The 141,817-nt window shown below is 50.0% G+C and overlaps 4 protein-coding genes across 7 annotated transcripts; 2 read left to right on the top strand and 2 right to left on the bottom strand.

Moving 5' to 3' along the window:
• The first annotated feature begins 523 nt into the window (after positions 1-523).
• Positions 524-12,925, top strand: LZTFL1 (leucine zipper transcription factor like 1). Its single transcript, XM_081159567.1, has 10 exons — positions 524-677; positions 1,907-2,031; positions 3,962-4,156; positions 5,387-5,447; positions 6,471-6,542; positions 7,926-7,991; positions 8,368-8,445; positions 10,532-10,708; positions 11,387-11,490; positions 12,502-12,925. Exons 1-10 carry the CDS (start codon positions 675-677, stop codon positions 12,518-12,520), a joined length of 900 nt encoding a protein of 299 aa, XP_081015693.1. The 5' UTR covers positions 524-674; the 3' UTR covers positions 12,521-12,925.
• A 15,453-nt stretch (positions 12,926-28,378) lies between these two features.
• SLC6A20 (solute carrier family 6 member 20) lies at positions 28,379-57,771 on the top strand. Of its 3 annotated transcripts, none has more exons than XM_081159562.1 (11): positions 28,379-28,581; positions 42,099-42,239; positions 43,918-44,009; positions 44,400-44,627; positions 45,269-45,379; positions 46,282-46,523; positions 47,310-47,472; positions 50,998-51,202; positions 53,035-53,194; positions 55,770-55,935; positions 56,657-57,771. In XM_081159562.1, the coding sequence occupies exons 1-11, from the start codon at positions 28,461-28,463 to the stop codon at positions 56,804-56,806; spliced, it is 1,779 nt and encodes a 592-aa protein (XP_081015688.1). In that variant the 5' UTR covers positions 28,379-28,460; the 3' UTR covers positions 56,807-57,771. The 3 variants fall into 3 exon arrangements, with proteins under 3 accessions (XP_081015688.1, XP_081015689.1, XP_081015690.1); XM_081159563.1 differs by lacking the exon at positions 28,379-28,581 and adding an exon at positions 30,888-31,036; XM_081159564.1 differs by lacking the exon at positions 28,379-28,581 and adding an exon at positions 32,086-32,223.
• A 2,677-nt stretch (positions 57,772-60,448) lies between these two features.
• Positions 60,449-96,638, bottom strand: SACM1L (SAC1 like phosphatidylinositide phosphatase). The gene is made up of 20 exons (XM_081159566.1): positions 96,495-96,638; positions 84,695-84,792; positions 82,207-82,281; positions 81,050-81,177; positions 79,298-79,447; positions 78,620-78,679; positions 77,734-77,767; positions 75,921-76,022; positions 73,791-73,876; positions 72,925-73,011; positions 72,387-72,455; positions 71,384-71,463; positions 69,398-69,496; positions 67,637-67,775; positions 65,695-65,764; positions 65,504-65,576; positions 64,807-64,900; positions 64,601-64,693; positions 63,541-63,598; positions 60,449-62,108 (listed from the first exon to the last, which is right to left on the bottom strand). Exons 1-20 carry the CDS (start codon positions 96,524-96,526, stop codon positions 61,972-61,974), a joined length of 1,764 nt encoding a protein of 587 aa, XP_081015692.1. The 5' UTR covers positions 96,527-96,638; the 3' UTR covers positions 60,449-61,971.
• A 2,789-nt stretch (positions 96,639-99,427) lies between these two features.
• Positions 99,428-141,217, bottom strand: LIMD1 (LIM domain containing 1). Of its 2 annotated transcripts, XM_081160240.1 has the most exons (8): positions 139,363-141,216; positions 120,148-120,249; positions 109,198-109,265; positions 108,229-108,291; positions 106,085-106,215; positions 105,495-105,546; positions 104,984-105,052; positions 99,428-103,670 (listed from the first exon to the last, which is right to left on the bottom strand). In XM_081160240.1, the coding sequence occupies exons 1-8, from the start codon at positions 140,756-140,758 to the stop codon at positions 103,533-103,535; spliced, it is 2,019 nt and encodes a 672-aa protein (XP_081016366.1). In that variant the 5' UTR covers positions 140,759-141,216; the 3' UTR covers positions 99,428-103,532. The 2 variants fall into 2 exon arrangements, with proteins under 2 accessions (XP_081016366.1, XP_081016367.1); XM_081160241.1 differs by lacking the exon at positions 120,148-120,249 and having other exon boundaries at positions 139,363-141,217.
• Between the last annotated feature and the right edge of the window lie 600 nt (positions 141,218-141,817).

The raw sequence follows: 141,817 nt of genomic DNA, 5'->3' as shown, positions 1-141,817 counted from the left end.
ATTTTTTTTTAAGGGGAAAAACCCTTAAAAAAACCCTTTTGTTACAGATTAAAAGAACAAACAAGAATATAAAAGAAAAAAATGGGCGCGGGCGGCGAGAGGGTCGTTCAAAGCTCGAGGCGGGCACTTGGCACCGCCGGTGCGCCGGCCAAGCGGGAACTGCTGGTGGGAAGAGAAAGTCTGGGGGGTGCGCCCGACGCCCCAGGAGACCGTCGAGGGGCCGGGAGTCAGCCGTCGAGGACGAGCCCCTCGGGGCGGCCGGGCTGCGAGGCGGGAGGGCCGAGCCCCGCGCCGCAGTCCGACCCCAGGCTCCGAGGCGCCATAGAGCCTGGAGTCCCCCCGGCAGCCGCTCCCCTCCTGTTACCATCGGCAACGGCGGCCGGCGGCCGGGACAGCGTGGCGCGAAGAGGCGGGACTTCCTGGTTCTGAAAGCCAATGCGCATGCGGAGGCCAGCCGGTCGCAGGGCACTTCCTGTCGCGTGATCTTAAGGACCAATAAACGTGCATAACTCCAGGGTCACGTGCCTCCGTTTCCATTAGCAACCGGAGGCTTCTAAACAACCCGCCCGCCCTCCACATCCGCTGCGGCCCAACCACCCTCGGTGGTCCCGGGCGTGGCGAGGCTGCGCCCGACCTCTCCCGGCGCTCGAGGCCGCTGACTCCCGCCCGCCGCCATGGTGAGTATCCGGCCCGCTGGCGCCGCTCCGCGCCGGGGCGTGAGCAGTGGCCGGGGCTGCAGACGCGGAGCGGGGCCCCGCGGTGATGGCGTGGCCTGCCCCGGTCTGAGCCCGCTCCCGGGCCTCCTTGAGGAGGGGAGGCCGCGCCGGGTGCGGGGGCCTCGGCCGAATCCCCTCCGGGATAGGCCTGGGCGAAGCCCTCCCCTAGCAGCCTCGCTCCGCCGCGTCCGTTAGTCCTGCCCCTGGCTGGGGTGCCCGGGCCAGGTCGCACCTCGCAGGCGGGGAATGGAAAGAGCTGGCGGGACCGGCGAAGGGCGGGAATCTCATTCGTTTCCAAAAACTCCAAGTTTTTACACACACACACACACACACCACACACACCCCCTTTGGCAGCATAAACAATTATGTTAAGGAGCCGAGGAGGGAGAACGTGGTTGGATCCAGCTCTCTGATGTGAAAATGACCTTAAGAGTCCAAGACCCCCATTTTACAGCTGAGGGAACTTGGGTGACATTTGTTTTGTTTTGACCTGTTGAAGAGAGGCCCCGTTTTCCTGTGTGCTAAAACAGCGTCGCTATAAAATGAAAAAGAATTTCATGCATCTTTAGCTCATAGTTGTCAAGCTGTCATCTGGTTTAAAATCAAGACCAATTAATGTCTATGTCAAAACCAAATCTATTTTTTGAAGCTTCATTAGGGGGTGAAATTGAATTGGTGTAGGAGAAATTCAAAAAACAATGGCTTAAAGAATACGGAGGTTTAAACTAGTCTCTTGCTTAACTGCAGTCTCTCTGCTCATCTCAGGTGAGTGGGTCAATGCTGTTCCATGACGTCATTTAGGGATACAGATCCCTTTCATCTTGCTGCTCCCCCAACCCCTAGGGCATGGTTGCTGTCTTCATGGTTCAGCCTGGTCACCACCTCCTCCAAGCCTCAGAGAAATGGGGTGTGGCAAAGCCCACCCCCGTGTCTTAAGGCCCAGGCTTTGGAAGTAGCCCTCATCTCTTCTGCTGACACCCATTGCTGAGTAGTAGTCATGTAGCCACAGCTGACTGCGGGGAGGGCTGGGAAGTGTCCCCTGGTTGGGCAGCCATGTACCTGGGAGGAAGGGAAGAGCAGAATTTAGTGGCCATCTGTCAGTCTCAACCACAGGATATCCTGCGCCCTCATTATTGGTTCTTTTATTGCAGTTTCAAGACTAATGATTAAATTACTTCTCTCTCTTTCAGGCAGAGTTGGGCCTAAATGAGCACCATCAAAATGAAGTTATTAATTATATGCGTTTTGCTCGTTCAAAAAGAGGCTTGAGACTCAAAACTGTAGACTCCTGCTTCCAAGACCTTAAGGAGAGCAGGTATCAGAGGATTCTAAGGAAAGTCAGTGGGAACATGGATCCTTCTGGTAGCCAGTGTGAGGAGGCTGTAAAGGAGGCCATACAAACCATTGCCAGGGTTATCATGATCAGTTATTCACTGAGAGCGGCTACATAGCCTTGTGGATACGTGAAACTCAAACTGTGGTGGGGGCAGTCTGTTCTCAAACATGCACATATGATAAGGGGTTGCCGCGTTTCAGAAGGGCCATCAGGAAATTGTGGAGGGCTTATGGGTCGGTGATTGGCTTATATTAAAGATTCCAGAATTTTAATTACTTGAGTTATTAATTAAGAGATTAGAGTCATAAAATATAACAGCAAGAAAACATCTATGCAGTTCATATTGAAGAGTTAGGGAAAACAGCAGGAAATCTTGAAAAGCTTGCTGACTGGTACCAAATTGTTAGTTGACTTTGTAGCAAGAGAGGATAATTAGTTTGGCTGGGCCAATAATGGAAGATAATTAAAGATCATAGAAAATGTGTGTTTGATCCAGAGAATAATAGGGAGACCAAAGAAAAAGGCTGAATAATAAAAGAGACATCAGATTACTTTGGGACGAGACTGTGGCACACCTCAGTGTCAGGTGAGACGTGAATGAAAAAGGCCTCTGAGTGAGCTGCAGCTGTCATAAGCCATGAATTTCACTGGGTAGCAGAGGCCTTCCACTGTATACCGTTATCTGTTCCCTTCATTAATCTAACCTGGAAATCTGGTTTCCTAGCCCCCAGCAAAAATAAGCAGCAATTTAATTGGAGAGGCTGTGGGACAGCCAGTGGAGGGAGGCACTTTACTACCCACTTCGTGCACCTCAACTGCTGTTCTTGATAATAACTCGGGTTGCCAAAAAAGAGCAGATTTGTGAAAGCAGATTTGCTATGTCCTATTAAAGAACATAGAAAGATTGTTAATATATTTAGTAAGGACTTCCATCAAAAGTAGTCCAAGTTTTGTTTTTTTCTAGCATGTCTAAATTCTGCTGGCTAGATGAAACATTAAAGAATGCTAAGTCCAATAATATTGACTTGAGTATAACTGTGATAAGACTTCCATGCCACTCCCTTCTTTAGGTCCTTTTGGAAGTGAGGAGGATAGCCCTGGGGGGGGGGGGTGCTCTTCATCTTTGAGCATCTGAGGGATGGGGACTTTGAAGGTGGAGGCAGGGAGAGCAGAGGACTGTGTTACTGTGAAACTCGTTGGAAGCTTTCTCCAGGATTCAGCTGTTGGGCATGTTCTTGAGTGAGCAGATATGATTGTGGGGTTGTCAACCTCAGTGGGACCGTGAGCCTGTCACCTCCACCTCCTGAGCCCATGTTCCTGCCTGCAAAGTGAGGGATTGAAGAAGGCAGACCCGAAGTTTCCCCAGCCCAAGCACTCTGTGAGAGATGGATTTTTAATGCTCTTGCTGATGATGATGTTCACTTTTATGGGGTGGCCAGTGGTCCATGGAGCTTTAAGAGAAGTCAGGTTTGTTTGTTAGTTTGTTTTTCTTCAAGTCCCAAGAATGCTAGGAGAAGGGATGTACAGTTACCACCAATTTTCTCGTGGGCATTTACTGCTGTGTGAATAGTTCATACAAGCATTGAAATGCTACACAAATGCTAGAAAGAAAAAAATTACATCTTCCAGGTGACTTTTGAAATTACTAACTGTGCTAAGACTGATTTCAGTAGAGAATAACAAGGCTTTAAACTGAAAAATTAAAGAAGGATGAACCACGGTTTACTCGTTTAAATCGCCACCGAAATGTGTGCAGCTTCGTGGTTTTCACTCTGCTTGATTCACAAGGGAGCTGGCTCCCAGAGAGAGTGTCACAGTAACCCGTCCCCCTCGATGTCGGCGTGGGTTTCTTAGTTTTACTTGGTAAATTGTTCTTGTTCACGTGGAAGTTTGGGTGGTCGCTTTTCAGGCTGGTGGATGAGACGTTCACCATAGACGAGGTGTCCGAGGTTCTGAGCGGGCTGCAGGCCGTGGTGCACAGCGAGGTGGAGTCGGAGCTCATCAACACGGCCTACACCAACGTGCTGCTTCTGCGGCAGCTCTTCTCGCAGGCGGAGAAGTGGTACCTCAAGCTGCAGACAGATATCTCTGAGCTAGAAAACAGGTAATAACATTTGTACCTACAATTAGGACAACAGCAGCCTCAGCACGTTAGCGCGTGTCTCTGCTGCTGCTGTTCTTGGGGCCGGTGTGTGAGAAAGCTTGGGCTGGGCAGCAGCAAAGCGTTGGGTCCTGAGTGACCTCTTAGGTGCCACTCGAGGTTCTCTGCTCCTCCTGTTTCTGGATGTGATGGGACATTTGAGATGTATGAATTGCCTTTCAGACTGTTACTAATCGTCCCCTACAGTATCTTTGTTAGCCTGAGTGATGTAACAATAACTCTTTAGAGATAGGCCGACTAGGAAATAAAGATTATGAAACATTTGAGGAATTAATTCAAATACCATCACTTCAGACTAGTAATATTGGAAGTTTACTTCTAAATAATTACATTTTAAATTATACACTTACTTTCAAAATGGCAAATGTAAAAAAAAATTTATAATCCAAACAATATAAAAAAGCTCATTAATTTAAACAAATATGCTAAAATCGGCAAAATTGAGACATTCTAAGGAAAGTCATGCCATCAATCAGGAGAGCCTGACCTCTAACCCTGGGAGCTGGTATCTAAGCACAGTGGCAGCATGTGGGCCCACATGGAGAGTGTTGGCCAGCATGGGGTAGGGCCCCCCGTAGGGAAGAAAACCATTTCGCTTCACCACTGTCAGGGTACTGGGGAGGCAGTGAGAGACTGGCCTGTGAAGGAGCTGGAAGCGCAGTGGCTGCCGGCCCCACTGTAGCCTCTTGCACAGCCGGCTCTCACTCTCCTTTACAAATACGGGGAGCTAACCAGGCGGCTCCCCAACCTGCCGTCTTTCTGGAGATTGTATGACTTTGTCTGTAAGTGCCATGCACTACTGCAGTTCCACTTTTGCGAGGCTGCTCTATTAAAATCAGTTTGTCTTGAACATCTACTAGCTATCGAGATACGTTATATGACAGAGCAGTCCCCCATGGCACCTCAGAAATACAGTTAAGACAAATTTCATACGTATTTGTTTTAACATTGTAGTTCCAGCGGTCATACTGTCCACTCTGGGGGGAAAATGCTCGGTGTCGGGAAACTCGGAGCTGAGGCCACGGGTTGGGATTCTTGAGCATTAGTGACTCAGTACCACCTTTGACACGGTGTAGTGCTCACCTGCTCTGTTCTCTGGCAGGTAATGGATTGGTACTAGTGATTGTATTTAAAATGTATTTAAATGTTTTTATGTTTGCTTTTGTCTTCAAGAGAATTATTAGAACAAGTTGCAGAATTTGAAAAAGCAGAATTTACATCTTCCACTAAGAAGGTAATTTTTAGTCATTTTAAGTTCGTTGTCTTAATAGCCAGTGTTTAAAATCCCCAAGTTACTCAGAGCGTCCAGAGGTTAAAGTGAGAAGCATTTGATTTAAGAGCAGAATTGAAAAACTGCCTCTCAGATTTTCAGGCAAAAGAAGAAAAGCTTTGTAATTAACTATGAAAAACTTGTTTTTGTCCACTATTGCACACGCACGCACGCACCCCCTGCCGTCACCTGACTCCAACCATATAAACGCTCCGCTCCAATGCAGAGCACAGGCGTTGGGGTCCGCCACACCTGGGTGTGCGTCCTGGCTCTGTCACTCCCGAGCGGCGTGACCTTGAGCAGCTTACCTGAGGCTGCTGAGCCAGCCTCCTTTCCCTCACGTGTCCTGTGGAGACCATACTAACAGTAGCTACTTCTCTTTTTAATCCTCTCGTCATTTGCAGTGACTACTTAGCATTACCCCATAAAACCCCCCAAATGCTGCCGAGAGGAACCCATGAGCATACAAAACAGTTTTCAGTTATTTCTTTGGAACTATTTCTGGCTAAGACATTTCTGGGTCAGAGGGAATGGGTTCTTTTGTTGTTTGCACACATTACTAAACTGCCAGAATATTTGTGCCAAGTTAGTCTTCACCTGCAGCGTAGTTGCCTAAAGGTCATCAATATTTCAGTTTTCCCAGAGTCACATTTCATGCAGGAAATGTTTCCACTCCCACAGGTTAAATGAAAAGATAATTTTTGCTCATCTTAAATCTCAGTCCTGAGATGCTAAGATTTATACCTGCTCTGGCTTGGAGCACCTTCCCTCCTTCCTCTCTTCCCTTCTTTCCTTCCAAAGATATGGGGATGCTGGGTTTCATTTTTGTCTCATTTGTATTGGGCGCTGGGACATAGCAGGGAACCAAACCAATGAGAATCCATCCCCCGGGGATCTGACTTCCCAGTGGACATGTTTACACAGTGCTCTACTTGTACGTGATTTATTCTGTGCTGGTTTTAGTTTGTTTTCTGCACTTCCTTTCAGCCCATCATAGACATCATAAAGCCAAAACTTACTCCCCTTAACGAAGGTGGGACAGCAGAGCTCCTGAACAAGGTAATGTCACCATCATTCTGGGAAACGCAGACCCTCTGTTCTGTCCCCCCGTTGCCTGCACAATTCTATAGAGTGGAGACCCTGAGGGGGAGGAGGTTGGCTCAGGCTTTGGTCCTCGGAGGGTGATTAGTTCCTTGTTTTTTACTTTACGGTACCGGCGGCCCAGAAGAGGGCATATCTACCTCCCAGAAAGTCTGAAACAGCGTTTTTTTCTAAAACAACGTGTTTCAATGGCAGTTGACGTTAAGTATTATTTTATATTAGTTTCCGGTGTACAGCGTAGGGGTTAGACATTTATATAGTTTACAGAGCAATCCCCCGATAATTCCGGCACCCAGCGGCGCCAGGCGTAGTTATTGCAGCATTACTGACTGCACTCCCTGTGCTGTCCTTTACATCCCATTGAGCAGCTCCTGATGCATCTTTTTGCAGTGAAGGGCGTGGAGTTTTGGGCATCATTTATTCATGGGCATTTGGAGTTTATAATCTGTGATAATAGTAAAGGGAATTTTATTAAGAGGTTTTACAAATTAATTACCAATATACAAATAAAGATCTTTCATGACTCCTATACTGTCAACATTATGCTAGATCTTGTTAGATAAAAGCCAGTATAACACCTGGCCTTTTGCCCTCAAAAACTTCAGTCTCCTTGGGAAGGGAGACCTGATGTTCTGGACACAGAGATAGGGAAGCACTCGTGTGTGGCCGCAGGTGCCACAGTTCTGTGTGTGACAGCAGTTGAGGACAGTCTTTTGGGTAAGGCGGTGCCCAAGCTGGGCGGAGGAGTCAAGACAGGTTAAGTTGTCAGAGGGAAGGGAAGGGGCGTGACGGGCGGGGGGAATGGGCGGCAGGCGGAGGCGGGGAGAAGGCGGCCTGAGGGGACAGCGCAGCGCTCCGGCTGGGCCATGCGTGTGCTGAAGCGTAGCAAGAAGTGAGACCGGACTCCAGTGACAGCCGCTTGTGAGCCGGTGTTTGGCTTCAGCTCAGTCAGAACCACTTAGGGGCTCGGGCACAGGGCGCCGGGATGAGCCCGCTTTCGGATCATGGCCGTGGAGCCCAGTGTAGGCCGAGAAGAGACCCAAGAGCTGCAGGGTCAGCGGGGTGAGACCGCAGGGGAGGCGCCGGGAAGGAGGCCAAGAGCAGCGGCTGAAGAGGGTCCGAGGCTGCGTGAGGAGCTGGGCATATGGAGCCGCGGGGACGCCGGTGCCAAGGCTGGTGGCTGGGTAAACGGGGGTGTGACCAGAAACCAGGGCATGTAGGGTTCTGGTCTGTTAGGTCATTTAAATTTAACTTAAAAATGACGTTTTTAAATGAAACAAATAATGTCAAGTATTAAAAATACTTTGGCTAAAATAATAAAATTTGAATTTACTCACAAAGGAGATTTTCAGACTTCAAGAGGAGAATGAGAGATTGAAGTCAAGGCTGAAGACCACTGAGACGCAGGTAACTGAGAAACACTAACAGACTCACGGGAAGAGTAACTTCCAGACCAGCCCTGAGCCCTAAACCTGAATCCTGAGCCCTGAGCCCTAACCCTGAGCCCTGAGCCCTAATCCTGAGCCCTGAGCCCTAACCCTGAGCCCTGAGCCCTAACCTTGAGCCCTGAGCCCTAACCCCTAACCCTGAGCCCTAACCCCTAACCCTGAGCCCTGAGCCCTAACCCTGAGCCCTGAGCCCTAATCCTGAGCCCTGAGCCCTAACCCTGAGCCCTGAGCCCTAACCTTGAGCCCTGAGCCCTAACCCCTAACCCTGAGCCCTGAGCCCTAACCCCGAGCCCCGAGCCCTAACCCTGAGCCCGTCTCTCTCTTCTTGCTTACAGGCCACGCACGCGCTGGACGAGAAGTCCAAGCTGGAAAGGGCGCTGCGCGATTTGCAGCTGGAGCAAGGAAACCAGAAGGTGAAACCGGGGCAGCGCGCTCGCTATTGCGGAACAGTCGTAAACTCAGTACTAAGTCCCAGTTACTGTTCCTTACGCCGGCCCCTCTGCATTGCCACCCTCCGCTCCTGGCGCTGTTGCGCTGGCAGGGACATCTTGTCCGGGAAAGGCCGGTGGGAACCAGCGCCCATCCCTCTGTCTGTCCTCCAGGGCTGGGAACAGATACACAGCTCCCAAGTCCGGAGGACTCATTGGCATATAAGAGATTCTTAAATATATTTTTTAAAAGTTTTCCGCCTTTCACTTTGACATTCCAGTTGCAGAGAGAAAAAAGAAAATGAAGAGTTTTTAGTTAATTGTGTTTGTATGGGGTTTTATTATATAAAGCCTATTACCTAGTTTGCTTCAGTGGGTGTGGTAATATAGGACAAATGTACCTGTTAGGAACCTGCAAGTCCGTCTGTGTGTAGCAGTGCCTGTGTGGTACCGTGAACCAGGCCTGTCTGGGGGTGATGCCCGCGGTGCTCTGCCCGCTGGGAGTCGGCGTGTACGCAGCTCTGCTCCTGGCCTTCCCCTGGAGGCTGATGCACAGGGTCTCGTGTCATGGGACCATCTGAGTGACTTTTCAGCGCAGCACTGGCTTTTCCATTGGTGGTACTGTCGTGAATGTTCGCTTCACTGGGCTCCTGCTACACGTTTCCTATGGAGAATTTCTAATATGTAGAGAAGCATATAAGGCCCCCAGGTACGCCTCACTCACTACCAGTCATCGGGCCGGCCGGGCTGCTTTCACATTTACCTCCACTTTCTTCCCCCACTCCTGCTTTTTTGAAGCGAATCTCAGACTTGCATCATTTTGTTTGTAAATATCTTTAAATAGGAGGCTACTTCTTGTATGGCTAAAAAAACACAAAGGAAAACACATATGATTTTCAGTCATTATATACCAAGGACCACAGATTTATGAAACAGAGCTAAATACTCTAGAACAGCTTGATAATTTCCCAAAAGAAAAACAGTTGCACACAATTTTAGATGATGAATTTGTTTTAAAAGCCATTTTACACTTTGCTCCCATTTTACTTTTAAGATTTTGGCAAAAGCAAAATGCATATATGTCTTCACTAGTTGGAACGAAATAAAATCTTTTTAAGGACTGGATTTCAAAAACAAGTGAGGACTTTTTCTTTTGTTGACAGTGCTGCTTCATCTTCATACTTAGCAGCTACAGACCGTTTTCCTGTCCTATTAATGCAACTTTTCTTTCTATTATACTTTTCATCCAGTCAAAAGCAAGATCCAGGTAGAGGGTCCAGCTGCTTGTATTATGCTGACAAAGTGTGCAAACATGTGCATATGCATTAATATAAAAACTTAAATCCGGTACATTTAGCAGACGATAAAATCAGTAAGTGTTAATTATGCTCTCATTATATTTTATTGTAAATAATGACTAAAACATGTCTGTTACTTTTTTTAAAATATGTTTTTATTGATATCAGAAAGAGAAAGGAAGAGGGAGTGAGAGAAACTTCGGTCAGCTGCCTCCTGCACGCCCCCTACTGGGGATTGAGCCCGAAACCCGGGCATGTGCCCTGACCAGGAATCGAACCTCGATCTCCTGTACATGGGACTATGCTCAACCATGAACCACACCGGCCAGGCTGCCTGTTAAATTTTTGATATAAATGTATTAATTTTATTATTCTTCCATGTGTATCATGTAAACTACTTCACCAGGACTTTTTTAAACTGGACTTAAAACCTATTTGCCATCCCAGCACTGAGATGTATAATCTTGTCAAATTTAGGATCTCACCTCTGTCCTGGTTCCCTTGGGAATCCCAGCAGTTCATAATCATATTTTGCGTGTTGGAAAGTCAGTGAGCCTACGCTCTGCCGTGTGCAGGACACTGCGCACTGAGGGCTGAGGGTGAGCAGGGGAGCTGGCAGCGCCAGGAGCCAGAGCGCAGGCTGGGGAGGGAGGCTGGTGTGCACCTGAACACAGCATCATGTGCCTTCGTCTCCTGTGATGGTGAATCACCGTCTAGCAGTGACCATTTAGGATGTCAACGTGAACTTATGGTCATGCATATATTTTTCATAGGATTGTATAAAGGCCCAAGACTTGAGCGACTTGGAAAACACAGTTGCCGCTTTAAAGAGTGAGTTTCAGAAGACACTTAATGACAAGACAGAAAACCAGAAGTCCCTGGAGGAGAGTCTAGCAACAGCCAAGCACGACCTACTCAGGGTTCAGGAGCAGCTGAGCATGGCTGAGAAGGTCAGATTTGTCTGCAGATGTCCAGTTAAGTGGGGAGCGCAGTGTAGAGGAAAAGTGTACTGGGGGAGCACTGACAGCTGCAGATTCACGTTTTTCTCAAGGTGTTAACCAGTATGTGTTCTGACAGTTTATCCCTTCTGGGCTCTGAGATTCTTCCATCTTTAGCCCTAAACTATGTGCAGTAATAAAGATCTCCACTCCTGTCGTGTGGTGGAATATTCTCACATGGTGGCTTGCCCTTCCTGCCCATCCCTCCCAGCCTGGCAGAGGGATGGGCAACCTTTTTTAAAAAGATTCTATACCTTTTTCTTAATGTATATGAAATATGTAGTGGACTGAGTGCTTCACTTTAGGGATTAGAACACTTAAGAATTTCAGAGCAAAAACTTAAGAGATGGTGTTTATTTTACCTGAAATTCATTTACTGTTTCAAATAGAGTCCCATGTCCAGGGCACAGTATGTTTGAGCTATTTGCTAACATATATTTGGAGAAACTTCACTATTTTATTGGCTTCTCTTTAGAAAGAATGTATTTTTAAAGTTTTGATACTCTTAATTTTATGTATGTTTTTTTAAAGAAATTAGAGAATCCTGTAAGCAGAATATTGGTGATTTTCATCAGCTCTGTCCCTCCTGTAACTTTCTCAGTAGTGAGCTCGCATTTTTTCACTGCACAGGAATTAGAGAAGAAATTCCAACAAACAGCAGCCTATCGCAACATGAAAGAGATTCTAACCAAGAAGAATGACCAGATCAAAGACCTGAGGAAAAGGCTGGCAAAGTATGTCGTGCCTGCGTGGCCCTGGGCTCTCCCACTGGTTGAGGTCTGCTCTTCATTAAACCCGAGCTGTGTCCAGAGAGGTCCAGCTGTGGGTAGTTGCTGCATTTGAGGACAGTGGAGGAGCTTTGGCCTCGCCTCGTCTGTGATGCCCACCCGGGCTTTTAGGTTCAGTGAGACCCGTGGACTCACTTGCGACTGCTATAGGCTCCTCTTGGCAGCGGGTTCAGGTAGCAGGATATCGGGCGGGAAACACCGCCAGCTTGCAGGGCAGCATGGGGCATTTCTCCTCCACAGTGTCCTTGTAGCATCCAAGACCTGGTCGTACTGTGCCCTCAGGTGACAGTTTAGGTGCAAGGAGTGAGATCCGTGCAGATGGATGCCAGAGCTAGTGTGGCTGAGAGGTCTGTGCTCACATGGAACCGCGTGGTAGGGACCCAGGCAGGGACAAGTGCAGGTACAGGAGGTCCCCGCACAGAGGGAAGTCTCAGGTCGTGGCCCCCACCACGTACTTAGAGTCTGCTCACTGTCCTCCTGGTCCAGGTGGAGTCTACTCATCAGGGCCACTTTCGTCATCAGCGGTTTCGTCTGGAAACTCAGCTGACATTTTATCTTGATCAGGGTCCCAGGGGAACAGAGCTAGGAAGTGAATCCCAGATCAGATCTGTCCTTTGAGAAGGGGCTTGTTAACCCTTTACTCACATAGCCGTACTAGCTAGCGGTGCTGACCTGACCATTTAGACTCTCCTATCGTGGGCTGAATGCTGCACATAGAGACTCGAGTCCGAAGGGACCTTAGCAGTTAAGCGGTCCGTTCTCCCTGCTTCGGGAAGCCCCTCGAGGTCACCGTCAGTCTGCGTGTATCCAGCTCCCACCGCAGCCGTGATGTAGCGTGAGAGAGGCAATATTACTGGGTTAGTCCCTAGAGATGTTTCAGGTCAGCTCACTTAACACTGACAGCAACAAAAGGTGTCCTGAGATTATGCCCTTAATTTCATTTATATCTCTTTCCAGATATGAACCCGAAGATTAAACACTGAAGAAAATTTCATCTGAAGCTGCCAAATAGACATCAAGCGGTCTCGCCTCAGGCATGTATTCTGAAGACATTTGTTGTACTCTCTCTGTTTATTTTTCTAATATTTAGACTTTGCTTCTACTATTTAAAACTAGAGTTCATGTTGTCAGTTGCCTAACTGAAAAAAGAGAAAACAAAAAACTGGGACTTCCTTGCAGTAGAGGAGAGAGTTTAGTGCGGGAGCAGAGGCTCATCCTCTGTGCTGGTCTGAAGAGCGCACCTTTTTAATGAATGTTACACTAGCAGTGTCTGTACTGGTGCATTCCCAGGGTGCATGCAACTAGAGTTCCTGAAGGTAGTCTTTACAAATAAACCTTATTTTTAAAATGAAACCCAATTCATTTTCTCTATTTGACCATCAAAAAAATGCATGAATTCACTGGAAATGCAAATGCCATCCATTATAGGCAACATTTTCACCAGTTCTAAGGAAAATTAACAGTGAACGTGAGAATTTAACTTCTTTGGTCCATCTAAATGCTTTGTCAATGGAGCTTCAGATGTTTTTTGCAGCACAACTTACCATGAGGAAACCAATGGAGGGCCATCCTGTACTCCACAGCTGAGAAGTCTCGGCTCAGAATGAATGTGCCACAGGTTGTCCATTCAGCTCATCTCTAGGAACACCATGATCTGTTAGCCAGACCTGTGTCCCCAAGTTGCTAGTCTGACCTCGTATCCCATTGGGTTATTGTTTTCATGTTTCTCTCTAATGGCTAAGTGCTGCCATTAGACTCTTGCTCTGGAATCCTGTCACTGACCCTAGGGAACACAGTTATGTGCAGGCATCTCCTATTGTCAGCTCTGGACAGTGGGACAGCCACCACTGAGCTCATAGTGCTGATGTTGCATCCCTACTGCTTCAGTGAAGGAGTACCCGCTGCCCATGGGTGGGCTCTCCTGTCTTCTGACCGTTCTAGCGTGCCATCCCTCTGAGCCTCTGACCCCTCCTCAGTACTCTGCAAGGCAGTCATCGGATCTCCACCGCATTTGTGGTATGCCATCATCTTTGAGCTCCAAGGAGCCGCTGCAGTTGGGACTGGCTTCATGTGTCCTTGCCACAGTGCCAAATCCTAATGCAGAAGAGAACCCCCACATCAGTAGACTCTGTCAGCTTCTGTTGTAGCTCCCACTGGGCCACCATCCTCAATACCCATATCCACACCTCCTCTTCCAATTCCTGCCTGTCCATATTCGCCAGTTCCTTCAGCTCTTCAGGGGGCTAACTCCTTTCCTCTCCAAGCAGGGCACTGTTTCCCAACATGGGCCACGCTGATGTGCTCCCTGTGAATTGGTTTAGGAGTAATGAATGGAAGTGGGGGCAGATCTTGGGGAGAACAGAGGTTATCTTTCCAGTCTTTTCTCAAGAGAGGCCTTTGAATGATTGCCAGGTTTCGGAAGCTGTCCTTCTCTAGCACGGGGGCATGAGCCACTTGCTAGACCCAAGGGTTCAGGGGAATTGGGGGTGTCAAGGTTCTTGAGGGCATCTGCCCAGATGGGCTCACTCATGTCTCAGAGTCCTATTCCTTCCTAATCAGAGCCCTCACGTAAGCAGAGGAGACTATCTACAGGTGTGAAGGTTGTCCCCTTTGTAACTGCACCACCCTGATCTGATCTGGGCCTGATTCTCAGCATCTTCCATCCTCTACATAGAAGTGGTATGGGTCTCTTTAAATGCTGCCATGTGGCATTCTAGTTGTCACAGCATCTCCTGGGGTGACAGTTGGCTAATCAGAACCTGTCACTCTTCCTTAATCCCAATCCATCCCAGGTGCGTTATCACTGTCATGCTTACCATCAGCAGTGAGGTCCTGCTGTCGTCTGGCTGCACCCATGTCTCGTCCCGAGGAACTGCTTTCTTAGGCCCTTCTGGCATCATCTTTTTTAGCTGGGCTCCCCTAAAACCAGGCCCTGAGACAGGAATTTTGGTTCAAGTAGTTTATTGTTTGGGAGGTGATTTCAGGAAGCACTATGAGGGCATGGGGGCATGAGGCAGAAAGGGAAGGAAGCCAGTACAGCAGGTGACCACTGGACTGCCACCCTCAGTCCCACTCAGGAGTGAGGAGGCTAGGGTGAGATCCAGCTCCTCATTTATCAGGTGGAGCATTGCTCCTGGGATGTTAACTCCCGGCACTCGTTGTGCCTGGGCTGAGCATGCTCCGATGGCCAAGAGAGGCCCCCAGGTGCAGAGACACAAAGAACCTTCTGGCCACCTCCAGGCCAGGATAAGCATGTGGTACCACGATGAACTGAGTAGACGGAAGAGTAAATGCAATAGACATTCTGCACATGCTGGCCATACTTACTAATCAAAGGATGAGCTCAAGAAATCACAAATCCTGTTCAGCCTTTTCAGCCCCGTGTACTCATATGGCCAGGCCACAGCTGCCTTTACGTAGTTATAGCTCTGAAAACGAATATCCCTGGACTGAGAACCCAGACAAGACCTCCTCTTAGTGACTCAGGCCTGTCATAGGTGCTCAATCCAAATGTTTGTGACACTGAACTTATGCTCCCTACACAAGCACTGCTTAAGCCATAAAAAACTTTGGGTAGGTTGATCAAAATTAGGTATTACCTAAAAATAAACTTTCTGATACTAAGGTTTCTCCATGTAAATGACCAAAACTTTAAAATCAGCCATTAGAAAAATCCTTAATAGTGGGCATAATTTCCTGTCATCTTAAGTGGTGAGTTATAAGCATGATTTTATCTTTTCCTGAGGACTCCAAGTCACTACTACACTATTACCCTATAATGACCTATACTGCAGTGGCCTTATGAGCTACTGAGGTGTGGAGAGCCTTTGGCCCTATAATAAGTGGTTTGAAGCACTGTTTTTTGAGCTATTTTTATCCACCCATGTCCTTTCCTATCAGACTGATAGAAAACACTCTGGTTTCGATCATTGTGCCAATCTCTGTTGTCATTTCTAATGTGGTTTGGACTTGGAAAAGAGTAGCTTATTGGAATTCTGTGCCTCCTTGGAGTGAGGGCTTAGGGACTCCTCCTCCGTAAGTGAAGTGCATAGACTTTGTGGCATCCTGGCAGCTCTATTTTAGGTTGATTTGTAAGAGAACGTTAGGTTAATAGCTTTGTTTCAGATAGTTGCAGTTTCCAGGTAAGTAATTTTGGATAAGTAAGATATTATGCCTTTTTATTTATTTCTCTTGCCTTATTGCACTGGCTATGATCTCTAGTCCAGTGTTGAATAGAAATGGTAATAAAAGGCATCCTTGCCTCACTCTCAATCTCTGGGGGGAACACTTTAAATATTTTACCAGTAAAGGATAATGTTTGCAATATTCTCTATTAGATTAAGGAAGTTCTTTCTTATCCCAGTTTGCTGAGAGCATTTATAAAAATTATGAATGGGTGTTGAATTGTGCTACATGCCTTTTCTGCATCTATTGAGATGATGACATAATTTTTTTCTTTTTCTTTTTTCTTGTTAATGTTGTGAATTACACTTAATTTTCTAATGTTAAACTGTCGTTAGAGTCCTGAAACATACTGCACTTGGTCATTGTGATGGGTGCTGTAGTCACCGTGGCACATGCAGGCAGGAGTGGAACCACCGCTCTTCTGTCTTGGCAGAATGCCTTATGATTTTCCCAGAAGGCGAGGCGGGAGGCCTGTACAGCACTTCTCCAAGGCCGTCTCCCACCCGCATGCTTCTCTTCCCCTGAGGGTTCTGATGACATTCTGATGAGCTCAGGTCGACCTGCAGGGCATAAAACTGCTCTGTGCAGTCTGCATGAAGTTCTGGTGATAAGACTTGCTCCTCGGTGATGTGGCTTCCACAGCTCATGCTGCGGCCGTCCTGTCCCTTTTGGTACATGAGAGAAGGAAGGACCCAAGGAGCTGCCACCTTTGGCTCACTCTCTTCCTTTCTTGTATAAGTAATAAACTGCCTGAATTTAGAAGTGGCTCATTATAGAGTTACCATCTGACCCAGCAGCCTTGGCCTTGCATGGCTGCTGCCCTGTGCCTGGTAATCCCCTTCCAGAATAAAGGACTGTGGCCCCGGCTACTGAAGTGTCCCTGGCCATAGGCCCTCTGCTGTTCCTTTGCAACTGCCCAGCTAAAGAGAACCACCTCCCCCAGTGTACACTCCCCTTCAGGGTGTCCATATCCAACAACATAGTCCGTAGGGAAGTATAAAGTCCGGGCCCTCGCCCCGCAGCGTGGGGCTGTGCTGAGGGTGTCTTGTCTTCAGAACTGCCCATGGGTCGAGAGCCATTCATTGGACCTTCCCTGTCCTGCCTCCTTCCCTCCCCATGACATACTGTCCTTTTATATCCTGCTAGTTCCTAGGAGCCGATACATTACTTAGGATTTTTGCATCAATATGCATATGGGAGATTGGTCTGGGATGTTCCTTCCTTGTAAAGCAGCTGAAAGCCACCCACAGTGTTTCTGAATCGATAACTGATTAACATTCAACACAACCTCCACATACTTTAACCAGTGTAGACTCCACTTCAAGAGTGGCTTCATGATTGAAAACAATGCTCTGTTACCAGAATCAAGCCCGCCTCCAAGGAAAGGACGGCTCGCGAGTGAGAAGCGTGGGTGACGTGGGTGGAGGTAATGAACAACTACCCGTATCCCCAGCACGGCTGCCCAGGTAACCCAGCGGAGGTTTTCTTGCGTGACCGAGGCTGCTGATCTGTGCTTGGGGACCAGCTGTGGCAGGGGAGTCGTAGCTGCTGCCTGGTCCACAGTGTGGGCTCTGCTACCAGTGCCATGTGGTGTGTGTGTCCCTGATCAGGCTCCCAGGACCCAGAACTACCTACTTTCTGTCCCTTTGGTTTTATATTGTTTGCTTCCTTAGACTGTACAATTATTGCCACATATTTCTGGACTCGAAAATAACGTGTCTAGACCTGCTCTAAGGTCCACAGTGGGTATTAGCCTTAGCTAGTGGCGACGTTATTCTAAACAAGTAAATCACCTTATCTTACCACCTTTTTGAGATATAATTTCCACACAATAACATGCACCCATTTTAAGGGTAGTTTGGTGAGTTTGGGCAAATGGAGATATCCAGGTAACCACCACCACAACCCAGATATAGGACGTGTCATCACCCCACAAAGTCCCCCCCTTCGCCGTCAGTCTCCACGCAGCGCCCCGGGCAGCCACTGATCGGCCTTCTCTCTCGATAGTCAGAATTTCATGTGGTGCGCTCATACAGTACATTCCCTTTTGTGTCTGGCTTCTTTCACGCAGCAAAGTGTAGCTCAGATTCATCCAGACGGGTGTGTATCGGTGTGCTGTTCGTTCTCGCTCTTGTCGGGTGGTACTCCAGGTACTCTGTGGCACAGTCTGTTCATTCAGCCACATCCTGGACTACTTTAACCAGTATTTACCATACTTCATAAATAAAATCAGTTCTTTTTCAGGCTTGAGTGCCTGCTGTGTGCCAGGCACTGGTATTTGAAATGCAATGTGAACAAGTGATAAGGTGTGTCCTCATGGAGCTAACAGTGATAGAATATAGAAAATTATAAATAGTAATGAGTTATTTAGTGGGTGTATTTGTTTCCTAGGGCTGTAGTAAATTCCCACAAACTTGCTGGCTCAAAACAACAGAAATGTATTTTTGCACAGTTTTGGAGGCCAGAAGTGCAAACTGAAGGTGGCCCAGGGTAGAGTCGGTTGCTTCTGGAGGCCGCCAGCATTCCTTGGCTCGTAGACGCATCATTTCAATCTATGCCTGTCTCCACATCACCTTCTTTGTGCATCTTCCCCGTCTCGTCTCTTCTGAGGACAATTTAAAGTTTGGTTGCCCAAACAGCTTCAACTTCTATAAAGTAAAAATCAACACAATTCAAAGTGGAAGATGTTAACACCCTTCTCTCAGTGACTGACAACAAACAAACAGAAAAACCAGCGAGGACACAGAGCTAGAACCTGGACGCCAGCGCACTTGGCTTGCGGGACAGACAAAGAGCTGCTCTCAAATCGCGGTGTCCGCTTCCTTTGTAAGCACATACGGAATATTTCTGAAAACTGGCCACACACTGTACCATGAGGCAGGTCGCAACAAAGTTCTATATACCAAGTCACACAGAGTACGTCCCACTGACAGTTCCCAAATCTATGTTCATCCAATTGACTGTCCGCAGCAGCAAAAATGCAAGCGTTACAGCCACACATAGCATGGGTGTGTCCTGCAAGTCAGGTGTTAAAAATAAAACAAGGAGACAGACATGATTCCACCTGTATAAAGTGCAAAACCAAGCTGCACTTTTCAGGGTGTGTGGATAGATAGTAAAACCATAAAGAAACAGGTGGCCTTGAGGTCAGGAAGGGTGCTGGCTGGGACTGGGACAGCCAGCAGGGACCCTGGGTGGCCACAGAGGTTTGAAAACACTGAGACGTCCCTTTACCAGGGGGAGCACAACTCTGAAACCTGAGAGAAATGGGGCTTGGAGGGAAAAGTGAGGGGCTAGGAAGAGGGATCTGGAAGCTAAAATGGAACACAGAAGGGGGAAAACTGTGCAGCCACAATAAAAAGACAACCTTTGAGCTTAAAAAAAAAAATCGTAAAGAAAGGCTAAGAAATAGCCATCATAAAAGTTGCGGTAGCCCAGCTGGCGTAACTCAGCAGTTGAGCATTGACCTAGGATCCAGAAGATCACAGTTCGATTCCCGTGTCTTCATTGATTTCAGAGAGAGGAAGGGAGAGGGAGAGAGAAACATCAGTGATGAGAGTCATTGATCAGCTGCCTCCTGCATGCCCCCCACTGGGGATCGAGCCCGCAGCCCGGGCATGTGCCCTGACCGGGAATCGCACCCCGATCACCTGGATCCTAGGTTGATGCTCAACTGCTGAGCCGCGCCTGGCCGGGCTCCGTGTTTTTTAGAGAAGCTTAAAAGGTGGAAAAGCAGGCGGAGGTGGCCCATTCACAGGGGCTTTGGGGACAACAGGACACGGGGATTCTATGGACGTTAATAAAACAAAGGCAGAGGGCCGGTGGTAGGGTTCTTCCTCTCCTGGGGAAAGGTGGCCTCGCCAGCTGCCCTGTGACATTTCAAACAGGCAGTCAAGAGACTCCAGCAAGTACTTGGTGCACCAGGCCCCGCATCTGTATTTTAACAGCTCAACAGGTGATTCTGATGTGCAGCCAGGATGGAGGACCCAGGGTGCCCCTGGGACTTCAACGTGCCCACAGACCCCCCCAGGGTCCTGTTAAATCTGACTCAGGAGGCCTGGGAGGGCCTGAGCATCTGCATTCTCACCAGCTCCCTGGCGGGCATGCCCGTCCACAGACCCCGTGTTCCGCACGGAGAGATGGAAGAAATCCAATATAATCTCAACTGTGGAGCTTGTGACATGCAGCCTGTGTGTTTCCTGGCAGAGTGGGGGTTCCTAGCACTTCTCCCGGTGCGAAAGGACAGAACAGCACAGCCGGACCCAGGACAGCCCTCGGGGGGTTGCTGATTGAGACAGCGTGGCCCCAGGGACACTCTGGCCTGGAAAATATTTTCCCAGCGCTGCGTCTGTTCTTTTCCAGCATGTCCCGCCTTCTAGTTGATCTCGAGTGTTTGTTCCCAGCAGAAACAGTTGAGGGGAAGGGACGGCCTCAGCCAACACCAACAAGAAGGACGGCGGGCTCATCGCTGCTCTCGGCCCGGCTTTTCACAGCACGTGGCTGCGTCTTCCTGACTCGGGTCATCAGCTGAGTGGTCGTGGGGAGAGGCCACAGTGTTTTCCAAATCAGCTCATTTCTGCATCTGTTCTCTGACCTGAAAAAAAATGCCTGTTTGTTCCATTCGGGCCTTTCTGAACAAAGCCCTCCCGGTGGTGTTTACCCAAATGAGTTACTTTGGACAACATGAGTCAATTTACAGAAAATCCTTTCCAGTTGCTCTGCTGAAACAGTTGTCCGTTGGAAGCGGGCATGGACCAAAGAACACAGGATATCTATTTTATTGTCTTTACTCTTACTCCAGTCATATCGATGCAAACGTATTTTAGCATTTGCATACGTTACTGTAGGTTAAGCCTTCTTGGCTTTCAAGCCTTAGACTTCTTCTCATTTTCTTTTCTCATTTTCAAGGCTTCCATTAAAGTCATCTGTGTTCCCGTCTGTTTTGTCATATCTCACAGCTGAAGCAGAGCCAGAAACAGAGCCAGAGCTGCCCCAGTCCCAGTTCAGACCCGCCTTCAGGTCTGGGGCCTCTCTGCCTCGTTAGATTTGCCAGATAGTCTAAATGGCTTGGAATACTGTCTCCCACTTTTGCAAATGTAAGACGGAAACTCAGAAAAGTTATACATTCATTTTCCCCCAAGTCCATCAACAACAAACACTGTTAACTGCCTAAGTGAATGTGCCCTGCTATAAAATGTCCTATATATACCATATGAAGCCTGCATTGAGCACATTGTCTGCAAGTTACCGAGGGAAAGGTGGTGTTAAATGACCTGCTATGAAACATTCAGACAAATCCTGAATGTAGGGCAATTTTAACAATTAGCCTGATCTCTTCAGACGGTTAGTAAGGGGGAGAAATGAATATAAAAAGGTGAGAAAACTGTCCTGAAAACACCTCTAGTCATAACAACCAAATGCAGTGTAGAAACCCTGATTAGACCCTGCAAAGCTGAAAGGTTAGCGGTTGGTGGTGGTTTGCGGGCAGGCTAAATAGCATCTCAGACGAGTGAATGAAGAAAAGTTAAATTTATTAAAAGGGGGTAGGGCTATCCGAAGGGAAGGGCTACACAGCGTTGAGCCAAGTGGTACTGGGTCCATGATGGCAGCAAAAATACCCTTGGGGTGGTGAAACAACAAAGAGCAGGGAAGAGGCAACAGGAGAGCCCGGGCTGGGCCGCTGTGGCTCACGGAGGAGTCAGAGAGAGCAGGGGCCTTGGAGACAGGCTCAGGGCTGAGCCCAGGATGAGCCACTGCTGCCCATTGCTCCCCTGGTTGCAAGTCTCGTGGGGTCCCCTCAGAGGGATGGAGATGGCGTTGGCCTGCTCCCCTACTGGGGAGCGCACACAAACCGGTCCTTTGTCCCGAGCGTATTTATCTCTTTCTTGCAGGCGGGAATCTGAGGGGAGGTCTCAGGGGAGTGTGTCAATAGAATATTCACCAGCTCTCCAGGTGGGCCCTTTCAGGGTCCCGGTCTCCACTGATTGGTCGGTGCCAGGGCAGGGGGTCATTAATCTATGTATCGAATTGAGGCAGCCATGGTGCCACTTGTCTCGTTTCTATGCTTATCTGGGCCTGGAGCTGAATACAACTGATGGTATCTTTAGGGAGGAAAGCTCAGGGGGTCTAAACCCTGTGACCAGCAATATGCTGGGGGAGGACAGGTTATGCTGGGGACAAGGTTCTTGTTTTCTCAGTTGCCCCTTGCTAGGCATCTGGGGCTTCCTGCCCTGACCCATCTAACAGTAGCTATAAAAGGCATTTGGGGACAACTCCTTGAAATTTTTACTTGGCATACTTTCACAAAGTCTAAAGTTATTCACCAACTTAGAACATTTTAACTCTTAATAGCTCTTGTAAGTCACCTGCTGTTCTACCTGTCCAAGATTTAAGTCCACCTTATTTTCTCAAAATCTCAAAAATTAAACTCTCCTCTGCAGGGAGATTGAGGGCTCACCTGAATGTTCTGGAGCATCATGATTATGACATATCTTGATGTATATGTCCTTCCTTCCTTTTCAAATCCTACTTGGGATTCCTTGGGCTGCATGAATCTGTGGTGGGAAATGCTGAGCTCTTAGTACTTTAAATATTGCTGTGTCCCAGTTTCTCTCTCTCTTTTCCTTCTAGAATTCTAGGTAAGCATATGTGAGACTTTATTACGCTGTGTATCTTATTTATATATCTTTGCTTTCTCATATTTTTGTCTCTTTATCTCCCTGTGCGATGTTCCAGAAATATTTCTTCTGACATATCTTTGAGTTCATTGAATCTCTCCTCAGTTGTGTTTAATCCAGTTTTAAACCCATCCACTGAGCTTCTAATTTCAATTATTGAATTTTTCATTTCTAGAAGTTCCATTTGGTAGATATTGTAATAATCTATATTATTTTTATTTCCTGTTCTTTTATTTTCTGCTTTTATCTATCAGTAATGGATAGAGGAGGGCAGAGGTCATCATGATGGCAAATATGTCAGTTTCTTCGTGTAGTCCTATCAATACTTGCTTCATGCCTTTGAAGCTATTTTATGAGTTGTATTCAACTTTGAGAATATTCTTTCTAGTGATTGATGTCCCTTTTATTATTAATAACACTTTTGATTTAAAGTCTATTTTGTCAGGTATAAAACAGCTCTTTTTGGCTTTCTTTTGGATATCACTTTCCTGGCATATCCTTTTCATCATTTTACTGTAAATTTTTCCTGTGATCTTATGTTTGGTATGTCTCCTGTAAATGGCATGTAACTGTGAATTTTTTTATTCCAGTCTTATAATCTCTGCCTTTCACCTGGTCCATTTAATCCATTATATTTACTGTAATTGCTGATATATTGGGCTTATTTTCCCTTTCTTTCTTCAGCTTTTTATTCTGAATTTCTAATAACTCCTTTTTTGCTTCCATCAGACTGTGCAATATTAAGCAACTAGAACCATCAGGCTGCTGTGGGAATATTGATACATATATATAAATTTGTACAATCACTTTAGGGATCACCTAGAGAAGTTGGAAATACACACACACTATGTTTCAGCATTTTCAACCATAGATATGCTTGCACATGGGCACCAGGGCACATGTATCAGAAGTAATTTCAATGTCCATCATTAGCAAAATGGATAAATGATCTGTGGTTTCAACCATATAGGGGATACAGGGGAGTGGCAAAAAAAAATAAAAAAAAAATCTGCGTGGGCTTCCACACTTCTCCAAGCCCTGGCACATCCTTGGAATTCAGGGCTCTGTGAGCAGTTTGGAGCAAGGGGGATTTGCCCAGTATGGCATACACATCACTGGGAGCCCATGAGGTGGTTCAAGGTCGCACCATAGATAGATATTTTAAAACTTTGATATTTGTCCATTTAGAAAAACACTCACTTTACATGTGTGGTAGTGACATAAAGTTTCACTTTTAAATGTATTTAAGTGAAAAAAGGAATTCATTTAAAGAAAAATAATAGTCCACATGGTTCACAAATTTGGCAAAAATGGTGGTTTAAAAAAATGGCAGATATGGCTGCCATATAGGGGGTATCAGAGGGTCAGGTCTGGGGGTGCAGGGCCTTGGACTAGGAGCAAGAGCATCCCCTCGCAGCTTGTGGGAAGTGCGGAATCACAGGCCCCATCCTGGGCCCACTGAAGCAGGATCTGTTTTAACCAGCCCCCGGGGCTCTGTGGACACACAGATGCCTGAGGAGCAGGGCTCCCAGGGGCCCCGTAGCGCCACTTGCAAGAAGAGAGTCGCAGGTCTCAGGGAAAAGTGATGGGATGCTCCTGCACACATGTACGCACACATCACATGTACATATGCATGCACACACACATACTTGCACGTACATATACACATACACATACGCACACACCCCTGAGGCAGGGCTCCCCCAGGTTGTTGGGAGGACCCTCCCGTCACCGCCTGGGCTGGCCAGTGCCCCCAGCAGCCCCAGCGTTTCCTCCGCACAATCTCCCGGAGGTTGGCACACTGCTCTGTGCGCCCAGAAGGCGAGCAAGCAGGTCCCTTGGCCAGCAGGGAGGGAGGACAGTCTTGTCCAGAGGTTTTGCCTGGAGTCCCAGCCTAGCAGGCTCCCGGCACAGAGTAGGTGGGCAGTAAACAACTTGAATGTCTGAAGAAACATTCTGAAATGTGACATCTCAGGGCTGTCGATGCTGTGGGATGGTCGGATGAATTTATACCTACTGCTCAGATCCCGCAGCAGGCTTTTCATCCACCGGCTGAGGCTCGACCACAAGCCCCGCACTAGGGGGAAAGGTGAACAAGACACACTGCCAGCCACAGACCAGAGGGGACACATACCTTGCACAGTGGATGACGGGAGCACCGAAAACCTTAGAAACCACACGTGCACCCGGGCTGGGGGACATCTGGCTATCGACAAGGGGGTGGGCTTCTTAAAAAGGGTGCTAGTTCTTCTGGGTCAGGAACAGACACCCATTTCCTGGGTGGAGAAGGAGAGGGTGTTCCTGGCAGGGGGAACTGCCCGAGGTATAAAAATGCCCATTTTCCAGAAAATGGACAGTCTGGCTCCTCCTGCAACCTAGGTGAGCAAGGGTCAAATTCCTTGGGGCTCATTAAAAACAATTCCTCAGGGCTTTATGGACCAGGCTGGGGACTTTGGACTTTACCTTGTGGGGAACTGGGAGCCACTGGGGGGTGGCGGGGGGCAGAGTCACAGGGTGATTATTGAAAGCTGTGTGGCCGTGATCGGTGGGGTAAGAACCTGGCATCCTGGCTCCAGGCCACAACCACACCTGTGCAGCTGAGTGGGGTGCACTGAGTCACGATCATCCCGTCTCTCTCCACCCTTGTTCGGAAATCAGATAACTGCTGCCATCCTTCCGGGGGCTGTGCCTGACGGATGGCTCTGCCACAGAACCGGCTTCCCAGCCCCGACAGGTACATTTTCAGGAATCTGTGAGCTGATTGTTAAACACGCCATTATTAAAAATTAAGTTACAGAAACTAACAAATAAGTTATTTAAAACAGAGGTAACAGATACCCCACACCCACCACTTCCCAATTATTTACAACACTGTCAGGTATGCTCTTGAGGCTATCGATGTCCACTGCATATGCACGGGGGAAATTCAATACAGTGGTTTGCCACTGCCCACTTTCAGGGAGCCTGGCGCTGCCCATCGGAGGAATATTTACAGCACAGAAATTGGCAAACGCTACATATTAGAGCTGTGGCTGCAGAGAGCTGGTCGTTAAACACTTGCCAGTCACCACCACTAATCTCCACGCCCTGCTTTGCCAGCTCCTGGTGGAAGGACACGCACCCTTCCCAGGCCTGTCCTTCCCACTGCTAGCAGCCACAACAGCACAACTGGCCCGGTCAGATTAGAGCTATTAGATGGGTTTCAGGAAGGTGGGGAGCCCTGAGCACCTGCTCCTGAGAACTTAATCCTGTTCTGGGCTACCTGGGGACGTCTCTCCCTGCTGCCACAGACGTCTCTCCCTGCTGCCACAGAGAGACATCCCCATACCCCGGGCAGGCTCCCCCTGGAGCCTGAGTGGGAGGAAGGGCTAGACTGATCCCGACTCGGGCAGGGAGCTGAAGAAGGGCCTTGCCTATGTCAAACCAACGAAGTCCAAGCAGCCTCCCATTCCGGGTGACAAACAGCTCTCCGAGGGGCCCAGTTCCTTGAGGCCGCCTCGTAGCCAGGTACCCTCTGGGGAAAACTCCTTTGTGAGAATGAGTGCACCGAGCAGATAGCTGGAGGCAGCGACACGCCTCCTCTGCGTGCCTCACGGAGGCAGCCCTATCTCCAGATCGCTGAGACTGGCTCTGCCACAAATTCAAATTCTCAGGAATATCTTCGTGATCTTAGAGTTGATAAAGGAGAAATTTCTTCAACAGGACATTTTTTTTAAAGGAGAACCCTGGAGGAAAGGACTGGTAAGTTGTACTTTGTTAAAATTAAGAACATCTGTTCATCAGAAGACACCACTGACAATAAAGAGGCAACGCACAGCCTGAGTGTGTGATTCACGAAAGTGAGAACGGGTTCATGTCCGGGGTACAGAAAGAACCGTCAGTGGAAAAAGACAGACAAGCCCATCAAAAACCAGCAAGAGGCTTGAACAGACACTTCCTCAGAGACGACACCCAGATGCCCCAGTTAGCCTGTGGAAAGGTGCATGGCCTGGTTAGCATCAGGGAAGTTCAAATTCAACGCCACAGCGAACAATGGAGACACACCCATAAGCCTGGGTAGAGCCTTAAAAACAGGCCGGCGAGAGTCAGTGGGGATGCAAAGCGACCGAAACTCGTGGGACGGTGAACTGGTAGAACCTCTCCAAAAACAGTTGGGCGACATCCACCCCAGCTGACAGCCACGCACCCTGGGGCCCAGAAGTGACCAGCCACAAGTGTCTGCACGGACCCGACAACACGTATTAGAAGGTCATTACCGCTTCATTCATAAGGGCCCCAAACTGGAGACAACAGAAACGTCCGGGAGCCGTAGACCAGAGCGCACGCACACCGTGTGACACTACGCAGCGTGAAAAGGGACAACCTACAACTGCACAGCAGGGCTGACTAAGCCCCACAAGCGAGGCCAGGCGCCCAGGGCAGGGACCGCAGGAGCCCGCTGACGGCAGCTCCAAGCAGCAGAAAGGAACCCAGGGCAGCACAGCCCGGGGCGGTGGGCTCCTTCGGGCAGGAGACACGGGGTGGGAAAAACACTGTCTAGGTTCCAAAGTTTCAAAATAGGAATAGTTTCTCCTGCTGGACTGCTGTATTTTCCTGCCGTGCTGGATTTTTCTGCTTTGCTTTTTGGAGGTAGAAAATTCGAGAACAGGTGTGCCTGAGGAGCCTGTACCTTCCTCGCCACACCCTCCTTTCTCCTCCGCCACCAGCCAAGCAGGAACTCCAGGGAAAGTCCAGCTGGGGACTGTCCCAAAGTGGTGATATCTTTTTGGCTTCAAGTAAAAGTTCCACTGGCAACTTGGCTTTTCGTTTATTTTTCATTGTACGTATTTATGTATTAACTTATCCAGCATATTCTCAGCTCTTACTGTATACCAGGCACTGTTCGAAGTGTGTCATCAATATTAACTTACTTAGTGAGTTAGTAATGCACTCCTTCAGCCTTTGGGGACTTATAACAATGGCCTCTTTATTGAGCACTTACTATGTGCCAGGTAGTAAGCTGTCAATTCTCACATGAGCCCTTGGGAGTTGGGGGAAATGTTTGTTTCCATTTCAGATGAGGAAACAGGCTCAGTGAAGTCAGTGGCACAGCTGAGGTCAAAGCCAGACGGATCCTGCATGACTATAAACCACCAGGCTGAGCCTGTCTAGGGACAACCTTGCCCCGAGTCACCTTGCAAGACGGGCAGAAATACGAGGTTTCTTAGGCCTCAGTGGGAGCCTAATGAATCAGAACCTCTGGCCCTTAGGCCTGAGAGAGTCCCCCACAGCGGTTGTTCAAAACCGGACTTCTGGCTGCACCGGGCACTAGAGCCACACCCCGGGCCCTGCACACACTAGACACGCAGGGCCGGTCTGTTGAGTGGACGGAGGGAAATGGGGCCGCTTGAACGGCTCTTCCTCTGGAAGGGGGGAGGTGTCCCTCCCTTCCTTTGTGTCTCTGAGCAAATGTCATGTCTCCTCCTCTGGGAAGCCCTCCGGAAGCATCCCAGCCCAACCCTGGTAACTGCTAACCCCTTTGCTTTGCCTCAGTTGCCTTACTTGGGTATTATGTGCTGACTGCGATGAACTCTATGAAATTTCCATTCCATGGGCCAAAAATAGTTGAAAATGGGACATTTCATCCCGTCCCATTCTTAAACGTGCCCCTCTACCAGAATGTCAGCTGCAGGAAGGCTCACAGCCCCGTCTTCAAAGCACACAGTAGGCACTCCAGTGATGGGGAGGTGGCTGAGGGAGCCCGAGAACTCTAAGGAGCTCTGCAGCTCACCCACCACAGGCCCCGGCGCCGAGCCCCAGGGAACGGGGCGGCGCAATCTCGGGCGCCTTCCCGGCCGCGGCAGCCAGGCGGGGTGGGGCCCGCCGTCATCCATTTACCAGCCTCGCCCCTCCGACGGGCGCGCCGTTAATGAGATTAGCAATTAAAAAGCGGGCGTGCGGCGGAGGCGCGGGGCCACCCCCAGGCCGAGCCGGGGCGGGACGCGCGCCTGGCGGCCGGACACCGAGGGAGCCGAGCGGGCGCCGGAGCGGGAGGCGAGCGCGGGCGCCGGGACCATGGAGAAGGCGCGGCCGCTGTGGGGCAACCCGCTGCAGTTCGTGTTCGCCTGCATCTCCTACGCCGTGGGCCTGGGCAACGTGTGGCGCTTCCCCTACCTGTGCCAGATGTACGGCGGCGGTGAGTGCGGCCCGGCGGCGCCCGTCCCCGCGCGCCCGCCCCGGGTCTGCGCCCGTCCCCGCGCGCCCGTCCCCCGCGCGCCCGTCCCCGCGCGCCCGTCCCCGCGCGCCCGTCCCCGCGCGCCCGTCCCCCGCGCGACCGTCCCGGGTCTGCGCCGGTCCCCGCGCGCCCATCCCGGGTCTGCGCCCGTCCCCGCGCGCCCGTCCCCCGCGCGCCCGTCCCGGGTCTGCGCCGGTCCCCGCGCGCCCGCCCCGGGTCTGCGCCCGTCCCCGCGCGCCCGTCCCCCGCGCGCCCGTCCCGGGTCTGCGCCCGTCCCCGCGCGCCCATCCCGGGTCTGCGCCCGTCCCCGCGCGCCCGTCCCCGCGCGCCCGCCCCGGGTCTGCGCCCGTCCCCGCGCGCCCGTCCCCCGCGCGCCCATCCCGGGTCTGCGCCCGTCCCCGCGCGCCCGTCCCCCGCGCGCCCGTCCCGGGTCTGCGCCCGTCCCCGCGCGCCCGTCCCCGCGCGCCCGCCCCGGGTCTGCGCCCTCGCCGGCGCTCGCCCTGCAGAGTGACACTCAGCCCCGACGCCTGGGGGTGCGCGCTGCGTTGGTCCCATATCCCAGACCAGTAAACTGAGGCTGGGGAGGGTTCCTGTGCTTCCCAGATTCACAGAGCTGGGACTCGGACCCAGGGCGTCCCAGGCCGCCGCCGGAGCTCTCATCCACCCCCCCCCCCCCAGGCTCTCTGTAGCCCCAGCCCCGTCCCTGGGGCCACCACACCCTTGGCGTCCAGGCTGTGGCGCTCAGAGGTTCTGGGACACTATTCTGAGGAGAGGCGGCAACGGCCTGAAATTCTAACGCGTGTCCGAGTGAGCAGGAGACTGACTTGTGCAGCAGAAACTCCTGAGGCTGCCTGAGACCCGAAACTTATTCCCGGCCGCGTGGTCGGAAACTCGGGATGGAGGGATCTTGAGCTGGTTCTTGAGGTTTCTTATGAAACCATAGGTTTGGGTTTGGAGCCTCAGAGGGCAGGAAGTCAAATCATTGTTTCTGTCTTTTTCTTTCTTTCTTTTACTTTTTCTCTGACGCATCACACAGCATGCTCACCAGACACACAGCAACACACTCCACCATTCTCAGAGCTGGGGACACCTGTGACATGCCCAAGAACCGCCACGAAGGCCAAGTGCCTTTTTGGGAAGGCAGCATGGCCATAGAGATTGAAGTCTCAGCATTAAAAAAAATAATGCTTTTCTTAGTTGTTCCATTTCTAAAATTCTACGTAAAGAAAATTATGAGACAGAAGGTAGACGATAGGATTGTCTCCATCTTTTAATAAAAGCAAAACTCTGGAAACTTCCTAAGCCCTCCGCCGAAAGCGGCTCTGGTTGGGTGAATGTGGACCATCCACGCAGGGGGCTCTTCGCAGCCGTGAAGGCGGCGTTTCAAAAAACGCTATGGATTTTCTCATTTCATGTTAAACGGAGGGAGGGGAAGTCACAGCCAACGCTGCATGAAATTAACGATCTCATTCAAAATATGCAGAGAAAGAGTGAAAAAATATACCAAAGTGTTCGCAAGAGTTGCCTGTGCGTGGTTTTTGTTTACCTTGCCATGCGCTAGTGTGTGTGTGTGTGTGTGTGTGTGTGTGTGTGTGTGTGTGTGTGATCTGCATGAATGTGTTTTTCACCATAAAGGGTGATGGAAGATGTTAGACCAAACAAAGTGTTAACAAAATTTAACGCATTTAAGAAGACTAAGACCTAAAACACTGCTTCCCCCTCCTTTGCCCCCCCAGCTCAAAAAACACACAAACTGGTTAATCCTCAGAGTTTTTTTTTTTTAAATAGTACATTCTTAATTCTGACTCTTTTTCACTTTAAGGGCTTAAATAATCATAGTTCTGTGAAGGGCATGTGTTGCCCTGTTTCACAACTGCCTTTTGAAATGGTTATTGGTCAGGATGAGATTTCCTTGTCATTCTGGGTCATCACACCTACCCCTGCCCTGTCCTTTCCCAGACCGCGGCCAGGTAAGCCTTGCTGTCACGTGACTGTTTCAGTCCTTGTTTCTAAGGACGCTATCGCCGAATGGGCTGCAGGTGGACCCAATAGCTCTGCAGCAGACTAGATAAAAGGAGTTGCTGGGGAAGCCACCAGGCCCTGAGGACTTAGGGAAAGGGAAGGAAACACGCGTGCCCGGTACAGAGTATATGGAGCTGGTAGGTGGCTAGGAAGATGGATGGGGGGGCGGGGGGCTGGGGGGGATGGGCATTGGTTGTGTGAATGGCACCGCTCAGGTTTAAGTGTCTACAGAATCATGACTAAGTAGTTTATCCTGGTACAGTGAGGACTTGACCATCTGACACCTGCCCCGATTTCCACCTGATTTCCTGCCACTCATCGCCCAGCCCCTCCCCCAGCTTTTCTGAACGACTCGCCCCTGGAAACACCTCTTCTGCCTCCACTCTCTGCACAGGTATTTCCTCCCCTGGAGCTGCAGTTAGCCTGGGGCGCTCCCAGTCCTCGCTCAAGGCCAGGCCTCTCCCTGACTGTCCCCACTGCCCAGTAGGCCAAGGACTGCATGTTGTTCTAGAGTTTCTCGGTCCCCCACTCGCCCCGTCTCTGTGAAGTGGCCGGGTCAGAGGAGGCGCCAATAAATATTTGTTGGATGAACGAGCCAGGCCCTTTAGGAAAAGCCGCAGGGTCCATGAGGTGGGGAGGTGGGTGGTTTTTCTGAGCCTTTTGCTGCCAATAGTGTCGCCTATTAATAAGTGATTTACAGGCCCATTCTTTACCTAAAGCTAAAGGGTAAACTAACCACACTATAAAAGGCTCCGGAGAGGGCGGTGTGTAACTTCCTTCCAAACAGAGCTGTGACCCTCCCACCCCCGTGAACAAAGAGCTTGTTGATCACCCGCAGAGCCAAGCTGTGCCAAAATACTTCCCAGAATAAAACGGATTAGGGGTTTGTGCCCCTTTCCATGGGGCTCTGTCCCTGACCGGGGAGGCCCAGTGCAAGGAATGTTAATTCTGCAGATTACATGCCAGGCACCAACCACCTCTGCACCGCAAGCTGGCCGGGGGCGGGTGGGGGAAGGGCAGCTGAAGGAACCACACAAAATCTCTTCTTGAAAAAGCCATCAGGTCCTGGCGATCCTGTCAAAGTCTGAGTTGTTCAGAAAGAAATAGAGATGCCAATGTGCTGTAGAGGGATGTGTAGGAAAAGTTGTGCCAGCGGCTGGTTTTTATATTAGCACGTGCTCTTCATGCGAGAAACGTGGAGAAATGAGAATGGCTGTGTGGCTGGTGGAAAGACGTGGGGGTTTTTCTCCTAAATTTTCTCTGTGTGATATTTGAACCATAAAGAGAGGGAATCAAAGGCTACCTGGCGGTGCAGTAGGACAATGACACTCTAAGCCTGGATGTCCCCTTCCCTTCAAAGCCCCTGCTGCTCCTCCCTAGTGCTTAGGATCTTGGTAAACTGCTGGGCCCCACCCCCAGAGATTCTGACTCAGGTATCCGCAGGAGGGCAGGATTCTGCATCTGTGACAAGCTCCTAAGTGGTGCCCATCAAAGCTGCCGGTCCATGGACCACACTTTAGAGGAAGCCCCCCCTCCCAAGTGCCAGCTGCTGGAAACCAGGCACCACTGGCTGGGGTGCTGGTAAGTGTTGAAAGACTGGCTTTTGGTGGAGGCGCAGGACCTAATTTGTAGTGTTTGCTGATTACCATGGTGTAAATGCTCCCACCATGGCCGATTGCTAGCCAGGTCATGTCCCAGGATGTAGGGTTGAGAAGAGATGGGCACAGCCAGCTCTTGTGGGCTAGTGTGAGCCAGCCCTGGTGCACCCCTGGAGAGCCAGCCCTTCAGGCCGGCATCCAGCCTGGATCTGAGCCACACCAGGTGTGGAAGTGGAGGGAGAAGAGGAGTTTGGAAGCCTGAGTAAACTTTCCCCTGAAAGTGGTAGACTCCGATTTTTCTCTTCACGAGTCTCCAAGAGATAGAGCAGGATACAAGGGCTTGCAGAGATCAATTTCCTGCAGAAGGAATTTCTCTTCCACTGAGATTCTTGGATTTTAGCAAACAGATACGGTACGGTCTATGACAATTAAGAAAAAGTAGCAACATGCTTTAGAATGGCAAGTTTATGTGTGTTTTGGCGTTATAAATGTAATATATCGTCATGGTATAAAATTTAGAAAATAGAGAAATACAAATAAAATACCACAAAGGAATAAAATACAAAATCACCCCAAATTTCAGCACCCCGTGGTCATGATTGTTAACACATTTTTTGGCTTTAAAAAACTAGAACCAGCCCTGGCTGGTGTGGCTCTGTGGTTGGAGCGTCATCCCTTACACCAAAAGGTTGTGGGTTCGATTCCTGGTCAGAGCGCATACCCAGGTTTCAGGTTGGATCCCGGGTCAGGGCACGTACGGAGGCAGCTAACCGATGTTTCTCTCATTGATGTTTCTCTCTCTCCCTCTCTCTGAAGAAAAAAAAAAATAAAGAAAATAGAACCATCTTTTATATGTAATTTAGTGTCTTGCTTCTTTTTTTGCTTAACCTATTATCATATCCAACATCATTTAATATTATTTGAAAATATGAACTTAGCTCCATAATATTCCCTTTACAGATGTAACATAGCTTCTTTACCCATTCTTTAATGTGGAACTTGAAGTCATTTACAGTTTTACACTATTATACCCCGAATGATTATTATCTTTTAGTGGAAGAATTTGCTCCATTTATATTTATTATCATGTTATGTTTGCTGTTATTTTTTCACCATGTCTGAACTGCCTTGCTGTTTCCTTGGTGTTGTTGGGTTTTATTTTGATCTTTTACAAAATGAAATGTGTCTCCTTTGTTGTTTTTTCCTCCAGCGACTTTGAAGGCATAAATCCCATTTTCAGCCTATTAGTAGTTAATTTAATTTTTTAAAGGAAAAGTGTACTTATTTGCTCTCATTATCAGTATCAAGAATGAAAGTTGAAAACTGCAGCACGTTTATGTCTTGTTCCTGTGATCATCCCCATTTCAGACGCACGAGGATGACTATTGCGCTTCTAATAGTACGTGTTTTCTCATTCGAAGATTACACATTTCATTGGGGTTACTTCATAGTGATATTGGCCGTGCTATTTTTAGAATTAATCCTGTTTGGTGTGTTTGCCACTAGTTAGTTCTTTTGTAACATAACTCCATGTTTAAGTTCTTTATTGTGATTCAACACTGATTGACCACAGTTAACCTGCAAGTAATTTTTTCAGGAATACTAAGTAGATGGTTTTCCCTTTCTGAGCATGTCTGAGGATATCCTACTTTTTTCATGTCCCACGTGAATGAGCCAAAATAGTTTTTACCCCAAATTCTATAGATGCTACTCTGTTCTGTGAAGATATTTCAGATTTTTAGTTCTGCAAAGGAGAGCTCTGCAGCCAGATTTGTTTTTTATCGGCTCTTAGGTATCCTATATAACTAAGATATCATATACGTTTATATGACATGCAGTTTTCACCTAAAAAATCTGGGAGCTCTGTGCCTAGGTATAAATACGTTTTCATCACTTTACCTGGGACTAATGAGCCCGTCCGGTGACACAGGCAGGGAAATGTCCCGTAGGACTTGCCTGTGTCCCAGCCGCTGTGCAGGCGGTGTTCTCGCCTCGGTCGTCACTCAGGGTAGAAAACCCGCAGGCTCGCTGTCGGGGCCGCATCTCTTCTCTTCTCACTTCCACTCTCTACGCTTTTCCTCTGGGCTGCAGGGTAATCTCTCAAGGTTGTATTTTTTATTTCCCTTACCGCCTTCACTGGCTTCAAATTAACCATAATCTTTTTCATCTTCATTTCATCTTTTTTCTTCGTGAATTTTCTTCGTTGCCTGATCCTGCTCTATAAACAGCGTCCCCTTGACGTTTAGAGATCAAGGTCTAGACCTTTGCTACACGCTTCTTCCATTTCCCCGATTCTAAGGGAGGCGACACAAACTAAAATCAAAGTTCAAAAGTTTATAGATAAAAATAGTCCTGTATCAGTGTTAATTTTTTTTTATTGCTTTTAGAGACAGAGAGACAGAGACATGGGTCTGTTGTTCCACTTTTCTGTGCACTCCTTGGTTGCTTCCTGTATGTGCCCTGACCCGCGAGCATACCCGAAACCTGGACGTATCAGGACAACGCTCTAACCAACCGAGCTACCCCACCAGGGCTCATTGTTAATATTTTTATTTTGCTGATTGCCCTGGCATTGTGCAAGAGAATGTCCTTGTTTCTAGGAAATACATAATGAAGTATTAAGAAGAATAAAAAATAGTGACTAAAACAGCAATTAGTTGTTTCTCACAGCCCTCGGGCGGGCTGCACGTTTCTCTGCTGGTTTGGTCGTTCCCCCCGCACGCTGGCGGTTGGTGCCGAGTTGGTGGCTTTCCTCCACGTGGCCTCTGTCCTCCGGTTGCCTGGACGGGCTTCTGTGCAGGGCGGTCTCCGGGACACGTTCGAAGGGAATGAAGGCACAGCTGCAAGGCGGCCTGGGGCCTGGGCTCTGGAACCACCCTGACATCCTTTCCCCACATCCTATTAGACAGAGCAAGCCCAAGGCCAGCCCCAGTTGACAGGTGGTGACGTGGACTCCGCCTCTTCACGGGAGCAGCTTCTCAGAGTGTGGCCATATTTGATCTCCCACAATATGCCCCATCGGGACACGTGGGAGCAAACACACCCTTCTCAGGCCCCTGTCCACCTCTCCCTGATGCCAGGGTCTCCTCGAGCAGAGCCACTGTCAGGATTTTTACATGAAAGGAGCCTGGAGAACAGTCCCATGAGTAGAGGGTTGGTTAGTGGACTTGTTTTCAAACCGATCACAAAGCAACTTTTTCTTTTATTGACATATATTTACATGCAGAAAAATGCACTTTTTTTTGGTGTCCAGTTCTGTGAGTGTCGACGAATGCAAACAGTTGTGTTACCATCGCCACAATCATGCCCTTTACAGTCAATCCCATCCCACTCTCGGCCCCCCACAACTTCCGATCTGTTTTCTGTCCCTGTGGGGTTGCCTTCTGCAGAATGTCATACACGTGGAATCCCATAGTGTGTGCCCTCGATTCTAGTGGCTTTCACTTAGCGCAGTACTATCGAGATGCTCCCATGTGGTTGGGAGCAGCAGTAGTTTCTTCCTTTTTATTGCTGATAGTCTTCCACCTGTGGATGTACCAGCGTTTATTACCCAGTCACCCACTGAAGGATAATTAGGTGGTTCCCAGTTTTGGACAACTGAGAATAGAGCTGCTGTCAACTCCGTGTGCAGGTGTTTGTGTGAACATAAGTGTTCATTTCTCTAGACTGCATACTTAGGACTATAATTGCTGGGTCATATGCTGAGTGTATGCTTAAGTTCCCAAGAAACTGCCAAACTGCTTTCCCGAGAGGCTGCAGCATTTTCTGTTTCCACCAGCAACTATGGGTCTCCAAGTCTTCGCTAGCACTGGGTGTGGTCAGCACTTCTTTTATTTCCTTTCCCTTTCTTCTCTCTCTTTCTCTCTCGCTCTCTCAGGATCTAATTGGCTTTACTAAGTGATTCATGAATCAGACAGCATCCCATCCAGCACTGGAAGGGTGCTCCCGGCATCTCCGAGTGTAGCCATTCTAACAGGTGTGCAGTGGCATCTCCCTGGAGTTTGAATTTGCGTTGTCTTAATGAATGCTGATGGTCAGCATCTTTTCACGTGCTAATTTGCCGTTTATGTACTTTCTTTGGTGAAATGTCCGCTCGAATTTTTTGTACAAGGTTCTTTCATTCCTCGTTGAGTTTCGAGAGTCCTTTATATGTTCTAGATACAAAGTCTTTATCAGATACGTGTTTTGCAAATATTGGCTCCCAGTCGGGAGTTTGTCTTTTTACTCTCCTAACACTGTCTTTCACGGGGCAGAATTAAAAGGAAATACAATTTATCAATACTTTCTTTCTCAAGTAATGCTTTTGATGTTGTCTCTGAGACACATTTTGATGTTGACTAACCAAAGGTCAGAAAGACTTTCTCCCGTGTTTTCTTCTAGAAGTTTTATAGTTTTGAGTTGCACATATAGGCCTATGATCCATTTTGAGGGGTGGTTATTTTGGGTATACACTGTGAGATATTGGTTGAAGTTTGTTTTTTCTGCATATGGATGTTCGATTGTTGTAGCTGTTGGAAAAAAAAAAAAATGCAGAGCAAATTCACCTGAATCGTGTGTGTGTTTGGATGGTTGGGGGCAGTGGTTTCAGGGACCGGAAGTGAGAGGGCAGGACTTGTTCTAGGCGCCCAGATGAGCAGGTGAGGCCTCCGGTGCAGGCCCTGCGCTCTCCTTTCTCTCTGCAGTCAGAGAGCCCATGTGCCTGGTTGTGTTCCCACTATTCTACTTCTGGGATTTCTGTTCCAAGGAAATAACCACACCTGTGGACCAGGTTCTGTGCCACAGCTTGGTTTGAGGTGATAGAAAACTGGCAACAGCCTAAGTGTCGAAGGACCAAGGAAATGAATTCTGGACCCATTTTCCCAGTGGGATGTTATGCATCTACTTAAGAGGTGATGCAGAGGGACGTAGCATGTCGGGAGAGGGCCTGGGAGATCCCATGGTTAGAGGACAGCATGCACGCACAGTGGAGGCATTTTTAGAAATGCCAGATGTTTATGTAAGCATATATGAATTTCATTGTTTATCTTAAACTTTCAGAGCCAGTTCCTTCTGTAACCAGACCTTAATCCCTGCAGCTGTAGCACTGGGGTTTTTATCTTATACAGAAGTCCTGCCCTATCTCCCACTGGACCTTTTTTCAGGTTCACAGCCAAGGACCCAGAAGCCTGGGGAGAAACGGTTGAAGGGCTGCAGAGGAAGAGGGGGTGGGACCAACAGAAGGAGCAGTGGTCAGGTGTCTGCCAGGAAGAGAGGTGGTGTCAGATGTGGTGACCCCCTCCCCCCAGCAGGCTGCCTGGGGCTATCCATGTGTCTGGCAGTGGGGAGGGCATCTGTAGCTCTGTCCACACTCACTGGCTCCCCACTATCACCAAGGGCCCTTGTCTGCAGGTGGCTCCTTAGGAACCAGTGGGTTTAAAATTTTGTATTAGTCAATTTCATTAAGATGAAATTTTAGACTGAAGGCCACTGTATAAAACAGATATACATAGAGGTGCTTCATAAAAGGAGGTGGTAGCCTAGGCTCTGTCTGTTGGGGACCCCTTATCTCCCCACACAGACACAGCAGGCCCCTACCTTATCTCTGAAAATAAGAGGACTGGAGGAATATCCTGTGACCCTGGACCATGAGGAGGCAGCTGAAATTCCCCTGCCCAGGTGATCGCTCAGGGCCAGGGAGCAGGGCTGCTAATCTCCCATCCACCCCACACCCAGTGCAAAGTCTGGCCTGGAGAAACTGCTTAGTGAAACAACTGTTTAGTGCACCACTTCCTGGTGAGGCACCATCAGGGCTGCAAAAGGCCTAAGCAAGTATGTGGAGGTCGACGGATGGATGGATTCAGGGGTGCTGTGCAAAATATTTAACAGCTCTGTGGTCTGGCTCTGATTAACCATTAGTTGCTACAATAGAAGATAGAATAGGGATTTCTTTTTTTCTTTTTTTTCCTTGTAAGCAACTGTATTTATAGCCATGATACCATCATGCATAGTTTACAGGCCCCTTAAGAGGGGGTCTCTTTAAGAAGCTGGATATTCAAGAAAGATTCAACAGTCAAATAAATCTTGGGAAGTCTCTTTTTACATAAACACTAGGTGTGGTTAATTAGGCACCTTGGTAATACAGCATATTTGTCGTCTAACAAAGTGGAATAAACGCTACGTGAAAAATGCAAGCCTATCAAATTCGTTAGCAATTACTGTTACACCTCTGAGCTGTAAAAGTATTATCCTTGTGTTGGCGGAGGCATCTCCAGGTGTGGGACCCATGGGGTCCCACGAGACCTGGGTGGAGCAACCTTGGTACTTGAGTTCCGGCTAAGAAAGAATTCAGAGCCAAGACTCAAACTGTAAGAGAAAGTTCATTTAGAAAGTCACAGAGGTGGAAGAAGTGAGTAGTAGACAAAATGGGCTCAGGAAACAATTTGTTACAGAGGCAAAGAAAGGGCCGTTGGAGCTTAGGAGAGAGGAAGGCAAAGGTAAGGGCCTGGGGGGAAAGAGGGGGGTGTGGGGGGGAGGCACTGGTGTGCTCTTGGGAGGGAGAGCCCTCTGGGTCCTCCATCCAAGGGGTGGAGATTTTAGGGGAGGTCCTAGGGGAAGATTCATCAGCTTTCCTGGTGTCCTTTCAGGGTGGTGGTCTCCGCTGATTGGTCGGCACCAGGCCGGGAACGGAGGCGGGGAGTCTTTAGTCTAAGCAGCTGTCCTGGCTTCACCTACTTGGTTTGGCTGCTTTTCTGGGCCTGGAGCTGAAATACAACTGAGGCCTAGATGTTATCTCTGGGGAGGAAAGATCAGGGGATCCAAACTTTGTGACCACTGATCTGCCCGGGGAGGGAAGTTTCCCCTGGGGGTGAGATTCTTGTCTTCCCAGTTTCTCCGTTGCTAGGCACCTGGAGCTTTCCGCCCTGGTGACCTTCTGCACCTGGCCCCTTGTCCTTGCTCTGCTCATGAAGAGAAAAGAAACATTTTCTCTTCTTTTAGAGCACACTTTATATATTGTATTTTAAACTATACAGTTTAAACAAAAACAAACAAAAAAACCCAAGCCCCCCAAAACACGTCCCTTAAGGACCACTTCCACTCCTCAACTGAAATATAATCAAACCGATGAAACTATACATTTTCACATCAAAGACAAGCTAGTCAAATAATTCCAACTAGTGTTGATCTGAGCTACAACTTTAGCTCAACTATTGTCATTATCGTGATTTCGGATTTCCCAGGGTGCAACAGCACTGCCCTGAGTTGTCACTACCAAGGCAAGAAAAAAAAATCACTAGCAAACTCATGAATTGGGGCCATTGTTGTAATTTGTAAAGGATCTTTAGATAAATGGTGCTTGTTAGAGGAGGTAAGCAGAAAAACTATTGTTTGAGTTGTACCCTCCCTCCCATGAACTGTCCCGCAGACACAGAGGTCAAACATCCTCCGTAAAACAACGTGGAAGGGTCTATATATGCCGCAAATTTAGCAAAACACCTTTATGTACAAAAGCCTAAATATCGTAGAAGGTTTAGATTCCCGAGGAAGACAATCACTACCAACAATTCTTAGAGGTTGGTTTCTTTTAAGGATTAAAATCTAGCCCATGGAAGATTGGACAGGTACAAGCCAAAACCTGAAACTAGACCACCAACTTACACCATGCACAAGAATGGCCTCAAAATGGATAAAAGACTTAAATGCAAGTCACAAAACCATAAAAATCCTAGAAGAAAACAGGCAGTAAAATCTCAGACATCTCTCATAGCAGTATTTTCACAGAGACATCACCTAGGGCAAGGGAAATATAGGAAAAAAAATAAACAAATGGGACTACATCAAGTTAAAAAGCTTCTGCACAGCAAGATAAACCGTCAACAAAATTTAAAGGGAACCTACTGTGTGGGAGAATAGATTTGCCAATGATACACCTGATAAGGGGCTAATTTCCAAAATATACAAAGAACTTATACAACCCAACACCAGGAAGACAAACAATCCTGTTTTTAAAAATGGGCAAAGGACCTGAATGGACACTTCTCCAAAGAGGATACACAGACGGCCAACAGACATCTGAAAAAATGCTCAGTGTCACTGGTCGTCAGAGATGCAAATTAAAACCACAATGAGGTAGCACCTCACACCTGCCAGAAAGGCTGCCATCAGTAAATCAACAAAAAAGTGCTGGCGAAGGTGTGGAGAAAGGGGACCCTCGTGCACTGCTGGTGGGAATGCGGATGGGGGCGGCCACTATGGAAAACAGTGTGGTGGTTCCTCAAAAAATTAAAAATGGAGCTGCCTTTTGACCCAGTGATCCCACTTCTGGGAACATATCCTAAGAATCCTGGAACAATCATCAGAAAGGATCTATGCAGCCCTGTGTTCATAGCAGCCCAACTTACACTAGCTAAGATCTGGAAACAGCCCAGGCGCCCATCGGTAGATGAGTGGATGCAAAAGCTGCGGGACATTCGCCCCATGGAGTACTCTTCATCAGGGCAGAGTTCCCTGGAGGCCAGCGGAAGGGGAGCTTCGCAGGCCACATGGTGGGTGGAGCTCTTCCTGCCATGTTGCACGCGGTTTCAGGATGGCCAGTGAGTGTACCTAGTCCAGCCCCGAACTTCACTTCACTAGAGTTGATACCGAAAAACAGAATAAGGAAGGGTGACTCTAAACTCCCAATAACAGACAAGCAAACAGACCTGTACGCACGATAAAATACACCCTGACCACAGTGAGGGTGCAGTGTGCTCTGCAGTGTGACCGTGGCTTTGATATATTTCTCCACTGGAAATGGGAGTTTCTGACAGGGGCTGGGACAGCTGAGGCCTTGAGGAGGGCATTCAGGGAGCTTGGGGCCGGGGTGATTGATCACCCAGAATGAAGTATTTCAAGATTTTCACTGGCGTAGCTGCATGTCATTCATGGATGGTTGGCTGAAGAGATGGGTGGATGGATGGGGTGGATGGATGGATGGGTGGATGGGTGGGTGGATGGATGATGGATGGATGGATGATGGATGGATGGATGGATGGATGGATGGATGGATGGATGGATGGATGATGGATGGGTGGGTGGATGGGTGGATGATGGATGGATGGATGGATGGATGGATGATGGATGATGGATGGATGGGTGGATGGATGATGGATGGGTGGATGGATGATGGATGGGTGGATGGATGATGGATGGGTGGATGGATGATGGATGGGTGGGTGGATGGGTGGGTGGGTGGATGGATGATGGATGGGTGGGTGGATGGGTGGATGGGTGGATGGATGATGGATGGGTGGATGGATGATGGATGGATGGGTGGATGGATGATGGATGGGTGGGTGGATGGGTGGATGGATGATGGATGGGTGGATGGATGATGGATGGGTGGGTGGATGGATGATGGATGGGTGGGTGGATGGGTGGATGGATGATGGATGGGTGGATGGATGATGGATGGGTGGATGGATGGGTGAGAGGAATGACAGAAAGGTGGATGCGTGGGCCTTGGCCGGTGTGGTTCAGTGGTTAGAGCATCAGCCTGTGCATCAAAGTGTCACAGGTTCAATTCCCAGTCAAGGGCAAGTACCTGGGTTGCAGGTTCCATCCCGGGCCCTGGTCGGACCACATGCAGGAGACAACCAATTGATGTGTCTCTTTCACATCGATGTTTCTCTCTCTCCCTTTCTCTCCCCCTCCCTCCCTCCCTCTCTCTCTAACAAACAGCGCAGGTGGGTGTGTGGGAAAGTGGAGTGTGGAGGCAGAAGGGTGGGGGCCGGGTGAAAAGACAGAAGGGTGAACGCACAGGAAGAAGGGGGCCGTGGGCGGAGAGGCTGGGGGGCTGCGGAGCACGGCCCCGGTGCCCTGACCGCCGCCCGCCGCCCGCAGGGAGCTTCCTGGTGCCCTATGTCATCATGCTGGTCGTGGAGGGGATGCCGCTGCTGTACCTGGAGCTGGCCGTGGGACAGCGCATGCGCCAGGGCAGCATTGGCGCCTGGAGGACCATCAGCCCCTACCTGAGCGGCGTCGGTAGGTGGCCGCTCGCCAGTCCCCCGGCGGGAGCCCCTGCCCTGTATCCCCCCGTCCGGGGGGTGGGAGCAAGGGGCAAGCACAGGGCCCGAGAGAGCCCCTGAGTGGGGTGGACAGAGGCCCAGGAGGGGCTGGCTCCCCCCGGGACAGGGAGGGAGGGAGGGGCACGCGTGGGGACCTGAGGCCACGTTACTTCCCTGGACCGCAGTTGCTGGTCTGTAAGGAGGAAACAGCTGCCCACGATAGAGCTGTGCCTCAGTGTCCTAGCTAACAACCATTCTGGGCACTGTCCCCTGCACTCTACAGGCCAGCTCCCGGCACATAGTAGGCATCTCCTTTCAGTGAACACCTACTGTGTGCCGGGAGCTGGCCTGTAGAGTTTGTGTACAGAAGCTCATTTGGTCTTTTCACCACGGAGAGGTGGTAGGGGTGTCCCCAGCATCTCCAGCGTATGGAAGCTGGGCACACAGGGATAGCAAGAGGGGCACTGCCTGCCAGCCCGCCTGCCTGAGCCACCTGAGCCGGTGTCCTGGGCACCGTGGGGAGATGGTTAACCTGCCTGCACACCCGCACGCTCCCGGGCTGCCCCTGCCAGCAGGAGGAACTTTGACCAGCGATGGCCTTCCTCTGTTCTGCCCACTGATCCCGCCCCAGACAGGAAGGCGGAGTGACACTTCAGGGGCAAGGAGGGTGTAAACTTGTATGTGACTTGTCTCAGGGGCAGGAGAAATGCTTCCGTGCCCTCACAAATCATCTTCAAACCCCACCTGCCTCCTCACCGTGAACGGCTGTTAATGTTTAACACGGAGGTGTGTGGTTTGACGCTCGGCCCGAGCAAGCAATCCCGGAGGGCTTCTCCGAGGCATCATCTGCTGTGTAATAGAAAAGATGCCAGATGTTTGTGCCAACCGAGGGTGCTAGTGAATGTTTAACATGGCTCCCGCAGTGGGGTGGGGAAAGGCCTGGTTGTGGCATTTGCTGACACCGTGGTGTAAATATAACACCCTGGCCAGTTTCAAACTGCTAATGAGATATCCCGGAGGGAGCATGGGGTTGGGCAGACGCACACAGTGGCTCGGGGCCCGGTGGGCAGCTCCAGACACCGCTGGGGTTCAGACGTCCCTCTGCTCTGCTCTCCTCTCCCCACTCCCCTACTCCGGGTGCCCTGCAGACCTGACCAGGTGCAGGACAGCCCCCTCCCGTCCCCTGCACTCCTGACACACCTCCCCACACCCCTGCTCCCTGCCACCCCCAAGCAGGGGTTGGCCCAGGCGACCTATCTCAGGTCAGCCAGGAGGCAGCAGCCAGTGCCTGCCCTTCCCAGGGGCCTCAGGCAAGCTCCGTGCCCAGGTTCTCTCCTCTGTGCCAGGGGCGGGGTGGGGGGATAGCGATGCCCCCTTCACAGCACCGTTGTGAGTGCCTGCGGCACATACGGTCCTTGGCCCAGCTGCTGGCACTTAATCTCCAAAAAATGTCACCAGCCTCCAGTCCCAGGAGCCGGGGAGAGAAGACAGGGAAGAGACCAACCCTTCACAGTGTCCACAGGGCCCCGGTCGTGGCGAACCCCACAAACCCGCTGCAGAGGTCCTACCCCCCGGCGGCCACGGCCGGGTGCCCTGGGCGCACGGGGTCCTGCCTGGCGGGATAGAGCACCCTCAGCGCCCTCTGCTTCCGACAGGTGTCGCCAGCGTGGTGGTGTCCTTCTTCCTGTCCATGTACTACAACGTCATCAACGCCTGGGCCTTCTGGTACCTCTTCCACTCCTTCCAGGTGAGCGGGGGCCGGGGGAGAGCGGGGCGGGAGGAGTGCAGGCCGCCCCGGGACGGGCGGGAGGTCGGGGGTCCGAGCTCTGTTGTCGGAGGGGGTCTGGCCCTCGTCCGTCTGTATGTTCAGCCTCTCGGGCCCACAGTAGTTAGGTCCTCAGCAAGCAGGGGCGAGACTGTCGGGCGTGTGGCCCCCTCCCACCCCTCCCTGCCGCCCCCTGTTCCCAAGCCCGTCTGTGCCCCCGGCAGGCCCTCCGGCTCCCCGTCTGCCTTCAGTGCTCCCGCGGCCTGCCCTTCTGGTCCAAGAGGCCCGAATCCGGCCACCTCCCGTCCTCCCCACCCCGACCTTTGCCCTTGGCCCTCACCCCTCTGTATAATGCTTGTGTTGACCCCCAAGGACCCCCTGCCCTGGTCCGTCTGCCCGCTGAATGCCAACCGCACCGGCTACGACGAGGAGTGCGAGCAGGCCTCCTCGACCAAGTACTTCTGGTACCGGAAGACCCTCAACATCTCGCCGTCCATCCAGGAGAGCGGCGGCCTGCAGTGGGAGCCGGCGCTGTGCCTCCTGCTGGCCTGGCTGGTGGTGTACCTGTGCATCCTGCGGGGCACCGAGTCCACCGGCAAGGTGCGGGCGCGGCGGGAGGGCAGGCAGGGCCGTCGCGGGCAGGGCTGTGCCGGCGGAGGCAGGGGCGGCTCGCTGGCACAGACCACCCGCTGGGCAGCTATAAAGCCGGCAGGGGCACGTGAAGCCCTGGTCCTCAATCTCAAAACAAGGCCTTTCCCGCCACCTGAAAAAACGAGCAGGTGTGGGCCGGCCAGCCTCAGATCCTCGCTGCCGAGCAGCACCAGGCAACCAGGCAGTGAGTGTTCCCTCCTTGAAAAACCTTAAGTGACTGAAGATTCCCCAGAGACCCACCTGGCCCCGGCTCTCAAGCTTAGCTGCCCATCGGCACCACCCGGGGAGCTTCTGCACCTCCCCGGCCTCAGCCCAGCCCCCGAAGGCTCCAGGGTCATGAGCACAGGGGCAGCCTGAGCTCCCCAGGGCCCTGGAGTGATCAGTGTGGGTGCGGCCTGAGCGCTGGGGTCTGAAAGCTCTCGGGTGCGTCTGACCTGCAGCGGGTTTGAGAGCCTTTGCGCTAAGCCGTTTTCCACGACCCTACAGAGCTGTCAGGTCTGATTTGCAAACCTTCTCTCCGGGTGCACCCTCCTTGGCCTATACTCCTGGTCACATCTCCCGGCGCTGACTCTGCCCTCTGGCGCCCACAGGTGGTGTATTTCACCGCGTCGATGCCCTACTGTGTGCTCATCATCTACCTGATCAGGGGCCTCACGCTCCACGGAGCCACCAATGGCCTGGTGTACATGTTCACTCCCAAGGTGAGCTGGGGGGCGGGCCCGAGGGCGCCCCCCTCACCCTGCACCCTCCAGAGTGGCCGAGGGGGGCGCTGGCGGAGGGCGGGTGAAAGCTGCCCTGGAGCCTGGAGGCCAGGGTGAGCCCTCCAGGCTGTGGGTTACCTGCAGGTGCTGAGTCACCCTCAGCAGGCCGTCCCCAAGCCCTGTGAACTCTGGGGCATCGAGCCTTTTGTCCACTCTTCCTCCCGGTCCTCGCTGCCCTCACCAACCGCTGCACAGCCCGCAGCTGGTCTCCGGGCCTGTCTCACCCCAACCCCTCCTTCCAGCCTGTGGACTAAGTTTTCTGCCACGAGCATCACTCCCACCATCTCAATTTCCCTGAGGGCGAATCCACGCTCTACAGGGGTTTCGGGGTCCCTCCCAGGTTCCCCACGGCCAGTCTTCATCACTATTGCTTTTGGGGCTGAATAGATCTTCATTTAGCAAATCTGGCCCCTGGAAACAAAATGACCATGGGAGCAGCATCCCCTAAGGCCCCACCACCACACTGCTGGGTTCAACGCAGACCTCGGCCTCCACCAGCCGCACCACCTCCACCTCTGGTGGCCCGGCCCCGGGCAGTGCCCGGCTCATGGACCAGGGGCTCGGTCCCTATGAAATGATTTTACCCTGCCCTTCTCCATTGCTCTCCTATGGGGAAGGTGCTGTGGAGGACATGGCAGGAGGGACGTATTTCCCTGCTAAGGAGTGGTTGGGGCACCGGCCAGAAGCCAGGAAAGCTGGCTTCCCACCCCGGGCCTACCCCTGCCTGGCTGCATGCCACAGGCAAGGTCCTCCACCCCTCGGGGCCTCCCTCCCTCCCCTGGTCCAAAAGGTTGGGACCCCCCTCCCCCAGTTCATCAGCCCTGTCCCTGCTGGCCTTCCAGTTGGAGCAGCTGGCCAACCCCAAGGCCTGGATCAATGCAGCCACCCAGATCTTCTTCTCGCTCGGCCTGGGCTTCGGCAGCCTGATCGCCTTCGCCAGCTACAATGAGCCCTCCAACAACTGCCAGAAGCATGCCATCATCGTGTCCCTCATCAACAGCTCCACCTCCATATTTGCCAGCATCGTCACCTTCTCCATCTACGGCTTCAAGGCCACCTTCAACTACGAGAGCTGCTTGAACAAGTAAGCCCGGGGCGCCCCAGGCCTCAAGGGGGCGACGCGTCCCCAAAGCTCCGAGCTAAAGGGGCACCTGGGAAAAGGCAGATGCCAAGAAGTCAAGGGGTGTAGGGCAAAGGGCACCAGCCTTGCAATCCTCAGTCCAGGGGTCCAATTCCAGCTCAGCGTGTGCCTGAGGGATGGGGGTGGTCCCTGTATTCAGAGCACTCAGTAGGACAGGGCATTCGACAAACCAGCCTTAATTTCTTCTGCCCCATCTTCCCCACCTCAGAAGCAGCCAAGAGCTATCTAGCTAAGCCATGGGGATTCCAGAATCTACTTTCTGTATCTTACCGAAATACAGAAACATCCAGAAGGCACACTAAAAGTGTGTCACTAGCCACGGGGGCTGTTCACAAATTAAAATGTAAATTTAAATTTTACTTAAACTAACTTAGATTTAGACTAGTTCCTCGGTGCCACACGTGGTTCATGGGTACCACACTGGATGGCACAGATGTGGAACATTTCCCTCATCTCAGTCCTGTGGACTGTGCTGGTCCAGAGGCTGAAGTAGCCGGCCGTGCTGGTTGGTTCCTGCTGTCATCACTGTCCCTATTTGAGGCTTCTTCAAAGCCATTTGAAATACTTTGCCGTTTAAAAGGTCACCAATCAATAGATTCCTCTGGTTGAGGGCCTCACATAATCAGAAAGGAAGAGGCGAGGGGACAGTGTGGGGCCCACGGCCCTGGGAGGTTTGGCAACGGCGGCCTTGCTCATCAGCGGAGGTCAATGTGACACTGTGCTCTGCAGGGTGATTCTGCTGCTGACCAACTCCTTCGACCTGGAAGATGGCTTTTTGACAGCCAGCAACCTGGAGCAGGTGAAGGGCTACCTGGCATCCACCTACCCCAGCGAGTACAGCAAGGTGTTCCCACTGATTAAAAACTGCAGCTTGGAATCGGAGCTGGACACGGTAAGGCGCGGGCAAGGTCTTGGGAGACAGAATTCTCTTCCCTACACCTCTCCTGGGACGGAGACTCAGTCACGGTTCTCCCAGCTGCCCCACGGGAACACCAGGTTCCTTTGGGTTCTCCGGGCCCTTTCTCCTTTTAAATTTTAAAAAGACAGAAAAGTACAAAAAATAATATAACAAGTGCCCATATATCTACCACCCTGAATGAAGAATTGTAAACATTTGTCATTTGGGGCTCAGATTTTTTTTTTTTTAATAAAAAAGAAAAGAGCCCGGCCAGTGTGGCTCAACAGTTGGACATTGACCTAGAATCCAGGAGATCTTGGTTTGATTCCTGATCAGGGCACAGGACGGGGTTGTGGGCTCGATCCCCAGTCGGGGGCGTGCAGGAGGCAGCCGATCAATGACCCTCTCACCATTGGTGTTTCTCTCTCTCTCTCCCTCTCCCTTCCTCTCTCTGAAATCAATAAAGATATATTTTAAAAAAGAAAAGGAAAGACTGTTTTGGAGACAAAGTTAAAGTCCCCTGAACAAAAATAAACAGCGACAGAGGAACTAAAGATACCTTTCACAACAGCAGACAGCTAAAGGTCTTCATATGTTCCTCCTGTACCTAGCAACCTCGATGAATTCTCTTACTGATTCTCGTATTTGTCTATAGGGTCACCTTAGCGTTCCGCGTAAACTCTTATATCACCTGCTTGCATTTTTCTTTTCAATCCTTATATTGCCTTTTTTTTTTTTCTATCGTATTTGCTAGGACTTCCAGACGGTGGAGGCAGAAATGAGAGTGGGCATATTTGTCTAATTGTTATATTTAATACTTCTAGAGGGTGTCTCTAGAGGATGCCTTATAAGAATAGAGACTGGTGAAGGCCCAAAGCTCTGGCTGCCAGCAAGCTACCTTGAAGTTTTTTTGGCATTTTGTTTTGTGGGTGGAGCCATTCTGGGTCATGTCCTGGATGAAACCACGCTTTGTTCCTCTGGCTGGCTGGTGACTCGGGCCGGTGGCATGGCCCTCTGTCCCCAGACAGGGACCATATCCCCAGGTCCAGCCCCAGCCTTTAGGGCCTAGATCCCATTCCGAGGACCCGTGAGGTCTTTCGGGTTTAGTTCCTGTTCAGGTTCAAATTTTTTCTTTGTTCTTGGCACCCAGGAGTCTTACTCACTTTTGAGCTTGGCTCAATGTCCAAGAATTATGTGGTTATTGATTTATTTAGACTGCTTTGCCCCTATTGTGTTTTTTCCCTCCTTAGTCACTAACCGTTTGGAATGTGTATACTCCATTTCTCTTCTTGAAAGTTTTCCATGTATATTTAACTTAATAAAGCCTAAAGTTAAATACTGCCCTTGACTTCGGAGCACTTTCAACTCATCCCCCCTGTTTAAATGGCATTTTTGTCCGGTCCGGTCCTGTCTTCGTTAAACCCGTAACTGGATGCCGCTGTAGCTCTCTTCATGTTAGCCGTTTCACCTATTCACCGGTTTTTCTTGCCTCCCAGCCGTCTTCTGGGTGTTTTTCCCTCCTGCCTTGCAATGCGTTCCTTTACAGCAGGTTTTTTATGATAATGCCGCCGAGTTTTATTTGTATGTAAATGTCTACATTTGGCTCCCATTTTAAAAATTAATTTATTTTCCAAGGACAGTGGGCACTAATTATTATTACAGCTAATAATATATTAGCTTCAGGCGTAGGGCACGGCGACCGGACGTTATTATCACGTACAGGGCGCTCACCCCACAGGCCGGCACCCCCCCCACGCCACGCGGGTATTACAGGGTTACTGCTATACCCCCTGTGCTGTGCTGCGCACCCCTGACTGCTTTTATAACTGGCCGTTTGTCCTTTATCTCTTCCCCTGTGCGCCCATCTGCCCGACCTGCCTCCCACCCAGTCGCCCCGGGTTCGACCCCCATTTCGTAGCCGGTTTCCCGCTGAGTAGATGGCCTCGGGCTGGCAGCTGCTTCTCCCAACACTGAAGCTATTCACCAGCCACTCAGCTCCCACCCTAGCCCCTGAAAGGCCCTCTCCTCTGCGGGCGCCGCCCCCCAGCCCTTTCGGTCCTGTTTCTGTCCCGCCTCCCTCCCCTGGGCCCTGCCGCCTGAGCTCCGGGTGTCTTCAGCTGTTTACCCCCCAGGCCCGGGTGAGGGGGGCTTCCTGGACCTGTGGGGCCAGCTGTCTTACCAGTTTTGGAAGATTCCTACCTGTTATCTGGTCAGCATTGCCTCTTCTGGAATTTTATGTAGGCCTATGCTAGACCCTCTCATCAACCCTACTTGACTATTAATTTCTCTTTTATCTGCTTCATTATGGATTCATTCCCGGGGCATACACAACCCCCCAGTTCACTAACTCTCTCTGTAGCTACACGTAGTATTTAACGGTCAATTGAGCCTTTTAACTCAATAATTTTTTAGACACTATTGTTTTCAAATTTGCTTTTCATTCTAATAGTTCCTAGTTACATGTTTATCTCTATCGTTTTAGCTCTTTAAATACGTCCCACCTAGCTGTTTGGGAGGTGGCCGTGGGCAGGGGAGAGAGCAGTCGGCCCTGGAGGGGAGAAGTGTGTTATCACTGACACTGTTGAAAATTGTCAGCTCCTAATAATAATAAAAAGCAGGTCAACTTCAGTAGGTTTTGTTACCTGCAGATTCTCTGCAAACGGGACCCCCTAGTGTCTGCACCCAGGGCTGACCGTCCCCCTGTCCCCACTGGAATGCCATTGCGCCCGCTCATATTCCGAATCCGACGTCCCAGCACCGGCCGCTTGTGGGGAGCGGTGCTCTGAATCCGTTTCTTACTCCTGCTGACTCCCCAGCCACACTGGCGCATCTCCTCGTGGGTTTGCGCATCTCTGCAGGCTCAGTGCTTGTCATCGCTGGTGGTCCTGTGGGTCCCAGTCGGGGACCTTTCCCCCAGAGAGGGGTTGCTTCTGTTCTTGTGATGCTGGTAGCCAGGGGCCACCCCAACCCTGGCCCGTTTCAACCTGCCTCCTCCCCCCAGGGTTGTCTTTAAGCAGGAGTTCCAGGCTCATATCCACACTTTAGTGTCCCCACAGTGGTGTTACTGCCGCAGGGATCGGGCCACTGAGCCACCCTGCCTGTCCTGGCTCCCAGCTGGCCAGGCCAGCTCCCCGGCATCCTGCTCCTGCTTCTCTGGCCCCACCGTCCGGCCTCGGCTCCCAGCCACCAAGGCCTCAGACACCCAGACAGTCATCATACTAGAAGCAGGAGTTATCCCAACATTATTTTATTGTGTTTTATCCAGAATTTACATGAGTTGGGGGCAGAAAGGGACTCAGTGTTCCAAGTTCACTGAAATGTCCCCTCACACATGGGCTCCCGACAACTCACATCTCTATCCCAGGGGAGCCTGGGGTCCGGTCTGACGCTGGGAGAGCCAACTCCAGGATGTGGCTTCTCGTGGCCAGCGCTGAGGTCCCCCGTGCTGCTTGGCATCGGGTGTGTCCAAGGTCCTGTGGGTCCCTTGGGTGTGTAACTGGGGTCTTGTCACTGGGGCAGGCCGTCCAGGGCACCGGCCTGGCTTTCATCGTCTACACCGAGGCCATAAAGAACATGGAAGTGTCCCAGCTGTGGTCCGTGTTATACTTCTTCATGCTGCTGATGCTGGGCATCGGGAGCATGCTGGGCAACACGGCCGCCATCCTCACGCCTCTCACCGACAGCAAAGTCATTACCCGCCGCCTGCCCAAGGAGGCCATCTCAGGTGAGCGGGCGGGGGAGAGGAGGCGGGACGCGGGCGGGCACCGAGCTGGGGACAAGCAGCCGGACGGCTGCCTCGGAGGCTACGTGCCTGTTGCGGTGGCCACGGAGCTGCGGCAACCTCCCGGCGGTCCTGCCCTCACCCTTTCCTCACCTCGGGCAGTCAGGACCTGGGTGTCACTCACCCCGTGCCTCTGCGGGGACAGGCGGTGGCCACCCCGGCCTAGGAACAGGCCAGACTCCCCAGCCTGGCACCAGAGCTCCCCGGGCGAGGAGAGGAGCAGCTTTGGTCTTTGTTTAATTGAGGTATAACAGTTACAGCGTGTACATTCCCTTCGCACAGACTCAGTGAACCTGACACATTGCCCACCAAGTACCCCCCACCCAGGTCATAGCACTTCCCCCACCAGAGAGCCCCCCGCCCCCGAAGCCACCCTGTTCTCACTGCTCCGTTTATGTGCGTTTCCCGCGTTCTCGGGCTCCGTGATCACAGTGTGTGTGCGGCCTTCGCTCCCCCCTCGGAGCCCCACCCGCACGCGGTGACTAGCAGCCCTCTGTCCCTCCCCTGCCCCTGCGACAGCCCATCATAGGAGCCACTTACCTGCCGTTCTGCCTGCGGGCAGGGCAGCAGGCCTGTTAGGAAAGAACCTGCTCTTCCCAGCACTCCACCTCCCGCCCCGTGGGCCCGGACCCTGCCGTTGATGATGCCCCTGTCCCCCCACATCCACGACCTCCCTCCTCCTAGCCGGCATCAGGCCCAGTTCCCATCCCATGCCCTGAAGTCCTGCTCACCCCGCGGGAGCCGCCCCCCCCCCCATCAGCGCCTCCAGCACTTAGCAGCCACCTCACCCTGCAGCCGCATTTGCGTGCCCTTAGCTGCTGGCCACACTGTCCCGTTCCCCTGGGTGGCCCCCTCAGGCTGGGCCCGGTGGCTGGTGGTGTAGGGCGTAGCAGTGGAAAGGGCAGGAGGGAGCTTTAGAGTCAAGTACTTAGAGGGGTGCCCAAGAGAGGCAGCCAGAGGAGACCGGACAAGAACCCAGGTTCTGGAGGCAGAGGGGCCTGAACCCTGACTCCACCGTGTACGTGCTGTGAGACACTGGGAAAGTCTCTCGACATCTCTGAGCCGTGGCTTTCCCATCTGTACGAGGGGGCTCCTGATCCCTGCCTCAGGGGAGGGGTGGGAGCTGCACAAACACTTGGTACCTTCTCTTCCCACCGCCCCCCACTCCTCTGTTCAGGATGAGTCCTCTCTAGGAAGTCCTGAGAGTGTCACCCCCAGGTCACATCTCCTGCCCCAATTCGCCTCCCACGAGCTCAGGGACTGAGCTGTTGGGATAAACAGCTAGACTCACAGCCTGGCGAGATCCCCTAGTCAGGGGGTGCCCACAGCGCCCTCTTTTCCATTGAGCTGGTGCCCCCTGCAGGGCAGCTCTGTGAGCTGTCAGTGACGCCTGCTGACACTCCTTGGGCCACCATCCCCTTGTGCCCCAGCCCTCAAGCACACCCACGTGCACACACACGCACAGCACACACGCACACGCACACACGCACGGCACACACATTCAGAGAGGCCAAACCGCGGCAGCTCTTCCAACCCCCGCGGACCAGCCGGTCAGCCAGAGTCCCCCCGGCGCCCGCAGCCCTGCTGCCCGTGGGAGGCGGGTGCCAGGCAGGCGAGCAGGCGGGTGCCAGGCGGGTGCCAGGCAGGCGAGCAGGCGGGTGCCAGGCAGGCGAGCAGGCGGGTGCCAGGCGGGCGAGCAGGCGGGTGCCAGGCGGGCGAGCAGGCGGGTGCCCGGCGGGTGCCAGGCGGGCGAGCATGTGGTCCTGTGGCCCTAGGTCTGGTGTGTCTCATCAACTGCGCCGTCGGCATGGTGTTCACCTTGGAGGCCGGCAACTACTGGTTCGACATCTTTAACGACTACGCGGCCACGCTGTCCCTGCTGCTTATTGTCTTGGTGGAGACGGTGGCCGTGTGCTACGTGTTCGGGCTGAAGAGGTGAGGAGGCCTCGCCCCACGGGAAGCGACCCTTTCCCGTGGGCACCGCGCCCTTTGAGCTCGGCATCTTCCAGGCCTTGCAGCTGCCCCCGCTCACAGCCGGTTTCTGCCTCACTGTCCCCCCAGCTCGCCTGCAGCCTCCGTCTCCCCTATTTCCTGCGCTCTTGCTTTTCACTGAAGGGCAGTGGCCCACGGGCCCTGCTGAACCCCCGCGGCCCCAGGGGCAGGGAATCCTGCCTCCAGGCGCTGGCTGCTCTGACCCCCGGCCAACGCCAGCGTTTTTCAAGCTCGCTGACCAAAGTCCAGTTGATAACTCAGACCTTGGAAGTTTGGCAGATTCAGGATGAAGGCTCTAAGCCCTGGGGCACGCACAGCCCTGGAGTTTTAAATCTCCCAGCTGCGGGAATGTGTCGCCGGGCTGAGAACCACGGGTGGGGAGCAGCTTTCAGACCTGGCCGTGCACAGGCCCCCGCTGGTTGGGTAGGTGCAGGGGGGGCTCAAGCTCCAGGTGAGTCTGGGGCCGACACTCCGAGAACCACTCCGAGTGTGGCCCCAGAGCAGCAGCAGCAGGGAGCTTGTTGGAATGCAGGGTCTCAGGCCCCCGAGCCCCTGAATCACACTCACTTATTAACACGTCCGAGGCCCATTACGTTTTGGGAACAGCTACTTGAACATGAGCCTGCTAGGAAGGGCTGTGCCAAGCTGTTCCCACCCCAATCTTTTATAATCTCCTAAACCGATGCAGAGGCGGGTCGGGGGACCAGCTGGGACATTCTGGGAACCACTATGTCCTTGGAAGTCATTCTGAGGGATTTCCATGATCACATAATTTCAAGACACAAGTTAAAGCCAAATTCATTTGCCATAGGGCTTCTCAAACCCTTGAAGACAGTTGTGAATCTCAAAGAGGAGTTGTGATTTGCAGTATTGCCGAACGTTTGTGGTCAAGGAATGCCTTCTAACCCACCCGCACTCCTCCCCGCAGCTAGTAACAGTGTGAGGACTTCAGTGTCAGAGTGACCGGCTCGCCCCATTTTCCCAGGAAAGAAGGGTCCCCTGAGACGCTGGGGCTTTCGGTGCTAAACCCAGGGAAGTCCCTGGTAACCTGGGACAAATTGGTCACCTTGGAAATGCCTTTCTAGAGGGAGAAAAAGATTGGTCACCTGAGAGGGTGGGTGTTTCAGGATCAAGAGAGAAGGCTGGGGACAGAGGGACAGAACCTAGGGCCCACTGGAGGCGCTGGAGAGGCCACAGGTCCATCCAAAGCCGGTGTTGGTAAGTTGTGGGGGTGGAGAGAGAAACCGAAGGCGCCCTGGGGATTCCGTCAGCAGTCAGAGCTGGGAACGACCAGCAGAGGGCAGGCTTTCTGCCCTCGCAAGGGACAGCGCAGTCTGGCGGCCACTTTGCAACAGTGCTGTGCAGCTTTTTTCCCTGCAGCCAGCTCTTCCCACCTTTCTCTGTCCAGGAAAGTGGGGAGCAGGGGAGGTAAAGGGACAAGGGGACCCGACACTTTCTGCCATGTGTGGTCTTGAGAGTCACAGGTGTTCCCGTTGTGCACGTGAGTGTTCGTGGCCTGGAGCCTAAGGTCCTGCTAGGTCAGCAGGAGCATGGGGCAGGTGGAGGTCCCCACAGGCTCACGTGGGAACTCAGGACAGGCCTCGAGTCCAAGCGAGGCAGGCGGCTGTGGATGCAGCTGCTGAGCCTCACCCCGCCCCACCCCGCTTTCTTCATGGCTGCCTCTCCCATCATGGGGAGCAGGTTTAAAGCGCTTGGACCGGGCCTACCACAACTTGGGGGCCTTCCCACAAGTCACAGGTACCTTCCCCCCGTGAAATGGGGAGACGGCTGGGTCAGCACTTCCCAAAGTGCTGAGGATACTTTCTGTACTTATTTGTGTGTATATTTTAAAATATATGATTAGTCCATCAAACCCATAGAAAAATGGATGCTCTTATGCTATTGCTGAACTTCAGCAAAAGAGTCAATTTAAAGAAAAGGAAAGAAAGCCCGCAGACGTGATTGAACACACTGGTGGTCTGCGGGCAACTGCACCTGGGCAGCTCCGACGGCCGGGCCACCTCCGACTGCCAGGCCTCGACGCTTAGGCCCAGGTCCGGCTCTCAGTCCGCCCAGCCCAGAAAACCTGCTGTGGTTTCAGGGGACGAAAGAGATTCCCCTCTGGGGGTGTTTCTAACGGACAGTAGAGCCCCTGGCAGACACCAGGGTGGGAGGGGTGGGGCAGAGCTGCCCTCGGGTATCCCCTGGCATTGAGACGGCTGGACAGATGTCCCGATACCTTTCCCACCGTTGCCAGGAGCTGCCCTCTGGTCTCCACCAGCAGCCTCCGTCTGAAGGTGGGCGCCAGGAAGATGTCTTCCGATGTCCACGTCTCTGTGGGGTGGCCGCTTTGCCCCCGCTCTGTGGCTGCCTCGGCCCTTCTACCCTCCCACACCCCACACCCCGTCCCCAGGAGGAACCAGGGCGGTTGGGTTCAGATCTCAGCGGAGCCAGAACAGAGTCTCCCTAAGGGAAGCGGGCCGTGTGACCATCCGGCTTCCTCCCGTCTCCCGAGCAGGTTCGAGAGTGACCTCCGGGCCATGACGGGCCGCGCGCTGAACTGGTACTGGAAGGTGATGTGGGCCGGCGTGAGCCCGCTGCTCATCGTGAGCCTCCTGCTCTTCTACCTGAGCGACTACATCCTCACGGGCACCCTGCAGTACCAGGCCTGGGACGCCTCGCAGGTACTGCCGGCTCCCCCACAGCACAGCCCTTAGTTTTTTGAAACTGAGGGACTTCAGCCGGGGTGTGGGCAGATTATCTGTCACAACAGGGCCGCGTCACCAGGTATTTCAAAATTCTCGGCAAAGCCTGGCTCTGAGCTTTAGAACACGTGCTGCAGTAAACAGGGTGAGATCCCCCAGAACTCCCGGTGGCCCTCCTCCTGGGGGCTGGGAAAATGCAGCCACAAAGGCCCTCTGACTCCAGCCACTCAGGCCCCCTTAGGAAAGGCCGAGCGGGCCTGGAGACGGGGCGCTGAGCCCAGGCGGAGCGGCCCTGAGCCCTGCGGGGACTCGTCTTAATACTTGAGCCGCTGGATGCTGCGGAGGCCTGGCTCTGGGTGTGGCAGAGACAGGACAGGCTCGCTCAGGGCACTGCCCCGCAGCCAGAAGGGCCACCTCCTGGTTGTGTCAGTATTTTAACAGCCTGCACAGCCCCGGTTGTCCTTACACAGACACTGTCATAGAAAAAACTGGGCCAGTTTGGACTTCTTCTCCCATGGGTGGAAGACACTGTCTTTTTGCACGTAGTGTGTGTGGTGTGAGCAGAGCGGGGCGTGAAGGGCCCAGCGAGCCAGCTCACACCGCTCCACGCAAACATGTGACAGGCTGAAAGCACCCCCCCGGGCCTGGGGATGTCCCACCTGGGAGGTTCCTTCCACCGACGCTCAGCTTCTCCTTCCAGGGCCAGCTTGTGACCAAGGATTACCCCACGTACGCGCTGGTTGTCATCGGGCTGCTGGTGGCCTCCTCCACCATGTGCATTCCCCTGGTGGCTCTGGGGACTTTTGTCATGCGCCGCCTCAAGAAGGGAGACACGGTGCCTGTGGCCTGAGAGCCGGGCTCCCAAGGCCGCCGTCGCTGCTCAGTTTCAGCTACTAGTTCCACGTGGAACCCTCTCGGCCGCTTTGCAAGTATCTACTCCGGATGCACTGAGCCCGTGGTCTTCCTGAGTCTGGAAAGAACTAGAAGGGGTGGGGGGAAAAGACCCCACCCCCAGGAGAGCCCACACCTGCCACGAAGCGGCCGCTCTGCCCTCTGCCTCCCCCCAAGGTCGCCCAGCTGTCTCCCTGTCACCAGAGGCAGGGTTTCCAAGGCCAGCCTAGAGGACAATGGCTTTCTTGAGTCTAGGGAAGTCCTAGGATTAGCGCCCACTGTGGGCTGACATTCGACTATCATTTTTATGGAATAAAATTTAAGCCATTTTTTTCCCTAAAGACATTCCAAAATATTAGAGGCCCATCGTTTTCAGGTCCATTTGGAAAGCAGTGTTTTCAGTTCGCCGAGGGCAGGCCTGAGCGTCACTGGCGCAGACTGAGCCCTCTTTTGACAGAGCACGTAGGCGGTCGCCGTGCTCTCCAGTGACCGGCCGTGGAGAAGCCCTCTACTGGGGACCCACCGGGGGGCACTTTTCTCTGACTCGGAGTCTCTCACAGTAGGTCCAGGCCAGTCCTCTCTACAGAAATCGCCCCAAACGATCTCTGTAGTTCGCAGCCCCAAAGGCCTTCGGATGGTTATGCCAGGAGCCCACGCAGACGGCCTCCCCCCCCCCCGAGTCTTAGTGTGTTAAAGACGGTGCCAGAGCCGCTGCCAGGGTGCAAGTGCCTCTAACTGTCCCGTAGACTTCATGTTAAATTCGGGCATGACAGCCAGCTCCTTACAGGCAAGACCAAGAACACTACTTGCAGTCCATTTTAAATTATTTATCTGTACATACGTTTTCTGAAATGTATATAACTCCAACCGAGCATCTTGTAACTGAAGACACCGTATTTATGATACAGCTTTCGTCCACCATGCAAATGTCTCCTGCCTGGTTTGTTTTTACTGCAGAAGGTCGAGGTTGTCCCTCAAGTCCAGGGGCCCTTCCTGTCCTCACATCCTGAGGTCCTGGGATTCATGCTGGTCCCGTGCGTCGATTTGTACAGACACCTTTGAAGGCACTTGTACGCTCACTTGGGACATCAGCTGGAGATGTCTTTTTAAAAAAATTCTTTCCAGCCCTACCCGGTTTGGCTCAGTGGTTAGAGCGTCAGCCCACGGACTGAAGGATCCCGGGTTCGATTCAGGCCGAGGGCACCTACCTGGGTTGCAGGCTCCATTCCCGGCCCTGGGTTGGGAGGAGTGCGGAGGCAACCAATCGATGTGTCTCTCTCACATGGACGTTTCTCTCTCCCCCCCTCCCTTCCACTCTCTCTGAAAAGCAGTGGGAAAAATATCCTCGGGTGAGGATTTAAAAAAACCCAACAAATATCTTTCCACACTGCCACCTCTCCTATGGCCTTAGGAAGGGCTCCCGCTGTCTGGAACCGCCACCTTATCACCGCTTCCAGCTCCATCCGACGGCCGGTTATAAAAAGATCACACGCCTTTAAAATGGATGAACCAGCGTCTATTTACCCCCAGTCCTCTGATTTCTCTTTGGAGGGTTGTCAGTGGTGAGAAACCTCGGGTATCAGGGCGTGAAGAGGGACCACGCTCGATGCCAGCCCGCGGCAGCTCCCGGTCCCGAATCCTTGCAGCGCAGCCCCGCTCTCAGCCCCAGTCGTGGTCGCAGTCTTACGACACGAGCCACCGTCCTGGGGTCAGGCTTCCTCGGGGTGTTGCTGCCTCAAATGCCAGGTGTCCCCTGGAGCGTAGAGATGTCCTAGACCATCACGTTCTTCACAGCAACTGTATTCAGTGGTCACCGGGCTGCCCATTCGAACCACCGACGCCAAGGCCACGGCCCGGAACCGGCCAAGCCTGAGCGCCAGCACCCTGTTTGGAAGGAAGGGAAATGGCCCTGGCCAGGTGGCTCAGCTGGGTGGAGTGTTGTCCCAGGGACCAGAAGGCCGTGGGTTTGATCCCTGGTTGGGGGCACGTGCCTCGGCTGTGAATCCCCAGTTGGGGCAAAAAACAAGAAGATGGGTCCTACGTTTAAGGATATTTACATCAGAATGACCCTTAAACTTTTGGAAGTGTTTTTGAGCATTTCAACTGTATGGCCATGTCACGTGCACGGAATAATTTTGCTCTCAACAGTCGTTGAAATCCCACTAATTATAGAATAATGGGCTCCAGGTGAGTTCAGGTCCCTGTTACTCCCGTTTCTGCGAACTTCACGAGGAGCAGAATTTTCTCAGCAGCTCTCCTGGGCCAGGAGAGAGGTTCTCCCTAAGAGCGCTCTCAAAAAGTTCTCTGTTGACTGTTTGCTAGGTACTTTACAAAGAGGTCACCTTGACAACTGTCCCCCCCTCTGCAATACGCTGGAGAGAAAAAGGGACATTCCACCCTGCAGGCTTCGTGGTAACCATGGCGACATGGCCAGACACCAACTCCCTGCGCTTTCTGTTTATAGTGGAGCCGGAGCCCTGTCTTAGCTGAGCCACTTCCCCAGCATCCCTCCCGCCACACGCCCTACATTTCTCCCTTCCCTAACCTGACCCAAAAAGTCAACCCCGGCCATCGACATCCCCTGACTATGGGGATTATCCCCCGCTAGCCCTGCCCTCACCCCGCCCGTCACTGAACCGAGTGGGACTCAGCTTCTCATGCGGAGCCGGAACGGAAGGCGGCTCAGGTGACGGTGGCTCCCTCCAGCTCCTTCATACTAGATAGTGGGGCGATCAGAAGCCTCGCTCACCCCACCCCACCCCACCCCGGGAGAAGGCGCAGCCAGTTTACCTCGGGAAGGGCAGGTCACCGGGAGGGCTGGTGGCAGAGAACCCCTGAAGCCCCTCTGCAGGAAGCCAGCAGGTGCAAAAAAGGAAGCGGGGAGCCGCGGGCAGGGCCCACACCAGGACCGGGCCCGTCGGGTGCGAAGCCCACGGAGTCCTGCCAGCTCACAGGGGCGCGCATCCGACGCCGCTGGCAAGGGCCTCGCACTGCGCGGAGGGCCTCCCAGGCACCGAGGCGCCATGAGCATCTTCCCGGCGCTCACCGAGAGCTCCGGGTGGCCCGAGAGGACATTTTCTAAGCAACACTGTCCCACTTCTCAGTTAGGACTCCTATCATTTTTAAAAACAATCTGGAGGTGGGGGGACAGAGCACATCTTTTTATGGACATTATACTTCACTAAATATTTCCCTGGTTTTATCTGTAACTGAGAAATAATTATAAGGCCCAGCTGGGCGTGGCTCAGCAGCTGAGCGTCGACCTAGGATCCAGGCGATCGGGGTTCGATTCCCGGTCAGGGCACATGCCCGGGTTGCGGGCTGCAGTCGATCAATGACTCTCTCATCATTGATGTTTCTCTCTCTCTCTCCCTCTCTCTCTGAAATCAATAAAGATATATTAAAAAATAAATAATTATAAGGATGAACATTATTCCTTAAGTGATCACAACTGGAAAGTAGGATTTCAGAAGCTATTACATTTCTTGTCCCTTATGTTGTCTGATTTTTCTATAATGATCACACACTGCTTTGGCAAGATTTTAAAAATTCTAATAAAAAAGAACACTTTCAAGACAAAATATAGCAACACCAACAGTAGTTAGAAAATATGACATTTTATTTTCACTTATGGGTACAGTACATGAATTTAGAAATCGAATCACTGCAGGGCTCTAAAGGAGCGACACCTCCAGGCCGACCGCGCGTTAGTCCGCTCGGCAGAGCAGCCTCGGCGGCAGTCGGTCCGGTCCGTGCTGTAGTTGCTGACGCCGGCTCTCCCCGGGAAGTGCCCGGGAGCATTTGAGTAACAGGTGACAGTAGATACAAATCTTTGGAACAAATTCTGCTTATTTACATCTAAAGAATAGGTAGTTCTAATTACTTACCCTACTGTGTTTTAATGACTGATTTTAAGCTACAGAAGATCTTCCAGCTGTTATTTCCTTTAGAGTTTCTAAAAGCAACAACTCTTTGAATGTTTATAAAAGATAATGTTGAAAAAAAGGTAATGTTGAAAAGGCGCTTTTATAGATATTGAAGGAAAGCAAGATTCCTACGGAAAGAACTGGACATGTTTCCAAGCACAACACACACTTGTAGCGTATTTAACTGGTTGTTTCAGGACAGTGGCGATTACACTACCTTATATACTTTTCTACTATTTAAACCTCATAATTACAATTTGAATTTACAGTTCAACTTAGACCTATGCACAGCCCCTAAAGCATGTTTTTCAGGTTGTTTTACACATAAATTAGAGTTGAAGTTGGTCCTTGATTTGGAGAACTGGAGCTCCCTGGAAGCACACCTCACACAGGCTAACGGGCTTTACAGTGAGTGGGAAAGCGTCTCCGCAGTACCGCGTGCGGAATCGGCCGCAGCCCGGAGCCCACCACGACCCCGCACAAGAGCCCCTCAGAGGCCTGTCTCCATGGAGGTCTGTAGAAAAGAAATGTCCGGGAGGGGGCTGAGCAACAAGGGAAGTCCTGAAAACACACGGCTTTGGACCATTAGCGTAAGAGAGACTTTACATTCTTTGATTTCATTTACACCTTTTAAAAAAGGTAAAGTGTACCTGAACTTTCCATCACTTAAAAGGCTGAACTTCTAAGGCAGCCCCACTGAGACTCCCAGAGACACGGCCATTCCTCCTCCGCCGCAGAGCTGCGGGCTGTGTGGGCAGCCTCCTTGGTGAACCGGAGGCCTTACGCTTTACAAACCCAGCAGTTAGAGTACGCGACGTGTGGGAAGGTGGCCTGCTAACTGGCAGCTCCAAGACAGTATGGAAACTGAGCTCAGAAATCATCTGTTAAATAATGAAAGCAGCTAGATTTTTTTATATACATATATCACTTATTCTGCAACAGTTGATTAGCTGACAATGAAAAGATTCCTTCCATTCTGTGAGCTGAGTTCAGGTTATGTTTGAATGAGAGAACAGCTTCGAATTATAAACACAGCCGTCCAACAGTAAAGATCACCAGGCAGATCATCAGTTGAAGTCATCGCCCACAGAGCACAGGTGTGCTTCGGGTAAAGGCTCATGTGGAAAGCGGGTCAGTAAAGACTCCAGTTCTGCATGATGGAGTCTTCAGGGCCAAGCCGCTTTCCACAGACACAAACTCAGTCTATCTTTTCTTTCTGGACCAGTCTGGGAGCATCAACAAAATCTTTGCCGTTGTAAAGAATAATAAAAAATGTCCCGACGCTCGCGACTCCCCAGAAGAGCACATAGGCCAGTGTTTCTGTCCAAGTGTCACCTGTTGATATAAAAACACGAAGAGTTGATAAGTCATTTACTGAGACTAAAGCCAACTCTCAGCATATCTTGACATTAGAAGTTTATGAACACATTACAGGAAAAATACAAGAACCTCTCACTAGCTTTAAACCAGTCGTTCTCAAGCCCTGGCCAGCATCAGAAATCCTCTCCAGGGCTTGAGAACGATCACGGCTGGTCCCCACCCAGACTTTCTGACCCAGCCCGAGAATCTGCATTTCTGCCAGGTTCCCAGATCATGCTGACGCTGCTGGTCCAGAGGCCACACCTTGAGAACCACCTGACTAAACTATTTCGTGTTATATCACACAAATAGTAATTACTTTTGGATTATATATTTTGATACTACAAGAAACTACCACTGATAGTTTAGTTTGGTCCCATCTATGACAGACATTAGTTACTATCAAAATACCTGCACGAAAATAACCACAAAATCTACATGTGTCAGAAGAGTTATGTTTTAAAGTCCCATGTGTAAGACAAAGCTCAATACCCTATTTTAACAACATGTAACACACTCTCCTGAGGTGCACTTCACAACCGTGCAGTTCAGGAAGGTCAGCAGCAGGCCAGGCAGGGCTGGACTTCGGTGTCCAGGCTAAGAAATGTTAGCACATGGAATTCAGGGTGGGGGTGAAGACTGGAGGGTGCATCTTCCTGCAGAGAGCCTAAGGCTGCACCTCAAAAGTACATTAAAACCTAGGCACAGGCTTGAATTCCCAGAGCATTGAATAGTACTTAATGAAACACTTGAATCTGAGGTGCTTATTAACTTAGTAACATAAAAAAATATTGAGAGAGAAAAAGAAAACCAGTAAAGACCTTGTTAGCTCAGTTCTTAGGCAATTTTGCTCTCAATCTATTAAAATTTGGTAAGTACTATATTAATCCATTAACAACATTTATTTGTCCAATAGGTGGTTGGTTAAATAAACCATACGTCCATAAATGGAATACTTAGGTGTCCTTAAAAATAAAGAACATGGGAAAATGTTTATATTGCTCAGTGAAAAAAACAGATTACAAAAAAATGTATATCTCACTTTTGGGGAAAAACACACACACAAGTATAAAGATTAAAATATCGAAATGTTAAGAGTAGTTAGCTTATCTCTGGAAGACAGGATGGTAATATTTTCTTCTTTTTGCCCAGCTATATTTCCTATAATTACTATGTGTTACTTTGGTAATAAGAAAAGTTTTTAAAACCTTACCAAAAAACACTTATGAAGCTATTAAGCATAATATTTTTCCTCTGGTCACATCTAAGGACTAATCCCATCTGCTCACCTTACTGAATTTAACTGGGAATCATCAAGTGTGACGGAGACTCAAAAACTCAAGATGTTGTACAAAGGAAGTTCAACATTCTGAAAAGTGAGTACAAGACGAGACGCGCGCAGACTTACCGGCCATGAGCAAGCAGATAATGCACATTGAAAAGGCCACGACCATGATGATGGGCAGCTGGAAGACAGGACAGAGAGGGGAGGCATCAGAAAGGACACTCACAGCCGCCGCACTATCGGTTTGCTCTCCCTGAAAACCACAGACCTCTTCCGCCGTCTAACACACAAACAGTTCACTCAGAGCTGCCCAAACCTTCAGACTGGTTAAGTAACCAGATCTGAGAAGCATGACTTTGCTCCAAACTGAGTTCTAAGAGGAGAGTGGCAGCCCAGACGAGGGCCTAGGACACTAGCCCCCAGCCCCCTTCCACTCCAGGACTCTGCCCACGGGAACGGGATCCAGAGAGGCTCCTGCAAGTCTGGTGAACAGAGGAGTCAAAAAAGGAGAGGAGTACAAACCACGTAGGGACACCTCGGTTTACTGCATTCACCTTAGTGCGCTTTGCAGATGCTTTTTTTTTTAAATAAACTGAAGGTTTGTGGCAACCCTGTGTCAAGCAAGCCTGTCAGGGCCATTTTCCCTACCAGTTCAGATGATGGTTAGCATTTTTTTAGCAATGAAATGTTTTTAATTAAGAAATGTACATTGCTTTTTTAGACATAATGCTATTACCCAGTTCACAGACTGCAGTACAGTGCAAACTTTTATCTGCACTGGGAAACCGGTAATTCCCGCAACTCACTTCACTGTGATACTCGCTCTACTGTGGTGTCTGGAACTGAGCCTGCAGTATCTCTGAGGTACATGCCTGTCCTTTGCCTTCCGAGACACAAGGTTGCCTCCAGCAATCCCTGAATGTAAGGGGAGTGGGGTACTCCAGAAATGAGAAGCCTTCCACACTCCCCATGCTATGGTCCTCGAAGTCCGAGAGAGTGAAATTTGAAAGAAAATAAATGCTCCGAAGTCTCTTTACTCCTCTCCCGGCTCACTCCTAGGGGAAACTGGAATACTTGTCTCCCAATTAGAACAACAGATAATGTTTTAAATCAAGGGGAGTTGGCATCATCTATACTCTCAGATACAATGCTTTTGATACATGAGAACATAAAGGTTTCTTACAGCGAGGAATTTCAAATCCCGCGGGACGCTTAAAGGACTATGAGCGTCTAATTCGTCCACTGAGTAGTTCCCCAGAAACAAGTCTATGGAGTCCTAGAACGGAAGCAAGACAGTGGTTAGCTCCCAAGTCAGGTGTGATGACACTACCGGGGGACAGCGCAAAGGCACCGGCACTAGCGACCAGCAGTGGCGCCCGCCAGGCTCACCTGCCGGAAGCCGTCCGAGAAGTTGTTCTTGTAATACCGCACCAGCGAGTTCCAGCCGTCCTTCAGGAGCCCCAGCTGCGTTCTCTTCCCCGTTCTGGTTGAAAGAGGCCCAGTTTTGAGTTACATGTAATAAATTCTCACACTTTTCTAGTATAAGGAAAAGTGGCCAATAAGTACGTGGTATGGAGAAAAGAGTGACAGAGATTTTAGAAATCAGCCCTGAAACTGTAAAGGAGCTACCTCACAAAAGAACCACTGGCGGGTCCAAAAATGACATAATCTCTTTCTAAAATGCTGCCAAAGTCGCACAAAGAGGACAAGCATTCAGTTCCAGTTGCAAAGAACAGAAATAAGAAGAGAAACACGAAGTCCAGGGTAAGTGGATGAAATAGCAAAAAGGCTCAGAAACCTCATTTTGCTCCAGGGAATCCACAGCAGAAACGGCCCAACCGCATCTGTAACCAATTCCAGCGCTCACGCCTCTCACTGCCCAGTGTGGCCCCAGGAGCAGCACCAGAGCCACCAGGGAGGCCAAGGACCCACGAGCGAGCCTGGGCCTCACCCTGACTGGTCTAACGAGGCCCAGGCGCTGTTCTCTCCCTCTTGCTGCTGCGGTGTCCGGAAGCTGCCCGAGTGGCCCTAACGCGCCCAGGACTGTGGCGCTCGTCTGGAATACTACTTTAAAAGTGTGGCTTGCCTGGTAAAGTCCGTCTTCAAGGCACCGGTTCCCGCATACTGTTTGGCACAAGCATTTGCGTTGTCAGCCCAGGCTGTGAAAGAGTAAAAATCAGCTGATAATGATGAAAACGACAACCAGAGTTGTAAATCTAAAATATTACTTTATTTTAAAACTGGAGTAACTTTGCCTCCATTAAAGAAAATACCTACAATTTTTGTAAATCTTCTCAAACTCATCTTGTTCTTCAAGCTTTTGTCCCACATGCAACACACCTAGTCTCTGAAACGAGAATAACCCCATGTTGACGTGCAGGTTTCAGCGCCCGGGATTTAGAAGAAAAAGCACAGTCCTCAAATCGCTTCCCACGGTTCCGGCTGCTGGCTGCAGGCGGGAGGCACATGCCTTGTGGAGCAGGTCCCAGCGGACCTAGGCCCGGCTGGCCAGGCTGCAAAGCCTCCCTGAGGGCTCCCTCCCCTGCAGCCCCTTCCCCTGGAGCCCCAGCACCACAGGAACAGCTGCAGGACTGACTGTGCTCGGGGAGAGGGACAGAGGGAGAGGAACAGGGGAAAGTGAATGCTCCCGTGGACTCCAGCCACTGCCTCCTCCGTCCGCTGCCTCCACCCTCCACCCTCCTCACAGTCGCCACCCCAGGCTGCCTCACGCACACTCACCCCCTACCCAGGGCCCGAGAGACATGAATGAATGCTGCAGATCTACCTGCCCATGAACTGTACACCGCATAGCCCTTCTCACATAATCTCAGGGATTCCTGAGCACCCTGAGTCTCCCACGGACGCCCTTCGGGTTCACCAGCCACTGATTAGAAAGCCCTGCCTCGGGCTTGGTCGTGGATCCCTGACCCTCTCAGAACCACTGTCTTCACGGTCTCTACCTCACACACAGCACAGGTGCCACCGCAGTGAGCTCGGCTGGGTGAGAGCTCTGCCCTCCCTAGAGGCGAAGGCACCTCCAGAATCCCCACCCAGCCGGCACTGGTGACGCTAGAGAGGTTCCTGCCCAAAGGCTCTGAAATCGGGCAGGTTTTATACCATATTTAGCATGAAAAAGAGGTAACTAGCTTACAGGACCTAGTTAAGTAGATTTTTGTTCATCAGCCTTGGAAACACCATTCCTAATACTGTTGCTATTGAAAAATACATTCTGAAGTCAACCCAACAGACTGACAAGCACACAGTCCAACAGGAACCAGGAAAGTGGAGACCTCCAACAAGGAATCCACGCCCTGGGCACGTGCTACTTTAGGGTTCAAGGACAATTCATCCTGAGGGAGCTACTCCGCCTCCGCAATTCCTCCCTGGGTGCCACAAAACTGCCAAGAACAAAGTTGAAGGCTTACTAATTATTTCAGTAGGAAACCATTTGGGATGAATCTGTTTGCCCCTCACAACAAATGCCAGTGTGATCTGGAAAGTGGGACTCTACATATTTTTAATTCCAAACATAAACAGAAGAAAATATTCACATCTATTTTCCGTGACAGCAAATCTCAATGATGAAGCAAAACTGTGTTTGAGCTTTTCACCTGGGAGTCAATATCCGGGGCCAGTAATAAGAGATGTAAAAAACAACCTTCAGGTACTACTCTGTACTATTAAAATAGAAAAAAAGTTCTAAGTAAAAATGTCTAATGCTGGCAAGAGTTCAATGAAATGGATCACTTACTGCTGGCTGATGTCAGTGCAAACCGCCATGACCCTTTTGGAGAGGAATATATATATATTACATAACATAAGAAACATATATATATTCCTTTAACCTAGTAACTGAACTTCTAGGAAGTAACCCGAAAGAAACAATCCAAGTTAACAATAATATATACAGATATACTCTCTACAGTGTTATTTATAAGCCAAAAATGTAGCAACCTAAATAGCTTAGTAAATAATAGTACAACTGAATGCAACTCTTAAAAACTATATCTATGACACTAGAGGAGATGGCAAGACTGAAACTTGGACATGCATACAGACCAGTTACGGAAAACGCACAGCACGGATAGCAAGACACAAAAACAAAATGAGCTGGGTTAGAGTGAGGGTAATGTGAATGTTTTCTGTTACTGGTTTTTGTAGATGAAGTTTCTTTCATTTTTTGCTATATTGTTTAATAAAAGAAAAAAGGAATCTGCACCTGCAGCTGGGCCTGGAGCGAGCGCCGAGCTAACAGGCTCTGGATCACGTTGGTTCTATCCAGACAGTCCATACAGTTGCTGCGGAACACACCCTCCTGGTTCGTCACCACCTTGCCGGTAGAGTCCACTAGAAAATAACTAAAACATATTTGTATAAACACTCTCATAAAAGTCAGTTACATCTACTAAGGACACACCTCTTACAACACAGGTCTCTGATCAGTAACATTATTAAAACCAGTGAATTAAAAGGTCAAGACAGAAAATGCACGGGTCAGGAATATTTGATTACCACAGACCAAAAAGAGGTTAGAAGGGCCTTGGCCTTGAGATAAACTGAATCTCTGAAGCAAGGGTTGATATTGTGTATTAAAAACATTTTTAAATCTTCTTAAAATGGGCAATACAGGCAAATAGTACAAAATTTATAAGGTATAATAGGCTCTTATTTGGAAAATCGGCTTCCCTTTCTCCCCTTAACCACCCAGATGTCTGCATTGGACCAACTATGGTCTCCAGCTCCTGTGTTTCCTGCAGTGATAATAATCTGCTCAGATAATGCTGTGCACTTGAAAATTTGACAACACATGTGGAGGTGAAGAACATGGACTCTGACAGCAAGCAACTGGTTTGCTAGCCTTAGCTCCTTAGGCGACTTACTAGCAGTGTAACTTTAATTAACCTAATCTCTCCGAGCCAAAGTGTTTTCATCTCCCTCATACCACTGGGCTGCTAGAGGGTGTGAGTGAGATAATGCATAATGCACACAGAACCCTTAGTAGAGTGTATGGGACAGCAGGCAATGAATACTAGACAATTCTAATTAACTAACTGAGGCAGAACAAGCTGACAGGCTGGTTTAGATTCCTTCTTCTGCCTTCAAAATAAGACTGACGTACGCACAGAGTACAGTATACATGTGATCAACACAGTAAGTAACACGGTAAACACACAATGAAAGTACCGTGAGGCTATTCAGACCCTTTGATCCATTAATTTCTACTCTCAAGAATTTATTTTGAGCCTGGCCAGGCGTGGCTCAGCGGTTGAGTGTCAACCTGGGATCCAGGCGATCGGGGTTCAATTCCCGGTCAGGGAACATGCCCGGGTTGCGGGCTCGATCAATGACTCTCTCATCATTGATGTTTCTATCTCTCTCTCCCCCTCTCCTTTCCTCTCTCTGAAATCAATAAAGATATATTTTAAAAAAAAAAAAAATTATTTTGAAAATAATTAAACAGAAGTGTAACAATATATATATATTCAAAGTGATTTGCGGTAGCACAACCTTTCATTGCAGGAAGAGAAAAGGAGACAAACCAGATCCTCGGTGTGAAGGGGAGCGTTTAACTAAAACTGCACCATGAGCCAATGGGACAGAGAGGACACCGACCACTATCCTTACGAAGACAGGAAGGCTAGTGACACAAATCTCTAATAGGATGTTTAGTGAAAACAACAGCAGTAAATTAACTTCAATTATGTAGAAAAATGTAAATGTGTAAAAGATAATTCAAAAAAATGCAAAAATACCCTGTTGTGGGTCATGTTTAAGAATTCAAAAATATTTTTAAATTATGAAGTATCGTCTTTTCAATTAAAAAACCTAAAAATAAAAATAATAGTATAGACAAATGCTGTCAACCCAGGAAGTGTATTTGTAAAAGTACACTTGTAAAAGTGCTACATAATGAATAAATACGGTTAATATTCACGCAGACCTCTTCCCATGACCTCCACAGGGAAACAAGACAGCTTACCTCAATTCATCTTGCATATCTGCTACCCGGTCCAATAAAATACTCAGCCGATCCCATCTCATATTTTTACATTCCTTATGGAAGTCAAAGGCAATATATCTACCAAAAGAAAAGATATTCAAAACTGAGCAAAGATTATTCCTTTTCCTTCTAACAATACTACTTTCATAGCTGGTACTCCTCCCTACACAGCTGTCCTGGGGGCAGGAGAGCCGCCTTCCCTCGGCTCTACCACTGCGTATATGCACCTCCTCACGCTGAGGGGAAAGACATGCACACTTCTGCCTTCACATGCTCTTTTGGAGGCCCCCAGACAGGAAACAGAAGCAGCCCGGCTCAGGGCTAAGGAGCGAGCCCAGGCACAGCAACCGGGTGTGCAATATGAAGTGGCCCTCTCCAACCGAATACCGGGCACACATTCATTCTCTACCCCATGTGGTGCAAAGGATAGGGTCCCATTTTATTGTTTTTCAAACTGATTAAAATGTTCAAAATGGTCAAACTTGATTCAGTCCAAGGAGAGTTAGATGGTGTTGTGTACCAGGGGTTGTGAGAAGAAAAGAGGCAGGATGGCCCTACTCTGGTCAGTTACTGAACCACTAACAAGAAATTCCACTTGGCCAACATTTACGCATCACACACCTGTGGCAGAAATTTCCTTGTCTGTCAATCTGTAATGGGTTGTGTTCAGTATCTGATATTTAAGAGGCACACATCTCAATGTTAGAACACATTTAATGGTGAAGATGGCCTACCACGGCGGGAAAATGTCCATTGAGAGTGGAAAAAAATCATGAACCAATTTCCTGAGTCAAGGGAGGAAGAATGAACAGAGGACCTGAGCACCGCGGACACATGAAGGTCCTCACGTGTTCCACTTCCGCCCAACTTCCTGCTCAGGGTCAAGGTGAGTCACAAGGTAGGAGGACTGGAAGGACATTACGTTTGCCACAGAGTAAAAGTCAGAGGAGGTATCTGCTCTCAGGTGACACCTTTGGCTCCAAAAGACTGAAGGGGCACCAGCAGAACGTGGGCTTCTAAGCAGGTCAAGAGAGGGGCTCCTACCACCTCAATTATCTCATGTGGGAAGTCAGAAACAAAACTAGAAATTAGTATAAAGGTTAGCCAACTGAGGGGTTTGACACTGAAAGACTTGGGGGGGGGGCATTTTCAGTGAGAGCTCCAATAAAAGTGACAGTGTGACAGTTATTTTTGGAGTGCTCTGAACAGAAGGAATAGCTCTAGACCTGTTTAAAGATTTTAAATATTTCACTGCCACCTAAATGCATTTGGACTCTTAAGCTTATATTTTTATAAAATCACATTTATATCTTCTAAGAATGAGTTATATAGCTTTATTTTGATAATATAAAATATAATATAAAATAAAATGATAGTATAAAATATGATTTAAGATACATTAATTTACTGCTGAACCCCAAATAACCCAGCACGATTTCTTTGGAAAGTTTCCCCCCAGTGTCTGTGACTCCTTCCCATCAGAGTACAGACCCATCTCCCTTGAAAGTTCCAAGTGGGCTGACTCAGTACCTCACACCTCTCCACAGGCAACTGCTGATGCCTTAGAATCCCTCTTTTGACAAGGCTACAAGAGGAGTTTGCAACTGTTGCCTGGTGACTTACAGGAGAGGCCAAGCTGCTGCTCCAGACAAGGCCACCATGCCAGAGTACAGTGCTCCAGCTCGGGGGGGGGGGCCTAGGGCCCAGAGATCACACGAGGCAATCATGAGGAACTGCAAAGCCTCAATTCAAAGTAAAACTCAACTGTTAAGAAGTTATTCTGCAATAGAAATTATGGCAAAGAAAATTTCAAGCCAACAAATCATGCTTTGAGCTAGTATTAAAAAAACACAAGCTGAAATAGATGTCTATGAAATATATAACATGTGAGATCTGTGTACTTGTGTATATCTGTAAGTACACACCTAGCCTGAAAAGACTTGTGACAGATTTCTAGTATGGTACCTGATCATTCCATTTCCCAAGGAAGACACCATTGTTGCAAATGCCTGTTCAAGTGGCTTCTCTGAGCCCTTCTGGTTAACCTGTAAAAAATTAAAAACACCATAGCTTTATGTTTATTTAAGGAGAGAGTGATGGCCTGGCCAGGTCACTCAGTTGGTTACAGCACTGTCCCAGTATGCCAAGGTTGTGGGTTTGATCCCTGGTCAGGACACATATAAGAATTAATCAATGATGCATAAATAAGTGGAACAACAAATCAATGTTTTTCTCTTTCCATTCTCTCTCTAGTCAATAAAAACACAAATTAAAAAAAAAAAAAAAAGGAGAGAGTGATATCAGCAAATGGAGGACTAGGACACTCCAAGCTCTTATTCCCTACAAAACACTGAAAAGCCGGAAGCTGTCTGGACCAATTTTACAGGAGCTCTGGAAAATAAAGGTTTACAGCAACCAAGACGTCCAGTCCAAGAAAAAGCCACTCCTAGGCATATACCTAAACTGAAAGAGGGACTCAAGTAGACACTTGCACACCCCTGTTCATAGCAGCATGATTTGCAACAGCTAAAATGTGGAAACAATCCAATGTCCATTGATGAATAATTGTATAAACAAGCTGCGGTACACACTGAGTACTACTCAGTCTTAAAAAGGAACGAAATTTTGATACATGCCACGACATGGACTTAACATTATGCTAAGTGAAATAAACAAGATACAAAGGAACAAATATCATATGAAAAGGCAAACTTATAGACACGGAAAGTAGAAATAGTTACTTGGGGCTGAGGGGAGAGGGAAATAGGAAATTCAGTTTAATGGACACTGAGTTTCTGTTTGGTGTGATGAAAAGTTGGGGCTGGTCAGTAGTGATGGCTGCACAACATTCTTAATGCCACTAAACTGCACAATTAAAAATGGTTAAAATGATACATTTTATGTTAAGTAAAATAAAGTCAAATTTTTTGGTTTGTTTTGATTCCCCAGAAACAAGAAAGAAACATACCAGATTAATTATGACTTGTTTTCCATAAATAATTAATTGTGAATCAAAATGCCTTTGGAAGCCATCCATCTAAAGAAGAAAAAAAGAGTTATACACTTTACCAGAGTGCACTGTAAGAATATTTATATGTTTAAAGTATCTCTTTAAATATCTTCTCTAGAGAAACCATGTCTTCTAGATATTCTAAAGACCAAATAGTAAACAGTAACTACAAGCCATTCTATTCGGAGCTGCCACACTACTTTAATTCTGGCACCATCTCAGATAGAATACACTAAACGCTCTAATGCCATACAGTTGCAGATCTTACTGAAATCTCTCAAATCTAAATCTGTGACACTACTCAACCACGGCTTGTTTTTCCACATTTCTAACACATGACCATTTGGTTTAGAGGTTCACTATGTGCCAGAACCAAGGAGAAAGGCCTCAAAGATGATGAATTCTGACTTACGAGAAATAAATACATGCTCTATATGTAAGTTATGCCAATAAGCTTCTATTTTTAGCCAATAAGGAAAGCATGGAAGATACATACATGATTTGCTACTTTGTTGATCTGTGGCCGTGGTTTGTACTTGAGGTTTGGTCTCTGAGACCAGAAAACTGGTATTGATCCTCGAGTCTAAAAGAAAAATGTGAGAAAACCACATACACGAAAACTTGTTTTCCTCAGCTTACTTACTGTCAGGGGTATATACACATCAACGACTACAAAGGAAAATATATAAATACAACCTACCAACTATGAAAGAAGCCCATGTGTACCTGCTCCTCAAGTTTGTATTTTGTGGGAATACTTTTGGAAAGGACCTGTTCTTCTGATTTTACACACACGGCGCTAGTGTAGTACACAGTTCAGTGTTTCCCCTAAATTCTAAAATAAATTTATCTATGAGTAGAAATTAACAAGTTATGTCTGTTATATAATTTGGCATTATAATAAAACTGGAAAACTGCTGCATTCATCCTCAAATGAATATGTTTATGAACTTCTATGCTTAGCCACTAAGGCTCTGGAGCAGCAAGTGATCCCCAACTCCTTTAGGAGGCACCGAGAAAGAGACTCTCTCACAGTGAAGTCAAGGCAGGTAGAGTCAGCTGTGCCATCTTCATCGCCCTGAGTAAGTCTAAAGAATTGAGCTGAAAGGTGGCCCATTTCCATAAGCCTTGCACCTACCCCTGCCTCTCCTTTACGGATTTAATTCAAGGGTGGGAAATGCCAGAAAGTTGAGTGTCAGATTAATGGAATACTTTTGCTTTGAATGGACTTTTCCACATTGTAGACACAGACATTATTTTAAAAAGGAGGGGAGGAGAGGGAAATTTCAGTAACACGACATAAAATTATGATCGAAGCAGAAAAGGCCAGCTGCTGGCAGCCTTGCAGACATGTTCACTTGCCTGGACAAATGAAGCCTTGCTGCCGTTGTAGTGCACAATCTGTTCTGTTTCTACAAAGTTAGCTGCGTGGCCTTCAGAATCGATGCCTACATTGAAAAAAGATCAAATTAATTGTATTTATCACATAAGAAACACATCAGAAACTCACTAATTCAGTTTAAACTGGAGAGAATTAATTCAGTTCAAATTAGTGGAAAAGCACTTATAAAAATAAATTTTAAACAAATGCATAACACATGATCAGAAAACTAAGAGATGTTCATTCATTTTAAACAGTCTTAAAGGGGAGTATTAAGGACCTATTAATAAAATCGGTTATTTAATTTATCAACTGTTTATACATACACAGTCCTGTAATTCCTCAAACTTGACATACGTTTTAAAGGAAAAGAAAATCCTCAAGGACTCCTGAGAATTGTCCTTAAACCCTATTTTTTTTTAAAAAAAATACTGTTTTGAAAGTTAAAACCATTAAACACAATATTTAATACAAACATGGGCCATTATGTTAACACTATTGCATTACAATAATCAAAATGGTCCAGCAGGTGCTTATAATGATTTAAATTATCAAGATGAGAGCACAAAAACTGTATGTGACCCTTGAATTTCCAGGAATATGCCCACAAAGCCTAGTTTGAACAACATTGCTCTAAAGTGTTTAGTCTTGATACTGGCTAGTCCTTTCAAATGTTGGAAGCACTCCTTTAGTCTTGTTTACGTGATCTATTTTTACTAAGAAAAGCTTACTGAGCAAAGGTAACTTTCAAGCTAGTCCCTGTCTCAAATTGCCAAATTATCAGAAAGGAACCAGTGGATTTTTAACCATCTCAAATATTTCTTAATGTTATTTCTATCTGACATATTTCTCAAACATAACATTTTGAGATGTCAGGTATCAGTTTTTTTGTTAATATAGTACCAGAAGGGAATAAAATTATTGAGTCAAATCAGTAAAATTACTGAGTCAAAATGCCTTCTCAATACTCTCTAAAATTACTTGTCAGAAGCATGGACAATACTTGGTTCTTTCCACAATTCCCATATTCCCATTAAGGAATAATATATAGTTATTTTTTAAAGTGAGATGGCAGGAGAGAGAGAAGGGGTGAGAGAGAGATCTTTATGAACACATTTCCACAATATATTAAGTTAAAAAAACAAAAAACACACAACCAAGGTACAAGAAAACGTGCACAGTACACAACCACTGTGTACAACAGGAGGAGGTGAACATACCTGCAATAGCACAAAATTACCTGGATAAACAGAAACTAACAATGCAGCAGATGGGGTCAGAAATGAGAAATAGTTTTCATTGCATTTCTTTTTATACTTTTTGGTACCTGAACTATGTGAATGTATTACCTATTCAAAACATTTCATTAAAAATTATGTCTCCATCCAAGAAAATCTAGTTACAAGGGAGCTGCTAACTCCAACTCTGGTTCTGTAACCTTGGCCAGCTCACTCACTAAATGTCTTTCTTCCTTTGCTCTATCACCTACAAAAAGGGAGATTAACCAAATAACTTCCTGGCCTAAAACTTCCATGATTTATCTAATGGCTCACAGGATTTTATTCTGATAGTCTGGCAAAAAAAACAGAGTTAGAGACACTCCTTTTCAGAATGACAGTAATTTTTAATATGTGTTTTAAAAGCTTAGTTTAAGCAAATAAGCATTTGCTGGTATAAAGCCTAAAGAACAAATGCTCAAAATGTCAATCTTTAGAGTTGAAGGCATAGTCAATTGTCTAGCTTTATGCAGGCACAGAAACCAAGAACAATAGGAGAAAATACTTCCTGCTAGGAGTATAGGTTATTGAAAACAACACTGAGTTCAGCTTGCTGTCACACATCTAGCAAATAACATAACATAATTGGCTCCTCTTAGAGCAGAAGAAGTAGTGTATAGCGTCTCTCAACATTTGCAATGTCACTACGGCGGCGGGAGTAAGGCACAAAAGACCTACTACCTATTATAATGAAGCAGGAGATAAATATTTATCAAGGCTATGAAACGATAATGAAAATAAAACACAAACGGCTACAGTCGTATCACTGTAAAACGGAACGTTAAGTAGCGACAGCTATAACCCAGTATGGTGCCACGCTGACATTAATCCTACCTCTCACATAGTAGCGCACGCCGGCTCTGAAACAGCTCCTCCTGGAGATGAGAATCCAGTCAAAGTACTTCCCATTAATAGAACACGAGTGCATAGTAATAACTTAACTGCATTAAGGAAAATGTAACACGCAGCTTCCCTCCCACCTCTAGGCCCTTCCACATTGCAGTAGATAGCTTCCTCCCACTTAGTCTGGTCAAAAATTTAGATTTGCAGTAAACTTTTCTCTTTTGTATCTCATGTACAATTTGTCAGAAAATCCTGTTAGCTCAACCTGCAAAATATACCTAGAACCTGACCATTCTTCACACCATCACTGCTATCATCTTAGTCCCAGGCAACCTTACCCCTGGCCTGGATCAGAGACTGCCTCCTACTTATTCCTTGTACCCTCCCTTGCTCTTCCTTGGCCCACTCTCTAACATCACGGTCACACAGTACCCCTGTCTTACCAGCCAATCCTCTATTTAGATCCCAACAGTTTTTCATCACAGTTGAAGTAAAAGACACTGTCTACTCAGCCCAGCATAATCTGGGCACAGCTACATCCCTGACTAGTTCTCACCTCCCCCGGTCCACTCTCTCTGCTCCAGGCATGCTCCTGCCTTGGGGCCTTGGTTCTTGTTGATCTCTCTGCGTGTCTATACCTCTAATCAAGAAACTACATTAAACAAAAGCTAATTTAAAGCTTTCGATTAGCCCAGCTGGGCGTGGCTCAGCGGTTGAGCATCCACCTAGGATTCAGATGCTGTTTGTTTGTTTTTTTAAATATATCTTTATTGATTTCAGAGAGAAGAAAGGAGAGGGCGAGAGAGAGACAGAAACATCAATGATGAGCGAGTCATTGATCAGCCGCAGCCCGCAACCCGGGCATGTGCCCTGACCGGGAATCGAACCCTGATCGCCTGGATCCTAGGTTGACGCTTAACCGCTGAGCCACGCCCGGCCGGGCAGGAGATGCTGTTTGATTCCTGGTCAGGGCACATGCCCGGGTTGCGGGCTCAATCCCTGATGGGGGGCTTGCAGGAGGCAGGTGATCAACGACTCTCTCATCACTGATGTTTCTCTCTCTCTCCCTCTCCCTTCCTCTCTCTGAAATCAATAAAGATATATTTTTTAAAAATAAAATAAACCTTTGGATTAAGCCAAACGAATAAACTGTTCTAAAATCGCCTGGAAAAAGTGCTCCATAATCTCACTTGATGTTATCTGTCCATTCATAATCTCATTTGGGGAAAAAAACACAACTGGCTCAAACCCCTAAACACTATCTCAATACATCTGTTCCTGTTTTAGCCTTAGAACTTGGGAAACTCCAGGGAAGGGAGAAAAACCAACCAACCAAAACAACAGAATAAACAAGAGCTTCTATCCTGAGATTTCCTGAGTTTTATTCCCCCACGACTGTAGGAAATGTTTCCTCCATTACTCTTCTGCTTTTCTTTGCATATAACAAGCATGATAATTTAAGGAAATCACACTAACACAACAAACAAGTCACAGGTTGCTATATTAAGCTCCTTGGGGGTGCTTGAGGTCACCCTGGTTTCTGCGGGGCACTGTCCTGGTTCTAGACACTCACATGCACATTGTGCTTGTCCTTGAACAGCCAGCTCACTGTCCTTCCTTATTTTTATTATAATCTTATGATGAAGACTAGTTTTTTAAAGTAAACTTACAATTAGATCATTGTAGAATTATCTCTCTACAATACTCTCCTCATGCAATATCTGAGACTGCCTCTAAATCTGCCTTACAACAGCATTCAAAGTAAAGACTGCTAGAAAACTATAGTAGTATTATGTAAGGATACAGCCATGAATTACTGGAAGAGCAAACCGATGGACCTGAAATGAAGATACACGTTACATTTAGGAATATACTTTAAAAGCAAATGAAAAGCACTATATAAAATACATTTACACTATATGAAACACATAAGGAGGTAACATACAAAAGTGTAACGAGGGAGTAAGCTTATGGGGTAACAATTTTGAAGAAATTTCTCTAAAGTAACATTGTCTTTTCAATTAAATAAATTAAGACTGTGCTGTCATCATTTGGACTTGAATATTCAGATTTTGGAACACCAAGGGAACTACCTGCAGTTGCAGAATGTTTACCTCCCTCCTTTTCAGTCTTTGCCTCCAACAACTTCACTCCTCTAGGGAAAAGATACACCCGTGCTGTTTGCAGCTCGAACTACTTTTCCCAAAGCAGCAATGCCCATGACAAGAAATAAAGTCACTAGGCAAATCTATTTACCCATATTATGCGTCCTAGTTGGGCCTCCTTGCTTGGCCTCATTTGTATAAGGACAAAGGAAGGTGACCTCTCTACACGCCTCCCGGGTGATTGAAGGGAATCCCATCCCATAGGAAGGCAATGCAGAGCTCCTCACTTGCCTGGGGACTTAGCTGTGGCTCCTCATTCCTCCTTTATTCACCCACCAAGACCCAATCTCTCTCTCTTACTTATAAAACACAATGTATTTTTACTTAAGTATTTTTTCTTTACTTAAGGCTCCTGTAGGAGAGAATGACGTGAGAGGGCAGACCTGATCAAAGCTTATAAGTCATAAACAGAGTAACTTAGAATTATTTACCCAAATTTCTGGTGACTAGGTAGGCATTTTATACTATTAGTTCAGTTCAAACTTGGACTGTAACAAATAAGCAGGTTTTATTTAGTGTACTTACCTCCGGTTGAGCAGAAAGTTCTCTCAGAAGATGACCATTCCATACAAACCGCTGATCTGCCTAAGGGGGAAGTTTTAAAATTAATAAAGTATCTCCTGCCAAGGTGAGTTCCCACAGAAAGAAAACTATGACAATCAACGTTTCTACCTCATGGAGAGACAAGTGTCTTTGACATACTCCAAAAAGAACTCCTCTTCCCCTAAAGTCAACCCCTCTTTCTCTGGGTTTTCCCATTTCCTTGCCTCAAGCCAGTGCTGCAAGCCCAGAAACCTGGGGGTCCTCTCGGGGTCTTTCTTTCTCATGTGTTTAGTCGGTCGGCAAGTCTGAAGTCTCCTTCCAAATCCAACATTTATTTTATAAGCATAATTACATTACTAATGCTAACAACTGTTAGACTGTAGAACACCTACAGCTAGGGAATTACCAACATGTGTGTTTAGACAGAATTTCTGACCACCTACATCATGGTTCTCCATCCTGCCTGTGTAACACACAGATTGGGGTCCTAGATTTGGGACTGATGTATATTTGAAACATGGTACATTTTCAAAGTCCCATACATAATCTTGACATAGCCAGGACTGAGAAAAACCAATATATATTTTTATGGATGAAACAGACATATGCCTCTAAAAAAAAACCCAAATAAGGAAATATAACTGATGGGATTAAGCTTACCCTTTCCAAGAGACTCATTTCTTGAAATTCTGGACTAGTGTTGGACAGCCGCTGCAAAGTATGGGTCAAATCGTATGTGGCTGAAAAGTAAAACCCATCCACACTCAAGACATGGTTTATCATTGCTAGGAAGGTTTTATTATCTTGTAACTGTAAACAAAGGAGATAAAAAAAAAAATCAGTTTATGTCATACTTGAAAAGGAATTGGTCAGCATGAAAAAAGAATGAAAATAAAAACCCGTTAGTCTGGCCCCATTAAATACCCCTGGCATAGGACTGGGCTGGAGAGGGAGATGCTCGCCATTTCCACAGGACCTGGGGACAGCTCCTGCCTCACAGACGATGCTCACTAACTAGTGTAAGGAAGGCATGACTATATTAACTGATTAGGCAGAACTCCTTCCCTTTGGTATCCTTCACAATTTTTACTCTAATGGGCAGGAAAGTTATTTAATGAAACATCACTTACTTGGGGTATGACCTGCTGTGTTTCCTTTACCTTCAAAAACAACCCTGCTAGGTTAGCAATGATCCTCATTTGACAAATGAAAAACATAAAATCATGAGGGGCCCAGTAACACAGAGAGTTAAAGAACAAGAGAATAATATCATCTCCATTCTCAAGAAACTTTACTGGTTGGGGTGGATGGTAAATAAAATAGAATTCTTTTTAAAAGAAAATTAAAAGAAAAATCCTGTAAAAGTAATTATCTATCTCTATTTTCTAATAATCATTTTAGCTGGTTTCCCAATGAATACCAAGACTGACATTTGTTTTTATCTTTGTTTTAAAAAATAACTGTTGTCCTGGCCAGCAAGCTCAGTTGGTTAGAGCCTTGGCCCAATATACCAAGACTGTGGGTTCAATCCCCAGTCAGGGCACATATAAGAATCAACCAATGAATGCATAAATAAGTGGCACAACAAATTGATGTTTTGCTCTCTTTCAAATCAATAAATAAAAATTTAAAAACCAACTGTTGCTGTTTGGCAATTATGAGACATAACCAGGTCGCTGTTAATGCGGATAAATTCACCTTCGCTGACAGCTCTGGCTGTGTAGTTAAGAGTCTCTGGAACAGCAACAACATTAGCATCCCCACAGTCAGCTATTTCCTCTACACTCCATTTATGTTCAGTCTGAACTTCACTCCTAGAGTTGTCACTCTTGTCTGTACTTTCATCTTTGGTGGGATAATCTTTAGTTAGCACACCAGGGTAACCGAAATATAAAGCACGTTGTTGGGGCGCTGATATTAACTAAACCATGCTGGTGAAATCCGTGTATACAGGAATCACGCAAAAGGAGGCCTGTTTGAACACACACACACACACACACACACACACACACACACACACACTTACTCACATGTGGGAAAGTGAAAGCTTTTTCTCTGGGGAGGGAGGGAATGAAATAGGATGAACGGAACTTCAAAGGCACCTAACATTTCACTTCTTTACAGAAAGAGAACGGAGTTGAAACCGGTGTTGCAAACACGCAGTCCGTCTGTCCTCTCTCATGTGAAAGAATTGAGTCGGTTAAAAAACAAACCAAGAGAAATAAAATACATGAGGAATTTTTGAAGTACATTTTATGCTAGGTGTAAAGGTATGTAAAGTGGCTTTGTCTATGGGCTGCTTAAATAATTAGGCGTAGAAATGCAACAAACTTTCTTTATATTCTACCTCCCTCTCTCCACCCCCATGGCACTACCCTGGATTTGCAATTAGTAAGTACTTTCAATTCTTACCTGAATATCAGTTAAATGCAACATGGTCTTCTTATAAGAAAGAATATCAAAATCTGTTGCTTTCCAGATTACATGACTGAAAAATTCACCTATTTTTATTTTTTTGGTAATGACAATTAAATAATTTCCTGCAAAAAAAGCAAAGCCAAACTCAGATGAATATAAACAAGGCAACTCTAATGCCAAAAGTAGCACCCCTTGTTCAAAGGCTAGCGAATGAGACTGTACCATGCTATACAGATAGAAGACCCATACTTTATTAAAGCAACCTTATAATTCTAAATAGAAAGACCAGGATAGTATTTAGAAAAATTCCTATTGAAAGTTCACATTTTTTTCACAAAAAGATAAAAGCAAAAGCTTTTGTTAGCTCAAGGCTCTACCCACAAGTACCCTCCCCTGGCAGTTTTCCTATGTATATCCCTCTCCTACTTAAATGCCTCTCACTAGGCTGCAAAGTGAGGACAAGAGGGGCTTGCATCTTTTAACACTTAGCATCTAGCACAGTACCTAATATTACATGGATTTTTAAAAGTTCAATGAAATGAAATTTAGATAAACAAAATCATTCCTGATGACTCAGAACCAGGTGATATTTTCTAACATGCACTATGTCATATTCAACTCAGTATGGGGTTGACGGTAGAATACTTTGGTCCATCACTGCATTAAATTTTTATTTAAGCCCAGCCAATGTGGCTCAGCAGTTGAGCACTGACCTATGATCCAGGAGATTGTGGTTCGATTCCTGGTCAGGGCACATGCCAGGGTTGCTGGCTCGATCCCCAGGAGGGGGCGTGCAGGAAGCAGCCAATCAGTGATGTTTCTCTCTCATCAATGTTTCTCTCTCTCTCACCCCCCCTTCCTCTCTCTGAAATCAATAAAGACTTTTTAAAAATTTTTTTATTTAAATACTCATAGAATTTATGACAAATGCTCAGTTGGCTAGAGATTTCAACTCTAGATGAAATAAAACAAAATTATTTTTTAATAGAACCTCTGGCTTATAAATTTAACCACGTGGGGTATATTACTTTTAGAAATTAATGACAAATACCTAATCTACATATTTTTGCCTAAAGCATGGTGTGAAGCACGCCTTCATCTTATACTCCAGTCGTGTCCCGTTTGCCCATCTTAGTTTACTTTTTCCTTACCTGCCACCAGATGGATTGTGCCCAGTATACCAAATATTGGTCTTGTGACAGCTGAAGGAGGAATATCTTTCTTGACTTTAAGAAAAAAAAAAAAATCAAAGAACACACTCATCAACAGAACGAGAAATTTAGTTTGATTTCAACTAAATCAACATGCATGATTTGTTCTTAAAAAGCAAACTCCTTCATTAATGTTTGACCTCCATTTTGGCAGAATTTAAAATAACAATGTCCATGTAATAAAGGTCTCTGCCTGTCCAGGATATGGTGTCAAAAGTAACATACTTCAGCGTTCTTACCAGGTAAATTGTGGGTTATTTCTAAGGTCAATTTTCAACTAAATGTATTCAACCTCCTGCCAGAAACTAAGTCTTTATCCCTTTAAGAGAATTAGAAAATGGAAGGAGGGTTGAGACATGACTTTAATTTCAACAGGCAACTAATGGAATGCAAAAAAGACCTGTCTATCCAGGCCTGAGTATGTGGGAAGTGCAGGTGGAGATCCGAGGGAGAAAGACGGCAGACAAGCCTCCTCCTCGTGTCTAACAGTAACATGTACAGAGAGGCAGGGAGGCATCGCCACGAACTGTGGCTTGACCAATAATGCCCTTATTGATAAATTAATCCATTAATCCTAGATTATAGCGTTCATTTCATAACTGTTAAACTTTCAGCCAACGTGCTGACAAAACATATTTTGTAGAACTCTAGTTTAGGAAATAATGCCCTGTCAAATAAGCTTATATGCTATGCCCATACTGCCCCTATTCCTCCCAAGAAAGAGCCAGAATGCACAGCAGGAGCATAAAAGCTCTGAGACATTTACGGGAAAACAAGCTGTTCCAAGTTTGGTTTCCCAAATTTATGCAGCTATAAATTTTTCCTTTCAGCCACAGTTTTATCTACCACCTTGAAAACTGCTTTGAAACCTTGCTGTAAGCCCAACTTCTTCTTAAAAGCAGTCCTATTATTCTGAAGAAAGGAATTCTGAATAAAGTCTAAGATTCCCTTAGTAATTCAATTTACTTAGCAATGCCATGCCACAATGAGTTACGTGAATAAGTGTGATGAAAAGCTCCATGGAAATCCTGAGTACATTGAGATCGTTTGATAAACTTAAATAGAGTGAGCTGTAAGTTATATTAAATGGAGTGGAAGAGCAATGAAACTATGAAAATTCCTAAGAGAGTAGGTTAGTTCTTCATGGAGAAAAAAAGTCTCTCTTTCATCTTTCTATGGCAATGGTCTGCATTTCCAACTGGCAGAGAAACTGTGAGCAAGTCACATCCGCATCATCACTGGCATGAGGTCAGAGTATCTCTTCACGTGTCTCATGAGGAGTGTGTGGTATTAACTTTACAATCAAACTATTCATAACCTTTAGCTTTGTCCACTCAAACGGGTCTGCAATCTCTACCCACAAATGTCACCGAAAAGTAAAAAATAATTGAAAATACATCCATACTAAGTAGCTTTTATAAGACACTAGGTTGTATCAATATGGTACAAAGAAGTGGTGTAATTAAACTTTAGGAGAAGGACACTGACATTGGTTAATACTAATCAGCTATCTTGAGAGGACATCCATCAAGCAAATGTCAAATTATCAAACTAATTTGGTCAAATGAAAACTATATATATGGTCCTTACCAGAATAACCCCATAACCAAGGAAATGGAAATGTACAGTCACACTTCTCCTGCACTTTACTATCCTGTGCAATATTTTCATATTTCACTTACCTGTTCAAAGGATAGTTACTGTGTACTGAATGCCCACTCCATGGTCACTCAAATAGAGTACTTAAGAAAAAATATGCAACTCTATCTAAAGGTGAATTTTTAAACAAATGAAATAGGAAATTCTAAATGTGATAATGGTATATTAATTTGTCACCAAAATTATTTTACATTAATCTAGTCAGAAATCAGCGTTCTAAACACAACTGAAAAATTATTTTTAAACCGTGGAGAAGCCAAACCAAAAGACAACTGGATAGATGGATAAGATAGGCAGATAAAGCTTAGAAACATCATCTGCCTAAAACACAAGTTTTAATCAATAATGTTTATATTATTTTTCATTCATTAAAGTACCCTCACAGTCATGAATATTTTAAAAAACAAAAGCAGCTATTAAAATTCCACAAACTTAATACTAAAACAACTTTCACTTAAAATACCTTAAATCTTACAACTAGAGAAGGAACTTAGACATCAATAAAACCAATCCTGTTAAGAATACAGATAAAGGAATAAAGAAATAATTATGTTTTTAAGTCCTTATCGACAGTAAAATTTTCAAGATCTTTTCTCCTTTTCATAAAAAGGAGAAAGCATAAAACTAATGCATAGAAACCAAATGAGGTTTTAAGAATTAAATTTTATAAGACATTCAGAGATCTGCACACTGGCATACCTCTAATTAAATTATTGCAACTTAGGTATGAAATCTTCCTCAGACACTTCTAAATCTGGCTACAAAATACCTGAGAGGGTAACCTCCGTGGACACCCGATCAATGATAAGCACGTCATCCGCTCCATCGTCACAGGCTTCCACGTAAAATTTTTCAGGTGTGATATGCCTAGGAGAAATTTAAAACCATAAGTAACTAAGCCAAATGAAATAAAGACTCCCAAAAAACTACTTACAATAATGTCAGCCAGGTTTAAATATGACATTACTGTCCCAGCTTCTGAATAGATGAAGCTGTTAGGCAGTCCTTATGTGTTCAGTACCACTCTTTTCACTTGCATATTTAATGTCGACAAGATTCTAATTTGCTGCAAAACCACCAATTTGACTTACACAAGAAAACCATAATAAATTCGAATTTACTATCTTCAACATGGTGCAGAAGGTGAATGGCAGTAGTTACCATCACCATCAGCAGAAGCAGGCTGCCTGTGCTGTGTGACCTTGGGCTAGTTATTCACCTTCTCTGTTCTTCAGTTCCGTTACCCATAAAATAAGGGCAATACCAGACTCATCAAGTAGTACTGCTGTGAGCATAAAATGAGCTAATCTTTGATAAGCACTTGGAACATCAGAGACACTGTGAGCAAGATCTAAGTATCAGCTAACAATACTTAGAAACATTTTTAATAAGACATTTCCAGGAAATCATTTAATAAAATAACATTCTGGTGTTTTTTGGTTAGGATGCCACACTTAAAGGAATGAGGGGAAAAAACAACCCTCATTTGGTAAAATAAAAAATAAAGGGGGTAAAATTAGGGTTGGGACAGACAACTCAAAATGCACACAACTTTGCAATCAGAGTCCAACAAAATTAACAGCTGGTTCCTCAGGCGATAACTTGGATAACTCGGGAGAGCTACGCAAGGACACAAGCACCATCAGGACTGTCTCAGGAAATATTAACAATGAACAGAAACAATAAAGTGAAATGCAAATGTGCAGGCGCTAAAGCAACACAGACGGAGGTGGGCACAGGAGGAGGTACTACCCTCCGGGAGCAAACTCAGGCGACGGCGAGGAAACTAGTTCCCCCTCGCCCCCCACACACACCCCAGGAACTAATCTTTACTGTTCTTAAACCACACTTGAAAAAATTTGTCTGTGCAGCAGCCAACCTGAAGGGGTTTTCCTTTCCTTTTAAATTCTAACCCCTCGATTCCACTCCCCTTGTCCATTAAAATCTTATGCAAACCCACATAACCGTAACTGACATCATTTCTTATTTACCAACCCCATAAGCTACCTGGTGTTACAGAAACGAGTCCTGTAGCAGGACACTGGACCAACCATTTCTGACTTTCTCAGAGGACTAGTCAACCCTTATTATCCAAATACAACTCACATCCACATCCTTTTATGGTTCATCTATAACTAACTTTTTTAAAAATCCTCACCTGAGGATATTTTCCATTGCTTTTCAGCAAGATCAGAAGGAAGGGGGGGGGGGGGGGGAGAGAAACATCGATGTGAGTGACGCATCGACTGGCTACCTCCTGCTCGGGCCCCGACCAGGGCCAGGGATTGAGCCTGCAACCAAGGTACGTGCCCTTGGTGGGAACTGAACCTGAGACCCTTCAGTCCGCAGGCCAACACTCTAACCACTGAGCCAAACAGGCTAGGGCTATAACTAACTTCTTAATATTAGGCTAGTTTCCTCCACTTGGGGGGATGTGCTAAGGGAATGAAAATAAATTTTAATACAAATCAAGCAAATGCAACAAAGGCGAGAAATCTGCTTCAAATCTCAGTGTCCAGATCAAACTAAATGTAACAGTTCATTCCTTTTCATTGCAGAATAGTATCCTGTATGGATATATCAAAGTTTGTTTACACATTCATATGTTGGACATTTGGGTTTCCAGTTTGGACAGTATGAATAAATGTTCTAGGAAAATTCCTGTAGAAGTCTGAGGCAGACATATGCAATCTTTTCTCTTGGGTGACAGACTAGAAGCAGAATGGCTGGATGATATGGAAGTTGTTTAACTTGGACAGAGAGGAGAAAAGACAGGGATTACAACAGGCATAAGGGAACTTTTCCAGTGACTAACGTGTTCAGTATGTTGATACTGGCGATGGTTTCATGGGTGTAGAAAGATGTCAAAATGTATCAAACTGTACACTTTAAATATGTGCAGTTTATTGTATATCAACTATACTTCAATAAAGCTATAAAAAAGAAAAAGAGAGCCTGAAACAAAATAAAAATAATATAATAAACTTCAGACAATCTACTCATAGGGTAATTACCTCTAGTATTACTAAGTCACTTTTATTTTTTTTCAAATATATCTTTATTGATTTCAGAGCGAGGGAGGGAGCGAAAGAGAGAGAGAAACATCAATGATGAGTCATTGACCAGCTGCCTACCGCATGCCCCCCACTAGGGATAGAGCCTATAACCCGGGCATGTGCCCCGACCAGGAATCGAACCATGATCTCCTAGATCCTAGGTGGATGCTCAACCACTGAGCCATGCCGGCCGGGCAATAAGTCATTTTTTAAAAATCAAACATATCAGTCCATATCTGCAGAATGTTTTATGTAAGTGTAAGTTGCATCCTAAGAGTAAGTCAATAAATTTATTGAAAAGCAACCGTGTGCTAAGCATTACACAAGCACTGGGGACTAGGAGGTAGGTGATAAATAAAAACCAAATAAGAAATAGAAAAATTTTTTATTAAAAAGCAGACCTGAAACACAAGACTTCTTTATAAAAGCTTTTGAAAAAATGCTGTCTCTAAATCAGAAGGTATTTTACTAAGCCTCAGTCTTCAGAGTCCCTCCATACCCCACACCCCCAATCCTTACAATGCTGTGTAAGTGCCTGGGCAGCAGATGTCCCCCTGCATTGTCTGGGGCTTAAACAGGCTCAGGACCTGGAATCACAGGGAATGCTTTCATGCAATGGCTGATGCCATCACAGAACATCCTGCTCCACATCTAATGTACCAAGAAACTCCATGAGTTCCTTTCATAATGTTCAGAAGAATATAAAAAATAATCTCGCCTCTGTCATTTTTTTTTTTTTTAATATATCTTTATTGATTTCAGAGAGAGGAAGGGAGAGGGGGAGAGAGAGAGAAACATCAATGATGAAAGAGTCATTGATGGGCTGCCACCTGCACGCCCCCTGCTGGGGATCGAGCCTGCAACCCGGGCATGTGCCCTGACCAGGAATCAAACCTCAATCTCCTGGATCCTAGGTCGATGCTCAACTCCTGAGCCACGCCAATCAGGCTGTCATCTTATTTTTTAAGTGATTATAACACTGATAAGAAACAGTCTATTACCAACGCTGCTTTAGCATTACGTCAACTACCAATGATTTGTTCTAATCCAATGCCCAAGCAACCATCCAGAATCACAATCAATCAACAAACCAACCTAAGCCCTATTTATATGGGATGATTATTATATTTGAACTATTATATTTAATTTGAATTGAAGACTACCAAATTATAAGAGCAATGTATTAGTAGTAGTTACACTGAAAAGGGTTCAAGATTTGCAGTAAATAATACAGAGATTCACCCTGGCCAGTGTGGATCAGTTGGTTGGAGCATCAAACAGTACACTGAAGGGTCGTGTGTTCAATTCCCAGTTAGGGCATATATCTGGGTTCCATCCCTGGTCAGGGTGCATGCAGGAGGCAACTGATCAATTTTTCTCTCTCTCTAAATCAATGAAAATGTCCTCGGGTAAGGATTAAAAAAAAAGAATTCAGAAGTTCTAATCCTGACTTTGCTGTTACTGGCTATGTAGAGCTGGCCAAGTTACAAGTGTCTACCCCATGCCAGGCCTTGTTCTAGGTACTAGTGGTACAAAGTCCCTGGATCACAGAGCTTACACTGTAATAGAAAAGACAACCAATATGCTAGGAACTAATTCAGCGATTTCAGACAGTAGTAAATGCTATAAAGAAAATAAAGGTATGTGGGAAATCCTGGGGATGGTGGTGCTCAATCTTCTTGAGGATTAAATGAAACAACATGTAAAAGTTCCTGGAACAACTGTGATCAAAGAGAATGGGAGGGGAAAAACAAGAGAGAGCAGCGCTGAAATATTCAACAGCCACACTACTGGACTATTCAACAGCAAGGTCTTTAAAGTTCTGAAGGACAATAATTTCTAATTGTGAAGTCTATACAAAGCCACGTATCAAACGAGTGTGACAATAGAATGAAAACATTTTCAGATGTGCCATGTCTCAAAAGATATCTCTTTTACTCTTTCTTAGAAGGAAGTCTGTTTCACAACAATAGCATAAATCGAGTTAGGCCTGGAATCCAACACAAGAGACGTGATAGAAATTCTCATGACAATGGTGAAGAGAGTCCAGGACAAGACCTATGCAGCAGGCCTGAAGAACAGCCAGTCCAGACGGAAGCAGGGGCAGAGGCGCCCAGAGGTAAGTCTCAGAGAAGAAAATGAATTGACAGTCTCCTGACATGTTTGAAAGGAATTTTATTGCTGAGACTGAAGATTAGTGATAGAGACGGTGAAAAAAAAGCCAAAGAGATAGCCACTTTTTAATTCCAGAAAAAATATTTTTATAAGGAAATGTAATTATACTGTACCACTGACTTCATTTGACCTCTATCTACATAACCATGACAATATGACCACTGACTATCTTACTATAACTACACTGAGAAGGGGAGGAAGAGAATGTGGTATAAAAGCTAAATTCTCATCTTTGGAAGTACAAAGTCATCAGAAGATTAAAACTAGAAAAAAACATCAGGAAACAGCAATACAGGGTGTTGTTTAGAAATGTGGAGTAAAATATCAGAGGAAATCGCTTAAAGAGCTGAAAGCAGATGCCTGGGGCAGGGGGAACTGGGAGTGCAGAGTCGTGCTACGGTGCTCTCTTTTATTATAAGCTTTGCGTACTGTTTACTTTTAAACCATATACGTGTGTGAGATTAAAATAAAATTAAGTTTAAAAATGTGTTAAAATAAGAAAAACAAAAATGAGTAATGCGGGTCAAGGCAGAGACTTCCAGTTCAAGGGCTCTGACTTCTGCCGGATGTTACGTCTCAAGGAGATGCTGCTGGATCTAAGTTGCTGCAGCCGCCACCAGGCTATTCTGATGATGTTACTGAAAACGGCCTAAGAATCGGAGAGATGGCGATAGGAACTGTGAGCCTGCCAGCTAATCAACATTTACAAGATGAGTAATAAGCAATGACTCAGAATCCCACCAGTCACAATGGCAGGTGTCATCCCAGCTCACAGTCACCTATGGATCCCTCTGCTCTCTCCCTCTTCCTTCCCTCCTTCCATTTCCCACCACTCTTTAACTGGCCTTGACAGTGATCTGAATGAAGCACAACAGGGTTTATTCTGTAAGTTTTATGCTTTCCAGGTTCCATTTCAAAAGCTAATGAAACTAACTTGAAATATCCAGGACTTACTGTCAGAAAGACTTAAGTAAACATCCAGTGGTTTAACTGTTGCTGGTGGGTATGGTTTTACTATTTTTTTGTCTTTAATCCTCACCAAACAGGCTACCAAGTCTCTGCAGATAAGGACCCTAAGCTTATCTACTCCCCTTGGTATTTTTCACACAAGATAGCAGAAGTTCCAATCAATTTTTTAAAAGACTATAACACACACCCACACTACACTGGTTTTTATACAGGGCCCTTAACTAATGTTTTCTTTGGCTCAGTGACAGGGTAAACAAAATTTTAAAAAATGTTTTCCTTTCTCCTAGCTAAGAAAAGATCTTGACAGGTCAAATTTTAACTGGATTTGATGTTATAATGTAACTAATAAGAGGAGAAATAGGGAGTAGTGTGTTTTCTGATTGGAAAGCCTACAATATGTCACTGAAGCCAAGTTTGTCAGGAGTTTCTCAAAATTAACCAGTTAACAGGCCATACTGAATTCTCAAAGTAATAACTACATGGAAACCAAGATAAAAGACTCAATGATGACCAAAACCTAGGAGAAAATCCTCTCCCTGCTGCCAAAAGAATGGCCTCAATTGCTGTGATGTCTCTCATTTCCATGAAACTCCCTCACATTGAGTATTTTATGAACTAGATTTTAGAAGACAAGGAGAACCCTTCCGAGAACATGATTTGCTCATTAATTATGCTGTTGATAACAAATCTCTGAAGTTCAAAGTAATACTGTATATTGAAAAGAGCTCTGGACCTACGTAAACTGTCTGGTGAGGCTATAAGAATCCAACGGGCATTAACTATTACCTCTAACTGCACAAGAATACTACCTTGTTTCCGTCAAGACCCGTGGTTCAATGTCAACCCCGAGTTCTGGTTTCTGTTGAGATGACACATATTTGGGGAGACAGATAAAAATAACATAATACTTAAATAACAATTACTTCCTATTAACAACTTTCATTTGATTGACTAGTTTCCATTTATGGATTACTGCCCAAGTATGGGACAAAAAAGAAAAAGAAATCACAGGGAACTAAAAGTTAAATTTAACAAAGGAAATTCTCACTATTACATTTAATATAAATGTACTTAATCTTACAGCCACTTGGAATTCAATAGCTTTTAAGAGTGCTTTTCAAAAATTACCCTCGTTAAATTTTAAGAAAGGCAATATATTTAATTATAATATAAACATCAGATGTCATTTTTATTTTCTTTCAGTGTTGGCAATATGAATTTCTGGTATCTGAAAACATACTCCCTTTTTCTTCCCATGTAAGATTTATTTGTTTCAGGAAACAATTGACCTCTTCAAAATACTGGGGTGGGGGCAGGGAGAATGGGGAGTTGTCTACTAGGTACAGAGTTTGGGTTTTGCAAGATGAAGAGAGTTCTGGAGATGGCTGGTGGTGCTGGTTGCACAACAGTGTGAATGTGCTTCATGCCACTGAACTGTACACTTAAACATGGGTGATGGTAAATTTTATGCTTTGTGTATTTTACCACAATTTAAAATAGCAACAATAAAATTACTACTTGCATAGAAGTATGGTGATTGTTCTGTCACAAAACTAGCAAGAACATATTTCCTCAAAAATCTTACATAAAGAACTGAATCAAAGTCTTAATGATAAATTTATCATATCTCTCTCTAGTTGAAAACATATAAGCATAACAAATTACTAGATGAGCTAGCAAAAAGTAAAAACTCAGATAGTAAAGGAGGGTCCTGTGAACCTACTACACCCATACCCAGAATGTGCTCCCACCACCGCTCATCCTTCCTCCCTTTGGGTCTCAGCAGTGTCTTCCTCGTAGTGCGACTCCTTGGACACCTCTCCCATAGCCCAGGTTCATCCAGACAACCCAGGAGCCGACCCAGTCCCCAAACCCAAGCCGCTATTTCTAGGAAGCCAATTCATTTTAATTCCATCTTCTTCCTCAAATCCTTGAGGTCCCACCTACTTCCTATTCTCTGTCCATCCTAAACCCCATTCTCTCCAAAAACCAGTCTCCTTCATAAGACCAGACCTAAATGCCACCTAATATGAAGCTCTAACCCACAGAAAAATCTTCCAGAGCCCCAGTCCCTCCAAAGAATGCTCTTCTACCAGCATGCTCTGGTCCTCACTCAGCTCAACACAGCCCTAAGTTCTTTAACCGTTAGACAGGAAAAGAACTGCCATGACAGCTGGCTTACCTTGCAGGCTGCCAGGCCTCAGCAAGCCCACTGTGGGGCTCTAGAATATGCATTTAAAACAAGCACAGCAAGTGATCTAGTGCAGCCTAGCACTAACCTAGACTTCCTAGCCTGAACCCCACCCAACCAATGCCTTGGATCCAGACTTCATTTCCTCTGTGCCTAAACTTACGAGGATAATCTTAGCTTCTCTCCATCCTTCCATGCAGAGAGATGTGTGAATCATCTAAACGTTCACTGTACTAGAGACCACATATGTCTTCATCACGGTGTAGCTTAGTTTACATCTGTTCTCCTGTCCTGACTGACCTCACAGCTATGACAGTCTTTTAAGAAGAAAGGCAACTTCCTCACGGAGGAAGGAAACCATGTTTCTTCAGAGGTAAGCTGCAGCCTGCCTGGTTTGCTTTCTAAAGGATTTCTTGCCTTATACCTATTTCAAAGAAATTTTCTTAAAAGAATTTTTTTTAAATGCTTTGTTTCCAATAATGGATTTGTTGTAATTTCAAATTTATCATTGACATTATCCGTGCATACACAAATGGCTTAAAAGGAGTCTTAAAATAAAATATTAAGAATTGACTGGATGTTTAAAAAGTATAAATTTTAAATTCCAAACAAATCAGTATTGTTTCCTATATTAAAAATCAATATGGATATGTCAACTACTTTCAATTGTGACTCATTTCTATACCAGACATTTCCAAGGATGAAGACCAGAAGCAATCTGATAAGAGAAAAAAAGGTCATTTGAATAATGCAGTGTAATGGAAAGATCACTAGACTCTGGCCCTGCTGCTCTGAAACCAGGTCTGCTGTGTCCGAGCTGTGTGACCTGACCGTGGGGCAAGGGCAATTATTTCCCTGTCTTCAGCAACGATGCGGATATATATCAACCGATGACCTCACAGAGCCATTGGAAATACATTAATATACATGAAATGACTTAAGTTGCTGCTACTTCAAAAGACTGCGTTCCAAATTACTCCAACTGAAGTGCTGGTAGGTGTTCTACACTGGAACGGTCCTTTCATTTACTCAGGTGGTTCACTGAGATCTACTCTGCACAGGTTTTATGTTAGGTACTAAGGAGGACAGAAGAAATCTAGGTTAAGGGGTTTCTAATATGTTCCACATATTTGCAACCCAGCTGGAGAAACAAAGTATGTATAAGGATTTCATCATTTGTAGGTGGCAAAGTGAGTGGTGAAAACAGTGCTATGGATTGATCACTGCAACTCTCAGGCCTCGTCCAAGAGACAGTAAATACACTGTTAATCAATCCTGAGACAGAATGTGCAAACCATGTAGACGCTTTAGTGTCTCATTCCTGTGACAGCAGACTGGTCTGGCAGCTCAGTGAAGGGAAGGACGTGGAAAAAAAGGATTCTCATAGTGAACATGTTAGCACGCTGGGTATTTCATCTACACTCTTTCAAGCCTTATAATAATCCTGTGAAATAGTAATGTTCTCATTTATGGATGAAAAACTGTGTTAGAGAGATGAGTAACATGGCCAGGACACAAAGCAAGTAACAAGGTCAGGATGTGAATCTAAGTCTTCGTGACTAAAAAAGCCTGGTATCTCTCAGCTCTGTCATGGGTACACCAGCAGGTGACAGGGGAGAGAGGAGAAGGCATCTGGGTAGGACGGCCAACAAAAGCCCACCCCCGAACCTAGAAGGAGACTGTCAAGGCTGGTGGAGGGGGAAAGGTATAGGGCAGTTTTGGAAAATAAAGTTAGGACACGGATTGTGAAGAGGGTAAAAGTACAGATGGCTAAGAAATGGGGACTTAACCCTATAGAGCCACAAAATGGAACTGGAAATTGTAAGCAGGGGAGTAGGGGATGAAATGAGAGCATTTAGGTGAACTTCACAGCAGGACAGAGAGAGACTCGAGAAAATGTATGGCATGATGCAGAGCAAATTATTATTTAAAATCCAAACACTTCAATACTGAAATAAACTCAGTAGCAATACTTTCATAATTAAATATTATCAAACTATCTCTCGTATGTATCTTTCTTAAAACGTAGGTGTGGCTCAGTTAGTTGGGTGCCATCCCATGCACCAAAGGGTCGCTCATTCAATTCCCTGTCAGGATGCCTGGGTTGCGTGCTCAATCCCCAGTAAGGCGCTGCGGGAAGCAGATCAATGTTTCTTTCTTCCCTCATTCTAAAATCAGTAAAAACATTAAAAAAAAAATTCTTGAGACACATTTTTAAAAACAGCTATTGTATCCTACTAATTCTAATATAGGTTGAAAACTACTTCCACCTCGAAATGCATCTAAAAAAGAATATTCCTCAGATCAGGCCACATTCAAAACCCCGACCAGCATGCCTCATAGCAGAAAGGGCCAAAAAGGAGTAAGAGGGGCGATTTCAACTCACAAACTCCTGGGTAAAGAAAAACAAAGTTGCAAAAAGCACTCAAAACTTTTTGTCAGGGAAAAAAGTTAAGGACTGACAATTTAGAGAAGGACTTTCACATAACCCCAGAATTACTTTTTGCCCAAATTTAAAGTTTCCACTTCCCACAGAAAATCAATACAAAAGCATCAGTGTCATCATTTAAGGGCCAAATTTCCTTTCTCTTATGGATGTAGAGCTTTTTTTTTTTTTTTTTAAGGTCTGGACTGGTGCACTTAGTGCCTCCTTGGCAGCTCAAGTTCTCCACCCCATTCAATCTTTACCACGGGAAAATTCTGCTGCATTCTGTAACCTAACTCTGAGCTGCATCAAGCCTAGGCTCCGTATTGCTTAAACTAAACATCTGAGACCTGGCGTAGGATCCTATTCAGCCCTTTAGTCACTATCAGATAGACAGCAATAAGCTAATTAGCCAGCAGAGCCCACGTGACACTGGCCAGACCAGTACTCTGGTCAGAGACACTGCCAGACTCAGGTGATCACCTTGCAAAAGGAACTGGAGAGAATGAGGAAACTTGGCCGGGGCAACGTGGAGGGAAGTCTGCGGCCGGGGTTTTCAAGGAGAACTGCAGTACAGGAAACGGAAGCGGCAAAAGGAGTGGGCGAGGGAACAGTAATCTTCACCTTTTCCACAAAATAGCCGATGTCCAAGTGACCTCATCCCCAATTTTGCATCCCTAACTTTAAACTGAACCTGGGAGAAAGTTCAGTGAGCTTGAGGTTCTGCTGAGGAGCACAGAAAGGGCCCAAAGCCACATTCTGATGTCTTCATATCCCTGCAAAGGAAATGAGACACCGATGCCTAAGTACCAAGACGTTTTCATTTACGTGGGGAAGGATAAGCTCCTCAAAGATTACATCTGCTTCTGCTGCCAAAGGCATTCTCAGACTACAGGCCCTGGATTTTCAGTGTAGAGCTAAAGCAGGAGGCGCAAGGTGAGCAGGGCAAAGTTATTCACAGACTAGAACAGCGCAGGGGCCGGACGGAAAAGCTAAGGGACATGCATGTCTTTATTTATCCAGGGCAAGCCAAATACCTTACAAATACCTAATTTACGACTCTAACAGCCAGAGATAACGTCGCCAAGCCTCAAGAACGTCCCTTTACAGAAAGGCCGGCCGGCAGCGCTCACATTCTGGAGACCAGCCTCCGGCTGTCAACCTGGGCTTAGGAACCTGCTGTATGTTCGCGCTGAGTTACATTTAAAGCGCAGTAAATCCGTCAGGACCTTAAGAGTATTGACCGAACTTCACTTTTTTTCCTGCATCCTAAAGCCTGGGCGGGCGGTCGATCTGTGTGGGCTCCAACGTGCTGTCATGGGTCCATTAAATAAGGAAAAGATAAAAAAATAAAACAACAACAACAAAAAACTTTCTCTGCTGAGTAATAAGGACAAATTTAGCCGCGACCTCTCAAAAAAAAAAAAAAAAAAAAAAGTGGGGAGGAACGAGAAGGGCTGCATCCCAAGGCCGAGCCGGGGGCCGAGGCCGGCCTGCAGCTCCGCCCGCCCGCCGGGGCGCAGAGGCCGCGCGGGGCGGAGACAGGCCGGCGACCCTGTCGCTCCGGAGCCCGGGGAGACTCGGGCGGGGCCCCGGGGCGGCCGCGCCTGGCGACGAAGGCGAAGAGGACGCGGGGCCCCCACACCGGCCCGCCGCCCGGGGACCCGGGCGCCTGCCCCGGGGCCAGCGGCCCGCCCCTGCCGCCCCGCCCGCCGCCCCTGTCGGTCAACGGCCTCCCGCTCGCGGGACTCACAGCTTCAGCCGCTCGTAGGTTGTCGCCGCCATCCCGCACCGCCACCGCCTTCCTCCTCAGTGCGCCCGCCCCGCCCCGCGTCGCCACCTCGGCTACGGCGCTACCGGTCACCCTGGCGCGGCGGCCGCAGCCCCAGCCCGGCCCCGCCCCTCTCCACGCCCCGCCAGGCCAGCGAGCGGACGGGAGGCGGCCGGGGACAAACTTCGCGCATTCCGGGGGACGCCGTCAGAACGTAGGGGGATGGAGCGTAATGACGTCGCCGCTGCGGATTGGCGGAGAGCGTTTGCAGGAAAGGCGGAGCCTCAGGAGCCGGGGAGCCTGCTGAGGCTGCGTAAGAGCTAAGCCACGTCGCCGCAGCTCTCGGCAGCATCGGGCCAGTGGCGCAATGGATAACGCGTCTGACTACGGATCAGAAGATTCTAGGTTCGACTCCTGGCTGGCTCGAGGTGCACATTTTGCCCCATCGCAGTTAGACGCTCCAGGGCCCGCCTGGGAGAGACTGTAACTCGAGTGCAGAGGCTAAAGATCATTTATTTTAACGCCACGCTGCCCGCAGTGTCGTCTTTTAAGCTTTATTTGCAACCCGGGGCTGCGCGAGGTGGCTCGTGAATCGCAAAGGCCTCGTTAGTGACCCCCCTGAAGAAGAGTCTGTGAAACGTGGTGCGTTTAGGAAAACCCGCCTGGAAAGGGAGCAGTTTGGAGCAGGGGCGGGGGGGAGCGGAGGCGGAGCGACGCTGGCCGGCGGTTAGCTGCCCGATGCCACCGAGGCGCGCTGCGGGCAGCAGCTCTGGCCGGTTCCCCGCGGACAGCGACGCACGGCCGGTGCCCGGGGACGCGGTGGGCCCGAGGTCCGGGCTCCGGGCTCCGGGCTTTGCAGCGGGAGCCGCGCAGTGCGGGGCGTCTGCAGCCCCGCCCCCGCAAAGCCCGGGGCCATCGGGAGACCGCAAGGCATTGGGCACGGGCGTTTCTACAGCAAGAAGGCCCAGGTCGCCCGGTCTAGTCCCCTCGTCTCACAGGTGCCATGCTCAAGGACCAGGGGACCCCCCCACCCCCGAAACGTCCAAGGGGACTGGAACCCGGGGCGGGCGGAGACGCCGGACACTGCCCAGGGGCCAGTCCCTCGGGGACCGGTTGATCTTTCCCGTATAACGTGCTTTCCTCCCGAGGAAATGAAAGAAAATCTGTAAACTGCAGAAAATAAAAATGCCAGTTCTTATCTCGGGATCACTACTGTTAACGTCATTTTTTCCCTAGAGGCTCCCCCCCCACACACACCCCCACTTTTAACACAGACCTACCCCCACATGTAGTTTTCTGAATTGGGGCTTGTGCCACAAATGTCTGTTTCCTTTTTTTGTTTCCTTAGCTTTTTGCCTGAGATTTTAAGGTCATTAAATATCCGTTGAAGGTATCTCATTAGAGAACTAGACATTTTAAGCATTACTTTTTTTGTTGGGAATTTGGGTGGTTGTCAGTTTAACACCTTTCAGAAATAATTGTTTAATCATTTCATATATGTCTTATGTCTAGATGTAAGATCAGGTGGACATTTTTAAGGTCCATTTTATGGACATTTTTACCCCTTGGTATATATTTTCAAAGTGCTCTCAAACAACAACACAGTAATAAACACTTCCATCAACAATATATGCTTTTTTCTTGCATGCTGACCAGTACTGTGTATTGCAAATTTCATTATGGTTTCTTTCTAATTTCCATAATTGAAAAACAGAACTTCCTTTTACTTGATGTATATACTTACCACTTGACGTGTGTATTTTCTCTTGATGTGTGCATTCAGTGTTTTCTTGCCGACTTGTTAGATTTTTTAACATATAAAGGATATGAATTCTTTAGCTAGCAAATACATTGTAATCTTTTTCATTTATTGCTTGCCTTTTCCTTACATTTTTGCACCTAAATTTCACTTTCATATATTCCAGTGTACCAGCATTTTACTTCACGGCTTCTTCTATTGCATTATGTGCTCGTTTCAAATTGTTTTGTGTTTGCATTGGGTTTTTTCCCCACTTACTTTTAGTCCACTTGCAATTTATTTTGTTGGCCATCCCAATGGAAAAATCAATTCAGTCTTAAAGCCTATCACTCTTATTGAGCAATTAAGAGCTCTGAGCTCTGTCCTTGGGCTAATTCAATACAACCACAATTCCCTAAGGTAAGCTCTGTTGTTATCCCCATTTTTAAATATCAGGGAACTAAATTTGCTTAAGGTCACTGAGGGATTAAGTGGTGGAGCCTGAGTCAGATCGTGAATCTGGGCTCTCAGCCACAAAGCGATTCTGCCAGTGGGCTTACTATGTGCCAGAGGGTGTCCACATGAGTGGACACAGGGCGATTCCCTGTCTGGGCACGAACGGTGATCCCATATGCTCCTCACTCCTTCCCTCCTGCTAGTTAGCAATCAGCAGACCTCATCTCTAGTCCTGATGATGCTTCTACTCACCAGCTCTGGGCTCTCGGACATCCCCTCTCCTTTAATAAGATGGGGATGCCCACTGCGGCCTATCTGGTAAGGCTTTAAGAGAAGAATGCTTCTAGCTGAACAGCCACTGCAGGGCAGAGCACTCCTGCCCGCGCCCTCTGAACATGTCACCATGTAGAAGATGTCACCACAAAACACAGAGACACAGATGTGACTAGTTCATTGTACTATGGCATTGATGGTTATGTCACTAGGGAATAGACAAATTTCAGCTGTTATACTCTATGGGACCACCTTCATACATGCAACCCATCGACTGAAAGGAAACATGGTTATCAGGTGCATATGGCAGGGCAAAATCTCAGTCCCTTCCCCACTCCGACACCCATATGTTAGAATCCAGAGCTCTTAAAAGGAGACCAAATCCAGTTAACAAAAAGCACCATCTTCTTACTCCACACACACACACAAAAGACAACCCTGTAAATTTCATGTTGGAGAGCAACTTTAATCTACAAATTGATGCTGTTTTATTGTCATATTTTGAATCATTTTATAGTAACAGTAAAATTTGAAATAATTTTATAGCAACAATATTTGCATAATTTTACAGTAAATTTTTGGATAATTTTATAGTAAAAGAAAAGACACCGAGGAAAATAATTTTCCCTGCACAGTTGAAATTTGCATACTCTGGAAATGTCCCACATCTGCCCCATTCTGGCTCAGAACAATAGATAGCTAATATATTTTACTCATTTTTTTTTTTCTATTGCTTTTAAAAGTTACTTCAAATAATAACTGGGAAATTAGGACTATGCATGGCACAAAGGAGAATACAAGAAACTTGGTTTCCTGGCAGACAGTGTTTTATTAACAAGTGCATGCAGCAACAATGGTTTGGGGTCAAGTCTCGCACATGTTCTTTGCAAGAGTACCAACAGCCACCACGGCTCCCACTTCCACGCGTGTGGGAAATGGCACAAAAAGAAGCCTGCAAAAGATTGTGGATGCCAGAGAATTCTCCCAAGTCCTAACATTTCTGTTTTTCCTTTTGTAAATATGACCCAAGCCCACGGAGACAAGGTGATGGCAGCCCTTGGAGGTGATCAGAACTCTGTGACAATCCCTTCAGCCACCCAGGACTCAAGGGCAGAACCTCAGGACTCAGCTGAAAGAGGTTTTCACTCCAGCATTAAGCACAGAGCAATGAAAGTCCTGCACTGGCTGGGGACAGGCAATGACGGGGACAAGACTAAATGATCTCCCCTCCCCTCATGGCGAGAGATGAGTAAATCACTCTTTACAGTGACAGGTGGGGAAACAACAGCAGAGACAGAGACAGAGAATCCTGACGCTGGCCAGGGAGGCGACTGGCCCTCCGCAGACCACCTGGGCACCTTCTGAATGGCCCCGAGAAGGGACAGTGGCCGTGGGGAGCAAGAAACTAAAGGGCAACAGGAGGCGAGGGAGAGGCCTGGGGGCTGGCTCTGGGGCCTGGCATCGGGCCAGAACTCGGCTCCCCTCACTCAGCTGAAGTCCGGGAGTCGTCCAGGGAGCTCGGGAAGGGCTATTTGCTCCAACTTTCACAACAACCGCATCCGGCCTGGTCTACCAACTGCTTGCGCTTCTAGGTGCCTATAAGTACAGCCCCATTACAGTTCCATTCGGCTAATAACTTACAGAGTGTTGAAAATAACCAGGTAGGCGAACACCTCCTCATGGCTTAAATGCAAGGGCCTGAGCAGGACAGAAAAAAACAAGTCCTACCCGGCACCCTCTCAGGGACACTAATCACAAGAGAAGTGGCTGCTAGGATTTTATCCGGTAATTCTCTTATTGCTCGTCAATGACCAAAAAAAATGCCACATTTGCAGTGAGATCTGAATCACCCCAATCAAGGCTATTTTTAAAATTTCATTTAAAAAGTTAATCACAGACTTAACTAACTAGTTACCCAACTTGCAAACAAAGGCCTCCTGCCTGACAGCGGCTCCCGGGCAACTTGCTTCACTCTGCGGGACTCGGAAGCGGAGCAAAGGTGAGTCCGCACGGCCAGAAACATCCGCGGGTTGGCACAGGCGGGCGGACACGTATGGGCTGGTTTCATCTGCCCGCAGCCTGCCAGGCTGAGCTGCGAGACTTGATGGGAAGAGGGGGTCACTTCCCCAGCCCCGCACACTCACGCGCTTTCAGGAGGCTCAGCCCGTGAAAAGGGACAGATGAAAGCACGCAGCCTGCGCTGACGTGACATCTGGCCAGAGGGTCCCAGCAGAATGAATTTAATAAAAATGTGCTGTCACCCTGGCCGGTGTGGCTCAGTTGGTTGGGTGTCATCCCATGCACCGGAAGGTTGCTGGTTCGATTCCTGGTCAGGGCACATGCCCGGGTTGTGGGCGAAATGCCTGGCAGAGGGCGTGCAGGAGGTTTCACTCTCACATCAATATTTATCTCTCTCCTTCTCCCTTCCTCTCTCTCTAAATATCAATAAAAATATTTTTTTTATTTTTTTTTAAATATATTTTTATTGATTTCAGAGAGGAAAGGAGAGGGAGAGGGAGAGCTAGAAACATCAATGATGAGTCATTGATCGACTGCCTCCTGCACGCCCCCAACTGGGGATCGAGCCCTCGACCCAGGCATGTGCCCTGACTGCGAATTGAACCCCGATCGCCTGGATCCTAGGTCGACGCTCAACCACTGGGCCACGCCCAGCCGGGACAATGAAAATATATTTTTTAAAAAGTGAAACCATCCATGGTGCCAATTATGTGCTTCTTAAAGGCAACTGCTACCGAATGAGTTAAAACGTGGCCTAGAAGGGAAGCGGGGCCCAGCGGGAAGTCTGGGAGTCCCCGGAGGGCTCAGCTGACCACCCTCTGCAGCCCCAATCACCCAGTCCCCTGGCTCACAGTGCCAAGTGAGGAGGCGAAGAGCAGATGCCAGCTGCCATGCCCCAGCCGGCCGGCAGTGGTAAGATGGCCCCAGCACTCCTGCGACAAGGCCATGGGGCCCCCACTGCAGGCTGAGGGGGCAAATTCCAGCCAACCTTTTATAAATATACATGTATATATTTTCCTATGAAATACGAAGGGGTCCTGACCTCCAGCCTCAGCACTGTGACATGCAGGGCACTTTGCCTCTTGGGTGCAGAGGCTGCCTTGAAATCTTGCCAGTGTGTGGCCCTTTGAGCCCCCTTGCCACCCAAGGGAGCCAGCGTGATGACTGAGTGAGGCAGTAGCACCCGATTTCCATCTGCTCCGGTCCCTGCGACCTCCGGTTTGGGTCACCGCGCCGACCCTGGGGTCTGGCCGGCGTGAAGCCAGATGTTCCCAACCCCAGAAAAGGTGCCTGAGCCCACCGCGAGGGCCCAGCTCCTCCCCGCCCGCGATCTGGGGAGCCCTTATCTGTGAGGTATTCTTGTGTGTGGAAGACTGAAAGTGGAGGGAAACTATTAAAAAAGGAAGAAAAAAAGAGCAGACAGAAGCACTGTACCTTATACCGGTTTCTTCCAACGTGATGCCTGTGCCAAGAACAGGGCAAGCGAGAAACCCGCGAAATGACTTAATAACTTATGCCCAGGCGCCCTCCACGCCGGCTCAGGCTCACACACACTCCTCGTTCACGAGGGGCTGCTCTCAGGGCGTGCGCGGACTACCCGAGCCCATGTCACATGGGCTGAACAGGCACATGGGATCCTGAGACACGCCTCTGCGGAAGGGGGCGACCCCACGGTCACAGACCCTGGAGGGCGCGGGAGGGGGACCGGGCAGACAGGTGGGCAAAGCGGCCTGGCGCCCGCACCAAGTTCTTTGCCCCAGAGCACTTTGCCAGAACGGGGCAAATCTCTGCCAGCCCCCGGCTGCCCACAAGGGAGTGAAGATCTGGGGGACACACAGAATGCTGTCAGGGCACAGGGCACAGGAGGACGCCCTGCCTCACTTATTTTCAGCACTTGGCTCTGGTTTACAAAGAAAATGCTCCCTACGATACAGAGCACGTGTTAGGGCTTCCCTCTCACCAGAACACAATTAAAATTTGCAGCCCTTTCTACAGGAGAGCTGAACATTGGGGGGGGGGGGGCCTTAAAACACACCCTGTATGTATATGTGTGTGGTGGTGGTGTGCATGTGTATGTGTGTGTGTTCGTGTGTGTTTGTGTGTAGGAGGAAGTCAGGTGCATGCATTTTCCTGGAGGGAGGGAAAGGGTTGAATGGATCGGCAGCTGAAATCTCCCTCCCGAAGACATTATGAAACACACTCAGTGCAAACCTTCCCCTCAGAGGGGACAGAGGGTTCAGTGGCACTGATGCAATCTCCTGTCACAGGCACAAGCCTGCTGCAGAATCTTCCTGAGGAATCTGATGAGCGCCTGCCAGCAGAGAAAGGCCCTTGGAAAACACACACACCAGACAGGTAGGGCTGACCTCACCGGTGAAAGGAAAGGACGCCGCACGCAGGCACAGGCACTCACCGGCCATGCCCTCCTTTCCCCCACCCCAACTCCACCCAGGGGCCACTGGAATCAACAGGCAATTTGTCACTGTGCAGCCCTGGCCTCTCTTCCCTGCCCCAAGGTCTGTAAGAGGCTCTGGCTAGAAGTGGTGCTGGGGGAGGGCTGCGGGCGAGGGGCCTTTCTCCAGCCTCTTGACGTGGCAGGGCTGGCAAAACAGGTGGTCCTCCAGGGGGTAGCAGCGGCGGCCGTCCTCGTCATTGAGCTCCAGACCGCAGTCCTGGGTAAGGTAAAAATGTCCAGCGGTAGTAAGCCAAAGAACTGCAAGAGCGACGCAAAGGCCAGCATCCCTGAAACCAGGGGGGTGGTTCTCTAGGGGTGGAAAATGCAGAACACCCAGCCCCCCTTTCCTCTGGGAAGGTCTGGACTGACTGTCCCAAACCCAGGCCACCGGCCACATGTCACCATCGAGCACTTGAAATGGGGCTGGTTGGAAATGTGATATGATGTCAGTGTGAACACACACCAGATTTCCAAGACATAGGGGGGAAAAGTATGTAAAATAGCTCATGAAAAATGTTTTTATAGTGACTCCATGTTGAAATGCTAACATTCTGGATAGAATGGGTTGAATAAAATTTTATCACAAAAATGGATCCCACCTGTTTCTTAAATGCGGCCACTAAAAAACAAAATGGCACACAGGACCTGAATTTATGGCTCTCGAATTTCCATCGGAGGGCGCTGGCCTGGAATGTGTGGAGGGGATGGTGGAGAAGCGGCTTGTCTTTTCCCCCAGCGCCTGGGGCACCACCGACAATTCCCACCTGTGTCTTCAGCACTGGCCATGGGATGGAGCTGTCTGTCCCCACACCCCTTTCTCCCAACATCCCCCCCAACCCCCCGCCCCCCACATCACAAAATAAGCCTCGTCTCCTTCCACTTAATTCTGGTTGAAAGGCCACCGGCTCTTAAAGCATTTTTGCCCTTCACAAGGGCCGGTGGGGGTGACCCCTGGCTGGCCTAACAGTCCCGGGCACCAGTGGCTCCTTCAGCCTGGGGGTGATCCAAGGACAGAGAGGGGGCGCGTGGCCCCCACCCACCTTCACACCGACCAGCCACGTCCCTGTTTCCAGGGTGGTGGGGGTTGGTGGAATTTCTTCATGATTTCCAGGGCTCAGCTGAGAAGGAAGCTCCTGGCAGATAGAAGAGCCTACGAGCCGGAGGGGAGGGAGTCTACTGCCCACATCCCACACCTGCCTGACAACGTGACCCCCAAACAGGACCTGAAACCCACACTCCCCACAACCCGCCCGCTCTGCAGCTGCAGGCAGCACAGCCGCCATGGGCTCGGGCCTTGGCGGTTACAGACGTGGCGAAAATAGTAAAGACCTTCATGCCCAGACATGTGCACCCTCTCCAACCTCTCCTACCCGGGCCCCACAAACCGGGCTCCACCCCGTTTCCTCCATCAGCTCCGGACGGCAGCCCCCACCCGAACCTCAATGACCGCCTCCTGCCACGGGCACCCGAGCTGCTTTCCTCTTGGAATGCCAAACAGGTTTGGGGGGGTCTGGGCAGGGAGGGACCCACCTCGCAGTGGTAACACTCCACGTGGTAGTCTCTGTCCATGGACACGACACGGATGGTTTCATCTGAGCCCTGGACCAAGAAAAAGCGAGAACAAGAAGCAGTTGGGGGGGCCCATTGGGCTCCACATGCCTTGGGGGGGTGCTTATAGGGGATTCTGAGTAACCAGCAGGCAGCCTTAGGAGAAGACACTAACACTGGTGGGAGAAAGGACACACTGGCCTACGGGATGAAATGGAGAGACCGGAGTCCTACCTTCTGGGATGTCGAAGTCAACACTGAAAAACCACCTACGTGCTTTTGCTGACCTGCTCATCTCCTGGTCTAGGAGTCAGTGTTAAGTGAGAGAGTCTGCCCTGATTACAGGATCAAACAGGGCACAGGAGGGCAGTGGGCTGGGGATGCCAGCTAATGAGAAAGGGGCTTCTTGGTGAGGACACTAAGCACTGATCCTACGAATGACCCCAGGGAGATTCCTGTCGTGGGAGTCCCCAGGTCTGAAGGGGCATCTTACCTCAGGTGGGAGGATGGGAAGCCCACAGGCCGCACACTTGGGGGCCAGCACCCTGAGGGGAGAGCAGAGGAGCTGTGTTTCTGGAGGGCAAGGCCCAGCTCCCGGGAGACCCGCGCCTGGGCCTGCCCGAGCCTCCCTCCCCGGCCCAGGCCCGCCTCCTCCAGCCCTGTGTGGAGAGAGCCTGGCTCCCTTTCAGGGGCTCGCTCCCCAGGGGTAACAAGCACGTCTGGCCCCCCTCACTCCCCTTGGGATAGAGACAGACTTTTCTCCCCTCTTGGGGCCTGGGACAGGCCCAGCACACGCACACCCGGGGGTGGGGGCCAGCTGCAGTCAGGCAGAGCGGGAGCCGCAGGGCCCGGTGAATGGATCTGTGTGCTTTTCTCAACAGACATAATTCTTGAATCAGCTCCTGTCTGCACAGACACCGCTGAGCTCCCGAGGCCCCCGCTGCACCCTTCAAGCCATTCAGCCTTTGCCCGACTGTGGGCTAAGGGGACGAGCTGCCGGCAGACACGTCTCGGCAGGTGTCCGTCGGTCGCTCTGTTGAGTGTCACCGGCGTGGCCCACACGGCGGCTCCCGGCCCCCTTACTTGTGGTAATCTCGGACACAGTAGATCTTGTTCTCCGAGTCCACGGTGAAGGGCACCCCATCCAAGCACTCGTTACAGATGACACAGCGGAAACAGCCCGGGTGGTAGGACTTCCCCAGGGCCTGCAGGATCTGGGGAGAGAGAGGGCAAGGCTGGGACTCAGCGGGATGGGGGGAGGAAAGGACGGTGGAAGGGAGAACGTCGGGTGGAGGGACTGTGAACAACCACGCGAGGCACACTCACCCGGAGTTTCCCTTGGACCAAGGTCAAGAGGTGACCGGGCGGGAAAGCTAATCCTGTCACAGGTATAAACAGGGGGGGGCCGCCTCCAGATTCATAAAAACTCCAGCAGGGAATTTAAATGGCTCCCTACCCGAGAGCGTGAGGGCTGTGTGCAGGAAATGATGCACAGCAGGCCACGGAAGGCTCCATCCCGGATCTGGGAAGCAGCGAGTACACGGACAGGGGAAAGGAAATCCCCGTGAACACGCAGAGCTCGAGAAAACCTCTTAACTCCTCATAAGGGGCTTTGACCCTGCACGATAAGCAGGGACTCAGCCCCTGATGATCCCAAATCCAAGCGCAAGCAAAGCCTCTGCGCTGTTGTTTTTAAACACAGTGAAAAGAAAGCCCCACAGACCCTCTCTTCCTGCCAGTATCACTGATCTGGATGTGACACCTGGAACTGTGAAAGGCCACCCTGAAACCAGGACAGAGCTGGGACACGAGGGGAGGGGAGAGAAGAGCCGGAAAGAACATCCTTGGTGACGTCAGCGAGTAGCCAAATTCACCCGCCATGGACCTGCCACCTCCAAATCTCTTGTTCAGTGAGATAACGCATCTTTCCTATGAAGTCAGTGGTTCTCAAAGTAGGACCCCTGGACCAGCAGAAAGGAGAATTTATGTCCATCAAAGACCTGCCATCACAGCAGCTTTATTCATAAGTAGCCCAAACTGGAAACCACCCAATCCCACCAGCAGGAAAATGGACAAATAAACCGCTATATCCCCACAATGGACTTCTACTTAGCAGTGAAAATAAACGGCCAACACAGGTAACAACGCGAATGAATCTCAAAAACATTTTTCTAAGTGAGAAAAGGCAGCCCCAAAGGATTCCAGTTATACAACGTTCCAGGACCAGCGAAACGAATCTGGGGTGAGATGTCAGGACAGTGGGTACATTTGTGGGATGGGGGTCTCGACGGGGAGGAGGCCAGCGAGGAACTTTCTAGGGCGTGGAATGTGGGATATGATCTACATCCTAATCTGGGTGCTGCTTACATGGGTATCTGCGAGTGTAAAAACTCATTCAGCGGCACACATAAGATGTATGCCCCTTACTCCATGAGTTATTTCTCAATAAAAATGTAAAAAGAGAAAGTAGCAACAATTAGCAATTCCCTTCTCCTGAAAGGGATTAATGGATCCGCTTAAAAAGGGATTTAGCTCTTCCAAACTAAAAAAAAAGTTACGCAGTCATTTTCTCTGACCAGTATGTTAAAGGAATCCTCCAGGCCGCTCGCCAGGGGTGAATACTCGACCCTGAGGCAGAATGAGAACCCGTATTCCTTAAGCCCGCAGCCTTACCCTCTAAGGAGACCAGGAAGGAGAGCCCGACCCCACTGCCGAGATAACGACACCGAGGCCCACGAAAAGCTCGGAGAGCCGGCGGCTCAGCAAACGCGGGCTGCGGAGAACTCGCCCCTTGTTCCGCTGGCTCAGAAACTCATCTCGGGGACAGACCGAGCCGGGCGGGACACGGGGGAGACACGGAGCTTATCTGCGCCTGACTCCTAGGTGGCTGAGAATGCTGCAGTGAAAGCAGGCTCCATGCGGCACCTCGGCTGGGAGGCTGCGGGGATCACAGAACACCAGAGGGGGCCAGGCTGTGGACAGCCCGGAGCAGAGAGGGTCAGCGGAAACACAGCCCTGGGCGGACTGGAGGGCTGAGGGCGCGGGGACCCGGACAGGCCGACGTGGGCTCTACTGCAGCAAGCAAGGTGCCGCGTGGGCTCTGCTCCCAATAAAACCTGCTGCGGCCAAGTCGGGCTAGGAAACACTGTCCCCTGCGGTTAATTTCTCTTTTCCCTGAATGCCCCCCTCCCCCCGTGCTCTTATCTTGCTCGGCTGACCCCACTCACCATGTCCATGATCAGATGGCCACAGAGAAAACACCTGTCGGCAGACTGCTGGAAACCCGAGTACTGCAGAGGAGAGGAAAGAGAGTTAACCCCAGGCAGGGCGAGGAACCCCGCCACCACCCCGCCAGGCACGAGGATAACGGAGGTTCTCGGAAAGCTGCGTCACTGCAAGCTAAGGCAGGAAGGGGAGGCTGGCGGCACGCAGGGGGCTCCTCTGTGCAAGCTTTGAACCCTGCGGGTGCAGGGCCAGCAGGCCAGGTGGGCAAGCAGACAGTGTGGAGGCGGCCACCAGGCCAGCGGGCTGGGCCACACCGGCATGGCCAGCTAAGCAGGCCCAGGCAGGGTGCGGTGGCTCGAGGCTCACTGCTCGGCCGCATCCTGGGACAGACGGGAAGGAGGAGGGGACAAGAAGGAACCTAGGACACAGTTTTCCCAGATGAGGGCCCAGGGCAAGGCGACATTCCTGCCCAGGCAAGTGGAGTGGGAGGAGCTGGGGACAGCCTGGGGACTGTCCTGTGGGCAGTGAGGTGTCAGCAGCTGGCCTCAGAGGAGCTGGCAGGGCTGGAGCTCAAATCTGGGGGCCACTGGCACATGGATGGAGTGTCCGTGCAGGGGAGAGGCCGGATGCCCGGAGAGCCGGCGGGATGAGAGGGAAGGCCTGGATCCCAGACTGAAGGATTTTGGGGGGTGAGGGGTGGAGCAGGAAGAGATGGGTGAAGCAACAAGAGGACAGGCCAAGGGACCCTCGAATCCCTTCAAAGCACAAAGCTCTGCGGTTTGTCCTTTGGCTCGTGAACACGGGCCACCCCACGCATCTCCAGAAGGGAAGTCAGGACCCCTTTCTCGGGCTGTGCGGCTTCCCACCCGCGCTGGCGGGAAGCACCCTCTGCCCCCGCTGGGCCCCTCCGTGCGCCGCCCCCCGATTCCAGCCGGGACCGCGGGGACGGGAGGCTTGGGTGACACGCTCACCAGGAAGTCTTCCTCGCAAAACACTTTGCCGTTGACAAAATAAAAGGCTTTTCCTCTCAGCTTCCGGCCTACAGGGAAAACACAAGGGCAGGGTAAAGAGAAAATGTTACCATGCGGCGAACAAACAGAAAAGAAAGGCGAACATCTCTTTACGCGGAAAGAAACACGGAAAAAATGCCAGCTGTCGACATGCTTCTGGTTCCCGAAAGCTGCCGGTGGCCCCCGGCGGGGGACAGGCCGAGGCCCGAAGGCGGCCCCCCGGGACACCCGAGGGCTGGCTCGAGGACCATCCCACTGAGAAGGTGGCGAGACGTTTGGTGGCAGGATGGCAGAGGCACACACAAGGGCGGGTCCCGGGCAACAGTCTCTTTCGAAGCTGTTTCCCGCAGGTGTAGGGGACCATGACCTCTGACATGTTCTCCAGGGGATGCTGGTGACAACCTATCAGGAAAGTCCTCTAAATTGGTCAACTCTTATCTTCCGATATTTTTTGCATCTGAACTACACAAAGCACACATTGCCCCTCCCTCAAAGTTAGTTCCCTCGCTTGCAGAAGGCTCTAGAACCTTCACCAGTATCTCCTGACTCCGCTAAGCTAGGGTAACAAGATGAGTGCTTACAGCTAAGTGATTACAGCTAACATCGGCTTAATGTCGGTTTAATTCCTTGACCTCATTCTAGGATTTCCCGCCGGGGTGGTGAGAAAGGAGGTGAGTCTGCAGCTGCCTGGGAGGCCGCTAGAGGAAGCCAGGAGGCCGCTAAAAACCACACAGGACTTCCCAGAGGGGAGGCTTCTGACCCGACGGGCAAAACACCAGCCCTGGGTGCAGGAAGGGGCCGCGGAAGATCGAAGGCATCTGAGCTTGCAATTATTTTTGGTTTTGGTTTAAGAGAGGGAAGATGAACTCTGTTCCAAAAATCATCGAGGAAGATCGTTACACATTCCAGTGCACAGAACCTCTTGTGTTTAAAGAAACACAAATTAAACAAGAGCTTTTTCACTTACGATATCAACAAAGATTTTTTTTTTTTTAAGTGATCACAGTCGTTTGTGATTGTTGCCATGGCATATTTCTGTACTTACTGATGAGAGTGTAAAAACGATAAACTCTGTTTGGAAAGGAAACTTTAAAATGTTTATCTCTGACTCAGTGGGGCAGTCTGGGACTTTGCTGAGGGAAGGAATCTGAAATGGGAATAAATATTTACTTAGATCTAAACTGGCAGCCTTAGAGAATGGCTACATAAAACAGAGTGCATCTAAATGCAAAAATATTATGTGGCCACTTAAAATACCATTCAAATAAGTGTTTTAGTGACATTGGAGAATGTTTATGCTATAGGGAGATATTCAAAATACATCTGTAAGTGAAAAAAAGCAAGCTGGACGAATGTCTTTAGTACAATTCCATTTCAGTGACTTACACACACAGCCCACTGATGCAAAAGAAAAACCTGGAAGATTGCAAACTAAGACTAATAGTGGTTGCTACTGATAGATAGCATTACAGGGAACTTCCACTTTCAATTTTATAAATTTTAAAAAAACATATATAGTATTATGTAGCACTGGTAAGTTGTATTAAAGGGAAGTTTCACTTACTACTTTAGACCTTTCAATATTTGGAATTTTTTTTGTAGTATTAGGTACACGGGCAGATGGTATGAGAGAGAAATTTCACTTTTTGCTTCACACGTTTCTAGATGAAATTTTCCTAGAACTATGTATTTATAACCTCAAAAGTACCTTTTTAATTTAAAAAAAACCTTATGTCATAATATGAAAAAGTGAAAAAGATCCAAAAATTGTGTATTTCAACCAAAGAAGAAATTCAAAGATGAAAGACTGGAAAAGAAATCTGCCCACACGTGACGGTGCCTCTGTGTGGACACACAAGACGTCTGCATCAAAGGGGGGAAGCATGCAGGGGTTGCGGGGTGTTCACTGTTTGCTTCCTTTTACTTTCCTACACCTCCCCGAATTTTAAATAGCAAGCAGGTATTACTTTGATCATTTAAAAAACTGCCCAGCTGGCTAGACAAACCCTCTTGCCACCAGTGCCCAGAGCTGAGAAGTCCCGTGTGCAGGGGCCAGGGAAGGGGCTCAGGGGCTGATTCCGCTTTTCCTTTACCCAAAATAATAATAATAATAATAATTGAGGATTCCCCCAGAGACCTGAGCGCGGGCTGCTCCGGAGGCCTCAAACTCCAGTTTTCACTTCGGTTTCAAGAGACCGTCTAGGTTTCGGCACCAAATTCCACATCCAAATTTTTCAGTTTGTATTTTGTCAGTGGGAGAGAAAAGCTAACATCTGTTGGTTGCCTTCTATGTTTCAAGAACTTTCATGTATTAAAAAAGTTTTTAAAACCTTTAAAAACACTGTCACAGGTCCCTGCATCATTAGTGCCCGGGTCTGTCCCTGTCCCGCCACGTGCCTCCTATGGAGAAGTCCACACACTGCCCCCTGTCACCTCCTCAGGGGTTCGGCGCGATGGGGAGGGCTCACCAGAGAATGGGGTGCAAGCACACCCGCCCCCGTCAATATCACGGAGCAGCGCAGGAGCCTGGAACCGAAATGACACCCCAGGATTGCACCCAACTCTCATAAAAACACGATGCCCATGAGTCCAACGTTACCCCCCATCTGCGTCTGGCACATTCTGAGGCTCAGGGAGCTCGGCAGGTAGTGAGCGGGCAGGGCGGGCGGGTTCGTGTGGCCTGAGCGCACGCTTGTCCCACAGAGCTGCGAGCCCCCCTGCCGGGTGCACGCTCGTGTGTGTGTGTGTGTGTGTGTGTGTGTGTGTGTGTGTGTGTGTGTGTGTGGAATCCAGTTCCTCCCACCAGGGAACGGAAAAAGGACTTTTCACTTTCGAAGCATTTTCTACTTGCTGGGCACTTTACCTACGTTGTATCTCACTTAATTATCCTGACAATTCCGTAAAGATCTCTGGCGACTGCACACATCTGGGGATAACTCGAGGGGTGACTGGCTCCCACCTTCTGCCACAAGCACGTTGCGGGGAAGGTGCGGTCGGCAGAAAGCAGCGCGCCACCTCGTCTCGAGGAGCAGGGAGGCAGGAGAGTCATCGCTCCGGGTCTGGCCGGTGACACAGGCACCAGCTACCCTGGCAGTTCCTGGAATCACGGCCACTGTCCTGGGGGCTCCCATCAAGCGCCCAACCCGGAACAGTCCTCGCGACATGAGTCAGAGCAGCTGACCGCCACCAGGTGGCCCCAGAGCACAGCCTGGCTCCGCTTGTCGCCTTCCGCAAAGGCTCCATCCAAGGCTAGCCAAGGAGAAGAGCCGGGACTGGAACAGGGTCTCTCGGGTGCAGTCCCCACTTCCCACCACTCCACACCGTCTCCCTGCCCCAGAAGCAATCTCTCAAACCAGCTGGCAGGAGGTGGATTCCTGGCCATCCCAACCGAACCTCGTGGAGTCGAGTGGGGACAAGCCTCACTGTCTCACTCCCTGTGGCAGCACATACGTGGAGACGTGACACCGAGGAGCCCGCTATGGCCGGGCCGGTGCTCACACAGACGGGATGGTGGAGGGTGCGCATGAAACACCGGCGGCCAGTGGCTCTGGGACGTTAGCACGCTTCAGAGCCAGCCGGCGGGGTTGTTAGAGCTCAGATTTCTGGGCCCCAACCCCAGAGATTTTGACTTAGGCGGTCTGGGAGGCCCTGAGGATCTGCCTCTCCCAGGTGAGGCTGCTCGGGCTGGTCCAGGGACCGCACTTTGATTTTTTTTTTTTTTAAGAGAGAGAGAAACATTGATGAGAGAGAAACATCACCGACTGGCCCCCTCCTGCACACCCTCTACTGGGGGCCGAGCCGCCAACCCGGGCATGTGCCCTGACAGGGAATCGAACTGGTGACCTCTTGGTTCATGGGTCGATGCTCAACCACTGAGCCACGCCAGCCAGGGTGGGGACGGCACTTTGAGAACCACCGAGGCTGGTCTCTGAACCAGCATTTCCACTCGATGAGATTCATCTTGGTCAAACCAAAGTGACAATGGCATCCAACACAAAGCCGTGGAGGAAGGCGTGTCCGTGTGACATCTTTATAATTCTAGCTTCAGAATCATCCCGCTTCCGGCAGAGGGGTTCCCTGCACCGGGAAATAGCCAGTGAGAGGCACCCCCGAAGTACACCCGTTTTTCCAGGGCTTTAGAATACAGCAGCCAAAGGTGCTCTTTATTTACCGGTTTATAAAATATTGACTAACAAACCTACAGGCTCATCAAGAACCCCCTATAAAAGCCACTTCCCACAGACGCAGTGAATGAATATTTTATATTTGCCTTCTGGGCACCTTCAGTTGAAAAGAGAAAGGTGCGGGTGCAGCCGGTGGCTGGTGAGGAAACGGCCCGGAGGGTGTCAGGGTCGGCATGCGACCCGACAGTGGGACCCGCCTGCCCTCCCCGGCTCCCTCCCCGACAGAAACAGAAGCCCCTCTGTTCCGGAAAGGCGGCTGGCCCTTAGCTGTAAGGCCTCGCCACAGCTTCCAGTTCCCAAAATACCTCCCGAGGAGTAAAAACGCGAGGTTTCCTGACAATGAGCCGAGTTCCTCAGAAAAGGCAGTAAAAGCTAGCCGTTGCTTAGACTGTGTTTTTTACTGAACGGTCCCGACTGGCCACTGCAACCTGTGCTGTTCCACAGCGGCTATTTGTACATAAATCTAAATTCGTTAAAATAAAGCAACTTTAAAAATTCAGCTCCAGGACTTGAACAAGGACATCTGGAGGACCTGCTGGCCGCTTGTGCCGACCGAGGGCAGCTTCAGAGCGCCTGCATCGTCGCACCAAAGTCTACCTGACCCACTTCTTCCAAAGCAGGTGAGCTCTTAAAACGGACTGCTAGTAACAAAGCCACAGGAAGAAACCCACCAAATTGGTTTGACTCGAATGAAACAGATCAACCTGGATTTCACAGGCTCCTGCAGCCTCGGTGGCCCAGGAACAAGGCAGAACGGGGGGGGGCGGCACTCAGGGTGGGGTCCGTGGCTTTCCCACTTCTCAGAAATGACAGGGTGGCCGGTCACTAACTCCCCAGCGTCCTTGGCAGAGGACAGGCCAAAATTGGGAATCAGAGTGGGAGACCCAGCACAGTGCTGGCTCATGCTAAGTATTCAGCATGGTTACCGTCACCAGGATCCCTTCCAGGACCTTCAGTTTCCGCAGCTGAAACCTCCCTGAGCTAAAGTCACATCTGCCACCATCTATCTCCCTCTTTGTCCAGGTCACTCCTTCCTTCTCTGTTTCCCTGGTAAAGAGCCAGGTTTTGGTTTGGGCTTTCATTTCCACCTGTCAGATTTGTTTTCATAATCATGTGGGAAAATGAAACATAAATCCCAAGCCCTGATTTACTCTGTCCAATTGTTAGGAGTTTCTACACAGTCCGTTTCTGGGCTGCTCCCCTTGCTGACCAGCACTGGCCGAGGACCGCGCTCCACTTCCCTTCTCACTGCTCCCCCCCCCCCCAAGTTCTCTGTTCTCTCAGTTTTACAGAGCCCTTCTTTTTGTTTTCCATCCCCACTATTCCAGACCACCATCGTCCAGGTCAGAGAAGAAAACGCCACAGAGAAAGAGTCCTGGACACCTGCCGAGTGTGTCCTCTGAGCTCCAGCAGAGCACAGATCTGTGGGAAGAAACGACACAGCGGGGAGGGGGGGGCATTTGAAAGGATGAGAGAGAACAGGGCCTGGTGTCCACGAGGCCTGGGAACAGGGCCTACTCGCAGCAGTTGGACAGGGAAAACCCATGGGTGTTACGTGACATACTCAGGAAGGCCTTGCCCTGGGAGCAGGGAATAGATCGAGTTCTCTATAAACTCGCCTAACGAATCATAAGAGCCACACTGGGAAGGAGCATTGTTTCCAAATAACTTATTTGCACCCTGAAGAAAGCTCAAGAAGACTTAAAGGAACACAGAGATATCTAGGACTCAACAAGGCAAAATTCACAATGTCTGGCATCCAATCAAAGATTACCAGACATGCAGAGTCAAGAAAACATGACCTGTAATGAAGAAAACAGTCTCTGGAAATCAACCAGACCTGACCCAGAATTAGTAGAGTACATTACAGATCGCTACTGTATTCCATACATCCAAAAAGTTAAGTAGTGACAGGGAAGATATTTAAAAAAAAAAAAGGCCCAAATTCAACTAAAGATGAAAACTAAAATATCTGAGATGACAAATACACTGGATGGGCTTAAGAGCAGATTACTCATTGCAGGAGAAAAGATTAGTGAATTTAAACGCAGAACAATAGAAACTGTCCAAAAGAAAAGAGAAAGAATTTAAAAACTGAAAAGAATGTGTGAGTGAGCTGTGAGACAAAAAGATAAAGATGACATTAAATTTCGGATTGAAAAAATGCAAGCAAGAAAACAGTGGAACAACACCTTTTAAAAATTGAAAGAAAAATCTATCAACGTAGACTTCCACAACCCAGCAAAAAATATCTTTTAAAACCAAAGGGGAAATAAAGATGAATTCACACATTCAAAATCTGAAAGAATTTATCACCAGCAGATCTGCACTACAAAAAATAATAATAATAATAATAATAAATAGTTAAGGTTGTCCTTACCCACTCTGGGACTCCACTTCCTCTCGTGTAAATGAATGTGGCTGGGAGGCAAGTGAGGGGCCATGAAAAGACGGAGTAAATGCTCCACAGGCGCTGGCTCCCATTACACCCAGCGTCAGAGGCACAGAAGTGCCGATGGAAACCGGGGGTGCAAAAGAAATTGTTGGTGAAGGAACAGGAGAGAGAGGAATGAGGAGGGAAGAGAAGGGAAAGGAAAGGAAGGTGAAAGAGCCTGTATTAGTCAGGGTTCTCCAGAGGGACAGGACTAATAGTGTGTGTGTGTGTGTGTGTGTAAATGTACTATAGAAGGAACTGGCTCACACAATTACAGGGGCTGGCAGGTCCCAAGATCTGCAGTTGGCAAACCGGAGGCCCAGGAAGAGTTCCAGTATAAACGCAGGAAAAAACTGATGTCTTAGCTCCAATTTCCTCCCTCGGGGGAGGGTCAGCTATTTGGTGGTATTCGGGCCTTCAACTGATTGGGTGAGGACCACCCATTTTGGAAGGGCAATCTGCTTTATTCAGTCTACCAACTGTTAGTCTTATCTATAAACACCCTCACGGATAGACACACCTAGGATAACTGATCAGGCGCCTGGGTACCCCATGGCCCACCAAGTTGACACAGAAAATTAACCATCATAGGGCCAGAGTTGGGACAGATTTTAAGAGACATTTAAGAGAGAAAAGAAGAGATGCTCTTAGCAAAATGAGAGAACCAAGGAGACCCAAGTAGTGTCTGTGATGCCAGAATAAAGTTCAGACCTCCAGGGAAGATTTTCCTCCCTAACTCCAGGATTCTGGCTCTGAGATGAGGCGCCCAGGGCAACATCTTCATGCTGATTAGGTTGCAGTGTCCCCTGGCATGGCTGCACACTCTCCATTCTCCTCTGAGAGTTGGGGAGGCAGGTGACACACTGGATACAACCAGGTCTCATCCTTCAGTTGGGATTAATGAAGGAAAGCAGATTTCCACCTAAAACCATGCATGTGCTTGGAATGTAGGTGTGGCAATCAATGATGTAGGTTACACTGGAGTTACCCGTACAATATACCTGTACCCAACTCGATTAACGTGTCACCAACATGAAGAATCTGGTGTTTTTCTACATCAGGGACTTCATGGCCTCTGGTTGAATGAACAAAGTCTGAGCTAAGAAACCAAGTCTGGTCCCAATTCCAGTGCACCCAGCAGACCCGGGTTTTCTGGCGATGGACACAGGAGGGCCTGTGATAGCTCACCAAGTAAAAGTTGCCCCTCTGCCCTCTTCTGACCCGCACAGCCCTCTGCCCAGCTGTCTATTTTGGTCGTTTCCTGATTTCTCCCTCGCCCACTGATTTCCTTTAGGATCTGCCTGCTCTTCCTTTCTCACATTCCTGATCTTCAGCTTCCTCCTTAGATCCAGCTGACTCATTCGGCTCATGCAAAAATACAGAATATAATGAGAAATACTGGGATGACTCAATAGCTCCGAAATTCAGGGATCAAAGGCCTTAAGAAGGAAGACACCTCTGATGAAAGTCCTTGATCCATTTCTCTGCTCTGGGTGCAGCCCGCTCCTAAGCCCCATCTCCCCTCTTCCAGGTACCAGGCAGCTCTTCTGCATTCACAACCGAGAGCATCCGAAAACCCAACCTTTGTGGCCACGCAGCCCCGAGACAGCAGCTGGACGTGAGAGGTCACGGAGAGACCCGTGACCAGAGCCAGCCAGCCCCTTTCTCCAGCACGCATTCTCTCTACGCAGAGGTGACAACACAGTGGCTGATGGCAAGGACTGTGGGTCCATGCGGTCCTGGGTTCAAGTGCCAACCACCATACTTAACCGCCATGTAGCCAACCACAGGCGAACTAAACTCCCCCAGCCACTGTCTGCTCGTCTGTAAAATGAGGTGGTGATAGTGCTGAACTCACTGGGCTGTTTGTTAGGGGACTTAGGGCGCTCCCGTGGGTGGAGGGCTCGGTGTGGGGCACACTGACAGTGAGCCGGGAAGCCCACCTATAAACTTCAGCTGGTCCTGGAATGACGCTGCTTCACAATAATGCTGATGAGGTGCCTTAGGAACTGAACTCGTTCATACCAATTAGCTTATGGTGAAACCGACTTAGACCTCGTTTCGCTTAAAGTCACGGAACCCATCGATAACATTAAGTGAGGCCTTGCTGTAGCTATAAATACCGTGATGACTGTTTTAAGGAAGGAGGCCTGCTACGGACTAAGGACGACATCCCTGATTCAGGAGCCACTATTTCAGACTCAGCATTTTCCAAGTCAATGACAAAGGCAAACAGGACCTCAGGGGTGGCACTGAGACCAGAGCCCTTCTGGACTTCAGAACTTACTGGGCCGCCAACCACTAATTGAGTCACTAGAGCCTCTGCTGCACAGGCTGGGCTTAGTTCTAGTTGTTTTATTTACCCGAAGGAATAAAATGGCACTTTTTTAATGTTCCCGATGCAGGCTGTCCACTGGCTAGGACAGACTTTCCCCAAATGGGTCTAAATGTGTGAGATTTCATATAAAATCCATGCACGATCCTTAACAGGCATGGATGTTTGGATTTTAGAAGGTAGGATGGGCATATATTCTTAATTTTGTTGTTGTTGTTTCCCCCCTAAGGTAACGCTGGCACATGTAGTGCACCCCCACCCAGGGGTGTAAGCACTGGGTTACAGCACTCAAAGTCACCACTTCTGGCCCCGACTTGCACATCCCAGCACTGTCCCCTGAGTGACCCTGTCTGGCCCTCGTGCCCTTCCTCTGAGCACAGGCCAGTACTGGGCATAATTCCTATCACCGGGGACCGCCTGCGCCCCAATCCCCAGCTCCAGGACCTGGGCGCTCCCAGGGCCCATGAGCGGCGGAGGAAAGCTCACGGACTCTCTTATCTAGTCCATCAGCTTCCAGCTCATGCAGACGAAAACCGAGCCGCCATGAGCAAGCCACAGCCCACAAACAGGTCTCCCCTGGACTCCAGGGGTGAATTCAGTTCGTCTTTACAAAGTGAACAAAACCTTACATTTTGGACCTGAAGCTGCCCTGGAAGGGGACACAGAGCCTTGCTTTCTTTGTCCCGCACAGTTTTTTCTGGAAGGTGCCAACAAGAATTCCACTTGACCCGAGTCCAGGGCACCTCTTCTTCCTTCCCACTCCACCTCTGAAGCCACAGACGGGCGCCAGCGTCCCCTCCGACAGGCCACTTAACGCGTGCTGCCCAGACACAGTGTTTGTGGCCACCAGCCAGGGCCATGCCTGCCCTCTCCACTGGCCCTCCCTCCTGCTCCATGGGACAGTCCAGCTGGGGACACACCACCTGGGTGGGCAGGGCCTGCGGGGGGAGAAAGGAGACGCAGGGCACACATCTCCATGGCAACCAAACACACTGGCCGCCTGGGGAGCATGGAAAGAAAGAAGGGGACTTAACAAACCACAGAAACGCCCACACACTGTGTCCTGGAGCTACTTCTGGGAACAAACACAAAGGAAACAATTCAGCAGCCAGGATGGAGAACCCCCGGGCCTGTCCATGAGACCCCTTCATCTCCGACGCTCTGGCTTGGCTGCAACGTCTCCTTTTATTTTACAGCTGCTAGCCTCGGTACCGAATCGGAGAGCATCAGAGGGACATTTTCGAAAAATGCTCCTCAAAACTGATCTTCGGTAGAGACCATAAAACAAGCGCAATTCGTGACCTGGTCAGACTTGGCAAACGTCCTGCAATGTGTTAGAATCTTCCACTGTGGTCGCCGGCAAGTCAGAACTTCGCTGAGCTGGTCTCCCGATTTGCTGCTTTTGTCATAATGCAGGTACCAGAGCACAAAGACGCCCACAGGTGGGTGCTGACAGGCACCGCCGCCTGCGAGGGGCACACACAGCATGCACGCACACACCCGCACTTCACACCCGTACAGAAGCCTTCAAATCAAAGACCCGAGTCAACGAATTAGGAAGGGCCCCCGCTCACACGAGGGGTAACTGGCTGATTAATCACCTTTTGGCCCCCACCAAAGGGGAGAGAACTGACAATGGGCAGATGATGGTAAATCCCTGTGCTTCCCCCACCCCCCAGCTCTTCCGAGACCTCCAATGGGCATTACAAACCAGATGTTATTAGGGATGGCTCTGAGCCACTCAACTTGCCACCAAAGTGATCCCTGGTGCTCTATGACCGGTCACCTGACCTTGATGGGCCCTGTGCTAATGGCATGAAACCCTGCTTAGAGGCACCAACCTTTCAGTGGGACCATGGAGGGCCGAGGGCCAGTGTCTCCAGGATGGTGCTCTTCTCTCTCCTCCCTTTCTCGGTCCTCACGATCCTTACCCCCCAACCCCCTCTACACACACTTACTGCAGGCTGCACAGGTGAAGCAGGCGTCGTGGTAGAGGTTCCCCATGGCCTGGCAGGCCTGGCCGGCCCCGAACACCCCTTTGCTGCATTTCACACAGGAGCCTGCAGGGGCAAGAACACACCGGTGAGTCAGGATGGAGTAGTGTAAACTGAGTCATGAAAAGCCACTGAGCAAAGCCAGGCGATCCTCCCTATAAGCAGCACATTACCAAACCCATGGGTCACTCCTTTGAAATGTCTCTCTCCCTCTCCCCCCCCCCCCAGTGCTTCCCATGGCAGGGAACGGCTGCCAGTGCGTGTATGCGTGTGCGTGTGCACACATGCAGGATGAGACTACTGGGTAGCTGGTATTTCTGTGCCCAGCAAACAGGAAAGTGAATAGAGTGCCCCACTGCTATGAAATGGGAAACGTCAATGAATTCAGAGGCCTCGGCGTTTCTTTTTATCTGATTAATTTCATATACAACTTAGGCTGCTCTTAAGTCAGGAAATACATCAGTTCTGGACACACTTGGAGCTGGGACCATCAGCAGGAAGCTGGAATGAAGACGGCAGGTCCTGTCATGACAGCTCCTCTGAAAGGCTCATTCTATCACTTCAGACACCAGTGGAGCTGGTGGCGGCTGCTGGGACCTGGAGAACGGGACACTGAGCAGGCCGGGCCACTGGGGAGCACGGGGACGTGAAAGCGATCGTGTTGGCGTGCTTGCCACTGGACGAGGCACCTACCGTGCTGTGGCAGGTTCCTGGTCACCGGGGCATCTGCCTGCCTCTGCTTCGGGACAGGGGCCATATGCTGCCTGTGGCCTCTGCAAGTACTTAATGAACTGCTGAATCACTTCCTAGCAGCTCTACGTGCAGCCCGGCCCTCTCCCCCTCCCCTCCTTATACCTGGGCACACATGTCCATCCCCCGGCAAGTGCTTTTCACAGAGATTCAGACGCTTATTCATCTCCAAACACCCCCAGCCACTGACAAGGTGCACCTCCTATGCCCTCAACAAACACGTGTAAAAACAAACGGATCACACGGGCATCTGCTGAGCACTGGCTGTGGCATGATTCAATGCAATGATGGGGGACAGTGCTCCTGAAAAAGTGGTATTAATTATACAGTGGGACCTCGGTTTTCAAATGCGATCCGTTCCGGAGACTGAGTTCTGAAACGTTCGAAAACCGAGGGATCCACAGCCGAGATCCTGGGCCTCAGGATCTTGCCCTCGGCGGAAGCCGCGGGGCATGTGCGACTTCCGAGGCGTGTTCGAAAACCGAAGCATTTCCTTCCAGGATTACGGTGTTCGTAACCCGAAATGTTCCTCAACGGAGACGTTCGAAAACCGAGGTGCCACTGTCTATCTGGTGACCCCGAGGCCTACTTCCAGCCCTCCCCGTCCCAAGTCCCCTGGCTGACCTGACTCTAAACCCTGACACCAAGCAACAGAGGCGGGCTTGTCCGACAGCGACCGAAGCCCACTCAGGCCCGACTGGACGGCGCATCACAGCACCGTGAATATATCTGCTCACCGACGTGCACAGAACCACCCCCAGCGGCAGCACCACTTGGTCCCTGCTGATTGCGTGGCCCCTTTGCTGAACCTACAGGAGGAATGTCACTGCAAGGACGGGAGAGCCGGGAGGGCCAAGGGCATGGTGGCCCGAGCGCCATTCCCGGCGGAGCACATCGCAGGAAGGCAGCCTCCAGGGCAGCTCGCGGGGAGGAAGGCCGCAAGGAAGCTCCGCGGCGGGGAGCCCGTCACCTCCCACTGGAGACCTGAGCTGATCCGGTTTGGGTCTGGGGAGTAAGGTCGGAGCGGCTGTCCCTCTCCTGCTCCAAAGGCCAGTGGCAGGATGGACAGCGTCTTCAAGTGGACACGGACAACGGCAGGCCTCCCGGGCTTCCTGCCCTTTATCTCTCACGTCAGGCCTTCCTCCCCTCCCCGCAGCCAGCGAGCGACACTGTCTTCTGGCTTCCTCTTCATCTGGGGACTGTGACCTACTGACTTCAACCCGCCCCCCCCACTCCCACAGCTGGGTCCTCTGTCCTTGGGGCCGCTCACATCCTCTGGCCACGCCGACCAGCTCGCACACATACAAAGCAAGGAAGGGCCGTCGGTCACCCCGCGAGGAAGATCCCGTACGAAGCCACGTAGGTAGGAAGCTATTTCATCCTTGCAGCCTGTGGCAAACGGACAGAAAAGTACCACGTGGGCAGGAAATAGATTCATTCCTCCTTTGGTAGGGAAAAAAAATCAATCCAAGTCCATTTCATGTTCTAGAAAATATAATGTGCCTACCAGACCCCGGGCTGGGAGTTTCTCCCGGGGAAGGAGCCGCTGCCAACACCCCTTTCTGAAGCCGCTGTAATTGGCTGAGGGTCACACCGCCGATAGGTTCGAGAGATGGAATCTGAGCCCAGGCTCTAACTCAAAGGTCCTGTTATTCCTGTCTGGTGGGCAGATGTGTCTATTCCAGCCCCATACAGGGGCCCGCTGACAAAGAGAGGGCTCCTTCCTCACTCCCTACACACCACCTGCTCAGGGATTCAGACCCAAGACCAGTCCCACCCCAGATCGCCTCCTGACCTCCCAGCCCACCTCTCATTCTGGCCTAACCCACGCACACAGGCCACCTTTCTGCCTGGGGCCGTTGTCAACCACAAGCCGCCCCCCCGCCCCCACCCCCGCCCCGTGGACCCTCAGTTCCTCCGGCCTGTCTGCCGGGACCACTGCAGCTGGAGCCTTCACCCCACAACTGATTCTCTCACTCAAGCCGAGCCAGGCTCTCCACACGCCGGCAAGAGGATGGCGAGCCGAGGGGCTGCACTCTGCTCCTGCCAGGACACCGGGATCGGCCGCAGCTGACCACTCTCACCTAGTCCAGCAAACTCACTAAGGGGCCTAAGGAGAGGCTCGGGCTTGTGGGGCAATAAGAAATCTATGTATTGGTCTCTGCCCCCAGTTCCTGTTAAAATGTGGACCCCACTCTTGACACAGACGTCCTACGTCCTGTGCAATTCCCTGGGTGATGGGAGCGAGCGTCTTTTGTTCTGCTTACTGAGGCGATTCTGGGTGGGCTCCCGGGTGGGGGCTGGTTACTAGAAAGACCAAGCCATGATTACAGCCAGGAACTTTCCGCCCCACCCCCATCCTCCAGAGGGGAGAGGGCCTGGAAAATTAGTAACTGATCACGCCTACATGAGGACGTCTCCATAAAAATCCTCAAAGTATGGGATTCAGAGAGAGCTCTGGGTTGGTGAAGACACCCATGTGCCAGGAGGGTGGTGCACCCCAACTCCATGGGGCAGAAGCTCCCGTACCTGGGACCCTTTGCGGAACCCACCCTGTGTATTTCTCTGTCTGGCTACTCAACTGTGTCCTTTATCGTATACTTCATAATCAACTGGAAAACATAAGTGTTTCCCAGAGTTCTCTGAGCCAATTATCAAACCCGAGGAGATACCAGAACTGCAAGGTACAGCAGCTCGGTCAGAAACACAGGTGACGACCTGGACTTGCGACTGGCACCTGAAGTGGGGGTGGGGGTGGGGGTGGGGGCAGTTTTATGAGTGGCCTGTGCTAACTCCAACTCCCGCCAGGATTGAACTGAACTGTAGGACACCCAGCTGGTATTGCAGAATTGGCTGGTGTGGAAAAACCACATATTGAGTGTCAAAATGTTGTGAGTGGAAGGTACAGAGATTTCCCAAATGCCCCCTGCCCCCCCCACTCACACACCCTCCCCCATGATCAACACCCCCCACCAAAGTGGTACCTTTGGTAGAACCATGAACCCAGAGTTTACATTAGGGCCCATTCTTGGAGCTGTACACTCTCTGGGTTTGGACAAATGTGCAATGACAGGGATCTACCGTTATCATAGCATCCAGAGCATTTTCCCTGCCCTAAAAATCCCCTGTGCTCTGCCCACTCAGCCCTCCCTCCCTCTAGCATCTGGCACCCGCCGGCTGATCTTTTCACTGCCTCCACAGCTTTGCCTTTTCCAGAATGTCATGCAGTTGGAATCAGACAGTGTATGTGGCCTTTCCAGATTGGCTTCTCTCACTTAGTCACACACATTTAAGGTTCCTCGTGTCTTATTGTCGCTTGACAGCTCATTTCTTTTTAGTGCTGAATAATATTCCATCGTCTGGATGGCCCTCGGTTTGCTGATCCATTCGCCTACTGAAGGATGTCTTGGTTGCCTCCAGGTTTTGGTGATTGTGACTACAGCTGCTGTAAACATCCACGGGCAGGTTTTCGTGTGGACACAGGTTTTCAGCTCATTTGCGTAAACACCAAGGGGCAAGACTGCTGGGAAAAGCACACGTGTACGGTAACCACACGTTTAGTTTTGTACGCAACTGCCGCAAGGTCTTGCAGAGTGGCTGTGGGATTTTTTGGTTTTTTAAAATATATCTTTACTGATTTCAGAGAGAGGAAAGGAGAGGGAGAGAGAGAGAGAGAAACTTCAATGATGAGAGAGTCACTGATTGGCTGCCTCCTGCACGCCCCCTGCGGGGATCGAGCCCGAAACCGGGGCATGCACCCTGACCGGGAATCGAACCACGATCTCCTGGATCCTAGGCCGATGCTCAACTGCTGAGCCACGCTGGCCGGGCTGTGGGATTCTTTTAAAAATCACAATATTCCCACACAGAACAAGGATAAGGGGCAGCTTCCTGTTTTAAGAGATGTACAACCGGAGGCAAGAGCCACCAGGGATGCTTCGGGCACTTGGCCCGCCTCTCTTCTGCGGCTTGTGGTTCTTCTGCCAGGTAGAGCTAGGAATACACGTGCCCTCCCATCTGTTGGAAAATTAGCTTGTTGAGGCCTGGCTGTATACCGTGTCCCCACGAACAGGAGGAAATCGGAGTGTCTCAGGCACAGGAAGTGCCAAGTGACACTGACAGCATTCAAAAGCCAGAGCTGGGGGAGGGAGGGTGGTCCAGCTTTAGGAAAAGGTAAGAGAAGGCGCTGGGACAGCAAGGCCACAGGCACGTGCACAACTGCGGGATGACTCACGGGACAGCGATGAGCCAGCTGGGCTCCGGGAGGAGGTGCTGGAGGCAAGGAAACTCCAGAGGGGGCCCCTGGGACACAGGAGGGGACAGGAAGTGACTTTCTGAACCAGGGAGGGAATGCGGGGCCGGAGAGGAGGAACAGAGGAGAGGCTGCACATCTCGGGCAGCAGACAGGGCTTCAGAGGGACCGCAGAGTGTCCAAGACGGTCACCAACCGATGTGGCAGAGACTTGGGGCAAAACTGACCAAATGCAGATTCCACCCATCCGGGCCCGGAGAGCGTTCCCTGGGAAATAAGTTATCCCAAATTGGTATTAAATTATCTTCCGCACAGCCGAGGCCAAAACTTAACTTGGGCTTAGGGCCATGGCACCACCCCTCCCTTGCAAAGGCAGGGTTTACACACAAGGAGGCCAGCGAAGCACCCTGCACGAAGGCCTGGCCGCAGCAGAGCTCCTGCCTCCTGCCGTCGACTGCAGCCCTCCTTCGGTGGAACGCAGAGCCAACCTGGGCGATGACCCAGTGGGCATCTTCTGTGGTCATGATGAGGACTGAACCATAAAGGCTCCATCGGGCTAGGCTGGGTGGGGTCCTACACCCCAGCTCACACCTGGGCCCCTCCAGGGACTGCTCCTCTCTGCGGGAGGAGGGGAGCCCTCCTGAAGCTGCCCCACCCTTCACTGGGCATGGAGGGGCAGCCTCTCTAGCTCTGCCCGATGCTGAACATCACGGGGGTGGGGGGTGGGGGGAACACACAGCCATCAACCACCTGCTGTGCTGGAAGGGGGTTGAGAAGAAGGTCCCAGCATCTAGGCAGCATTTGGGGGTGGGCTGAGGGGGGGGGGGTCGGTCTGCCTGGAACATATCTGAATGAATTACTCCAGACACAAGTTCAACAAGGCTTTTTCTCAGCTGAGGGCTGCAGCCTGTGGCCCTGGGCAGCTCTGGGAGTCAACAGGTTCTGAAGAGATGCTAAGAGTTTGGGGCAGAGCTGGACCAATGACCCCGGCAACGGTCTTCCTTCCAGCCACAGTACAAGCTCACAAAACAACACACACCCAGAGGCAGTGGGTGCTGGGCCTCTGCCTCACGTGCACAGGGCCACTTCCCAAGCCCAGCTGTAGGAGCCGGTAGAGATGCTCACCACGACCTCCAGGGACGGGCTTCAGTCCGGGGGTGGGGCCAAGCCACCTCAGGCGATGCTAAGGCGAGGCCAAGGTTGATAAGCAACAAACCACACCCCACCTGGCTCCGGGGCCTCCGGCCTCTGCCCTCTCTCCCACGCACCCTGTAGTTCCGAGTGGAGGGGTGAACTCTCAGCAAGCCACAGAGGAAGTATTTAAGGCCATTCTGGGCTCAGGGCCATTGCGTCAGTCTGCTTTCTTCATTCTACAACCTGCCCCAAACCAACCCTGGCTTCACTTCACTGCAGCAGGAAAGGAAGTTTCTATCACAATCTCCCAATCACTGTAAGCTGAGGCGGCCGCACAGCTGCCCAGGGCACACGGCCTTCCCTGCCCTCCACTCCCCGAAGGAAAGAAGGAGCTCAAGGTATCCCCCAGCAAGCCTCGCAACTCCCCTCCCACTCCTGCAGCCACTGGGGTGCCCCGGCCTGCAGCTCTGGGTCACCCTCCCTGTCCTTCCCGTCACTTCCAGCCTCTCCACTCAGAAGCCCGTTGACTTTCTCAGCTCTAATGTGACACAGAGACGGCCCATCCGCATAGGAAAAGGTGTGCCACCTCGCCAGGAGTCAGACTCAAAGGAGGGCTGCCACTTGTCACTGACCCGCTGGCAAAGACGGAAACCAGTCATAGCCGTCACTGAGGGTGCGGGAAAAGGGCACTCGGTATGTTGTCTGCAGAAGCTTAAATGCGAGAACCTTTCTGGAAGGAAGCGCGTGTGACACAACATAGGAAAGCCTTAAAAACCTCCGCACCATCTGACATGGAGATTTAACAGCCCGGGCTGTGGCACTACCGGGGACTCTCATCGTTCACCGTAGTCCTTTCCATAAAGTCACCACAGACACTGAAGTCCCGAACACGGAACCGTGGCTCCCAGAGGAAACGCAAGGTTAGGTTCCCACGAGGCTCTGCTCACATTTCATCAACCAGTCGGCACCTAACGTTGCTTTCCCTGCGTTTCCGTTTAAAGACACCTTACTCAGTGTACGCTGTTGCACTAACACCCACGTCACGCCAAAAGCCCAAGACTCACGCCTGAACGAAGCTCACGTAACGCAAGGATTTTCTCCGTAAGACGCGCCAGAGCCTTCTCACGTTTACAAGCCCTGGGCAGCACGTCAGCGCTGCTCCGGGGGGCATTTAAAACAGAGAAATCACCAACAAAGAGCACAAAAATGCAAAAACTGTGGCACTCAACGGGCCGCGAACAGAACAGTTATTTATAGGAGGAGTGCGGAAGCAGGCAGGCAGCGTGTCTCCTCACTAGGCCTTGGCTGGCACGTCCGCAGGGGACTCAAATTTTTCACTGCTCTGCGTGTGTCCCCAAGCGATCGCCAAAGAGCTGACTGTTGATTTGGGGGTGACAAATAAATTTTAGCAAGTAGGCAAGTTCGCAAACAGAACTGAGTAAAAAGGGCCAACTATATGAATGCCACATGCACCCGTGTATTACCTTTTAGGACAGGAAAACGGATAAAGGGTGAGGGAATCGGAGCAGCGGTGGCCTGGGGTGGGGAGTGACTGGGGAGAGGTGGGAGGAAGCTTTCTAGGCTGAAACTTTCTACATTTTGACAGGAGCATGCGTTCCATGGGTGCATGCGTTTGTGAAAACTCCTGGAACTAAACATTTCACTACATGTAAATGTAAGTTTTTAAAAAACAGCCACAAATTCTTTGACATGTAGGGGAGGGCTGGGGACGGTCAGGTACAGAGATGAACAGCCCACAGCACAGCTGGGCCGGGGCCCTGCCCTGTACCCGGCTCCGCCCAGCCTTCCCGCCCCCTCATCCGGCTTCCTTGGCCCTCTGGCTGTACACGCGGGCAGAGCTGCCCTCCCCACTTCCCCGTGCCCACTGCCCCGCATGGGTAACCTGGAGAGGTGACAGCCACAGGCAGGCCACGAGCAGGGGAGGGGCTGCTGCCTCTAAACCTAACCTCTGGGGTGGGCCGACAAAGGGCCTCTGTGTAGGCCAGGCCACCTGAGAGGACAGCCTCGGCTGCGTCACAACGGGCCCCAGACAATGGGGTCTTTGGAAGCTGCCCGGAAAGCCACCCCTGCTTGGCCACCCACCCCCACGCTCAGGAAAGACCTCCAGGGCCTGGCTAGAGGCGCAGGGTGTGGGCAGCCCGTCAGCTGGGGCCCCAGAGCAGCCAAATCCCGAAGGGCCCCACCCACCTCTCGACAGGAAACGGCGTTTTCACTTCTCTAACTGCAGCGAGGGGTGGGCGGTCTCTGGATGCTCTGCCTGTGCTCGCTGAACAGTGTGTGTTTTTACGGTTCTGGAAAATTGGCTCGGCTGCATGACCACCTGCTCGGTCCTGCCCCATGCAGACCCCGGCTTAGGGCCCCAGAGTATCTTACTCTTCCAAAAGAGCTCACAGGAGCCTCAGTGGGCTCACTGGCGGGGGCAATCGTGAAATCAGTCTCCCCTGGACAAATAGCAATCTTTTGGTTTAAGCATTTGTGGGTTTTTGTCGTTGCTGTTAATCCTCAGCTGAGGATATTTTTCCATTGACTTTTAGAGAGAGCGGAAAGAGGGAAGGCATGGGGGGAGAGAAACATCGATGTGAGAGCGACACATCGATTGGTTGCCTCCCACTCGCACCCCAACGGGGCCAGAGATCGAACCTGCAGCCCAGGTACGTGCCATTGACTGGGAATCGAACCCTCGACCCTTCGGTGCACAAGCCGACTCTCCAGCCGCTGAGCCACACCGGGCCAGGGCCAGTTGTGGGCTTGGCTTTCAGATGAGGCAAGATAAAGGTGCTTTGGTATTTTAGAGAAAATAATCATGGTAAGTGCCTGTAGGGTGAGCAGTCACCATGTGCCACGCCCAGTTCTAAGTGCTTCCTATAGCTCGGCCCCGCCCCACAGAAAAACAATGCCAGCCACCGTGTAAAAAGTAAAATCCATCCCGTGAAACTAATTTTAATAACGTATTTACTTAGCCCGATATACCCAAAAGTATTCTCATTTCAACATAAAGTCAATGTTGAAATGTTAATGAGCTATTTCCATTTTTTCCCATGCCAAGTCCTCAAAGTCCAGGTCTCTTCCACAGGTAGAGCACACCTGAACCGAGACCGCCCGCCACCTTCTGAAGTGCCTGGTACTGCCTGTGGCTGGTGCGCCCATAAGGGACAGTACAGACTCATGCTAATTAATTTAGTTCTCACAACAACCATACCCACATTTCCCTGATGGGGAAACTGAGGCACAAGAACAATGAGCAGTCTGCCCAGGGCGGACCCGGCCACGGCCGACCCAGAGCCCACACACGTATGTGTCTTTTCATTCCCACAAACAGCTCCTCCAATTCTGATTTTTGTAGAAGGCAAATAAACGTCTTCTCAGATACGAACACGCATACCAGCCAGCACGTCGCCCTGCTCCCATCCCCACCTCATTCCCATCCCACATCCCAGCAGGGGGAGCCAGGCAATAAGTCTGTGCACAAAGGCAGCCAGCCCCACTGATCCTAATCCAGTCCCGTGTATACAGCAGGCGTTCCTTAATGGCTGTTGAGGGAGTAGGTGATTTGGGCTTGGAGCTGGATGTGATGATGGACAGAGGTGGGTGAAAGGTCTGGGGAAGGATGGGGGCGGGGCCCGTGAGGGCCATGGGGACGCAGTAGGAAAGTCACTGAGCCACTGGGGTTCACGCCCACAGCCCAGCTGCAGGACTCCAGGGCTGCACCTGGCCAAGCAAGACAGGAAGCGCCCAGAGAGTCACGCAGGACACGTGCTGTGACGGCAATTCCCTCCTCCTCAAAACGCGGGCAGCTCTCACGTCGCACAGGAAACGGGACATCGCCACGCTTACAGACTTTGGAGGTTCGGCAACCCCCACGTTCAACTCCCACCCGTGTCTGGCCCACCCGCCAAAGCCACGTCGCCCAAGCCCTCGCCCCATAAGCTCATCCTTCGCCTCTGATACGTGTCAGGGTCTGACCGACACCAGCACAGGGGTCACAGCTACCACGGAGCACAGCACGGAGCAGTCACTGTGTCGTTCACTGTGCCTCGGCCCACTATTGCGAAGCAAACATTTCAATTTTTTATTACACTTTATGAGTCACTTCTACAGTCCAGGTCCCGCGTTTTTATATTTTGAATCTCGTCGCTGTTTCTGTGTTTGGTTTTATTCCGTTTTCCTCATTTCTTAAGAGCCGCTTGATCATATAGCTGAACTTTCCCCCAAAAGCACGCAGTTTTGATTCCATGAGCCAGGCCAATGATGAGCAGCGTTGCTGGACGGAGGTGGGCATTCAGGGTCTCCCTGGCTGGGACCCGATGATCTCAGGGAGATGGCCTGGGGGCCAACTCAAAAGAGTGCCCGCCGTCGCCATCCCCTCGCCTGCCGCCCAGGGTGTGTCCATTTACACGCGTGTGTTCCACGCCCTCGCCACCCCGGGCTTCTCCACTCCGTTGCTGGCTACTCTTCCAAGTTCAACGGACACACACATGCCCCCCCCCCCCCCCCCAGTGCCTGAAGCAGGTCCTGCCTCCAAGCATGGTCACCCCGCAGCCCAGGAAAGCAAACAGGACTATAACAAGCACGGGACACTCGCTCCCCCGGGCGAGGGAACCGAGGGCAGGATCGTGAAGCCAGGTGCCCGCGCTGGCCCGGCTGCAGCGGGCTCCCCGGGCGCCAGCGCGGCCAAGGCGAAGGCAGCTCTGTGGGCGGGCGCGCGGAGCCCAGCCGCGGCCGCTGTCAGCTGGGCCGCCGTAACCCATCTCTTTCCAAATCCAATACCCACCGCCTCATCGGGAAGCAATGGGAACTGAGGCGGGGGGGACAGGGCAGGGGACAATTCGGCAGATGCGAACCTCCACCCTGGCCCCTGGGCGAGCGCTGCCCCTCATGTGAGCAAACAGGGCCACACGTGGGTTCCATCCACGGAAAGGAAACCGCCCAGTCAGCTGACAGGAGGCTCCAGAGAACAGGGAAGCTGCTGTTGTGGTCACAGGGGCGTCGGGCAACAAATGGCAAACCCGCTACTGTGTCGTCACGCTGAAATGACCGTCATGTGCGGTCCAGCCCCGAGCCTGCTGAGATGCATGTCCACCCTGACTCAGGGCCCGCACCAGGAGAGGGGTGCCTTGTCCACTCAGTCCTCAAATTATCTGGGTCTCTGCAACCCCAGGATCAACTGCAGGGAGACCCACACTAAACTCAAGGCCCCTTCTTTCGAATGACAGACAGCATCATGGTAGGCTTCCAGAACTTTCTATATACTACAAATACATGTGTGCGGGGGGAAGATATGCTCCCAACAGAATTCCAGTAAGCGGGGGTAAGCGGTCCTGGCTCTCCCGGGACATGCACGGGCGAGTCACAGAACAAGAAGGGCGAGGAAGGAACGGGGCCAAGTCTAAACTCGTGGCTCTCAAACCTTAAAATAACCTGGCCGCAGACCCGTAAGTATTCCCTTGGAACACTCGAGCAGAACGCCTCCCCATCCACCCTGACCCCGAGCTTCTGTGTCCAGCTGGTTTCCCTGGGAGGGGACAAATAAAAAACAAAACCTGGAGCAGATATAAATATTTACTGGCAAGTGCTGCCCTGCCCGCGACGCGCCTCGGGAATCTTGGAACCCGTTTTGCTTTAGGGTAAAGCTTCTGTTCAGTTGGCCAGATGGACTCCAAGCACAGCTCCATCCAACACTTGGTTTCAAGCATCTTCACACACAGCCTGGGGTTGACCACGACTCTCAGGCCAAGGCCTCATCACTGTCCCTATTCTTGTCCACAATACTTAGGGGTGTCACACAAGCACCTCGAGCACCCGCCCCCGTGCCCTAACCCACACCCTTTAGGGGAACAGGAGGAGTCAGGGACCTGAGGGGCGGTGGGCAGTCAAGGCCCCGGTCAGGCTCCATCACTGCCCTACAGGGAGGGGCCCTGGCCTGCACAGGAACCTGGGGCTGCCCCAGCTCCAGGAGTGGGTTCCAGCTCCTCTGCCAGCTCAGGTGCCCCTCCATGCCCTGCCTTCCTTGTTGCTCCACAAAAGAAAGGGGGAGATTTCAGCCCTGACCTACTTGTGGCCACAGACCCCCTGAAGTTCCCTTCGTCAGAGCCACTGTGCTCCCAGGAGCTAGGAGGCAGCAGGCGTGGTAGCTAAGATCTCGGACTCGGCAAAGCTCCTTCAAAACATATGAGCTGGGTTCCTTAATGTCCGTGTACCTCAGTTTGCCATCTATAAAATGCAGATAATAAAATAGGGCCGCTGGGAGGCTGAAACAAATTCATGCATCTGAGATGACTTACAAAGTGCTCAGCACAGAGCAACTGTTCAAAAGATTTTAGCAAAACTATCTCAGAGCCATAACCCCAGCCCTTCTCCTTCACACCCTAACTGAAGCCCCTCCATTCCTTCAACAGAAATCCACGGAGCCCCCACTACGTGGGGCGCTGACAGTGACGAGCCCCGAGGCAACTGTCCTGGGTCCAATGGCCCAGACTGAGACCCAGTACCGCTGAGGACATGACAGGAGTCCACAGAGGAGCCCTGGGACATACTAGCAAAAACAAGGTCACTGAGCCACATGGCCGGTGCTTGCAGCTGTGCCCTGCCCTGAGGACCCCAAGTTCAACTAGAGTGAGTCTCAAAAGGCCTCTGGGGTGGGCAGCCACTGTAAACACCGTGGCTCCCACATTTGATTGTTTCCTTTCTAATCTCACTTTCATCACACACCCTCTGCAGAGCAAACTGGCCTGCCTCTAGCTGAGAAAGTACTTTTACATCTGGCCAAAGAGCCAAGAACCACTGCTCCAGACGCATCCAGCAACCCGCATCCCAACAGGCTCCGGCCGCTGTCTTGCACTGGGAACTTTCTGCAGAAAATCTTAACAGTGATTGTTCTGAGGGCGGCAGGAATGCCAGTGACTCACGGTTTTCGCTTTAACTGTACGTCTTTTCTAGACTATCTCCAGCACAGGTGATTACCACTTACAATGGAAAATGAAAGAGTTGTCTGTAATCCTGTAGAGGTCTGGTAGGGGGATCATTCTGTATAGCCCCTGCCTCCCCAGGCTCTCATCGTGGCCAACTCTGCAGCTACCTGGCTCCCTGTCACTGGGTCAGCTAAAATCCAGACACTCAAGTGCACCCCAAGCCACAGCTGCTGAATTTCAGGCTGAGAGGCGCCCAGCTCAGCACAGAGAAAGAGCAGCTCGCCAGTGTCACACGTGGGCTGTTGGTGGGATCAGGCCCAGAACGCCTGGCTTCCTCACTCTCAGGTGCATGCCTCACCTCCACAATCCTGTCCCGTGTGGGAGTCATAAATCAACACACATAAAGAAATGCAACTTTTAAGCCTGGCCAGGCGTGGATCAGCAGTTGAGCATTGACCTAGGATCCAGATCGCGGTTTGATTCCTGGTCAGGGCACATGCCGAGGTTGTGGGCTCGATCCCCAGTTTGGGGCATGCGGGAGGCAGCCGATCCATGACTCTCTCATCCTTGATGTTTCTATCTGTTCCTCTCTCTCTCCCTCTCCCTTCCTCTCCCTGAAATCAATAAAGATATATTCAAAATAAAAATTTTAAATAAAATAAAATAAATTTTAAAATCTCTGGCAAGAACGGACACATCTAAAGGTCACTTTCAGCCCTGGGTCACTAATGGAGAACAAGAGAATTAGATGGATAACACGAGACATTTTTTCCTGGTCCCAAAGGAACAGGCGCGCAGGAACACCATCCTGAGGAGGGAGGACCTCAGAAGGCCTGAGGGACCCGGCGGCCACCGTGGGAAACCGATGTCAGGACACACCAGTGTTACAGCCGGAGACCCGCTGCCCCGAGGGGATCAGAGGCCGCAGCATCGTGCTGGCCAGGGGACGCTGGCTGGGGAAGGGCAAGGGCACAAACCCCGTGGTGGGAAAGAACACAGCTCAGGGGCCAGCAACGGGGCCGGTGGGACAGGGGCCAGTGAGCGCAGGGAGCTCAGCCACAGTGAGAAACTACGTTGTCACGGCCAAGTGCGACGGCCTGAGCCTGACCCTCTGGTGTCCTTCCCTGCAGCACCGGTGCTGAGAGCACAGGGACGCTGACCATGCGCCTTGCGGGTGTCACCTCTCTGAACAAAGTGCGGGAGCCTGACCATCCTCCCCACGAAACCTCTGGAGAGCAATCCTGTGGACAGAGCTGGCAGGTGGGGCTGGGGCACAGGGTAATACAAAGTCCACCCCTTCCGAGAACAGAGACGGCCAACGGTATCCGAGCCCTGACCACCGACCACACAGGGGCGGCCACATCACAGTGCTGGCCACGCTGACGTCACCGGCTCCTGCCAGCGCAGCCCGATCTGCTTTCTGACTCCCCACGCTGTCCATTCATCCCCAAACCTGCCACGAAATGTTTTTAAATTTGCTTAAGGTTTCAAAAGTTACTTCAAATCACACAATTGCTTAAAAACTCATATTTGCCTTCAGAAGTCACGACGACGGTTATCTTTCAAAGGTGGTGGTGACTGTGAGGGACACAGGTAGGGGGGCTTCTTGGGTGCTGGTCACGTTCTGTGTCTTGATCTGGGTGCAGGTAACGTGGGTGTGTCCAGTTTGGGAGCATCCATGATATGTCTATTATACATCAATAAAAAGTTAAAAGACACAGGTCCTCTGGCTTTTGAGGGGACGATTACCTGGCCTACTAACAAAAGTGCACATAGGTTATCCCATTTCTAAAGGGCTGGGTGTCCCCGGATCTCAGGTGTGCACCTGTGGGGCGAGACGGGCAGGACAGGAGTCCTGGGTGCCACTCACAAACGTTACCCGGAGGATCAGAAACGTACTTTCATGGCACTGGATGCCTGGGTCCAAGTCCTGGCACAATGTCTCCAAAAGGAACTCGGGTGAATTCCAAGGCGATCGCACTTGGTCACGCCGGCTACTCAGACAGAGCCGGAGGGCCGATCACCCTCTGCTGCCTCCTAGTTCAGCACCAGGTTCAGGTTTACTGACATGCCTGGCATTTGGGGGTAACTGGGGTCGGCCCAGGCTCTCCTCGGCCCATCCACTTCCTTCCGCTCCCTCCGCAGGGAGGGGTCCCAAGAGCCCGCCCCAGGGAGCCCCCGTCCGCTAAACCCTGTCTCGGCCTCCCTGGAAGCCCAGCCTGTGACAGTGTTTGTGTATTTTCCCTGGAAAGGGAGGAGAGGCCCAGCACGAGGAAGACAAATGGGCACCGCGGAGGAAAAAGCGGGAAAGATTAAACAAAAGGCACAATGTCCTCCTCACTTCCTCTGCGCTGTAAACAGTGTTCAAACAGGGGACAAGCAGCAGGGCACCGGCCGCGTCCTCCAAGAGCGAGGCCTGGACGGCCGGAACCCAGCGCCGTTCCCCAGCATCGAGTCTGTGCTTAACTCCTTCCTCGTGGACAGAACGACACAGAGGCCTCCCGGAAGACTCCCGGAGAAGGAACCGGGGGGGGGGGGGGGGAACGACACACATGCCTCCCAAGGACCATGATGTCACAAACCTACAAAGACAGCCATGGAAAGTGCCCGAAGGATCCACGGCGGCCAGCTGATCAATAACTGTAAACTGAGGAGTCGCAGACTCAGTGCTCCCAAAGGTGGCAGCAGGGAGTCCCGAGCTCTTCCCACGATGTCAGATATGCACAGGACACCCGCGTCTGTCCCAGGAAGGGGCCTACGTAACCAGCCCACACACCTGCTTTGCTCTGCTCCTGGCTAGAATTACGACGACCGAGGGCGACAATCGCCTCACCCTGACTCTCTCCGGGGTCTGCAGATATTCTTCTATTTGGAAGTACAAGTTCATCATTGTTAACAAACGCAGTGCGCTGGGCAGACAAAATCTTTCCAGTGACACCAGACCTAGGGGAGGGAAGGCGTCCGTGTGGCGAGCCCTCAGCTGGTCCAGCCCCCTCGTCCTGCAGATGGGGGAGGCCTGGAAGAGACCAGGGTTCGCGTGGCCCAGAGCTGACCACCGGATGCCCAGAGGGCAGGCATTCCCCTCTGCCACACAGCCGGTCACAGCAGAGCCATGGCAGCTCAGTGCCACACCAGGCATGGGGCAGGCCCTCTCCGCCATGGCGGGCAGCGGGGTCCCCGGCACAAGCTCCCAGGAGAGCCACTGGGCAGTATCTGAAGGACACACAGCCCCAGCCCCGCAACCCCACCCCTGGAGTGTATCCCACAGTTCCGCTTGCACCTTGCAGGCGGCCCCTTTAAAGGTCCTCCACAAGGGCTGCTTACGTGACCCGGGGCACATCCACACGGTGGTGACACCAAGCCAACTCGACGCATGCCAGTACAGAACAACTGCCAAGACACACTGTTCAGGGGCGAAGGCAAAGAGCAGGTGACAGTGTGTACCCCTGCCACCGGCAGATATATATATACATTCATTATACTCAGGACGCCCGGCTAGGCAGGGGTGGGAAGGAGGCTCATGATTTTGTATGTTTCCGCGTCTTCTGAATTGTCTATACGTGAATGATGCGGTTAAAAAAATAAGGAAGATTCCCTTCACGTGAAATATCCAGAATAGGTAAATCTAGAGAGACACAGCTTGGTGGTTTCTGGGGGCTGGGAGGGGGGGAATGGGAAGCAACAGCTTTATGGGGGGGGCTTCCTTTGAGGCGATGAAAATGTTTGGGAATAGACAGAGGTGGCGCTTGCACAACACTATGAACGTGCTAAATGCCACTGACGTTCACCACAATTTTTCAAAAGCCATAAATATATACGAATGAATGAGGTTTTCACGTCTGAGCTTGGGGGGAGAGGCATGGCCATGGGGGCTGAGCCTGGGGGCTCCCGTCCCAGCCACGCCCAGCACCGCCTGTGAGACCTCGGGTAAGTAACGTAACCCCCCAAGCCTCAGTTTCCCCCTCAGCACAGCGACATAACCACAGAGCCTGCGTCCTAGGGTTGCTGCGACGGGTAAATGAAACAGTCCACGTCAAGTGTCTAGCCCAGCAGCTGGCACAGCCCAGGCCCCAGGGCCTCTGCTCTGGCCCTCTGCCCTGCTGAGTACACCCTTCCCCTGGGCAGGCTGTGGTCCCCTCCCTCGCCTCCCTCAAGTCTCTGCTCAGATGCCATCTTCTGGATGGCACCTTCTCTGACCTCCTGATTTAAACAGGGAACCCTCTCTGCCCCGCGGGTCCATCCCCTCCTCCAGCTCCTTCTCCCCCTGAAACTGGCTTATTTATCCTGCTCAACTCCCGGCTTCTACTTCACTGTCTGCTTGGGAGGCAGAGTTTCTGTCCGTCCTGTTCACTCTGTACCCCAGGAGGGATGCCCGGCCGCTGTGGCTCAGTGGCTGAGCTTCGACCCATGAACCAGGAGGTCACGGTTCGATTCCCAGTCAGGGCACAAGCCGGGGTTGCGGGCTGGATCCCCAGTGGGAGCGTGCAGGAGGCAGCCGATCAATGACTCTGTCATCATTGATGTTTCAACTCTCCCTCTCCCTTCTTCTCTTCGAAATCAATAAAAACATATTTAAAGGATAAAATAAGTAAAAACATTTCTGCAGATGAGGATTTAAAAACACTAAAAAACAAATAACTAAGTGTGGAATGAATGGTGTTAGCTAATATCTACGCTCCGATTCGGAGTGTAAACATCCCTCCCTGAAAAAACAACAACTGTTGTTTTGTTTAGTGAGCTTGAAATGAAAAATTAAACAGAAGTTCCAATTTTAAAACCCACAGTATTTCCAGCTAAGCACTATTCCCCAAGGGGGGAATTTGCAGAGAAGAGATGATTCTCAGTAAACTGATGCTACGGGCTCGAAAACATAAACCACCAAAGTCACCCCGACCTGTAACTGCCCCGTGCGGTGTAACAGCGGTCACCACGAGGCTCTCAGCAGGAGCAAGAACACGGTGCCACCGCAGGAGCCTCGGACCCGCCGAGCACCTCGGGACAGAACCGCCCTCAGGGAGAACTGGGCTCCTCCACCTCACTCGGCAGAGCGGTCGCCCCAGCGGGACTCAGCTTCCCAGGGCTCTCAGGCCTCACAGGGAGAAACCGTGACCCCAAGAACCCAGAGTTCAAAAATGTAAAACAAAAAAACAAAAACAACCCTCAGACTCCTCTAAAAATAGGCCGTCTTTGAGTTAGGTCTCCGCCGAGCCGGCCACATCATTACTCCACGGAGGCTGCAAGTCCTGCGAGGAGGCACCGCGCGGAAGCCAGCAGTCTCCAAGAGTCTGCGGTTTAAAAAAGAGGACAGAATAAAATCGGCAAGTTTGAGCGAAACCAGAAAGGAGCACCTTCCACCCTGTTGTCAGCAATCTGCCTGCTGGCTGGAACCCAGGGTGGGAGTGGGGGGCCGAGTCAGGAGGCAGCTCATCCACGGGGCTCAGATTTCCCTGAACGTCAGGAGCGCTCAGCTGGCTTGTGAAAATGCTGATTGCTGGGTCTCACCCCAATTTCTGGGGCGGGGCCCTATAATTTGCCTCTCTAACCAGTTCCCAGGGGAAGGGATAGAGAAAGAGAAGCACTGCTCTAGAACAATTATTTCATGTTAGTGTGACACGTGCCTCAACTGCACACAGTACCTGCAAACAGACAGACAGATACACACACACTGGGCCTTACGGAGCCCCTGCCTGACCGCTGGTCCTCAAATAGCCAGACCTGCCTGGCCCAGCAACTATCAACGCACCACTCGGGTTATGGGGACCCGAGAAAGCTGCTCCCACTCAAGTCCTGAGTGAGCCCATCACTGTGAGAGGCTCCAAAGCACACCTGAAACCCTTGAAAGCCAAAGTCACAGCATTTTCCTTTTTTGAAAGCAGTCATGAGCCGTCCCACCCGGCTTCACCCTTCGCACATGGGTAACCCCCAGCTGCTGCAAGATCCGCTTTCTGCCCGGGGATGCTTTCAAATTTCTGAATCAGAAGAAGCAGCTAAAAGAGGAAGCCAAGGAAAAAAAGAAAAAAAAAAAAAGACAGGCCGCTCCAGGACAGCTACAGCATCCCTGGTGGCTACCCCATCACCCACTGTGGGCAACTAAAACAGCAGCCTCTCACTCACCAAAGTAATCGGCCTTCGGATGAGCATCCATCTCCCGCTCCAGGCGCTGGGTGAGGGCTTCTAACTTCAGTTCGGCAGTCGAGGGCCCAAGCTCAGGGCCGGGGGTGAGGGTCTGGCAGGGCAGCCTCACTCTGTGGGCGCTGGGGCTCTCCGGGAGCACAGACCCCAGGCTGCCCTCAGACCAGCCAGGGGGACCTTCTTTACAAGATAACTCAAGCGGGGTGGACATCACTGGATGGACACGGCTGGTGGGGCTGAGCCTGGGACCAATGCCAGGGTCTGTGCAGCCAGACTTGGGACCCAGCCCAGGGGCTGCACCCAGCTGCAAACTGTCCGTGCTGGCTGGCAAAGATGACGGCCCAGAACTAGAAAGGTAAGATTTGGGCCCATCCTGGAACCAGGACTGAGGGTGCACATTTGGTTTGGGCATGGTGCCTGAAACCTCAGTCCCCACCCCCAAGTTTGTTCTTGGAAGAGCTCCTTGACTGGGGCAGCTCGGGGCCAGCGGTGCTGAGAAAGGGGTCCTGGGCTGAGTGGGCGCCAGGAGAGCCCCGTTCTCCCGGCCTGGGGAGGAAAGGCCAGGGCTTACCCACTGGGAGGAGGCAGTGGTCCAAAGACCTGTTGGCTTCTCGCTCCTGAGGCCATCAGCACCACCACCCTGGCAGCTCTCAAATGACCTGCTGGAGCTCAGGGGTAGCTTCGGCTGGTACAGGTGAGGGTCCCTGGAGGGTTTGGGTGGTGATGGGTCACTGCCTGGGGCGCCAGGCCACCCACTCCCTCCACCCAGCCTGATGCTGGAAGACACTCCTGGTTCTTCACGCCACTTTGGGCTTGCCAAGGAGAGATTGTCATAATAGTCTCCATGGGTGAGGCAAGAAGGATCCTCGCAGGGGCTCAGCCCGTGGAAAGCAGACATCTCAGAACTCACTGGGCTCTCCTTGGAACCACAGTCTTGACTACCAGGCCTTGTGCCACGGACATACGGCCTGGCCTTCTGCTCCTGGGGCGGGTACAAGGGCTGCCCAGCAGCGGCGGTGGGGGCGGCTGTCCCAGGAGCTACTGTGGAGGCAGCCAGAGGGGGCTTGGCAGCACCGTCCAGGGCCAGCTTGCTGCCCGCACCAGCTTCCCGGGGGGCCTGTGGGCCTGTGCGGCCCCCACCGTTGACAGGACCCCGGCTAGCCCTGGGCAGGGTCTCCTCTTGCAGGAGCTGCTGCTGCTGCTGCTGAAGGTGGATTTTGGCCATCTTGGTGGCAAACACCCGGCGTGTTTCCTCAAACTCCGGGTTGTTACCTGCACCCTTGTCCACGCGGAAGAGTCCATCCTTGGAAGCCTCATACATGTTCAGGTCCTCGATGAATTTACTGGCCTCCAGGCCCAGGTCGTCGTACTTATCCATGCTGCAGACGCGCGGGGAGGCCTAGGCCAGGTGCCCCGTCGGTAGCGTCTGGGTGTGTTTGGAGAGGGCAGTGGGGGCGATGCTGGCCAAGAACAGGGGGTTCAAGTCCAGCCCCAAACAAGTAAAACCTTCCACCTGCCCAGAGTGAGAGTCATGACCCCCGGCCTTCGAGCTCGGCCCAAGCTGAGGCCTCAAGACCAAGCGGCCCAAGGTGCCTTCCAGCTCCCCTTGCCCTCGGAAGTGTCCACGTGGGGCGGATGGGGCGCTTCCCTGTCCCAGCTTACCGTGCGTTTTCTTTTTCGAATCATAAAAGGAAAAAGAATAGAAAAGAAAAAAAAAAAAAGAAATCACATCCTCTGCAACCAACCAAACTCGGAAACGCACGCGCAGCGGCCGCCGGGGGGCCGGGGAGGCGCGCGGCCGGGGGGCGCAGAGGCCGCGGGACGGGCGCCGGGTCCCGCCGCTCGCCCCGGGCCGGAGCCGGGACCCCGGCGGGCGCCGCGAGCAGCGCGGCCCCGGGCACGGGCCGGCGGGCGGCCGCGGGAAGTTCTGGGCGGCCGGGCGGGCGGCCTATTGTCCGACGGCGGCGGCGGGGCGCGGGCCAGGGCGGCGGGACGCGGAAGTGAGCGCGCCGGACGCCGTCCCCGCGGTCGGTCGCCAGCCCTGCGCGTCCCGGGCCTGCCAGGAGGCGGGGCGGGCGGGGAGGCGGCCCAGGGGCGGGGGCGCGGCCGGGGCGGGGCGGGGCCGGCGCGGGGGGCGGGCGCGCGGGCGTCCCGGGGCAGGTCTGCGCCCCAGCTCGGGGCCCAGCCACCGGCCCCCCCGCCCCGCCCCGCCCCACCCCCCGGGCTGGGGAGCCTCGAGGTGTGTCCCGCACTCGAGCGCCGGGATTGCGCGGGGTTTTCCCGCTGCCTCCGCCGTCGCCCGCGGGTGCGGGGCTCCGGGCCCCACGCTCCGCCCCGTCCCTGGCGGCGCTGGGCCCGGGCCTGCGAGCGGAGACCCTGGCGCGCGGGCCGCGTGGCCCGGAGACGCGCCGCCCGCAGTTTGCGGGAGTCCCGAGGG

Source organism: Miniopterus schreibersii, assembly GCF_964146895.1.
Source record: "Miniopterus schreibersii genome assembly, chromosome: 15".
Classification (NCBI taxonomy): domain Eukaryota; kingdom Metazoa; phylum Chordata; class Mammalia; order Chiroptera; family Miniopteridae; genus Miniopterus; species Miniopterus schreibersii.
Note: the sequence above shows the minus strand (reverse complement) of the source record. Positions and strands in the feature narration are given on the sequence as shown.

Excerpts from the sequence above, each read along its gene's own strand:
- LZTFL1 (XM_081159567.1), top strand. Across the intron at positions 5,448-6,470 it reads TTACATCTTCCACTAAGAAG|CCCATCATAGACATCATAAA; the intron begins GTAATTTTTAGT and ends ACTTCCTTTCAG. Across the intron at positions 8,446-10,531 it reads TGGAGCAAGGAAACCAGAAG|GATTGTATAAAGGCCCAAGA; the intron begins GTGAAACCGGGG and ends TATTTTTCATAG.
- SLC6A20 (XM_081159562.1), top strand. The coding sequence starts at position 28,461 with ATGGAGAAGGCGCGGCCGCTGTGGGGCAACCCGCTGCAGTTCGTGTTC. Across the intron at positions 44,010-44,399 it reads ACCTCTTCCACTCCTTCCAG|GACCCCCTGCCCTGGTCCGT; the intron begins GTGAGCGGGGGC and ends TTGACCCCCAAG. Across the intron at positions 44,628-45,268 it reads GCACCGAGTCCACCGGCAAG|GTGGTGTATTTCACCGCGTC; the intron begins GTGCGGGCGCGG and ends TGGCGCCCACAG.
- SACM1L (XM_081159566.1), bottom strand. The coding sequence starts at position 96,526 with ATGGCGGCGACAACCTACGAGCGGCTGAAGCT. Across the intron at positions 82,282-84,694 it reads CACGGAGGTTACCCTCTCAG|TCAAGAAAGATATTCCTCCT; the intron begins GTATTTTGTAGC and ends TTTTTCTTAAAG. Across the intron at positions 65,577-65,694 it reads TGAGAAGATTTACAAAAATT|CCTGGGCTGACAACGCAAAT; the intron begins GTAGGTATTTTC and ends ACTCTTTCACAG.
- LIMD1 (XM_081160240.1), bottom strand. The coding sequence starts at position 140,758 with ATGGATAAGTACGACGACCTGGGCCTGGAGGCCAGTAAATTCATCGAG. Across the intron at positions 108,292-109,197 it reads TTTGCGAGGAAGACTTCCTG|TACTCGGGTTTCCAGCAGTC; the intron begins GTGAGCGTGTCA and ends TCTCCTCTGCAG. Across the intron at positions 103,671-104,983 it reads TGGAGTGTTACCACTGCGAG|GACTGCGGTCTGGAGCTCAA; the intron begins GTGGGTCCCTCC and ends TACCTTACCCAG.